The following is a 136,031-nucleotide window of genomic DNA, read 5'->3' on the forward strand; positions in this document are numbered from 1 at the left end:
GCGAAGCTGCCTGCAGCCTCTGCAGCGCCGGTACAATCCCCGGCCACCGGCGAGGATAGCGTGATAGACCTCTCCTGCCGCGCCCGCTGCTCCCCTCAGCAGTGTATTTCGTCAGTCTGCCTGTTCTGCTCCCTGCTCTGGCTCTGGTGAATCCTCTCACCCTCCCGCGCTTCTGACTGTACCCAGTGCTTGTATAAATAAATCTTAAAAAAAAAAAAAAAAAAGACACGAGCCCCATAGCTGCCCAAGCTAGGGTTGGGGCCACCTCCGGAAGGGAAGTGGACACTTGGGGTCTTCTGTCTTGACAGTGGTGGGAATTACACAGGCGGGTGCAGCCACAATGCGGGAGACGGTGTGGTAGCTTCTTAAAAATTAAACCCAGGATCAACACGACGACGTGAATGCTCTTAACGCCCCGGCCCCGCACACTTAAAAAATGATGGAAATGGTGAATTGCACGTTATGTATATTTTACTAATAAAGCAGTTCAACGCAGTGTTATGCACATCAAGTGTCCATTTTCCTGATCTCCCAAGTCCCCTCTTTCCCTCCCTGCCGTGGTCGCACGCCTGAGACTGCAGGACGGGGGAGGACCAAGGAACCCTGCCAGGGACTCAGGGGCCCACGGCATCTTTTCATTCTGCCTCTGATTGGCGGGGGGTCGGGGGCACCACTCCCCATCCATTGGTTCATTCGCTCATTCCATCCGAGCTCTGCTGTGTGGCCTTGAGCAAACCACTTCACCTCGCTGTGCCCCCTTCTCTACCTGTAGATGAGAATAACAGAACCCGCTTCAGAGGGTGGCTGTGGACGACGAGCCAATACATGCAACATATTCAGAACCAGACCCAGCACATGCTAGGGGAGGCTCGTTTCATGGAGACACCCCCAAACCCCCTGCACTGATTAACCAGGAAACAACTGTCTTAAGACAGAAAGGGTGAATCGACTGGGGCCCCAGACAGAGTCGGGGTCTTCCTTTCCTCTCCTCTCCTCTCTCCTCTTTCCCTCCCCATCTCTCCCCTCGGCTTCCCTCAGACCACCGGGTCCAGTCTCTCAGGCCAGCTGCCCACATGGCAGAAGGACAGCGTGGGCACCTCCGGGCACCATGCTCACCACCTCACATGCACTCGGGAGGTAGACACACCCACCAGCCCACAGAGAACCCCAGGGAAGGCGCCCGATTGGCTCGGCTTAGTGGCAGGCCCTTGCCTGGGCCAATGATATGGCCAGGAGCCTGGGATACAATGACCGGCCCTGCCAGAGTCTCCTGTTCGCCCCCACACACACCCGGGCTCAGCCGAAGTCTGGAGAGGAATCTAAGTAGCCAGGGAGTCTAGTTAACCTGCACCCCCTGATTTATCTTGACCTAAGAGGGAGACAGATTTACTAACCAATAAGCTCCAGGTTGCAAAGCCGATCCAGTGCCCAACCGGGTGGCTCACGTAGGCCCACGTCACCCATCCTGGGCGCCTGAGGATGGGGCCCTGCTGGCCAGCCCCGTTTCTCCCCGGGCACAGGGCATGGAGGTGGCTGGGAGGAAGTGGGCAGCTGGAGTCACTCTCCGAGGGGGGCTCTGAGAACAGGTCACCTGAGGGGGGAGGCCCGTCTGGGTCTGTCTGACACAGGACGGGAGGGGGCGGCACTGAGCTGGGGCCCAGTAAGTGGTTGCTCCGAGGGAGCACCAGCTAGCGGGGAGGCACCGGCTGAGGAAGGAAAGGGGCTCAGGGCCCGTTCCCGGGGTTCCTGAGTGGGCCTGCCCCATAGGCAGCAAAGAGTGCAGAGGTCAGGTCAGCTCTGAGTGCCAGCTCCAGCCGCCCCCCTGCTGGGGGGGTCGTGTGTCATGTGTGTGGTGTATGCAGTGGGGTGTGTGTGTGGGGTGTGGGATGCGTGTGTGCTGTGTGTATGGTGTGCCGTGTATATGGTGTATGTGTGGTGTCTGCGGTGTGTATAGTGTGTGGTGTGTGTGAGTCTGTGTGTGTGTGGTATCGCCCCCCACTTTGCACTTGTACACAGTCTCTCCCAAAACCCTAAAGAGAAACATTTCCACTCCAGGTGGGGGGGCATTTTATGAACCTGTTAGAAAGAGGAGCGAGCGTAAAATCGACCCTATGAAAGCGTGAGTGCTCACGGCTTGGCCGCTGTGTAAAAAGCACGCGTCTGGGCGGCGGCGTCCTGGGGAGTGCCGTCCTGCGCCGAGCCGGTCGTGGCTTCGAGGTGTCCTCTGGATCGCACAGACCTGGTTCGAATCCCCCCTCAGCAGTCTGCGAGCTCCATGACCCAGGCAAGGGCCTTGACTCCATTTTCTCAAGTGCACAGTGGGGACGGGAGGTCTTGGGGGCCCAGGAGTCACAGAGCTCAGGACATCAGCCACTGCCGGAACCTCGGTTGTGAGAGCCACGGTCAGCCCTGGGGAAGGCGGCAACAGATGGGGGAGCGGTGCTGGGTCTGGGGGGCGGGTCTTGCAGGAGAGTCTCTTCGGGAGCGGGAGGTGCCCCCCGGGACCCTTCCTTGTGCTACATGTGGGGCCCAGGGCCCCCAAGGATGGCAGGGAAGATCTGAAGAACTGCGGGGCCCCCAAGGGCTGTTACTGTGAATGTTCGTTTTTAAGAAGGTAGACAAAGCCCCGGAGCCAAGCTTGAGACTCGGGGTCTGCGCACAGACGGGCGTGCTTGCAGAGAACTTGACTTTCTCAGAGAACTTTCACAACTGTTATTAATCAAGAGAATTCTTCCTGAGAAAATTAAGAAAACAAAAAAGGAAGGTGTTCTCGCCCGAGGCCCTGGCGAGCCAGCTGCAGCCGTGCTCAGCGCCTGGCGGGGGAGGGGGGGCTGCGGAGCACCCCTCCGCCTGCCTCCCGGGCCTCGCCTCTGCAGCCCCAGCACAGCATCCCCAGGGGGAGCCAAAGGGCACCGGACGGCTGGCAGGGCGGCTTCCCGGCAGGGACCCGGTGGCCTGGAGAGGCAGGCAGCTGGATTTTCTCCCCAGGGCCCCACCAAACAGCCAAAGATCTTCACCCACTCCTTGGGGAAATAGGAATTCTCAGCTAAGTGATGTAGCTTCCCCGCTGACTCGCTCATTCAGCCATCACGGCTTAGCTCCCAGCTGGAAGCCCTGGCCCCGGAAGGGCAGCTGTGAGCCGGCCTCAGGGAGTCCTGGGAGGAGACAGACCTGAAACCTGGGGTGAGCTGTACCCTGGGGTTTGTGGGCAGAAGAGATGAGTCTTGTGAAGAGGGCAGTGTAGGGAGCTGGTGGTAGGGGCAGCAGGCAAGGGCTTTGGGGAGGTGTAAAGGGCAGGAATAGACATGGTGCAGGTCTTCTGATCCCATGCAGACGGGGTAAAGGAGGACTCAGAGTCCTCAGTGGTTTTGCAGGTCTTTTATTGGGGTTCAGCGGGTACGTGCAAGGCAGGGGTGCTGGCTGGGGGGCTGGGAGGCTGGCAGGTCTCCCAGCCCCCAGCAAGTCTTCACTCTATCTGAGCTCTCTGGAGTTCGTTCTGCTGCTTCTCGGCTTCTCTTTCGGCTTCGGCTTCGGCTTCGGCTTCTACTGCTGCTGCTGCTGCTGCTGGCGTTCCCGTGACGCCGCCCTTAAAAGCACAGTCTCAGCTCAGCTGAATCCCATCTACCTATGCCCACACCCTATTCCAGGTGCCCGCCATCAGGCCTGCATTCAGGACAAAGATCCATCATCTATCCTGATGGCGGAAGGGCAGAAAAGCCTGATATTTTCTCTACCCTACAGAAGGCCCTCTGCTAGTTGCTTGGCAAGGCTGGCACAGATGGGGAGGGCGTGGGGTGCCTGGTTACCTGCCTGAGGCAGGCTGAAGGGGGTGCTGTTCTTTCCCAAAGCCCCCGGCCCCTGAGCCTCTGCTCGCCCAGAAGCTGCAAGTCATCCCTCCAGGGAGTCCTGGCTTTTGGGTTATGCCCCGACAGCCTGAGCCCCTGGCACAGACACCGCAGCCCCTGTGAGCCCCCTCTTTCACATCACTGCCACACACTTTACACTCTGGGAACACTCATCCCGTGGCCCTGTGGACCTTGGAAATTCTTTTTTTTTTTTTTAATAGAGGCATGTTTTTATTTATTTATTATATTTGTTTGTTTGTTTTGTTTATACATGCACTGGGTACAGTGAGAAGCGCGGGAGGGTGAGAGAATTCACCAGAGCCAGAGCAGGGAGCAGAGCAGGCAGAAGGACTGAAGTACACTGCTGAGGGGAGCATCGGGCGGCAGGAGAGGTCTGCGCGCCAGGGGGGACCCTCCTCCGGTGGCCGGGGAGCAGCCGGGGATCGAACCGGCGCCGCAGAGGCTGCGGGCAGCTTTGCAACCCAGCGCTCAACCGCTGCGCCACCGGGGAGGCCCTGGAAATTCTCTTGTCCTGTAGGAAACCTATTCACACTTTGCACCCAACCGTAGGTCCTGCGAGGGCACAGGTGACATAGGTCACGTGCTCTGAGCGCGCCCCCTGACTGTCCCTGGGGCGGAAGTGACCACCTATCTCTGCCCTGCAAGCTGCCTGCTCTGGGGCATCTTTGGGAAGCTGGCAGCTGTGTCCTTCTCTGCCTCCCCTGCCCAGCTCCACATGCCTCTGCCCAGGCCACACTGTCTCTGGAAGGAGCCAGTCCGAAGGGCCGCCCGCCTACCGCCATTCCCTCCCCGGCTTGCTGGGACAAAGCCTGAAAGAGATTTCCCTGCTGCCTTCAAACTTGGGGGTGCACTGACCAGGGTGTGGACTCTTGATAAATGGGACATTGTTTCAAGGCGCTTAGGGCCCCTGAAAGGACTTTTCCCTCAAACACACATTTTTGCCCAGTTCCCTAACGCACATAACAACGTGTGAGTCTCGGGGAGCCGTCGCCCCCAGAACCTGCAGTCACACAATTGGGACAGCACGAAATAAAACCTGTTCACTGAGCTCCCCACATGGAGCCGCCAGCCAGGAGCCCCGGAGCAGGGCAAATGTCCGCAGGGACGGGAAGCGGGGGAGGCTGCGGAGGCCCAGAGCTGCGGCCCCTTCGCGATGCCCAGACAGCCGAGGCTGACCCCACGGGGCCCTGCCTCCCCACCAGGCCAGTGCGGCCACTGTTTGTGGTACAGGAGCCTGTCGGGAGGGTGGCTGGACACAGATTTAATTCCTCAGGGCAGAAGAGGTCAGTACAGAAGGGTGGTGTGTGTGTGTGTGTGTGTGTGTGCGCGCTTTTGTGTTGGGGGGGGTGTGAAATGTGTGAATGTGTGTCCGTCGGAACGGGTGTGAGCGTGTGTGTCCACACGCCTGAAGGTTGGTGTGGAGGGTGCGTGAGCGCGAGGGTGACTGTCGGGGGCAGGGGAGCCGCTGGTGGACGGGAGGTTGGGGGACACCCGCGCCGCAGAGTGGACAAAAAGAGGGAAGCCTGGACTGTGCGAGGGGCCTGGAGAGCCGGAGAAGAAAACAGGCCTCTTATTGGTGGTTGTCAAGGAGATGGGCTTTGGGGTTTGCTGGACTTTCTTCCCTTGAAGCCTCCGGCCTCGGCCTGAGAGGGGCCATTTGTCTCCAGCTGCGCCTCCTGCCCGCCCTGGCCCCAAAGGCCAAAGGCATCAGGTGTGGACCCCCGGCCGGGCGGGAGCAGCTCTTGGGGGGAATGACCCCAGCGCCCCTTGGCGCCCCGCCCCCCCGCCCCACCCGCGCCCCGGGGCCACGGCCTCACGCTCCGGGTCTCCAGCGGTGCCGGTACCGCCGAGGTCCGGCCGGGCCGGGCTGTCCTGCGCCCGCACTTGGGGGCCATTGTCCGCGGGCGGCGGCGAGAAGGTCACTGCGCTCTGGACGCAGACCCTGGAGCCCCTCCCGGCTCCCCACGGCGCGTTCGCGCAGCGCGGGGCGCACAGTAGCTGCTGGGGACCCCGCGCGGAGGCCCGGGCGCCCCACCCCGCGCACGTCGGGGTCCCTCCGGCGGGTGGACGCCGCGGGCGGGCGCGGGCGGGGGCGCCGGGGGAGGCGGGCGCTGCCCGGCGCGGCCTCCCGACCGCGGGGTCCGGCGAGGCGGGGCCGCGGGCGGGCGCCCCCCGAGCCCCGCCGCCGAGACCGCGCGCCCCGGGCCGCCCCGCCGGGCCCGCCCCGCCCCGCCCCGCCCCGCCCCGCCCCGCCCCCCACCTGCCGCCCGCCGGGGCCCCGCCCCGCGCCCGCCCCCCCGCGGGCCGGCCGCGCGCGCCCATTGGCCGGCCGCGCGCGGAGCCCCGCCCCCGGCGCCCGCGGGCCAATGGGCGCGCGCCTGTCAGCTCGTCAGTCGGCCGGCGGGCGGGGCGCGGCGGCAGCCGGGAGCGCTCGCGGAGCGGCCGGTCGTGGGGTCCGCGCCCCGCACCCGCACCCGGCCGGCGCCGCCTCGGCGAGATGGGCGCGGCGGCCGTGCGCTGGCACCTGTGCGTGCTGCTCGCCCTGGGCGCGCGCGGGCGGCTGGCGGGGGGCGGCGAGCTCGCAGGTAAGCGGGGACCCGCGCCGCCCCCGCGCCCCGCGCCGCCCCCCGCGCCCCGCGAAGTAACTTCGGGGCCCGCGCCCGCCCGCGAGGCCGCCGCTCGCCCGGCCGGCAGGCAGCGGGGCGCGGGGTCCCGCGCGGGCCGGGGGGCGGCGCCCGGGTCGGGGCTCCGCGGCGGGGGCGCGCGGCGCGGGGCGCACGGGCAGGGCCGGGGTGCGGGGTGCGGAGCGCGGCGGGGAGGGCCGGGAGCGGCGCGGGGGCGGGAGCGGGGCCGCCGGGCACACAAAAGGACCGCGGAGGCGCGGGGATGACAGGCGGGCGGGGGCCCCCGGAACCGGGGGGCGGAGGGGGGGGGCGCGCGGCGAGGGGGACCCGGAGAGGCCCCGGGACGGCGGGCGGCGGGCCAGGTGGACGCGGGTGCCCCCGCCCGGGGCTGGGGTGAGGACGCCGGGGAGGGCGCGGAGGGATGGGGCGCGGGACAGGGACAGGCGGCGGGAGGGGATAGCGGACGATCGGATGGACAGACAGACGGACAGGGAGGAAGGGAGGGAGGGAGGCCTGGGCGAGGACAGCAGACCCGCCTGAGGGCGACCGGGGAGGGAGGAGGGAGCCGGAGGAGCCCCCGGGCACAGGGGCGAGGTGGGGCGCCCGGGGCTCCAGGCCCGGCCCTCCCGCCACCTCTGCGCGGCCCGGTGTCCGAGGGTCAGTCCCGAGCTGCGGCCGCACGTCCCCTCCCAGGCCCGGGCCTGCGCCGGCTCTCCTGGGGGTGGAGGGAGGGCCCGTCCGCCCTGCGGTGTCCTGGCCTGCCCTGGGCGCCCGGGCCAGGCATCCACACCTGGGAGCCGCCCCCCGAATGGCTACCCGGTCATTAAACATGGCCCTGCTGCCCACGCCCCTGCGTGCCTGTGGGTGTCCCCCAGGCTTCGGGGCTCTTCACCCCCTTGGGCTGTTCGGGGTGTGCCCCTCCCAGCTCTCTGGCTCCCCTCCGGGCCTGTGTGTGTCCCCACCACAGGCCTCACCCCTCGGAAGCCAGCCCGAGCGCTGGGAGGGCCTGCTGCCCCCAGAGCCGGCCCCGGCTGGGCCAGGGCGCGTGGCCCCAGGGCCGGGGCAGTGGCCAGAAGCGCCTCTGCTCTGTCCCCAGCCCTGCCCGGAGACGTGTTTAGAGGCGTGAGGGGGAGCCCAACACCCTGGGCCAAGCCACCCGCCTCCTCCCCACGGTCAGCCGCCTGGCGGGGGGAGGTAGGGGTTGGGGGAGGTGGTCTCCCTCCCTCCTTCCTTCGCACTGACCCTTGGGAGTGGGGTGCCCGTGACCCCTGCTGGTGCCGTCTCAGAAGCGGCTGTTCTTCCCCTGGATGGAAACAGACGGGCCCTCTCTGGCCTCCCGCCCGAGGCTGGGCCACCTGCGCCCTCTTGTCACTCCACAGGACACGGTGCTCCTGCCGGCCCCTGACCCCCGACACCGGCCCCGGCTCTCCACCCGGGCGGCCACCTGGCCCCTCTCCCCCTTCCTGTGGGCAGTGGTAGAGGGTGGGCTGCTGACGCGAGCAGGTCCAGACGCCCCAAAAAGTGGGGCCACCTGCTGTGCGTGAGTGTACGTGCGTGCGCCCGTGTGTGAGAGTGCATGTGTGCGCGTGTGCAGGGAGGTGAGTCGTTTCTTGGTGATGCCTCTTTCTTTGGGGGCAGGTCAGGGACTAGGGCAAAAGAGAAGGTTCTGGAGGCTGTGGTGATTCACAGATTTAGCACCCCGATGCCAGACCAGGGTAGGGGGATGATTCAGAGTGGACAGTCCAGGTCTTAAGGAGCAGGCAGCCCAGGGCGAGGCTGCAGGCGTGAAGAGGGGAGGACACTCCAGGACTTCGGGGGCGCGCCCTGGTGACAGCCCTCGGGGGCCGCCGAGGGTCCTGTACCCCCTGCATCCTGCTGTCTGTCTGTCATCCATCTGCCTCTCATTCTGGCCGGCTGCGGGGGATGTGGCCGTAGGAAAGCTCTGGCCCTGCCTCTGGTGCGGGGTCCAGTCTGTCCCTAATGAGCTCCCCACGCCCCGCGACCTGGGCTTGTTGCCACACCCGGAGCCTGAGGGCTCAGCCTGGACAAGGCTCAGGTTGTCCTGCTGTGCTGTGCCTGGGCCAGTCCCTTTCTGAGCCGTGAGTGTGCACGCGTGTGCATGTGTGTGCGTGCACGGATGAGTAAGAGAGAGATTTAGGGTGCATCCACAGAATCTTCTTGGCATTATCCCCCAACAGCTGTTCCAGGGGCTGCATAAGTGTTTGGGGGCAAGAGGGGGCTGAGAGGCAGGTTTAGGAGCTTTCCCAGGTGGGAGGAGAGGCCACAGGGAGAGCAGAGCCAGCCGTGAGCAGGGGACCCATCGAGGGTCTGGTCCCACGGCCAGATGGGGTCCCAGCCCACCAACCTGGGCACATGGAATCCCCCTCGTCACAGCCGAGGGCTGGGAGGGGGCCCACGTTCCCACCGCCTCGGGACTGCCTGTTGCAGCCTGTGCGCACCCCTCTATCCGGAACCCAAAGGACATGGGCTTGAATCCCTCCAGGCTCTGAAATCTAGAATAAAGAGAGCGAGGGATGGAGGCACGTGGCAGGGGAGCGGGGGAGGGCCTCGTGCGTCCCCGGTGCTGTTTTCTCACCTCTTTATTGGGGACACCAGCTCTGTGTCACGAGACTCTTGGGAACTGGCTGAAATGGCACTTTGGGGCCTGGCACAGAGGAGCCGCCTCAAAGGTTACTAGTTGCCTCCTGTCACGCCAGATTGGTTGGTCTGTGGAGGGCGGTGGAGGGGGGGTGCAGAATGGGGGGGGCACCCCATTCCGTTGCTGACTACCACCAGGCCACACCTCACCCCTTGTCCCCCACAGGAGCGGCCGACGTGGACGAGTGCTCGGAGGGCACCGACGAATGCCACATCGACGCCATCTGCCAGAACACGCCCAAGTCCTACAAATGCCTCTGCAAGCCGGGCTACAAGGGGGAAGGCCGGCAGTGCGAAGGTGAGCCCGGCCGCCCACTGCTGCGAGGCCTGCCTGCGAGCCCGCCACCACCCCTTCCCTCTGCCCACCCCGCTGGGCCTCGGGAGGGAGCTCGGGCTGCCTGGAAACATGGGGCGCTTCCCTGGGAGGTGGCGGGGTTGGAGTTTGGGGGAAGAGGGTGTTAACTCTCCCCGGGTTTGAAACGTTCTGTTAAGAATTTAGGATGATGCAGAGAATGCCGCCTAGATGAGTGTGCAGGTGACAGTTCCCCTCCGAGGCCCCCAGCTTCAACTCCCAAACCTCCCCAAGTGGCCCCCAGATTCCCAAAAGGACCTACCCAGTACCCTCCCTGGCGTGGGTGTCAGCGCAGGCCCCTGCGTCCAGGGCGGGGGCAACGCAGAGGCTGGTCCACGCAAGCCGTCCGTCTGGCCAGCCTTCCGGCCCTGTCCCGGGGTGCTGGTCTCACCGTCTGGCACTAGCAGCTGCCCCCCGGGAGGCTGGAAGTCAGACAGGGGAACAGCTTGGCGGCTGTGGAGCCATCACTCTCCAAGCCGGAGGGAGCTGGAGAGAACCTTCCAGAGCGTTGGCCAGGCAGGGTCTGTGCGGTCACTCTCACTCCATGGGTCCGAGGCAGGACCCAGCACCAGGGAAACTGCCATCCATGGCCAAAGTGCACCCCCGGGTGAGAATCACTGTCCAAATCACCCCCATCTACCCCCACTTTCTAGAGGAGGAGAGTAAGGCTCAGAGTGGCGCGTCTTCCACGGGGTCCCACTGTCCTGGGGGTGTGGAGCCCCATATTCCTCCCTGAGGCACTGAGCATCTCACTGTCCCCCGCAAGCCTGGCCAGCTGGCTTTTCCAGCACACGAGCTCTGTGAGGAGAGCGGCAAAGCCAGGCCGTCACCTCGGGCTTTGCAGGAGTGGGTCTCAAGGGGATACCCCTTGCCTCTCTCGGGCTGGTGGCGTCTGTCCTGCTGGTTTGTTGGGCGTGGGAGGAGGCCGAGCGCTGGGAGGTGACACCGCCCTCCGCCTTCCTGGTCCGGCACGTCCCTGGCCTCACTTGGGACCTAGAAGTCTGAGTGGGGAGTGGGCGCCTGCCCACACACGCCTGGAACGGGGCCCGGCCAGATGGGTCTCGAGCAAGACGCCCGTGGCCCTGGCCGGCCTGGCGGCTGTCGGGCCTGGGGCAAGGGTGGCAAGCGGGAGGCTCTGTGGGGCCGTTCTGCCCCCTCCTCCAGGCCCAGGGCTCTGGCAAGGGTGACTCAGCCCCATTTGCCGATGGACGCCACGGACCCAGCCCGTCTTCCCCCAGCCCCTGGCCCAGGTCCTCGGGTCCCCTCCAGCTGGCCCCGCCCAGGAGGCCCACACTCTCTCTCCTGTTTCTCTGAAGTCACTCCGAGTCCAGCTTTAACTGTCAGTTCTGCTCGAGCCGGCTCTGGAGCCACACCTGCTGGCTCGGAAGAGAGGGCATGGCGGCCCTGCAGTGAGGATGAGCGAGGAGGGTGTTTGTGAATGTGCTTTAGGAGCTGCCAGGGCCCCCCTGCCTCTCCAGGCTGTGGCCTCACCTGGAACACTGCACAGCGCCTTAGCGCGGACATTGGCCGATGCCTGGCCTCGGCCCCGCTCAGGTGTCCCCTCTGCCTGGAGTTCCTTCCCTCCCTCTGCGTCCTGACTACTTCCTAGTCAGTCTTTAGATGTGCCTCCTCCAGGAAGCCTTCCCTGACACCTCTTTCCACACAATCTCGCGTGCACACGCAATCTCGCTACGCGAAGTCCCTACTCTGCTCCCAGAAACCCCTGGGTTCCCTCCATCATAGCTCTTCTGACTCTGGATTCTAATTTCACACCTTGCTCACCCTCCTGAATGGTGAGCTCACTTATTGAGATCTTCCATGGACTCAGCCCTGGGGCCACCGCACTGAAGCTGTCACACTGGGGCTGTGTCCCCAGGGAGCCCACGGCAACACCCTCCATTGCAGAGAGCCTGCCATGTCTGTCCCTCAGACCCCCACCCCTGGGCCAGGCCTGCAGCGGCCCGGGCGTGCAGGGACTGTGCGGTCTGAGTCGGCTCTCTCTTGCCCAGGCTGGAGTGCACATCAGCTGAAGGCCTGTGGACGTGAGGGTGGCGTGGGGTTCCTCCCAGTGCGGGCAGCTCCCTCTTCCAGCCTGTGTTTTCACCTGCCTGATTGGAGGAAAGTGGCGACGGGCCTAGCGGAGGGGTGCACCCCCCCCCCAATGTGCAATGTGGGTATCAGTTGCCCTCCTAAGCCTCCTCCTCCTTTGGTTATTGCCTCTTCGGGGCCAGGCTAAGAGCAGGCGGCCGGTGTTGTCTGCACTTGGCGTGCAGGTGGCCGGGCCCTCGTGGTCGCTGTCATCCCAGCTCTCACCGCCTTCCCGGTGGCGTCAGGCTCGTGCGACATTGTGAATGGTGGGGACCTTTGAAAATGGCTCTTTCTCCTGTGTCAGAGGGGACAGTTATGGGACACCCCGGCCCCTCCCCCGAGTCGCTGGCTGGCTGGTTTTGCTGCCTGAGCTGGAGTTACCAGGCAGTGGACATTCTCCTCCAATAAGCGAAGATGGTGTGGGGGTGAATTGTCCTGTAAAGAACACGGAGAGCAATGTCAGGACCCTCGAAGTGAGGGCTGGCGGGGTCCTGGGCGCCTGAGTGGACACTGTCCCATCTGCATTGGGGTTTGCTCATCCCTAGGGACCCACCTCCTGTCACTGGTCTGGATGGAAGGAGACTGTGGGGCATCTGAACCAGGGCCATCTGACTCCCCCAGAGGCCCCCAGGAGGACCTTCAGAGACTCTCAGGCACTCTGGAATCTGGAGTGGTCTGCAGGAGCGGGGAGCCCACCCAGAGAGCTCTGTTGGGTTCCAGAGGGGGAGCTGGAGTCAGGGACCTGGGTTTTCCTGGGCCCTTTCTCCACACAGCCTCTCTGCAAGTGGGTGTTGTGGTCCCAGCTCCGTTCTGAGAAGAGGGGAGGACAGTCTGTATTCAGGGGAGCACAGTGATTGAATCAGGGGCTTTGGAGCCAGACGGCTTGGGTGCAAATCCTGCCTGCGCAGCCTGGACAAGTTCCTTGATCTCTGTTTGTGGGTAAAATAGAGATAATAATAGTACCCACTTCACAGAGACAGTGTGAGATTAGATGGGTTTGTGTCTGTAAAGCATGAGCACGTAGCCTGGCACGTGGGACATACTAACAAGCATCGTGGCTGCGCGGTGATGACAGCGACAGTGATGTGAATGATGATGATAGTCTGTCGGGGGTGAGGGTGGAGATGCTGACGCCGGCAGTCATGGTGATGAAGGTCAGGGCTCTATGGATGATACTATGTCATCCGATATAGGAAAACGGGTGACACTTTGTCTTTTTCTAACAATTCTCAGAATCCGAAATGGCTGGGAGATGGGACATTCTGGTTCGTTGACTACACAGATAAATCACGTGCCCCTCTCTGTAGCCCCGTAGAGGTACAGACACGCGTGCCATCCACAGGCCACCGTTTACCGAGAATGCACAATAGAAAATACATGTGCGGAAGGTCTTCCCTTGTTCCACGAACGTTGCTCTAGGGATGGCAAATGTGCCGCCACCCTCTCCCACAGCAGACAGCAGCAATCAATCACCGCACCCTCTGCACCATCACCTCCACTTTATTTTTTATTTATTTATTTATGCATACAAGAGCTGAGGTACAGGCCAGAGATGCATTGGGTGAGAGGATTCACCAGAGACAGAGCGGGGAACAGAACAGGCAGACTGACCGAAGTACACTGCTGAGGGGAGCAGCGGGCGAGGCAGGAGAGGTCTGCTGCGCCATGTGGGTTGCTCCCTGGCCGGTCGGGGATCGAACTCGTGCTGCAGAGGCTGCAGATTGCTTCACAGTGCGATGCTTAACCCCTTGCACCACCAGGGAGTCCCCACCTCCACTTTAGATGAAACTCTTCCCCCACAATCCTGTTTTTATCTGCAGATCTGAGCATGTATCGGGTTTTGCAGAGTCAGGGGTTAGAATGTGAGAAGAAATGAGTTCCCGGTCCTACGGATGGCATCGCCTTTGCTGTTCACTGTGATTGCACAGAGACAGGTGGCAAAGGTGGCTCCAGCCTCCCCGGTTCTTCCCAGGAAGCAGATCCAGGCTGTGGACAGCCTTAGGTGGACTGACCAGCCTCTGACACCCCTAGCCTCATCACCTTGGAACTTCTGCTGGTTGTAACAGCCCATTTAGCAAGCCCAGCACCTGAGGCAACCCCTCACCCCGCTCCTCCCCCTGCCCCCGTTCCAGGCATGGCTTCTTAACACACCTTCAAGGCTGTGCGGCCGTGGGGGTGCATTTGTGAGGATGACTGGGCTCCCACATGTGAGGCGACAGTGCCGCTGTGTCCAGGAGCACCTGGGGCCCTTGTGGTCAGCTCACCACTGGCGGGGCTTGCTGAAGCCAGACTGAGGTGGTTTGGACAGATGGGAAAGGCTCTGAGCCAGGCCAAGGATAAATCAGTGTTTTCTTGATAATTCACATGTTGGCGGAATCTGAAACAAGGAGAGGTAAACTCGTGGATGTGCAGAGTTGGAAGGAGTTCTAGAGGGAGTCCAGGCACCCCAGGCTGTGCAGTGACGGTCCCTTTGTGTCATCCTCTCCAGGCCCATACCCACCTCCCTTTGGCCAAGGTCATGCTGCGTTTATGTCTCCCTATGTGTCTTCCTGGGATGTGGGTCCAAGAGCAGGACCTGTGACCTGTTCAACTCTGTCCCCTGGAACCCAGGTCTGGAAAGGCATCTGTTGAATGGATGGGTCTCAGAGGTCACCACCTCCTCCAGGAAGCCTCCCCTGCCACCCCAGACAGGTGATCTGCCACCTGTGAGCTTCCCTCCCTCCAGAGCTACTGTCACGCCGGTGGCTATGACAGGTGACTTCCCTCGACTGGGCCCCCACTGATGTCAGTGGACAGAGAGTGACCATGATCAATCCTGGATATGCAGAAAGGTCTCCCAGAGTCTGAAGGTTTTGCCCGTGAGGAAGGAAAAGGGACTAGCATGAGGCTCTGTGCTGTGGTCTGAGGGCAGAGTCAGGCTGGGGAAATCCGACCAAGGGAGGGCGTCTCTATCCGGTCACCCGGCTGAGAGGGGGCAGGACCTGCATGGCAGCCCCATCAGCTGGAGATCCAAGAGCAGGCTCCCCCCTCCCCACCCCCATCCTGTGTGGGCACAGCAGGAGGAGCCTCTCTCCTTTGTTCTCACCCTCCCCCACCCCGCCCCACCCTCACTACCACCAGCTCATCTGAATGGGCTTGGGAGTCCATCACCCATCCACACAGTGGGGAGATGATGGAGATGACACCCCACAGGCGCAGCCCAGCTCTCCGCTCCCACCGCGAGCTGCTCTTGTTCTCACGCCTTCCCTCCCTACCCAGTCCTCAGCTACTTGTCTTCTTTGTTGGGTCCCTCAGACTTCCAATGCCTTCCTACCCCAGGGCCTTTGCACATTCAGATCCCCCTGGCCCGCTTCCTGCAGCGAAGCCTATGCAGCCCCAGCTCACCAGGCCCCTTGTGCATGGCCTTTAGGAAGCTCAGGGCCAGCCTGGTGCTGGCCTTCTGGTCTGAATTAGTGTGGCCTGTTTATGCTCCTTCTGCTGAGGGGGCAGCTGGGGGCGAAGAGGGGACATTTCATCCCCTTTAAATGCTTCAACTCATTTAACCTTAATTGCTTTGTTTTCATAGACATTTGCAAAGGAAAAGGACCAAATTATAGCTTGAATTGGGTCTTACTAATCTTAATTAAAAGCTCTCGTTTATAATGAGGACCAGGCCCCAAACAAGGAGCAAACCGCCCTCAAATGGCTTGTTTAAATAACTGAGACCCTCTTGATAATCACTGTTTAGTCTGAACCAGCAGCACATCGTCCCTTCTATGTCTACTTAATTTTTAGACCACTTATTCAAGTGGTTTATTCTACTTGCAAGTTCCAACGCAGGCCTTTTCCAAAACGCTGTAATTAAAACTCTTGGGGGGAATGACTTTGTTGTTTTGGCCACAGTCTATCACATATATTACTATTTTCCTCTTTTTGTAAAAAGGAAAAAAATGACAGCCTTGTGGGCAGCAGAGATCACAAAATTAGCATGTATGTAATGAATGTAAATAGTCACTTCCTGAATTTTATATCCCCGGGGTCTACTTGTCAGTCACTGCAAGTTAGGTAGATTACAGGGCCTGCTATTAAGTGTTTTAACAAAACTCCTCATAACACACCCAGTGATCCACTTAGCTTAACATCAGGAGAAAAAAATCTTAAAACCAATTGGCCTTCTTAGGGAATAATATCTATGACCTTATTAAATAATTTTCATCGGCAGTATTACACACTTTATTGAAAGTCCAGATAAAGTTCTGCTTTTTGGGAGGCCAGGAAAGGCCGTAGGAGGTGGGCCGGGAGGGGGGCGGAGGGGAAATTCTTTAAGTCTTAAAGCGTGCAATTATGCCTGCTAACGTGTGTGCCCTGCTGGAGATGAAAGCACCCAGGGCCGGCAGACCAGCAGGCAGCAAGAAATAGGAAGTGGCTTAAAATTCCAAGTTGCTGTCGGCCAGCAATTAGGCAGTGCTTTTCGCCACGGGTCCAGCTCTGCCTGCAGAGTGTCAGTTTTGGGGCGTCCATGCCCATTTTTGGAAGGAGAAAGAAAAGGCTCGCGCTATTAGCACTTAAGCATTGGACAGCTCTCCTCCCCTGGCCTCGGTTGAACCATCTGTAAAATCCTGGACCAGTTAGGTTCAGTACTGACAGTGCTCTGGGCTTGGAAGCAGATCACCCATGCCCGTACTAGGGAGACGACATCCCACAGGCTCAGCCCAGCTCTCAGCTCACCACTGCAAGCTGCTCTCGTTCTCACCCCTCCCTGCCTCCCAGACCTCAGCTACTTGTCTTCTTTTTTGAGCCCCTCAACCTTGCCAGACCTTCCTACCCCAGGGCCTTTGCACAGTCAGATTCCCCCGGCCCCTGGCTGGGGCTGAGACGTGCTTGTCCTCAGCCTCACAGGTTAGTGGGAGGCACTGGGGAGGCGTGCTCGTAGCAGGGTTTGGAAAGTGCGGCCTTTGAACTCCAGGCCAGACTCAGTGTGGTGAGGGGGACACACTTATCTCTGCCTGAGGAGGGGGGCTCCTCACCTAGCGGCCTTAGGGGACGAGCGGTGGCCGGTCTCCCACTCTCCTGCAGGCGCTGGGCTCCGTAGCCAGGAGGCCGTGCCTATTTTGCTCTCCACCGACTAAGTAATTCTTACAAGTACTTAACCTTGATCCCTGATTCCTCACCCCTTACATGCCCCTCAAAACGAGCCATGGCACCTGCCTCCCTAACCTGCGTTTGGGGGAGTTAGGGCAGGCAAGCGCCTGTCTGGATGCCGGGGTCTTGACGGCAGGACCAGCTGAAGCTTTCCCGTTTCCCCAGGGCTGGAGGGTCTCGGCCCCAGGCGCAGCCCCTCTCGGCCCTTCCTCCGGCCGCTCGCCTCCTCTTGGCAGCTTTTTACCGCAGCGGCTCTATTTGTTTTTCCATCGGAGGAATGCTAACCAGAAAAAACCATTATTTCTAAGAAAATAAACTGCGGGCCTGTTGGCCTTTGAATGCTACTGAAATGCATGATGGCCTTCCCCAAAGGCCTTGAAACAAAGAGGACAAGGTCAGGGGTCTCGGAGGGGGCTCTAAGGGGGTACTCCAGATGGGCAGGGCCGCAGCCCCCGCGAGGACAGAGGTGGACCCGGCCTGGCTGTGATGGCTGCCCCGAGTTCTCCCGGTCACTGCTCCCTCCGCGTCTCCTTCTGGGAGCTCCTGGGAGGGGGGCAGGTGGGCTCTGGCTGGACTGTTAGCCCCCCATCCCATCCCCTTGGGGGCCTGTCCCTGACCTGTGCACAGGCGGACAAGGCTGTGCTCTGGGGCGACTGGATCGCTGTCCCCTCCAGGTGAGCGGCCCCTGTGGGCAGAGCCCGGGCCGAGGGTAAGAGGCAGGCCGAGGAAGCTGTGGGTGCTGGAGAAAGGAGGGCTCGTCCTCAGCACGGATCCTGGGCCCTGGCCCCTCCGTGGCTGGGATGTGGGGAATTCTTGGGGTGACTGTGTCCAGGTTAGAGGGTGGGTCCGGGCCAGCCTGCCTGAGTCCCCACTTCGGCCTTTCACTTCCTAGCTGGGCACGTCTCGTAAATGCTCTGAGCCTCGTTTCTCTTTCTGCACTGAGGGAAGTTAAGTCCTCCCGACCTGGGCGTGGGGAGGGTTAACCCACTTGCCCACAGACCGTGCCGGTGGGAAGCTGCCGCTGTGGTTTCTATTCCTGCTGCAGAGAAAGGCCCCTCGGGATCTGGGCAGAAAGGGAATGAAGTCAAACCTCAGCATGTCTGCGCGGGCCCTGTCACTGCTGGACCCTGAGGGGTGGCCCGTGAGGTTTGGGAGGAAGGCTGAGCCCCTGACTTGTTGATGAGATAAAGCCTCAGTTTCCCTCTCTGGGTGGGTTACCCTTTTGTAAGGTCCTGGGAGTTCATCAGGGGAGCTCAAGCACCCCAGCTTCCCCATTTCCAGTGGGGCTCAGGCTTCCCAGCCACCGCACAGTCTCGTGGCCCTGCTGCTGCGTTCACAGGTGTTTGGGCCTGAAAAGCAGCCCCTCTGTGCCCGCAGCTGGGGCGGAAAAGGGACTTAGGGCCCTCCCCTGCCCCTCTGACCATGCCTGCAACTGGCCGGGGAGCCCGGGAGCCTCAGCCCTGCTAGGCAGGGCGCCGGGGGGGGACACGGAAGGGTCAGCTTTCTGTTCACCAGGCTGCTTCAGTGTCTGCTGGGTTTGGTGTTGGGCTTGGAGACGGTCTCCAGGGAAGGGTTTGGGGGTGATTCTGAGGGAGAAAGAGCCGTGGACCGGCCCTATCCTAAAGGTTTGGCGGGGAAGTCTCATCTGGTTCTCAGGCGCCCACTGGGGCTGGGCAGGTGGCATTTGGGGTCAGCTCAGCATGAGGAGCCCATCATCAACTAGAGCCCTGGCCAGCCCCGTGGAGGGGATGCCCACAGCATGAACTGTTTCACATTTTTAAACAGCTTTATTGAGCCCTAACTGATGAGTCAGACAATCCACCCATTTGAAGCACACAATTCAGTGCTGCTTAGTGTACGTGCAGAGTTGGGCAGCCTGCGTTACGAGTTTAGGACCTTTTCTTTAGCCCCGAATCAGTTCTGTACCCCGTAGCCATCACCCCCCAGGTCCCCCAGGCCCCCCGGCCCAGGATATTTTTGTCTCAATAGATTTGCCTTCTCTGGAGGCTTTGTTGTCCTGGGTGACTGAGACGGAGTCACGTGAAGTCGGTGGCTTGGCCCACGTCCTGGCTCCACCTGGACGGGCAGGACAGCCAAGGCCTCTGAGCCTTGGTCTCCTTGCTCTGCGGGTGCCCACTCCCTGGGGTGTTGCTAAGAGAGGGGCCTGCTACCTCACCCATCACGCGATCAGTCCAGGGAGGCTCCATCCATTCAGCGTTGAACACCCTCTGCTACTTGGAGACTTGGGCTGAGCAGGACAGAGTTCTCACCCACGGGTCTCGCAGCCTCAGAGGACCTGTAACGCAGCAGGCGGCTGTGTACCCGGGCCTCAGTTCAGGGGACTGTGGGCCCAGAGGGTGGGGAGGAGTCGGGTGTGCTGGGGAGGGCCTGTGCTGGGGTGCTGGGGCTTAGTGCAGACGGCGTAGGTGTTCGTGAAGGGCGGGAGCACCAGGCAGAGAGAACAGCATCGGCACAACTGTGGAGGCCCGAAGCCACTGGGGATGGTCAGGGAGCAGCCGAACGCCGTGGTTTTGGCTCGTAGGTTTGGGGGGAGGGGAGAGGAGGGCCTTCCCACCCTCTAGCTGAGCCATGGTCATTGTGTGCAGTTAGGAATGAAAAAAGTATATAGATTTGTGTTGGTTTTGCGTGACCTTTGACCTTTCCCATAATTAACTGCTGGGCCCACTTCGGCTTTGTCTCGGCAGAAGGGAAACCTGATCGATGGATGCCAGGGGTCCGCAGAGAGTGGGTCTCATTACTCAGTCATTACAAACCCGGAGCTTAACCCTGTGCCACCGGAGACAGGGGGCTTAATCCTTGCTGCTCGCGGCCCTGTGAAACCGCCTTCCCGGGAGTGTAATTAGCCAACAAACCGGATTAAGATTTATTCACCAATAAGGACTCAACTTCCTAAGCCATACATCTCGCCACGAATGGTTGCCTGATCTAAAGAGTGCACGGTTTTTCCTAAAGCCCCAGACAAAGGCGGAGACGCACTAGCGCCCAGCCAGGAAAGGAGTCTTTGTTGCAGCCTTTGGTCTCCGCTGTCGGCCAGGAATGTCGAGAAAAATGCCAATTTCAAGGGGAACCCAGAAGATGCTTTCAGTAATGATCGCGGGGAGCGGGGTGCTTTCAAATTCCTCCTTTTGAGAACCTTTCCAGTCAGTCCTGATTTTTAGGAAAATGCCCTAAAATCGTATTCAAATAAAATGAGAAGGAGCTCTGACTCACCGCAATAGAATCTCTGAGAACATAGGCACCACAGAATAAACATATATTTTACAGGGCAGCAAGAATCAATTTTGAATTAAATGAAAGCTACAAAACTCATCCCACTCGAGTTCCAAACCAGCGTCTCTGGCGCGTGGCCACAGCGGCGCTCGCTGCCATTTTAATATAAGAAGAGTGGAATGGGCGACCTTTTAAAAATCCCATAATGAGCAGCTCCTCATGCTGTTCTTCTCTGCTCTGTTGGAGCTTGGGAGCTGCTTTCTCTTGGGAATTGAGTTTTCGTTTTAAAAAAATAAATAATAGCCAAGCTGGAGGGGGAGCAGGGAAGCCCGGAGCGAGCCGTTGAACTTCTCATCCTCAGCGCTGAGGCAGATCTGGGAGGTGGGTCCTGCCCACCGTCCTCTCGGCTCTGACCGTGCCTCACGACCCTGCCACTCAAGGGCAGGGACAGACCTTGGAAAATAAAATAGTGGCACCAGGGTTATCTCCTCCCACTTTCCTTCTTGAGAACTTTTTGAAGCAGGGAGCATTTTTTTTTTTAAGTACTCACTTCACCCACCCCAGGACGCCACCCCGGCAGGAATCAAGGCTAACGTTGGACAAGCCGCTGCCTGGGAGCCTGGAGGCCAGCTGAGCCCCCAGCGGTGACATGGGAGCACCGGTGGCACCCTGCCTCACCCACGGCGTCCTCACCCTGGTCTCTGCCTCTGTCACCACCTGGCTGCCTTCCCTCTGCGTGTCTGTATGTCTCCCATGGTGTTCTGTCTGGCCTGCCATCCTCCCTGGGTCTGTATCCATATTTCCCTCTTATAAGGACATCAATCGTTGGATCAGGGCCCACTCCAGTATGACCTCATCCTGACTTGATTACATCTGCAAAGATCCTATTTCCAAATCAAGTCACATTCACATGGACTAGGGATTAAGACCTCAGCACATCTTTATGGGGAACACTCTACCCACAATAGTTCGTTAAGAATAAACATCCAGAGGGCTTGACTCTGCCCCCCCCCATTGATCCACCCTCTCCCCACCCCATCTGCCTGCTCCTCATTCTCCAGCTTTAACGGCTCTTACAAAGTGGCCTGAGCTGGACGGGCACCTTGGAGGCCCGGGCCCTCCTCCGGGGCTGGGTATGGTCTTTACGGCAACCCTGCTTGTTGGGGCAGGGTTTCGTAGCGGATTGGCTTGTGTGTCTCTCTCCTGTGTATTAAAGGAGGAGCTTCACGTGGTTTTAAAAAACAAAAATCAAGGCACAGACACCAGAAATCGGGGTGGGGTTGGCTTGTGAACAGATGTCCTCCACCCAGGAGGCTGGCGGTGGCCTCGCCAGCTAGGGGGGCATTGGGGCCTGGGACGTGGAAAGGAACCAATCGTTCTGAGGTGCTCAGATCTGGGACCCCTTTAGGAGTGCACCGAGGGAAGAGATGTGAGCGCTGGACCCTCCTGCAGGGCACCCGGTGGGGCCCACAGGACAGGGCGTCGAGGGGAAAGGCTAGAGTCGCTTCATGGCTCGCTCAGCCATCTCTTCATAATGCCTGACGGCTGCGGTGATCAGTCCATCATTTGATAGTGAAAAGTTTGCTATTCACAACTACACGTGGACAACAGGTAGAAGCTGGAACGATGCCAGGCAAACTGGGGGCATGTGATTATCCTAACCAGGGAAAGGCATTTGTCAGATCTTGCCGCCATTAAAAAAAGTGGGTTTAATTGCATTTTATGGATGTGGTGACTGTAACTGATTGTATTTACTTTCCGGCGAGGGCTTCTAGGAAGCCGAGAGTCGTGCTTGTGGCCGCCTGTTGAAATTGTGCTGGCATCACCGCGTGTATTTCTGTATACTTCCACCAGATTTCTCTTATTCTTCATCTCTCTTTTTTTTTCCTTCATTCTAACTTCTTCTTCGTTTTGAAAATCTTTTTGTATGTATTTTGTAAACTGTTTGGATGGATGATGTTTGAAGGAGTTCACGGTGAATGAATAGATGTTTGGGTAGATGAATGGATAGTAAGTGCTTTTATATATCAATGTGTGTGTTTGAATAGATGGGCAGGTATTTGGGTGAATGAACAGATGGGAGAATGTTTAGGTATTTGGGGGGGATGGGTGGAGTTGTGGGGGGGTGGAGGCTCATGGACGGGAGATGAATGGCAGGTTGGGCGTCTGACTGCATGTTTAGGTGGATGAGTGGACATTTGTCTGGATAAGCAGGTGGATGACTAGATGACTGAGCGAGTGGAAGGATGACCAGTTGGCTGGATAGTTAGATTTTTAGTCGGAAGAGACAGAAGGAAGGGCAGGAGGCGCTTGGGTGGCCTTGAATGGCTAGCTTATAGAGTGACTAGGCAGATGGGTGACGGGGGCGGGGGGTGTGGGTGAGTGGACGGTGGCAGGCTGGCTAGCTATGTGGGCAGGTGGATTGGCACCCACTAGTATACATGGATAAAGACCAAGTGGTCTTCAGGACCAGGTCCTCAGCTTGGGGGTGCTGGTTCAGATCAGATGAGAGATGGTGACCGTGCTGGCAGGTGGAGGACATGTCTGACCGGTGGGCGCACTGTAGCCGTGATGCGGGTCTGGCGAACCCTGCTCCGGCAGCTGACCGGATGTGGTGGGAAGGTGGATGGTAACAGTTTCACCAGGACCGGGAGCTCCAGGGACGTGCAGGTTGATGTGTTATCACTGCCCTGGGGATGTCTGGAGGCACCCAGGGATGGGGCTGGACTGGTTTATCTGGGGCTGTGGTCAAGGTTGCGGTGATTGGGAAGTCATCAATATCTCGGTCTTTAGAAGCCCGTGAACCCTTTCAAACATGAAATCTTACATGCTTTTTTAGTGTCACTTAATTTCTAAGTGCATCAAATATAATGATTAAAAACAATCCATATGGCCCACTGAACTGAGTGCTGCCCAGCGGGTGCTGATGGCCACTGCGGGCAGCTTGGCCGGAGCCACTGTCTCCTGCGCCGTGGGAGGCGCGACTCACTCTGGCCTTCCGTCATGCTGGCTGGTTGACAGCCCCAGGCCCACGCCCTGTGTTCTGGCACTTTCGGGGCTGCTGTTTTCTCTGAAGTTACCCTCTACGGGACAGCGTCCCTGGCAGGCAGGGGTTCAGGCAGAGCTCCGTCACCTCCAGAGTCAGGGAGCTCGCCACCTCCTGGCTGGCCGTCTTCCAGGCGGATTCCTACATGGTCATCCCCCACGGCGCGGCTCTGCCGGGGGACCCGCATGAGGCGGGCAAGGAGCTGGCGGCCCCGTGCTGGCCCCCGGCCGGCTCCCAGCCATCCGGGCGAAAGGCCTCACTTGCCTCAGCCTCTCTGCTGCAGGCTGGACTCACCCTGCCTTTCAGAGCTGCGAGCTGCCCCTTCACCCGGGTAGGGGGAACCTTCCACCCACCAGGGCCTCCGGCGAGACACTTCCGGGTCCGCCTGGCCAGGGCCTTCAGGTTCCTCCAGGCCCGGAGATGCGGTGGGTGGGGGTGGAGGGGGTGGTGTCAGTTCTCCCTGCCCCGGGCGCCCTCCTCCTCACCCCTCCTGGATGGCCTGGTTAGGCCCCCGTGGACTCCTGCGTCAGGCCCGCTGGCTCCAGCCCCGCTCCTACCTCCTCTAGGTGTGTGAGCTTTGGCAAGGGTTAGCTTCCCGTGCCATGGCCTCTCCAGTGCCCTTGTCAATTGGACTAGCCTGGCAGTGCCTGCAGCCCCTAGCTCAGTGTCCCCGAGCTAGGGTGGGGGCTGGGGGCAAGGGACAGGGATGGCAAGCGGGGCTGGAGCCTAGAAGCAGCTCGTTGAGTGTTAACTCGAGTGTTCTGGCCTCCGAGGTCACTCTGGAACTCCAGAACTGATAGCCCTTTGACCCCTGATGGGAAATGGTGAAAAAGACTTAAAACAGCAAAAAAAGGGATGACCTTTACAAAGGCTGTTGGTCATTGTTTATGAGACAGAAGCCTTTGTCACGACAAGGAAGCCGGAGCATGGAAATCCAGGCTTAAATCCTGAAGGGGGGGGGGTGGGGGGGGTGGGGAATGAACTTTTCTCTCGTTCCAAGGTTGCCCTTTCTGGTGGTGTGCAAATGGCACTTTCCTTGACACCCCTGCTTCAGCTCTGGGAGGCTTTAAGATCTGCCAAAAAGCCAATTTGGGGGGCTTTCAATGGGGCCCCCATGCTGGCTGTGTCGAGGGGCTTCCAAGGGAGCAGAGCTGGGGGCTCCCCCCTGAGGCTCCAAGGCCCGTGTCCTGCGTGGTGGCCAGCCTGCGGCAGCCAGTCCCTCCTCCCGCGACCCTTGGGCCCCAGCCCCGCTCCTCGCCACCAGGCCTGACGCCTCCCGCGCCCTCCTTTGCAGACATTGACGAGTGTGAGAGCGACCTCTACAACGGGGGCTGCGTGCACGAGTGCGTCAACATCCCGGGCAACTACAGGTGCACCTGCTTCGACGGCTTCATGCTGGCCCACGACGGACACAACTGCCTGGGTGAGTGGGGCCTGCACCCGCCTGCGGCTCCGGGCTCGGCTGCGCGGCCTCGTTGGGCGGGGGCGGCCTGCGCGCAGGGCTGAGGCCGGGGCTCAGACAGCAGGGACGTGCTTCCTCGCCATGTGGAGGCTGGAGGCCCCAGGCAAGGTCCTGGCAGGGCCGGGCTCCAGCCCCGCACCCCTCCCCACCCCGCCATCACCTCCTCTTGAAAGGACCCCGGCCGCGTTGCAGCGGGGCCACCCTAATGACCCCCTGTTCCCTTGGTGCCTCTCAAACACAGCCCTGCTCCGAGGTGCAGGGGGTTGGGGCATCAGCGTGTGGTTTGGGGACACGACCCAGCCCATAACTAGGGTCCTTGTGTGCCCCCAACATCCGTGCTCCTGATAGCCGCGTTTACGTCTGTCGTCAGGTTTGTCGGCGTGACGCCAGCTCGCTGGGCTAAGTCGGGAAGCAGAGAAGAGCGGGGAGCCTTTTGCAGTGCCCGCCGGCTGCCCTCCCAGCCGGGCGCCGATAGGTGTCCGCGTGGTCTGGCCCCTTGATGTCCCTTCAGCATCACGGGGCCCGCCCACCAGGTATTCTTTATAAGGACTCAGCCATCCATACTGGAGTAGGGCCCCCAGACCGCACCCCGACTTGATCCTCTACAAAGACCCTGGTCTCTACAAAAAGGCTCCATTCCTAGGTGCTGGGGCTCAGGACTTACTATCTTTGGGGGCACAACTCAGCCAGACCAGAGGGAGTGCAGTCTGCACAGGGGGTTGAAAGCGCGTGGCTCCGGGAGCTGGTCTTCTGCCCCTGGCTGCTGAGCGGCCGGAGCAGGGCGTCCGGGGCCCCACAGCATGGACACGTCCTCAGCCTCACAGCTGCCCCAGCGGCCCTGGCGAGCGAGGTGGGGCTGGCACAGGCCCTCGGGGCCGGTAGGCATCAGTGCCAGCGTGACCTCTGTCTCCCCCGCCATCAAATGGGGACCGTCACGCCACCTCCTCCACCAGCGTGTGCGCGAGGAGTCCACCACGGCCTGGCGGGGCCCCGCGGCCTCGGCCGCCTGCGGAGGTCGTCCATTTAGTGTTGCTGTATTTTGCTTGGCCAGAGGTGGTTCTGGGTATAAAACTTTCCCCTCTTTTTCCAGTTGTTTCCTTGGCAGTTCCCAGAAGTGGAAGTGTGGGGTCAAAGGGGCGTCGGGGTCGGCACAGGGGCCCCCACACAGGCCTCCCTGGTGCGCGGGTGGGCGGTGTGGAGCAGGGGGCCTGGCGCCCCAGCTCTCCCTGGTGTTACCGGTCTGCTCTCCCCTCCCCTGCCTGCTTTTGTTTAGTGAGCGCTGGACCTCAGACGCGCTTGTTATGGGAAACAGATCTGTGAACATGTAATTCCACCCACAATAAGTGCCAAAGCGGGTCTGGGGGGCAGGCGGGCAGGCTGCGGAGGCCTGGCGTTCTGTGAAGCGTTGCGCGGGGGAGGGCACACGGAGGGAGCCCAGGCTCCGGGGCTCCTCGGAGGAGCTGGCGTGGAGCAGGCTCTCCGAAGGCTGGGGCGGCTGCCTGGGGGGAGGCTCAGCTGTGTGGAGCGGCGGGGGCTCGGTGGCGCAGGGCTCGGGGACACGGAGCTCAGGGTGGGCCCCCAGGGTGGGCAGAGCCTGGCACTCGATAGCGTGCTCTGGGCTGGGACCATTTATCGTGCCAGACACTGAGCTGGGGACAGCCCTGGTCGTGTCGCTGCTCCGTTTTTAGCTGACATTGTGCATTTCGGTCACTGATGAGGCCATGAGGGCAGAGGCCGGACCCTGGACACCGCCGTCCTGGACTCAGCCCGCTCTCCTGGCTGTTGTTGTGTGATCTGGGGCTGCTCACGTCCCCTCGGCCTCAGCTTTCTCACCCTGCAAATGGGATTCCCCATCCCTGGAGTCCAGTGGGGACTGAGCCAGGTCTTGAGGTGGGGTCCGAGGGGTGCCGGCGCCGAGCCCCATGACGGCCAGGCGTGGGTCTAGTCCCGGCTCTCTGTCCAGGTGTGTGGTGGTGGGAATCTGGCCCTCCAGGGCCCAGAGCCCAGGGCCCAGCCTCTGCCTGCACTCTGTCTGTGTCTGCCCCTGGCCGCTGCTGTCCCCGCATGCTCACGGGCAGAGCTGCCCGCTGCCCAGACTGACGCTGAGGTGTGTGCAGGTCTTCCTGTCACGACGTCATTCTCACAACAGGGTCTTTTACATGGATTGCTTTAAAGGCCTGGGCGGGACGCCCACCGCCCCTCCCAGCACGGACGGCAGCTTCCTGGCCGCTGAGAAAAGGCTCTCTGTGCCGCCGGCCGCTCGGCTGACAGCGGACCCTTCCCAACAGGCCCCTTTCTGTTTGGTCTTTTTCCTGCTCAAGACAAAATTCTGGCTCAAGAGAAGCTGGAACCTTGGTTCCAAGCAACTCCTCCCGCACCACACACGTGGGCTCCCGGGCCTCAGGAGGACGGTCAGTGCCCCGTCATCCCGCGTGGGGCACAGGCCTGGGAAGCGGTGCTGACACGAGACCGCTGAGTGGACACTGAGCTGGCCTGAGTCCTGGCTGCTAATGGGTTTATGCTTTGGAGCCAATTACTGGACGCCTTCAAGTGGCAGCAACCCCACTCCCCCCCCCCCACTGCGGTGGCACCCCAAAGACCTGTCTCGGAGTGTCTGGGAGTCATGGTGAAGTGCCCCCATGGTGGGCAGCGGATGCAGGTGCCCCAGGTGGGTCCCACGTCGGGGTGTAGGCTCAGAGCCGCAGCCCACAGGCCCCACCCCCACAGAGTCGCTCGTTTACTCCAGTGCTGTTCATGGTTATTACTGAGTTGTTTGTCAACCTTTTAAAATCAGGGGATGGCACATAAAAGTCGATGTGTCCAGCCTCTTTCCTGCTGGGCCAGCCCCGCCCTGACCCTGGCGGCTCACTTGCGGGCAGCGGCGCATAGGGAGGCCTGTGTCCCAAGAGCTAAATATCGAACCATCTGTAAGAAGCTTCAGAACCAGGGCAGGCCCAGTCCGTTGCCAGCAGCCCATCCTCGTGACCTGGAAGACTGACCAGGAATTTGGGGTGTAGGTTCCTTGAGTCCTGGGCCTGGAAGCGGAAGCTTGGGTGCTGGCTGCTCCCCACCCCCTTCTTCCACCTCTGCCCCATCCTGCGCCATAGGGAGCCTGAGGACACCCCAACTCAGACATCCACGCTCTGGCTACCTACCCTCCCCCACCTTCCTTTCTGCTACTGCGGGCTCCTAAGTATCTTCTGTCATCCACCTGGACAGGAAGTTTTAGGATCTCAAATACCCAGAATGTGGTCTAGAAGAGGGGCCTGTGTTCCAGGTTCCGCTGTTTCTCCATGCAGCCAGAGAGAATGAGGAGTGGGGACCCCTAAAACACAGGGGTGCCCATGCCTCGTGAGGTACTGGTACAGGCCACAAAGAAAGCAGCTGCCCCTGGAGATCTGTCTCCTCACCTGTTTGCTGCACTCCCCACTGCTCCCCATTGCTCAGCAGCCATCCGCCGTGGCTGTTCACCTACTGCTCAGTCTCAGTAGGAACCAGGGTGATGCTCCCTGGGGAAGCTGCCTGCGCCCCTCCCCACCGCGGGTGTCCTGTGGCTGCGAGGGAGTGAGTTGCCAGAAGGTTCTCTGCTCTCGCTTCTCTGGGCCATCCTGTCTGGTCAGTTGACCCGTTGGGAACTATGAGGCCCGTTCGCAGCTCCCTTTGCTTTGTCTCCCCGAGACTGGTCACGCGTCTCGCTGGGTCGTAGCGCTCCCGCGGCCACAGGGCCGGGGGCTGGATCCAGTCCCGAGCGGCCCGGCTTGAAGAGCGTTCTGAGTTCATCAGGAGGGACGAGGCTGATGGCTGAGGGTTATTTTCTTGCCCGCGTTTTCACAGTTGAACCTTTTCTTTTCTTTGGAGCAAGGGAGGTCATTCTCTTGTGGGAATGGCCTGCCTGGGACTGCGTCCTGGAAGGGGGCCAAGTCTGTCCTCCGGGAGCAAAACCCTTTCTCTATTTGACATCTTTATTGAGGAATTTCTCAAATATAACAGAAAATGACACCAGAGGGAATTGAAACCAGGATGAGATCCTTGCTCGGCCCCAAATGACTGCTTTTCGCATTGTAATTACTTGAAATAGCAGTAGTTCTGCTCGAAAAATATTATTCCAAACTCCGTGCAGTTGGACAGAAGAGCAATATTTAGGCTAATAGAATCAGATTTTTTTCATCTTAAATTAAAACCAGCAGTGGATCATTTTCCCCATCGCCACAGAGCCAGGCTCCTTTTTCCCTAAAGCCATTAGTTCATTCAGCCAGATGTTTTCTTCGACCCCTGCCTTTACCTTGACTCGCTGGAAAGTAGGCCTCTCAAGCTGCTCGCAGGCAGTCTGGGGCTTGCTTCTCGGCGCTTTTCCCTAAGAAGAAGTGTCACCTGCAGTCAGAGCCACGGCAAGGCCGCCCCTCAGCCAGCTCTCTGCACCCCCTCGCGCTGCCAAGCATCGCGGCCTGCTGGCATGAGCGGGCGGCATCTGTGGTGTCCCCAGAGCTGTCTGGGACGTCCTGCTCACCCCTCATTTAGTCCTCGTAGCGTCCGTGGGCAGAAGCCCTTGGTGTCCCTTACGGACCTGGAGGCCGAGGCTCGGGGGAAGCGGCCTGTGTAAGGTCACACGCCCCGAGTGGCAGAGCCGGGGCCAGAGCCAGGTCTGCGCTTCCACCAGTTCACATCTGTAAGCTGCTGCCCACAGCCGCCCCCAGTGCCCAGAGCACTGCCAGCTCTGGGCGGCTTCTCGGTGGGCTCCCTCCCCCCTTCCCTTCATCAGGGTAAAGAATGCAGAAAAGCAGGTCACAAACTTAAGCTGTGAGCCCCTTGAGCGCCCTATCAGGCCTGGGCCCCCGAGAGTCTGGGAGTCGCTGGCGACCCCTGGCCTCTGCCACGCCAGGCTGGGGAGTGGGGTGCTGGCGGGCTCTGCAAAGAGCTCACCTCAAGGGCCCCTCCTCCCAGGACCCCTGGGCCACACGGGCTAGAGCCATGTAGGCGCCCGTGTCACCTCGAGTCTCCCCTGGGGCAGGCCTTGCCCCGTGTGGCTGCACAGAGCCCTGACCTTCCAGAACCCTCCTTCGTGGCTCCTATGGCACTCGCCCGCCGCCCAGCGCCTGCCACTCCTCTCCTCTGACCACAGAAGTCGCCGGTCAGCCCGTCTTGCCCCAGGGGCCGGCACTGTGCTGGCGTATTGCAGGCATGTAATATTCACAGCACAAGTGATGCACACGTCTGTGAAGGTGCCCTGTGACCTGGGCGCACCATGCCGCTTTCATGCAAAAGTCTTGGTGAGTGGGACAGGCGACCCTCACGGGCCTGCCAGGTTCGTGAGAGGACAGCGCCGTCTCCACGGCCTTGGCGGCCGGTGCAAAGTCCTGACAGCAGGGCCGCCGCTGCCTCCTCCACGGGCTCCCTATGTTTTTCCCCAAAGCCACGCTGAGCCCTGCCCTGCGCCAGGCCGGCTGAGTGCCCACGCTGCGGCCAGTGGCGGGCCAGGCCACAGGCGCCCAACCTGTGAGCTCACATGGACGGGCGGGGGTGGGGGGCAGTGAACAGGTAAAGAGACCTCAGGTGAGTGGAGTCAGGTCCACTCCAGTGAAAACAATGAAACCAATAACAATGTAGAATGTGAGGGGGCAGGGCAGCATGGCTGGGGTGCACCCAGTTACGTAAGACCCCCCATCTGGGCCTGCTGCGGGTTCTGCCAGGCCCGGCTCCACACTGGGAAGACAGGAAGGCGGGCGGCCTGGTGGAGGGGGCTGGAGCAGCCCGAGCTCGGGTCACTGCCTGCAGACTGCAGGTCAAGGCAGCTGCAGCGTTCACCCATGACGCCACCCTTTGAAAACCAGGGGTGGGGCTGGGGGGCAGGACTCACGCCAGGCCCGAGCAGACGGGCTGGGTGAGCAGGCCCAGGGCTCCGGGCGAGGACTTAGCATCTGCTCTGAAAACGGCTGGTGGATTCGGTGTCCGGGGCGAGGGAAAAGCGGAGTTGGGGCTCACGGCTCGCGTCTGCCTGGAGTTTCTGAGCAGCTCAGCGGCTGTGTCTGGGCTGGGGAGACCGGAGGGACCAGAGTGGGGGAGGCAGGCCAAGTGCCACCAAGTCCCACCAGCCGCCTGTGTGGGGACGTCTGGGTGGCATCCAGCCTGAGAGGCCGGGACAGAGTCTGGAGCCCCGCACTGGTCAAAAGCTGCAGATCTCAGCCTTTCCATCCAGCCAAGATTTTAGGAGCACCTGCCTGCGCCACATCAGGCCGGGAGCCCACAGGGTAGAGGCCGCCAGCCGCGGGGTGGAGGTTGCGAGCTCGGAATCTAGATCCATCACTTCCCGCGGGACTCAAGTGCATGCCTTTGCTTCTCCGGGCCTCTGCGGCCTCCTCTGTCGGTGGGGCCGATGCCGCGACGGGTCAGATAAGCCTTAAGAGTCACCCCCAGGGCCCTGAAACATGGCATGGACTTGGCAGATGTGAGTGACCTAATCATCGCCGTCCCAAGTCAAGAGCCCACAGTGAGCGCAGAGGCGCCATCCTGAGTGGTGGCGAGGCAGGCGCCAGCCAGGGCCAGGGGGGCTGCTCCCCACCCAGGCACTCCTGCCTCGCGCGCTGATGCCCCCACCCCCTGGAGTTTAGAGGGGCTCCAAGCCGCCTGCGCTGGTTCTGGGCAGCCTGGGGCCCAGGGTCACGGGCATTAGCGCCACTGCTCCCTGCTCCGGCACTGGGGCACACATCACCTTTCACAGCCTCAGTTTCCTTCTCCACAACATGGGCGTGACCCCTGGCGGTTAGGACGGTGGGGGGGGGGTTGCAGGTGACACAGGAGGCTCCAAGCCGTAGGAAAGGATCTAGGGAGACACCAACAGGGGCCCTGGCACAGTCGCACACTCGGGGGAGGGCAGGGGGCACCCAGATGCCCATGCGGCCCAGCGGCAACCTCTCCCCCCCGGGCAGCCAGGCTGGCAGCTGGAGACAGGGCGCACAGCTGCAGACAACGTGCGGCGCCCTGAACCCCCAATGAGGCGCGAGTCGCCTGTTTATTTGTCTTCGTACTTCAACAGCGCAAATGCATTTCTCGCTGGGAAAAAAACTGCTGATCATTTTAATGTAAAACTAAACAGCTTCGGACAGCCACACACTCACTCCGTAAACACCAATATTTTTTAAGGTAAACTCGAGAGGTTCCTTCCTGTTCTCTTTATTTACTCCTCATTCTTGGCCCACGTTCAGGTGCTAAACAGGCCTGGGAGGGGGCCCGCTGCTCCAGGGCAGGAGCACGCAGGACTCGGCCCCCCACCTCCCTGGGGTTTAGCTGGATGTGGTGTGTCTTTTAAAAGGGGCCACCACCTTCCCTAAGTGGGCACAGAACCTGCAGGTCCTGCTGTGGGGTGCAGAGGGCGGTTGACGAGACCCGTGTGTTTCGGGAGCGGAGCCACCTCCTACAGCCTCGAGCCTGCTGGCTCAGGATGGGGGCAGGAAAAGCCGTAGCAGTGGAGCTCCTTCCAGAAGCTTCTTGCAGAAGCAGCCTGCCAAAGGTGGGCCTGCGGTGAAAGGCACTGGGCCAGGAGCCCTGCTCCTTGAGCCACGACCTGCTGCGGCCTTAGGGAACTCCCTGCCTCTCTGTGCCTCAGTTTCCCCATCGTGTGCGACGTAAAGGAGGGGATTCAACTAGGGGTTCTCAACAGCAGCAGAACCCTGTATTCCAAACACACCCTTGCGGTGACCCTGGCACCCTGGCTGCAGCAGGAGGCAAGGCTGGCAGGAATGCGTGCCCTGCTCGCTCGCTGTGGAGTCTGGCCTCACCCCTGCAAGGTTCCTGGGGTGCTGGGAGTACCGGTTGGATCCCCTGGTCGGGCCCTGGTCCGAGCCTCCTCCCTTCGACACCTCATGATGCGGGCGAGGGGCTCAGGTCTGTCGCAGCCACCCTCGCTCCCTTGTCCCGACTGTCCCCCCTGCTATTCTGCCTGAACGCCTCTTCTCCGGGCCCGCCCCTAGCACTCTGTCTGGCCGACCCCAACTTGTCCCCGGGACTCAGCTCAGGCCCCTCCAGAAAGCCTTCCTGTGTTGCACCCTGTGCCGTGGGCACGCGCAGCCCCGGACTCTCCGACCCAGCGCTGAGCCCAGGGTGGCTGCTAGACTGTGGGGACGAGGGGAGCCCCCCACTGCCTCAGAGCTCCAGGAGCGCTGAGCGGCAGGCTGGTTTCCTCCCTCTCCCCGGCCAGCACAGCCTCGTTGTGTGAGGGGAGAGGGGCTGACCCTGACCGTCCTTACGCAGCTGACAGCAAAGTCACAGCCAGTCCCTGGGCCGCGCCCGCACTCCAGGCCTGGACGGTCCACAGCCTTCCCGGCAGCATGCAGGGCCGCAGCCTCCACGCCCACCCCTCCCGCGGCCCTGTGGCTGTCCCTTCGGGTCGGGGACGCAGCCCCCGTGAGGCGCCCTTCCCGTTGGCGGGACCAGGCTGAACTCTCGCCACCCCGTGCCCGCCCCACCTCTGTCTCGGTCCCCGTGGGGTGGCTGGGGAAGAAGTCGCGCTCTGTCCCGGGCAGGAGTGCCAAGTCCATAAACAGCAGAGAAAGCGCCGGGCTGGGAGGCCAGGCCCGGAGCAAACACATCCTTCCTGCTTGTTGTCCATGAGCCAAGGGCCCAGTCAGATCTCCAAGACAAAACAGAAAATAAGTGTCTTGTGAAGCCTCTTTAAAAATACCCAACCAAACAAAAAAGAATAAAATACAAATACTCCGCTGCCAAAACAGATGCCCCAGACCTGAGCGGGGCCGTGTGCCCCAGGCGGCACCGCAGACACCGGCGTCCCGAGTCCCCGTGGGGCATGTTGCCCGCGGCCCGGATGGCGCTCGGGGTCACCCAGGCGTGTGCTCAGCCACTGCATCTGGGCAGACGCCGCAGCGAGCCTCCCCCTCAGCACAGCCGGACAGACCCCGACTGTTTATAGTGGCCATTAGCCATCCTCCTGCCCCGGCGCCCCTCCCTGTCACCCACCGCGGCCCGACCACATGCAGCTGGAAATAGCCGAGCTGGCAGCGCCGCCGGGCCCCGCTGGCCCTCCGCGGCGGCGGGAGCCGAGCAGGCAGCAGCCCAGCTGCTTGGCTGGGGCTCATCTCCGCCGCCGCCGTCAGGGTGACAGGGGCCCGCGGCCGCCCGCCGCCACCACCACGGAGTCAGACGCCAGAGGGGTTATTCGGGACAAGCCCTGGTGGAGCGCCTCTGCGGGGGGTCGGGGGGGGCCTGGCGTCCTCAGCTGGCAGCTGCCCTCGTGGTTTGGGCTCTGCCCACCACTCTCGCCTGTCTCCGTCTAAATAGTGAGCCTGTCCGCGGCACCTTGAGCTCTGTGCTTCCCCCGCCTGGAGAGCCGCCCGCCCCCCGTGCTGTCCTGAGGGCCTGGTCCATCCGTCCCGCCGCGCCCCTGCCTGGTCCTCCCGGTGGAGTGACCAGCTCCCCACCCTGCACTTGGGCCCGCAGAGGAAGAAGCTCATCATGCAGAGTCTGTTTACTTATCCGCCTTCCACCTGAGGGGTCATTGCACAGAAGCACTCCTAGGAGTGGGCAGACCACTCTGGCCAGCGCGCCACCCGGCGGGCCGTGCCCTGGTGTCCCGGGTTCTCTGAGGCGTGGTCTGCCCAGCCACTTTCTGTGGCTGTGAGGTGGCGTTGATGCCTCCCCCACACACAATTTCCCCACCGTTGACACGTGAGCATGAAGGTGGACGTGGGGTTGTGGTCGAGGCCCTCGCCTGGGGCGCCGGGCAGCCGGTGATGCTGCGTGGAGTCGGGGCCGCTGCTGCAGCTCTCTAGTTGAAACAGCAGGAATGGCCAGGAGGAGAGACCCTAACCTCTGTCTAGCAGCTGCCTGAGCGCATGTCTTCCCAGCCAGGAGCCCTGATGTGGCAGGCGTGAGTCCCGCCCCAGGGAGCTAGGGGCAAGACACTGCCAACAACCGGCACTGGGGCAGGGTGATGAGTGAAAGGTCGCCAGGAAGGGGTGCAGTGGGGTGGCAGGAGGAAGGAACAGTAGCATGTGCAAAGCCTAGAGGCAGGACAGGCAGGGCCAGGTAGTAGGAAGGCTCAGGAGCAGACCGGGGTGTGTGACAAGGTGTCTCTGTCCTCAGAGCCAAGCTGCCAGTGCTGCCCACCTCCCCACCTGACACCTGAGCTGTATCCTCACGTGTAGGGATGCCAAGGTCGCCTGCGGCTGCATAGCAGGCACATCACAGGCTCAAGCACAGCCCCCAGCTTCCTTCCACAGCTGTCCGGCCCCCCTGCTGCTGCAGCCTCACCCTACACATCCACATACATACTACACATGTGTAGTAGCCTCACCCTGCACATACCCTATACATACCTGTGCAGACACATGTACAGGTGGGCATACACGCCCCCGCACCCCACCAACCACGCACCTTTCCCTGCACCAGGCTTGCGGTTCTCAAAGAGGGCCCTGCCTGGTCCTCCCCACCTGCCTGGTCTCCTCCCTGTCACACACGCTTCTTTCCTGCAGAGCTGACCCCAGTCAGTGGTTAATCTAATTGGCGTCCATCCACTCTCCCCTGAACGGGCAGCTCATGAGGCAGGCACTGACCTTGGTCCCCGAACTGCGTGATCGCGGAACGCCCCAGGACAGGCTCGTCGGGATGAGGCCGGGGGCAAGAGGTGACCCCTGATGAGGCAGCGGCTCCTGCCAGCCCACGCCAGGGGGACGGCCAGGCGGTTGTGTGCAGATCCAGCAGGGTGTGAGGAGAAATAAAACCTCGCCCCACTGAGGGAACCCACCTCTGGCATCATCTGGAAGAAATACAGCAGATCCTTGATTGCTGTGGTTTCATTCGGCGGCATCTCACCGCACCCGTCTCAGTGATGAGAATCAAGGCCTCAGCCCGGACGTCGAGCAAAACGGCCTCATTCAAGGGCCTCATTCAAGGGCCTGCTCTCCTTACAGTTGTCTCACTTCATGTTACACAGTTGGGGGAGGCTCGGGAGGGGGTCAGAGTCCTCTGGGACGGCCCCAGGACCTGTGTTGGGGTGTGGGAGCCCGCCTCCCGGGGAGCATGAGGACATCTGCTCCTGCTCCACGCCAGTCTCTCCACAGCCCCACTGTGCTCCCTCCTGGCCAGGTCGGCAGGCCCTGACCCCAGCCCTTCTCTGACCAGCTGCCCATCACCCCTGACGGGCGGTGACCTCTGCCCCGAGGACCGGCCGGGAGTGGAGCGCCCTCCCCAGGCACATGGCGCAGCTACCGGCACCACCACACAACCTCGGGCCGTGTGCCCGGGGCCACACTCAAGACCGACCCAGCCCTGGTCTCGGGGACTCTGCTCCCCGGGGAGACGGAGAGGCAGGGCCAGGAGGTGGAGCCAGTGGTCAGGGACTGAGGTCTGAAAGGGGAGCTGGTGGGCAGAGACCGGGCAGCGAAACAGCAAGGTGGCCGTGGCCCCCAGGTGACATGGTCAGTGAGCGGGGAGGAGCCTGGCAGAGTCGCGCTCTTGGGTAGTTTTATTGACGTTGCAAGGAAGCCTTTGGAGGCCCCCGGGCAGGGGCCGGGCCCCTCCGGGGCGCTGAGATGGGGTGAGATGGCGCTCAGTGTTGTTCTGTGTGTTCTGCTGTCGTGGGCAGAGGAGTTAGGAATTCCTGGTGGGCCAGGTTAGGGTCATCCTGCCATGGGAAGTCCAGGTGCAGGCGCCTGGCAGCCAGAAGGGCGGACAGGCTGAGCGGTGGGGTGGGCAGCACTGGCGAATGGTAGCCGGGAAAGGCTTGGAGAGGGAAGAGAGCCCGAGGGGAGTCCTGGCCTCCCTGGCCTGTCTCACAGGTGCTCCGAGCTCCCTCCAAACCGGAGGACGTGTTCGCCAGGCACGTGGCTGGGCTCAGGTAGGAGGGTCACAAAGCACCAAAACATCCAGTAAAGAGACATGGATCCATCAGTGTGCAAAGGACGTGAACAAACAAGCACATGAAAAGATGCTCAATGTCATTAGTTAGGGAAATGCAAATCAAAACCATAATGAGATACCACTTCACACCCACGAAGATGGTTATAATTAAAAACAAAACAAAACAAAACAAAAAAAAAACAATGGAAAATAACAAAGCACTAGAGAAACTGGAGACCTTGCATTTTGCTGATGGGAGTGTAAAGCAGTGTGGAGCCAGGGTAGAAAACAATCTGGCAGCTCCTTCGAAAGTCAAACAAACATCAAGTAACCACATGACCCAAAATACCACAATTAGGTGTATACCCAAGAGTCCAAAGTGTTCGCTCAAAATCAGGTGCACCCCTGTTCACCAGCAGTTTTATCCACAACAGCAGAAGAGTGGTGACAACCCAAGTGTTCATTGGCTGGTGAATACACAAGACATGGATTAGATGTGCGGTGGAATATTATACGGCCATGAAAAGGCAACGTACTCACACCTGTTCCCACAGGAATGTCATTGACCACTCGATGCGTGAAGCCAGGCACAAAAGCCCACACATTGGATGATGCCACTTACAGGAAATGCCCAGAGGAGGCAAATCTGTGGACAGAAGGTCACTTAGCACATGCCAGGGGTTGGGGGAGGGACAGGAACAATTGGGACTGGTTGATCGTGGGTACAAGGCTTCTTTTGGGGGTGAGGGAATTGTTCTGGAATTAGATGGAGGTGATGTCTTCTTGACCTTGTGACCAACTACTCCACAAAGTGTGTGTGTCCTCTCAGGTGGTGATTCTATGGGCTGTGAGTGGTATCTCAACCAGACCAGACCCTGGGAATAATGAGAGCTGGCGGGCACCGAGCATGAGAGGACAGGGCCTGTCCCCGCCCCAAGCAGGTCTGGGTCCCTGAGAGCAGGTGACCCGGCCTCATTCAAGGGCCTGCTCACCTTACAGTTGTCTCACTTCACGTTACACAGTTGTGGGGAGGCTCGGGAGGTGGGCAGAGTCCTCTGGGATGGCCCCAGGACCTCTGACAGGAGGGACAATTCCAGAAGCTGAAGCTGCTTGGAGACAGGAAGTGCGAGGCGAGACTGCGTGCTCCCTGCTCCCGACGTGGAGGCTCCGTGACGTCCCTGAGCTCATGCCGGTGCTCACATGGGCACCGTGGCTTCGTCCTGCAGGTGCCAGCCGCTGTACCAAGTGCTTTTCCTCTAATTTTTCTTGATTCCCCAAACAACTTCAGCTCCTGTCATTGTCCCTGTTTTCTAGAGAAGGAAACAAGACCCGAAACAGTTGCACGGCCCACCCAAGGTCACAGCAGGTTGCTCACTGCCTTTTGTGCCCTGGTTGGTATGGCCGGCAGAATAGGAACCAGAACCAGAACCCGCTGATGGTCACAGAGACGCATCATGTGACTGATGATCAGAACGAGCTTGCAGCAGCCAAGCCAGGCAGCAAACCTGGGGTCTTTGGGACACCCGGAGCTGCCTGGCCAGGGCTAGGGGTCCTGGGCAGCAGCTGGCCTCGAGGCGGGGCCCAGGTGATGGCTGCAGTGACCCCCTGAAGGCCTCACACCTAGCAGAGCGAGCCTTCCGCTGGGCTGGCCCTTCGGGCTGGCCTTGTGCAAGGCCAGAGACCCCGCTCCTGTGCCTCGGCGAGGCTCGGCGTCAGCAAGGCTGTGGAGGGAGAGCTGTGCCTCCTGCACAAAGGCCACCTGCTGGGGAGCCGGGACCCCCAGAGCCAGCCCAGGGGGCCTTCAAGAGGAGCCTGCAGGCCCGTGACCCACCGTGCCCGCGCCTGCACCTCCAGCAGCCCTGGCAGTGTCCTGGGTCTGGGGGAACCCAGGCCCCAGAGCTCGAAAACCCGTCTGTGCTTTACCCCAAATCTAATCCATCTGGTTCTCATTTATTTACACTTAACTCATCAAATGCGATTTTGCAACAGCCGCTGGATAGCCACGAGGCTTTTTGCTAAGCCTGCCTCCTGAGGAGCTGGGGGAGGGCGGCCCCGCCCTCGGGGACCAGGAGGAGCTCTCAGGGCGGGAGGTCAAGTTCGGTCCCCAGGCTGGGCGGGGCCTCTGCCTGGGCTTCTGGACCCCCGGCTGGGGGCTGGGCTGCCTAGAGAGCACAGGCGGCCTGACACACAGTAGGCTCTTGGCTGCCAGGAAGCCTGGGTGGGTCCGGGCAGAACATAGAGTCTCTGTTTCAAATCGTGAAACGTTCGTGGGAAACACAACGCCACCAAAGCTGGGTCCAGAGGTAATTTTCAGTTGTTATAAATAACCCAGAACCTGGATTCTGGTCCGGAGGAGGACAAACAGCCAGCTTTTAATGAAAACAAACAGCAACACCTTGGGCCAAAAGTAGGCCTCGCGGCCAGACCGCAGTCCTGCGGGGCTCTCGGAAGCCGGTCCGCCCGCCTGTTGCTGTGGGCTCCCGAGGCTCCTGGCTGGCACCCTCGTGGGCCCGGACACCACCTTTGATGCCAAACCGCTGTGCCCCGATCCTGCCAGCCATCGTCACAGTGGCCACAGGGAACGGGAGGGAGAGGCAGGCGCCAGAGGCCCAGAGCAGCAGGGAAACCTGCGGGCAGGGAGAGGCTGTGCCCGGCAGGAGGTGGCCCACGGTGGGGACAGTCGACTGGCAACCACTTGCACATGGGGGTTGGGGGGACAGGTGAGGTGGGGGCTTCAAGGACAAGCACTTCTCAGTCCTGGGGGCTGGGGCAAGGGGAGGGCAGACACCCAGCTGGGGGGAGCCTCAGGCCAGGGAGCAGCCTTTGGGGACCTTCGGCCACGTGTCCGCAAGCCCAGACCACGCTGGAGTGATCTGTTTTGAAGGGAGTCTCCCAGCCCCCCAGCCAAGGGCTCCCTGAGGCCAGGACTTCCCACAGCTCAGCTTCCTTGCCCTCCCCAGCACCCCTGCCTGCACCCCACCCCTGGCCAGAAGAATGAGGGGTTCCATCAGTCACTGGCACCGAAGAGCATCTGTGTGTGGAGGGGGAAAGCCCTCGCCGTGGAGGCTGCAGGCCGGTGCCTCCCAGAGGGCCCGGCCACCCATGGCGGGGGCAGGCGGGACCTTGGGCTTGGTCCTCCCTCCACACTGCATCCTCCGCTCTCCTGTTGCCAATTAGAAGGGCATCCCGTCCCGAGAGGAGCCTCCTGGAGCCTGCCCCCGAGGCGCGGGGCCTCCGCTGGGCTTTGTAACTAAGTCCTTGTGTTGAGGAGTTCCCTGCCTTCTGGGAACATTCAGCAGTGGCCATAAATAAAGATGAGGGACCAGGAGCTGCCAGCAGGGTTCAGAGGCAGAGCACTCCCCACCCCGGGGCCGCGCGAGTCGGCGGCTCATGGATTGGAAACAGCTTTCCGGCCCTTGCACGTGGCTCAGCCCGCACCCCGGCCTCGGTGACCCTCAGGCCGCGGGGGGCCATGGAGCTGCTGCCCGTGTGCTGTGCTGGGCCTGGCCAGGGCCTCCGGGGAGCCCAGCCTGACCCCGGCCAGTAGGCAGCACCGCACAGGCCCCGGTGGATCCTGTTGGAGGGCAGCATCACGCGGTGAGGGCTCACGTGGGGTCTCAGGCTTTCATGCAACCGCTGGAGAAGTTGGTGAAGGCCACAGGCCACCGTGACGGTGATTCCCTACCTGGGGGGGCTATTTGGACCAGAGGGGAGAAAGGGTACGGAGGGGGCAGCCCCCCTCCCTCCGGCTTCATCGCCAGGCTTTATCATTTGGGAACTGGGACAAGAAATGTTTACATGACCTGGCGTTTGTTTCGAATTATTCATCAGTGTTGGCGAGTCCTGCTCCTCTCTGTAAACAGCTCTGTCCCGGCAGCGCTCCGCCAGCGCGCTGAGGGCTAGAGACGCCTTCCGTCAAGCACCCCTCGGTCCCCACTCCTAGTGAGGTGAGGAGATGGGCCAGGCCACGGCTGAGGAGCTCGTCTGTATTGGGGCCGCGTTTCCACACCGGGATTCAGCATTCGAGGGCCTGGAGTGGGAACCTCTCCCGGGGCTGGGGAGCTGCGTGCCAGGCGCAGGCAGAGACCCGGGGTCCACGGAAGAACGCGCCTGGCAGGGGCCTGGGCAGCCAGGGGCGCTCGAGGTCCTACCAGTGTGCACCAGCTCTGGGCCCAGGGGCCTCCGGGGCAGGCCGGGCCTGCAGGACCTTCCTCACTCTGCGTGGCAGGCAGGCTCCGGCTCTGCGTGGGCAGCAGGGCTCACGAGCTTACACGTGGGGCAAGCCCGCTCGAACTCCTGTTCAAAGTGGCCACTTCTTCCTGGCACTCATCCCAGTGCACTGGCGTGGCCCACAGCAAGGGGCCCGAGGCACGGGCCTACGAACTGGGCGGCGGGCTCGGGCCTGCCTTGGTCTGAGCTGCGGCGTGACTTTGGTCAAGTGAGTTCACCTCTGTGCTTCGGTGTCCCGTGTGTTAATGGAGGCAGAGGCCTGCCCTGTGGCCCAGGGTGGCTGCGAGGATCGCGCGAATCGACATTCGTGAGGCTTGCAGACCCTGGAGGGAGGAGAGCTTGGGCTGTGACCGGTCGGCGGACCCTGTGGCTTGGCTCGTGGTCCAGTGCAGCCAGGAGATAGACCCCGAGGCGAGGCGGACCCGCGGGGATGTGGCGGGAGACAGGCCTTGCAAGTGATCCCTCTCCAGCCTTCCCCGCTGCCTCCGCCCCCCAGGCCCCCCAGCAGGCTTCTCTCAGCAAGGGACACCTTTAGCTGTCGGCGCTGCCGGCTTTCAGAGCCCCGCGCTCTGCCTCCCTCCTGGCGACCGCAGAGCTGACATGTGAGCTCGCCAGAGAATAATGACCTGCTCGCTGCGGCTCAAAGCAGCCAGCCGGGGGCCCCTCCAGTGGCGAAGTGGCCTGTGCCCCCCGGCCCGGGCAGGACCCAGGTGACACGGGGCGGAGCAGCGTCCTCCGGTGCATGCAGCCAACTCCACTGATCCTTTACCTTCCCGCGCCCTCGCTCCAGCAGCGAAGATGACCCGGTGAGAAGGAATAATCAAAAAAACTCAATGCCAGAGCGAGTGTGTGCATGTGCGTGTGCACGTGTGTGTGTGTGTGTGTGTGTGTGTGTGTGTTGGGGATTGGCTAGAAGCCCCCAGTAGCTCCGGTTGCCTGTGTGGTTTCATGTATTTGCCTATTAAGTGACAGAGCAGACATGGCGTGGGGGGACGGAGCCCTTCCTCCATTAAAGGGGCTGGCAGTGCGGGGTGGTGACTTGGTCATCGAAACACGCTGCCCCGTGTGGACCCAGAGCCTCTCTCCAGCCAGCGGCGCCCTCTGTGCCAGCAGCCTCTGGCCAAAGTGAGTGCGGGCCCCGGGGCCTCTTCTCCGGAGACAAGCTGGAGAGACCGCGTGGCCGCTGGGTCAGTCAGAGGTCAGGGCCCTACAAAACCTGCCAGCTCCCTGGGCTTTTGAAACCTATTTGCAAAGCAGCAAGCCCGGAGGAGGGGTGCCGGTGCCAGGCCCCCCGTCCCGGCCTCCAAACTGCAGGGCCTGTGCTGCTGGGTGTGAGTCCCGGTGTGGGTGATGGGAGAGGGCGTGCTGGAGTTCGGCTGGCGCGGCTCTGCAGGGGGCTCTGGCCAGGCTGGGGGAACAGTAGCCACTGAGAGACAGTCCAGGTCAGGAGTCAGGCCTCCAGGTTCAAACCCTGCCTCGGTGGGAGCCTGGACAGGTGACTGCCTGGCGTGCCTCAGTCTCTCATCCATCAAATGGGCAAATTCCTGGGTCTGACTTCCAGAGTTGCTGTGGGGGTCACAGTAGTGGACACAGGTGAGAGATGCTTAGAGCAGGGCCGGGCACAGGAGGTCAGCGGTGCAGCCTTTGGAGCTGTCGGTGGAGGACTGCTTTGGAGCACCATGTGGTGTCTGGGGAGCACTGCCGGGGAGCATCTCTGCAGGCAGCTGCTGGAGCCCAGCCCTGGGGAGCACCTTGCAGGCCGTCGCCCCAGGCCTGCTCCATGAGGCCCTTTCCATGCAGGCTGCTGTCCCGCCAGCCCATGGCGCCTCGCTCGCAGGGAGTGACTTCTCTCCTTCCTCCCTCCGGCAGATGTGGACGAGTGCCAGGACAACAACGGCGGCTGCCAGCAGATCTGCGTCAATGCCATGGGCAGCTACGAGTGTCAGTGCCACAGTGGCTTTTTCCTCAGCGACAACCAACACACCTGCATCCACCGCTCCAACGGTGAGTGTGGCTGCGTGGCCCGGCTCCCCCCGCCCGGACCCCCTTCTCCGTCTTGATTCTGGGGCTCAGCACTGCTTTGTGCTCCTGGTGTGGCCTGTGCATGCGGCCTCTCCTGCCTCCCCACTGCTGCCACTCCAGGGCGCTGGTGCTCCTGGTGCTTCTACGCAGCGGAGAGCAGGGCCACAGATGGGCGTGGGGCCAGAATGCTGCCCTTCTGGGCTGGGGCTGGCTGGGCCAGGAGTGGTGCACCGGTCTCTGTGGCCCTTCTCCAAGAGGTTGGAGGCCCGAGTGCCAGCTTCTCGGTCCCGTGAGCCTGGTTGCACCCCTGGCATGTTCGGGATCACCAGCCAGCCCAGGAGCCTGTGCTGCCCCCTGGAGGCCAGGTGGGATGGCCGCAGCCTGGGCGACCTAGGGGCTGCCCCCGCCCCAGCAGGCTGGCTGGAGACAGCCTCAGGCTGGGACACACCTGGCCGCCTGCTGAGCCCAGCAGGTGTGGGTCCTTGGTGCCAGGGCAGGGGGCCAGAGTGTGGGCCAAAAGCACCAGGCCGGTGAGGCAGAACAGAGTTGTCAGGAGACCGGGACACACTTGGCTTCCAGGCAGAGGGAACAGCATTTCTAAAGGCCTCGGGGCAGGCTTCCTGCATGGACACGGGAGGTCCAGGCGGCTGCCGTCCACACTGTCGAGAGAGCAGATGGAGAGCGAGGAGGACTGGGCAGTCCCGCGGCCCCAGCCTGAGCCCCTCCCCACCGCCGACATTTGATGAGGGGCGCCAAGGAGGAGCCCCGTCTATGGCACCAGCCAGAGGCCAAGGTGGCTGGCTCCGACGGGCCGGCGCTGGGTGTTGGGTCAGCACTCCGAGGTGGCCCCGCTCTGCCTCACACCAGCCGGGAGCCTTTCCTCATCCACAGCATGGGGTGAGCCGGCAGGGTCTGTGGGGCAAGAAAGAGATCCTGGGTGTAGACAGCCAGAGTCCCCCAGAGCTCTCGGGGGCTGTGAGGCGGGACTTGAGTCACGGTTGCTCTTTGGAAGCAAGTCCTGGGAATGAGAAGAGGAAAAAGGCTTAGAAAGTACAAAGCCCGCAGTGTCAGCAGAGCCTCTGTCGTGGGCTCCCAAGAGCGCTGGATCACGCACGCCCGGGTGCCCCGGGAAGGACAGCGAGGACACGCCCCGGGGCTCCCTGGCGCCGGCCCCAGAGGCCTCGGCCGGACTTACCCAAACGCCCCCACCGGGGCCCCCTTGGATGACCCCAGCCGCGGGGCTGTGGGGCCAGGCTGCCCAGGATGGGCGCCCACGTCAAGTTTCCTAAGCAGCTGTGGGAAGGAGCCCTGCCTTCCCTGGGAGAGGGGGTGCCGGAGAGCCAGCGGGGAGCCCTGAAGGCCGGGGTGGCTGCGCCTCTCGGCCAGGGCATGGGTGCAGTTCCCACAGCAGGACTCCGGGGCAGTTGTGAGGCCCTGGTTGGAAGGAGGGTGTGCAGGATGGGGAGCCAGCGCCCCCGGGATGGCAGCGGGGTCCACTTGAACAAGCCCCTTAGTTTGTCCAGCTAAGGCACTGCAGAGCAAGCCCCGCCGGCAGAGGAGCAGGCTGGGAGGTCATGTGGGGAGCAGCGGCGGAGCACTGGGGTCACCTGGTCACTCCGAGCCACACACGGTCCCTCAGAGCAACCTGGCCAGGTCAGTGTGTTAGGACCTAGTGACCGGTGAGGACGCCGAGACCCAGTCAAGCCAGGAGCCCTGAGGTCACACCACAGGGAAGTGGCAGAGCCAAGACTCCAGCCCAGGTGACCAGTGGAGGCCAGCGAGGAAAGAAATCAGGCATTGGGACAGAGTGGACGGAGCTGGAGGCCTCTGGGCATGTCCATGGCCGCTGCTGCAGCCTGGCCGGGAAGCTTCCATTCAACTGGAAGGAAACAGCGTGGCAGCGCCCGAGAGCCGCCCCAGCAGCAGAGCTGCCTGCTCCGGTCACTCCTCAGCTGGACCGGCCAGGCTGGGGCGCTGGGGCAGGATGTGAGGTGGGCCGGCTCTCCCAGCCCTGCCTGCTACAGACCAGGTGGGGGGAGATTTATGGGGCTGCAGGAGAAGGCCTGTCCGGACCCCGTGCAGTCCGGAACGGCCCTCGAGGTGGGGACGATAAATCCAGCCCATTATTTTTTATGAGCCTCCCGCCCCATAAACAGCTCTTCTGGCGGCTGAGCCCAGCTTCACGCCCTACTCCTGGCCTGGCCTCCAGCCAGGCCCAGCCAGAAAGCCCTACTGGGGACCCCACGACTTACTTCAAGTCTCCCCCAGGCTGCAGAACCCTCCGGCCTCCCAGAGTGGACAGTGCAGGGCAGAGGGCGAGCTCCAGACCATGGAGTAGGTGGCCCTGGCCCTGGTGGCCCTCTTGGCCCCGAGTCCTGGGGCCTCGGCCTCTCACCTGTGAAATGGGCCCCTTTATAGGACGTCTCTGCGGATCCGAATGGGCTCACATGCCCTGAGGGGAGCTAGGGCCAAGCACTTGACAAGAGTGACTGGGTACTGAGGACAGTCTGGGGGCAGCAACAAGGGGGCGAGAGGACAGAGGCTGAGCAATCCCTGGTGAGTAGGTAGCAGGACCAGGACTTGAACCCAGGTCCGACTGACCCCTCGGGCCAAAGAGAACCAGTGACGTGTGGATGGAGGGGTGGGAGCAGGGGTTGGGGTGCAGACCTGGAGCCCCTGTGGCACAGGGCCGGGGCTGTCCCCTCTGGCTGAGTTAGTGCAGCAGCTGCTTCCCCTGCAGGGGACCTCCAGCCCCCCCAGGCAGAGCTGATGGGCCGCCCCACTGGGTCGGCCTGGCTTGTTCCCTCCCCTCCCTCCCTGCACTGTCCCCAGGGTCTGCTCAGCCCCAAGTGAGGAGCAAGGGCCTCTGCATCCTGGTGTCGGCGTGGGGTCCGGTAGGGGAGCCGCAGGGCCAGTCTGCGGGCACAGGTGCCTACAACTGACCGCTGTTTTAGCAGAAGCCCAGGAAAGGCCTAGTGATGCGTCTGAGGTCACCTACCGTGTTGGTGGCAGAGCTGGGACTTGCCTCCTGGCCAGAGCCTGTCCCGGACACTGCAGCCGCAGCGAGCTCCCACCCCGGTCTCTGAGCTCAGGACCCAGCACAGCACCGGCTGTGCAGACACAGGCCTTGGCTCAGAGGCCACTAGGCAGAGGCCTGGTTAGCAGGAGGCCTGGTTAGCGTGGGCGTCGTGGCTAATCTGGAGCCTGAGGCCCTCCCCAGCCTCTGGGCGCGCTGTCCTGCTGCCACCGGCCTCAGGCCCGATCTCCCACCCTACCGCCCCGAGCCACAGCATTTCTGGGCCTCGCCCTGGCCAGCCCACGGCCACCTGAAGCTTCACAGGACCCCCTCCTCGGCCTCGGCCCCTGAGCTGGGCCCTCGTCTTCAGCTCCCAGAGCCCCCTGGCTCGGGACAGCCTCCCCAGGAAGAGTCCTCCCCCTGCTCCATCCAAATGCATCATCTTGTCTCCCCCAAACCCTTTCTTCCCAGGGGACCCCGTCAGCAAGGGGTGCAGCACTTGGCGCTGCCCTGGACCTGAACCCCTCCTGGCTCCCCACTTCCCGTCACGACCCCCACACGCCCCTGCCTCCCCCTCCTGCAGCCTGCGTGTCCTCTCCCGGCCCAAGCCTGCCGTCCCTCCAGCGCCAGACCTCACCCTCTTGGCCTCCCGGCCCTCAGGTGGGGCCCGTCCCGCCCTCCCCTCCACCTGCTTGTTCTCCATCACCAGGGAGCCCGTTTGGTGCCCTTGACCTATGACCTGTGCTGCTTCCTCTGCCTGAGGCCAGTCCCTGTCCCCTCCCTCCCCTCCTCCTGGCGGAGCTGCCCTGACTCTCCACGTGCCCCCAGAGCCTCCGCTGTGCCCGCACTGAGAGGTGCCAACGACCACACAGGGAGGCTGCGGTGCGGGTGAGGGGGGATGGCCTGAGTTGTGGCAGTGACCCCCCCACCCCCGGGTGTCGTGCCCCCTGCCAAGCAGCCTGCAGCTGCTGGGAAGATTCTCCGGGGCTGCAGTTTGGCGCGTTCCGTGGGTGCCCCCATGCCAGGCTGGCCGGGTGTGTCCTGCAGCCGCGTCCTGCAGCCTGCAGCTCTGGTGGGGCCTGTCCGACCGGAGGGCCCAAGTCTGTCAGCCTCCTCGGCTTCTGCCACTGTGACCCTCCCTGCTGCCCCCAAATCCCAACCCCTGGTTCCCCAGGGCACACCCACAGTGGCTCACCTACTGTGCACCCACACATTTACTGAGTAAAGTGGCAAAACCCGGCAGCCTGGTCAAGTCAGAATAAACTGCAGTCGGCTCATCTCTCCTGCACACGAGCTCTCAGGAAAGGGAGAGGCACTTGGCATTTATTGAGCGCCTACTATATACCACTCCCTGATGCCCTTTAACCCTCAAGGGACTCGGGGAAGTAACAGCTGCTGCCCCGCCGGGCTGGTGAGGATGTGGGCCTGGGGTGGGCCCCCGGCTCAGGAGCAGGGCTGGTGGGAGCACAGGCTCAGCTGTAGTTGGGGTGCCAGCTGGTGCTGGGGACCCTTCTCGTCCTCGGGGTCTCCCCTGCTAGTGCTCCCCCGTGTCCCCACTAGCTCGCCAGGGAAACACCCACGATGCCACCAAGTGGACCTTCCCACACCTGGGCTCCCTCCGGCTGGCACCCGGCGAGAGGTGGTCCAGGCCAGGGCTTGGGCCTGCCCGGGCTGCTGCCTGCGCTTCCTTTGGGATTCCTGCGGGGGAGGACGGGTCTGCCCGTGAGCCACAGGGCTCCTGTCAAACATGGGTGTCAGATAGTCAAGGAATACCTCTCCCGTGCACATCTGCCCTGCCGGCCGGGGCATGCTTGTGCCGGGATGGCCCCTGAGGGCCGGCTGCCTGGCTTGGACGAGCTGGTGGTGACGCCTAGTGACCAGCCTGGGAACTTCAGGGGGGAGGCTTGGCCCTCGAGGGGCTGGGGGCGGCAGAGTTGTGCTCCTCCGCATTTTGAGGGGGCACTTGGGGACCCTGAGCTGAAGCCCATCACCTCCCTACTGCGTTTGTTTTTTTTTTTAAAGATTTATTTATTTATACAAGCACTGGGCACAGTCAGAAGCGCGGGAGGGTGAGAGAATTCACCAGAGCCAGAGCAGGGAGCAGAGCAGGCAGAAGGACCGAAGGACACTGCTGAGGGGAGCAGCGGGCGGCAGGAGAGGTCTGCGCGCCATGTGGGACCCTCCTCTGGTGGCCGGGGAGCAGCCGGGGATCGAACCGGCGCCGCAGAGGCCGCGGGCAGCTTCGCAACCCAGCGCTCAACCGCTGCGCCCCCGGGGAGGCCCTCCCTACTGCGCTTTAACCGTCTTACAGAAGAGTTTGTCTCCCCACTTCACAGGGGGAGCTGAGCAAGTTCCAAGGTGACACACTTCAAGGGGTTGAGATGGGGGCTGGAGCAGACTGGTGAATGGGAGTTGGGAAGATTGGGGGTTGGGGGCACTGGGCATAAGGACCCGGGGCCAGGGCGTGGGGAGCCAGGGGTGCTGGCCATCAGAAGCCACTGTGCTTGGCTTTCAGCCTCCTGGGTGTTTGCTCGCATGGAAGTCAAAGCAGGGGCTCCCTGTCCCTTGGCCTGTCACCATCACCAGGCCTTTCCTCCTCCTCTCTGGCCCCTGCAAGGTGGGGGTATCGGCATCTGTTTGGAGGTGGCGGGGAGCAGAGAGGAAGCAGTTGTGTGAGTGCTTGGCAGCCGGAGGTTTGGATTCGGGTGGTGCGTCCTCAAGCTGCCCTGCAGCTCTGTGGCTTCCCCTGGGCCCCTGGGCCAGCCCCGCTCCAACCAGGTTTGGCCCCGCTGTGCCTCGGGGGCCTGGTCTGGGCCAGGCCTGGGGTGTCCGGGAATCGGAGGTTGCCCAAGGCTGGTGTGTGCGACTGGGTCACCCCCCACCAGTGCCCCTGCAATTCTCTCCAGCCCCCCCCCCAACCTGGGGGGCCCGTGTTTGTTTTTCCCTGTGGCTCAGACGCTTGCCAGGTCTGGGCCGGGGAAGGCAGCCGCCTCTGCCCGCCACCCCCAGGCTCCAGCCTCTTTCTGGGCTCAGTAATTTCATGTTGATGAGGTGGAAGGGAGGGGATCCCTTCCTCCCCCCGGCTGGGGCGGGGGCAGACGTTGTCCTTTCTCCCAGCGCCTTTCCCTGCTCCCTTCCCTTCCGTGTGTTTAGGGGATGGGGATGTAAAAAGACGATGTTATTGATGAAGTCGCCATAGCAATGACCCTTGGAAGACACACATTCCGCCTTTGTTATCCTGGGGGAGGGGGCGCCCCCCTATGTACAAACAGCCTGGACCCGCCTCCTGCTGCCTGGCTCTAGACCCTCCCTGAACTTAGCTCTGCAGAGACTCCTGGGCTGGTCCGGGGCTCTGCCCTTGCATCCCAGCCTCCTGCTTCTGGCCAGTCTCGCTCCTGCAGGCCGCCTTCCGCCAGCCTCTGCAGACTTGCAAATCCCCTGGAGGCACCATGCCTGGCAGGCGGCTGTCCCTGCCCCCTGCCTAGGACGAAGCCCTCCCTTCCCTGCACCCTCAGCGCACCTCCCTCACCCAGAGAAGGGCATCACTGAGGTTGCACCGGGTGGAGGGTCTGACAACGGTTACCAGGGGAGCCTAAGGCACAGAGAGGGGGTGCGGCAGCCCGGGTCACACAGCGAGTGGCAGTGTGCGAATCTAGACCTGGCCATGTGGCAGCAAACATCTGTCTCGTCACTGCTCCCCTTCCCACACCCCCCACTCTGGGCATCAGGGAGACACGCAGTTCGAGTTTGCAGAACGTAATTGGATTTGGATGGATTGAATCCAATTAGATTCAACCTGGCGGGCAGCCTGGCCTGACTGGCACCGGGCCGCTGAGGACGAGCATTTCTGAGAACAGCTCTGAAATGATATCTGCTTCCCTCCAAGGAGGGGAGATGAACAGTGAACCCAGCACCCCAAGGCTACGTACGGCCCCTCTCGGCGAGGGGCGAGCTGAAGGAGGGGCTGGGCTGGGCCCAGGGCAGCTTCCCCCAGCCCAGCTCTCCCAGCAGGCAGAGTCCGCCTAGACCCTCAGGAGCCTGACCCGCTGGCGCCTGCTCTGCTCGGCTGGACGCAGCCGGGACGGCTCTTTGGAAGCCTCGCAGCGTCAGGGACCGGGGCCAGTGCTGCCCGGAGTGGTGGTATGCAGGGGTGCAGGAGTGTGTGAGGCGCTGAGGGTGCGCTGAGGCTCCACCTTCAGGTTCATTGACCGCCTGGGAAGGTCGATCGGAGAGGAGCAGGGTTCAGTGCCCCGTGGGGCTTCCTGGAGAGCCTCACAGGCATCCGAAACAGCCTTGGCTTTTTAATGGGCTTTCATTTCTGAGGACCAGTCAGAGAACTGGCCCACTTATTGCACCAGCTGTGCTGGGTTCCTGCTTCTGTTGGACCCGGGACCTGAGCAGCCCAGGACAGTGAGCCTGGTGGCCCCGGGGGCAGAGCCGTGGCTGGGGTGGTCACCACCGCATAGGCCTCCCTCTGCCCCTGGCCAGCGGTGGCCCAGCCAGCCCAGAGCCGCTCTCCCCGCTTGGAGGTCAGGCCCTGCGGTGTGGTGTCTGTGGCCAGCCAGGAGCTGGGTTGCCAGGCTGGGCGCCTGTGCCGGGCTGGGGTGCTGGCTGGGGCTGCTGTCAGCAGGGTGGCCCGTCTCGGGGACACCAAACACTCGCCGGGCAGGCGGTGGCTGCACGCCCATCACTGGCTCCACGTCGGCCCGTCTCCCGGGACAGGACGCTCAGGCCCTCAGGGCAGTGGGGGTGAGGCCACTCCATCCGCCCTCCCTGGGCAGCTCACCTCTCCAGGGGTGCACGTTCAGAGTCCCTTGGGGACGGACCTGTGGCAGCGGATCCAGGGCCCCCTCCCAGCTCCTGGCTGTCTGGCTTTGTGATATATTGGTTTGCACAGGATCTAGATTTCTCCCCAGGTTATTCTTTGCTCAAAAAACCATACCATCTTGACTCATTATTCACGTCTAGGTTCTCAAAAGAAAAATCACCTGGTGCCGAGTCCCTGGTTCAGGGCCACATCTGCTGCCCAGGGACACGCTGCAGTTGGTGGGAGTAGCGGGGCTTCTTATAAAGTGTGGTCGTTGGCTGGGAACAGAAGCGTCACCTCCTTTCTTCATCCCAGAGAAGCCTGGTCTAACCAGGGGCCCCTGGATGCGTCCCAGCTTAGGCAGAAAGCTGGTGAGCTCCAGCGCGTCCCGCTGTGGGCCAGCCCCGCACAGGCTCGCTGCTCACCCGGTCACTTGACCTGAACAAGCAAGAAAGTCAGGGTGGAGGAGAGGAGCCAAGTCAGCTGGCACCGGGCTCAGGTGCCAGGCCAGGCGCGGGCCTCACCCATCTCAGTGTTTTTGTCTATTTTATCTTGCCTTTTGTCTTTAGCGTGGCTGCTGAGGTGCCCGTGTTTTAAATACACACCGGTTGCCCCATGCACCCGCTGACAGTGGACTGGCAGCACAACTGACCGGGAGGCCGGCCCAGGCCCCCACGGGCCCCCCAACCCCACCAGCGGCACCTTCCCTTGCCCAGGCCCACCCTTGCAGGTGGACGGGGTACAGCCCTCAGGGCCCAGGGGTGAGCAGGCCACGCTGCTCTCATCTGCCTTTGCCTCTTGATGGACTGGTGACCCTCAAGCCCTCACTTGACCCCTGACCTCATAAATTCTGGAAACGCCTCACAAATCACCAGGAAGATAAACATCAAGCAGGGTCAGCTGAAGGGGGTCCCTCCTGGGAGGCCATTCCAGCCAGTCAGAGAGGCAAGATCAAGTCCGGGGATGGAGAGGGGTGGCCCAGGAACTGGGGGGGGCTGAGGAGAGGACCAAAACACCCTCCCAGGTCCCCCAGAGACCCTCAGTGTGTCCCGGGGTGATCCCGCAGTGCATCCTGACTGGGCAGGTGCAGGGGCCAGCTCCGGAGATTAGGCAGTGGCCCACAGCCCTGCCCTTGAACCCGGTGGGCCACCAGCTCTGCGCTCAGCTGGGTCAAGGGGTCAGGGCGATAGGCAGAGGCGTGGGGTGCAGTGCCCAGCAGCAGCTAGCTGTGGCCCCGCCTTTGAAGGGGTGTGTATCTCTAGGGAATTCAAGGGGCCCCAGATCACGTGCGGGGTGTGGGCACTGCCTGGAGAATGGTCTCACTTTGGAGACCTCGGGGCCGGAGGAGAGGCCTACGGGCAGGTCACACCTGGACAAGGCTCCGGATAAAGGCCTCAGCAGCCTGGCAGGGGGCGGGTAGCCCAGCCCGGCGCCCTGTGGCAACTTCCCTTTTCTGAAGCCTCACTACCAGGGAGGATAATCACTGGCTGCCCTTCAAAGGTCAGGCCTTGGAGGAAAGGAAGTGAGGCTGGGGGATGTTTTTGCTTTAAACAGTAGACTGCCAGCCAGCGGGAGTCTGGGGCTGATGTTAGGAACCCAGGGCATGTGTGCTCTGGGGCCCAGGTGAGCTCCTGGGGGCTGACCATGCAGGTGCAGGGGTGTGGGGGAGCTGCAGGCCAACCCCAGTTCCTGCAGGCCCCTGTGCTTGTGGGTGAGCATTGCAATGGCCAGGGGCTCCTAGAGACACCCCTCTGGTGTCGGGGGCTGCTGCGGTCAGAGTAGCTCAGGCATGGCTGAAGGGCCGCCGAGCGTGAGCCTCTGCTACCCTGGGTCCAGGCGGATAGCGCTGCAGCCCCTGGCCTGTTCCAGAAGGTGGTGGGAGGGCCTGGTGGTGCCCGCAGGTGTGCTAGCTAGAGACTGGCGGGGTCTGTGGGCCCGGGCCTGCGGCCACCGCACAGCTCCTGACCCGTCAGCATCCCTCCCTGGTCGGCTGCCAGGCTGGTCTCATCTGCACAAGGGCCTCCTGAGCAGCCTGAAAGGCGCTGCCGCCACCATGGTTTTCAGTGCGTCAGTGGGTGTCCGAGGCCCTGGCCCGAAAGCGGTTTCATGGGCCCTGCCCGTCGCTGGCCGAGGGCGGGAGCCTGTCCCCCTCGGTCCCCAGGTGTCATGCACAGCCGGGCCCCAGCCCTGGGGCCGCTCCCTGCGGGCTCTCCACCTGGACACCAGGCACACCTGCGTGCGTGTGCGTGCCCATGCGTGTGCGTGTGCCGTTGAGCACACCACGTGGCTGGGGGTGTCGTGGGCCGTCTCTTCTCTGAGCCTGAAATTCTCTCCCTCCCTCTCCCCCTCCCGGCCCGCTCCTGTCTGTCTCCCCAGAGGGTATGAACTGCATGAACAAAGACCACGGCTGTGCCCACATCTGCCGGGAGACGCCCAAAGGTGGGGTGGCCTGTGACTGCAGGCCCGGCTTTGACCTTGCCCAAAACCAGAAGGACTGCACACGTAGGTAGATGGAGGCAAATGGGCCGACAGCCCCACGCGTCTCCCGCCGTGGCTCTGGGGTCCGTCCAGCCTGCTGGACGTTGGTCAGGGAGGGTTCTCAGCCCCCGAGGGGCCCGGGGGAGGCATGAGGGATGGGCTTGTGACCCCCCAGGCTTGGGGTTCCCCCACCCCCTGGGAGCAGCCTGTAAACAGCCCTGTGGAGGCCCCTCCTTTCCTTCCGCCCGGAGGCCAGGCCGCCCTGAACTCAAGCTCTCCAGCGGGGATGGAGGGCCGCGGCGCTCGGAACCGGGTTTCTCCGTGGGCCGGGCAGCCCTGGGAACAGGCTGTGTAAAGGAGGCTCCCAGCCCAGGCCGTGCCGACCTCCCTTCCAAGGTCAAAGGCTCCCTGTGAATCGTCACACCCTGGGCCATCGAGCTGGACCAGGCCTCCAGCCTAGGTGCCGCCTCAGGACCTCCTTGGAGGTCAGCCCGCAGGGCTCGAGCGTGAGGTTGCCTCTTCACGAGCCTCCTCCCCGGGAGGAGCAGGGGCTGGTGTGAGCACCGCCCACCTGTGACTCCGGACAGGTGTTTCCTACCAGGCTCACTTCCTGTCGCAGGAAAGTGGCAGAGACATCCATTCCAGCTCAGTAGAGAGGGGTCCCGATGTGGCTGGGGGGCGCTGGCCGGCCCTCCTTCCCCCTTTTTCCGTGGAGAGGACAGTCCCCTGCGGCCCATCATCCTCAGTCTCTGGGACTGTGGTCATCGGCTCCCCTGGGCCTTCACGCCTTGCCCGACGCTCACCTGGGCCTCAGGACCCACGTGCATCGTCTGTCACGCCACAGACGCAGTCCCCGTCCCCAGGGAACCCCACTCAGCCCCAGCACGAAGCTCCCTCCTCTGCCCAGGAGGGCCCGAGACGTGGCCAGCCGGCTCTTTGCCCCTGGTCTTTGCTGTGGGATAGAAAGCAAAGGTCAGCCTGGGCTCTGTCACCTGGGGCAGACCAAGCCGGGCAGGCGTTGGCTGGGAAATGCCCAGCTCCGGCCCAGGACGCAGTAGCTCCTCTCTTCAGCTGCAGAGAAGCCTCCCACCACCCCGCTCCAACCTCTCTGTCCTCCCTGGAAGTGCTCCGAGCATCCTCAGGAGCAAGGCCCAGGCGTGATGGGTAGAGTAAGGGCTTATGGATGGGCTGGGGGCAGCAGGGCCACTCCTGGGCCAGCGGCTGGCTGTGGCCATGCTCTGGGCTCAGCTGCAGGCCACAGGCACTGGATGGCCACCCTGACTCCCTGCCGAGGCAGCCACTCCGTCTCATCTGGAACGAAGCTGCAAGGGGACCAGCGGCTCAGAAAGCATCTCCTGAGAGGCTGACCTGGTGTGAGAGACCCAGACATGGTGGGGCTCCTGAGCGGCCTCCCCGACTGCACCTCGACAAGGAGAGCTGAACACTTGGAACATTTGCTGGTGAAAGAAGAGCAGCCCCACGCTCCCCAGCAGTGACCCAGCTGGGTGGAGAATCTAGTCCAAATCCTGGAGCACGGAGTGTCCCCAAGGAGCCTCCCGCCGAGGCACTGCCCACACGGCTGACCAGTCAGCTTCGGCCTCTCTGTGTGGTCAGCGTGGCAGTCAGTGTCGAGGGAGCTCCAAGACTCAGAGTCATCCATGAAGGCCCTGGTGGTGCCAGAGATTCCAGACCTGGGCTGGGTTGGGGCAGAGGCCCAGACGCGCTAGCCCCTGTGGACCTGGAGTGTCGATTCCCTCATCCCTCCAGGGCCAGAGGTCTCGTCTCCCGCTCGGTCTCCCCTGCGCTCAGGCTCTGGGATTTATTTCCTGAATCTGGGGCCTGGGACTGGTCCGGCCCCCACCCCCGCAGCTCACCCTGCATGGCTTGCAGAAAGGACAGTGGGCAGCATCCTCCCTGCCCTGGCCAGCTCCACCTCCCACCTTGGAAACAGGGCTCCCCTCTGTCTGGAAAGGCCCATGACCTCCAGCCCCAGCTGGGCCTCCGCCTGGGTCTCTCCCCACCGGCGGTGCTAAGCGACAGCCCCCAGGGCCCTGGCTCCCTGGTGCTCTGTGGGCTCCCCGGGAATTCAGACAAGAGCTGCTGCGATGTAGAAGGGACAGTGGCTTGTGCTGAGCAGATCGCACCCTGAAGGTGGGGCCCCTCCCTCCGAGGGTGGTCAGCCCCCCATGGAAGGGGGCCCATTAAGAGCCCCTGGAGGCTGAGGACAGCGTCTGGGATGTGCAGCAGGAGGCCACGGGATGGCCATTCCATGCTGGTCTCCGTGCAAGGGGGATCCCTGGGCGAGGCAGCCACAGGACTTGCTTGGGAGACACTTGCAAGCTCCCCACCCCAGGGTGCTGCCACCAGCGCCTCCCCGAGACCCCACTCATGGGTCAGCCTGGCTGCCATCATCCGCTCAGACTCTGCCCCTTGGAATCCTCAGCCGCCCTCACCAGGGCTGGTCTGGGACGTGTTTTGCCTATTTGACCACAACATGAAGCGGTGGAAAGAGTTCGGGACGAGACCGGCCCCCCACCATGTCCAGCAGAGGCCCCCCACCATGTCCAGCAGAGGAGGCAGGGCTGCTGCCCCGGAGACCCTGCGCTCCGCTCGTGCGTCCCACACCCTGGAAAGTGACCGCTCCGTTTCTTTTAAATACACTCCAATTTCTCACGTTTCCTGCTCTGTCCTGATCCCCACGGCCAACCCAGGATGCTCTTGTGAAGCATGTTAAGATCCCGGCCGACGCGCGCCCTCCCCAGCCACAGGCAGACGGGTTTAGATAAAAGGCCCTTTCCAAAACCGCACCTCGGACAACACTGATTCACGTTAAGTTGTCTGGACGTTGCCAGGGGCGGTGAGGGCTCTATGGGGATAGTTGAGGGGACCGCAGGGACTTGGAAAAAGCAGACACCCCAGGACATCCTTCCACATGCCCCATGACAGAGGCAGACGGAAGAACTAGAGAAATACCAGTGTCCCTGTCCCAAGTGGCCTCACATCTGCCCACGACATGGGACGCTTGAGGCAGTCCAGGGGGGCTGAGCCCGGCCAGGTCACCCTGCCTTGTCCGAGCATCCCTGCCGGCCAGTGCCGGGCCTGCCCAGCCGGCTCAGGCCTGTCTCACCCACGCCCAAGGAGCTGGAGTTCAGGGCCCCGTGTCTCCCGCCCTCACCTTCCCCCCAACTCCTTGAAAGCGACAACCAAGGCCGATCAACTAACCGCCTCTGTTGTTCTGTTCACACACGCGCGTGTGCGCTTGGGCTAACTAGTGACCTGTAACTATGGGAACGGAGGCTGCCAGCACAGCTGCGAGGACACGGACACGGGCCCCACTTGCGGCTGCCACCAGAAGTATGCCCTCCACGCCGACGGCCGCACCTGCATCGGTAAGTGGGCACCCGCCGCCCCCCCACCGCCGGCCCGGGGCCCCAGCTCCAGATGCCCACTCGCCGCGCCTGGCCTTCCCGGAGGGACGCGTCAGGGAAGCCAGGACAGGGAGGCCCCGGGCGCTGAGGCGCTGGCGGCTCCCTGCCCCATGGGGGGGACACCTGTGGGGTCGCTCACCCTCGGGCCCTGCTTGGCGTGTCTGCGTGTTTTCCAAGGGCCCTTGACGCCGGGGTGGGCCGAGGCCGGTGGCCTTTGGTTAGGAGGCCGGCGTGTGGCCTAGGGAGGCCGGCGCTTCCTCCCCACCGTGCACGCGGCCAGAGCGCTGCCCTGTTGGAGGGTGGGCAGGGCCGGCTCCCAGGAGGTCTGGACTCCGCGTGACGGCCTCCTGTCGGGGAGGTGGACGGCGAGCCCCGCGGGCCTGGCTGCCCTTCGCTGCTTCCACCCCGGGCTCCGGGCTCCCGCCGGGCCCCTCTCCCTGAGTCCCTCTGCTCAGCGCTGCCCCGCCTGTCGCCTGGCCTGTGGGGGAGCCTCCCTCGGAGTCTCCGTCACCCCTTCCTCCTGGGCCTCATTTCCACGGGGAAGCTTGGCTCTTTGCGATTATGTCATAACCCCTAATCGGTTCTTTCCCCGCGCAAAAGTAACAGCAAATTTCTTAATGAGAAAAAGAGGAATTTCAAAGTCGGCACCCAGAGTCCAGCCTCTTCTTTCCCTCCACGCTGGCAAACCTCAGACGCCCACACCCCTTCTCTTGCTGATGTTTTAAAGGCCCCATTTGCTCGTAATTGACTCAGAGGTACTTCTCGAGGGGCTCCCAAGTGGCAGAAGAGGGGCTGGCGGGGAGCCGAGCGCGCCCCGGGCCGGGAGCCGCCGCCGGCCTGGGGTCCCCGTGCTGCTGCCTGTGGGCCCCTCCGTGTGGTCTCTGCTCTCGGGCGCCGTTTTGGTTCTTTCTCTCTCGTTCCCCCTGCTTTTCTGGTGATGGACCCTGATTGCCTGTCTTGTCTGATCACTGACGTTCATTAACTATTTCAGAGCCAAAAAGACAAACCAAACAACCAAAAAAAAAAAAAAAAAAATCAAACAAATTAAGAGCAAACCTGGTCTCAGACCAGAGTCTCCGTTGCAGCCTGATCTCATCTAGAACCCCCGTCCCTGCCCCCCCACCCCGTCTCCTCTGTCCTGCTGGGGGCTCTCCCGGCCCCATGTCTGCGTCTGTGGGCGCCCTCTGCCACTCACCCCAGCCTGGTCTAACACTTCTCGTCTTGTCCAGCCGACTCAGCCCCTCATTTTTCACCTTGTAGTGTCTGCTGCATGCCAGGTCCCACCTGCCTCTACTCTCTGACACTGCCCGCCCCGCCCCACCCCTCCCCCTAGAAATCCCTCTCTGGACCGCACTCCGGGGCCTCTGCTCCCTGCTGCCAGGAGCACCCTCCACCTGCCTTGGTCGCGGTGCCTTGGGAGCGGCCGTCTCCATGCACCTCCCACTGACCCCTGAGCAAAGACACACCCCCCCACCGCCCACTAACCTCCCGTGCTCCCGGGGAAGCCTCCTGGCCGGCCGCCCCAGCCTGGGTCTCCGCACGCACCTAAAACGACTGACCCGCCTCGCCCGTCCTGGCGAGCCCTCGAATGCCCAGCTCCAGTCCTCCATAGACAAGCAGGCAACCAGCGCTGCCCACTCGACCCCTCGTCTTCTGTGCTGTTCCACCAGACCCCGTGCTGTGGGCGCTCGTGTGCGTGTGCGTGTGCTCCTGTGTCCTGTTCACTCTGCATGCGTGTCTGCACGTCTCACAACTCGAGTCGACGTCCGCTGTCCGGGCGCACCCATCACCGGACCTCGCAGCCCTGTTCCCTTGTCCTGTCCCCGCCTCCCAGCCTGAGCCGGGGCTTCTGTCCGCGCTTGTGTTGTGGGCGCCGCGTGGCGCTGTCCGCTTCTGTGGCCCCTGCAGCGGGGCCCTGTGTGCCTGACCCCAGCACCTCCTGTGTTTGCACGCAGATGGGCCCCGGGTCCCCTCTGTGTTCCCTGGTCGTCCCCCTTCTGCACGCCCTGCCCCGCCCCCGCCTGTTCGCTCTGCCCTCAGCGCCCACGCGGAGGTCCCGGGACCCGCCCCTGGGCGAGGACGCCGCGCTGGCCTGCGCCCCGCCGCGAGACCGACCGCCTTGGGCTGCAGGCCGTGGGCGCGCATTAACCAGTGGCTCCGTGTTTGTCCCTTACTTGTGTTTTAGAGAAGGATGAGGCTGCAATTGAGCGCGCTCGGTTCAATGCCACGTCAGTAGCTGATGTGGACAAGCGGGTGAAACGGCGGCTCCTCATGGGTAACTCTTCTTCCACTTCCTTTGTCGTGCTTGCGCTTTTGTCCGTGCGTGTGCGTTGGCCGCGTGTCCCGGGCGCCTGAGTGTGTGCGGGCTGGTGTGAGGGCTGAGCGTGTCTGCGTGGGGCGCCCGTGGCTGCCAGGCGTGAGTGTGGGGGGCTCCACTCCCGAGGTGAACTCACTTTTCCTTTGCCCCATCCAACACGTGCATTTCTTTGTTTGTGTGTTTGTAGCAGAGAACCCAGAGCCAGTGTCTCCGGCCTCGGCCTGTATGGAGACAGCAGGCCCCACTTGGCAGTTAGGACCCCAGGATCGGCAGAGCAAGACTGGGGTGCCGAGGAGGCAGCAGCAGAGTAGGCAGGGACTCCTCAGGCAGCACGGCCCCTCCCCGCCCCTGGCCTAGGACAGTCTCCTCCAGATCCCGGGCTGGGGGGCCAGACCACCCTGCTGGCTTTGTGCTGGGGAATCCGCCCCCAGCGAGGGCAGGATGGTCAAGGTCACTGGCAGGCCCGGGGAAAAGCAGGACCTGCTCAGTCCTTCCAGCCGCACGGCTCCCTGACGCGGTGAGTGACCCCAGTCCGGCCCGCTGGGGAACTTTGCCACTTTGCCACGTTCCCCTCTCAGGTGCCCACTCACCTTGAGGGTCCGTATGCAGTGGGCGGCGGCCCTGCACTGCCCGGGGCTGGTGCAGACGCTAGCGGGCGCCCTGTGCCATTCGGGGGCTCTCAGGAGGCCACTGGGGCCCTAACCAGCTGGCCAGGCTGGTCCTGGGCGGCGTGGAGTGAAGCGGAGGAGGGAGGGAGGAGGGGGAGCTGCTGTTCTTTGACAGGCGCAGATGGCCGCCGCGTCCGCTCCTCCTCTGTCACGTGGTCTCACACTTTGGCCACTGGGATTGTCACAACCGTCTCTGTGGCCCTCGGACAGCTGCCACCGCCTGCGGGTGCCGTGGGCCGGATGCTTGCCCGTCTCAGCTGCTCGGCCCGAGACCACCCCCCCCCCCCGCCCACAGAACAGCGCTGGGCCCAGAGGTCACGGGCGTGTAGGCTGTCCCAAGTCTTGGGGTCTCAGGACCAGGGAGGTCAGAGCCTAGCGGTCCCAGAGCAGGTCCCCTAGTTTTGTGGTGCTTGTGAGGGCCCCAGGGAGCCCAGGCATCTGGGAGCATGGGGGCGGGAGGGGCCGGGAGGGATGTGGCCGTGCATGCTGGGGAGCGGGCTGGAGGCCTGCCCTCCCCGATGGGTCCTGGAGGAGCAAGGAGGAGCACGGCCCCCGACGGTGCTTGGGCACCCCTGAAGTCCACACGAGGCAGGACAGGGCAGCCCTGTTTCTCAGACAAGCAGAGACTGGCCAGAGGCCTCCCCGGTTGCACGAGCAGACAGGAGCCTGGCAGGAAGCCTCCTCCGCGGGGTCCCTGGCCGGGGCATCGTGTGGACCTGGCTGTCTGGGTTAGCCTAGGGAGGCTGGGGGTGGGGGGCGGCTGGGGGCCCAGCCAGCTGGCATGTCCTCTATCTCCAGAAAGGTGTGAGTCAGCCCTAGGCTTAGAGGGAGGTGGCTGGGGGCTGGCCGTGGGAACCGCAGAGCGGCTGGGCCTGGCCCCTTGGCCTGGCTGCCCGGGAGAGGTGCGCCGTAGCCGGGCTGGCGCTCCAGGCAGGGCAGGACCAGGAGCTGCGCCCCAGGTGCCTGGGGGAGGGGTGGCCCAGCGACCCATCAGAGCGGGCACACATGGCCAGTCACCAGTGCCGGGGCAGGGGGAGGGTCTCCCATGTGCACATGCGTCTGCTCTGAGGGTGGAGAAGGAGGGTGACCCGGCTGACCTGGGCCCCACTGAGTGACCACGTCAGCGCCAAGCTTGTCCTGCCCCTAGGACGGCAGGCCTTCCCCGGGGGATGAGAGCGTGGGTGCCCTGTGCTCTTAGCCACTGCTTGTGTCCAGACCGCAGAGGTCACGGCCATTGGGATGCTGTCCAGCCATTAAATTAGCAGCCGGGCCTCTGCTGGACGGCAGCACCAGCCAGAGGACACAAAACCTGTGAGCTGGGAGCCAAGCCCTTGCCGGGTTCCGCTCTCGGTCTTTCTGGGGCCTCCCACACGGGGCCTCCTGGTGGGAAGGAGTGTGGATGGCAGCCCAGCCCCCTGCCCCCCACCGGTACTGCCAGGCAGAAGGTCGTCTTGTTCTGAGACCAGAGGACACTGAACTTGGGGACAGAGGGGGTCCCGCCCACCCTGGGGCTGCTCGGGGCCGTGGTTGTCCATCTGGAGTGGGTGGAGGCAGCTGGGGGGACCTTCCGCTGTGGGGTCTCGGTGGCACCGGCCATAGCTGTTTATCACCACCCCCCACCTGCCCCCAGTCACTGAGCCAGGGCTAAGGGTAGGGTCGGCTCTATTTATTTTAAAGAGCCTCAAAAGCCATCCCCGATTTCAGATGCCCTTGAAAGCTGTTACAGTGTTTGGGCTGAAGTGACAAACCTGTTACCTGGCTGGCGGGTGAGAAGCATCCGCGTCCCCGCCCCGCTGCCCTGGCGGCCGAGCTGCTGAGTCACAGCCCAGCTCTGCAGGCAGTTCCTGCCCCAGGGTGCACTGTCCAGGCTAGGGTGGCTCAGGTGTGTCTTCCTGGGCGGAAACAGAGGCGTCGGCTGCCTTCCTTCCGAGCCCGCAGGGGACCACGTCCGGCCCTTTCCAGCCTCTGGAGGTGCCCGCCTCCCCAGCCCACGGCCCCTTTCTCCGCGGTCGAAGCCCACAGCTGGCCTGTCCCTGACCCTCTTCTTATCCTTCCTCGTCCACTTTTAAGGGCACTTGTGACCACCTTGGGCCCACCCAGCATGACCCCACCTCCCCGCGTCCCCTTGGCCGTGTGGGGTCGCAGGTGCTGGGGAGCTGTTTTTCCGCCCAAGGCCGACAGTTCAAACTGGGGCTGGACATGCCTGGTGGTGGGGAGGGGCTAGGGCACATCTGAGACCATGAAGTGGTGACACGGGACAATTCCCCAGGCTCCATGGAGGCCTGGCCATGGGGAAGGGTGGACAGACCCGGCAGGCGCCCCCTTCCAGCTGAGGCCTCTCTACCCACGGGCGCAGGACAGGCCCTGGGCCTCATTCAGGGAGAGCCAGGCTGGTCAGACTCACCCATCACGGAGCTGGTCCCAGACGTGGCTGGACGTGGCTGGTCTCTGTCATCTGCAGCCCCCGACTGCTCCTGGTCTTGGTGCAGTCACAGCTTGTGCCTGCACACACGCACGCATGCACACACGCACATGTGCACACACACGCACACACGCATACACACACACGTGGGCTGGTGGAAGTTGCTGGGTCCCGGTATGGGGAGGGGGAAGGGCACTGTGTGGCCCCAGATAGGGAGGCTGGGGCTTAAAGAGGACACGGCCCACACAGCCACCCTAACAGTTGGGCAGAACCGGGGTTCCTGGTACCTGCACCCTGGCACTTTCAGGGCCCCAGCCTGGTGAGGGAGCCTGCCTAGGAGGTCCCAGAGGTGCGTCAACAGACCGGTCTGTCCCGGGAGCAGCCACGGGGAACCTGGAACAAGGCCCCTCGCTGCGCAGCCCTGGGCTGAGCATCTTTAGTGCCCCAGCCCCCGCCAGGGCCTCAGCAGTGTGATGAGGAAGCGGCTCAGTGGGGCGAGTGCTGGCCCCGCACTCAGCTTCCTGCTCTTCCTGCACCCCGAGCCACCCCGTCGCCCTGGCAGGTGGCCTTGCTGGATCTGCTCCCACCCAGGCCTCAGCTCCTGGGGCTCTACGCAGCTGGAGGGGTGACCGCTGTGGGCTGTCAGACAAGAGGCTGCGAGCCGGCCCCCAGCCCTCAGTGCCCTCCCCTTAGCAGACAGGGGCAGGAGGGAGAGGCCAGGACGGAGACTTCAAGGTCCTTCAAGCCAGACCAGCCCTCACCCCCACACCTGTCCTCCCCAGCCTGCTCACCCCTTCTCTGCTGCAGCCCAGACCCTGTGGCTGCGGGGCACCACCCGTCCGTCAGGGACAGAGGTGTGCAGGCCCCCACCCTCAGGCAGGCCCTGTGGCCCTGAATCTGTGAGCCCACCCAGCGCCTCGGAGCCAGCAGGATGGCGGGACAGGCCGGGGAGGGGGACCAGGCCTTTCCTTCAGGCAGCTGGGCCCGTCCCAGCAAAGGACCCACTGGGGTGCCCAGGGCTAGAAAGACATTCCTGGGCCCACCCCTGAGGCTGGGGATCCACTGGCCATGGACATGACAGAGACAGACCCAGGTGCTGGGCAGAGCCCACCGAGCCCCTCCCGCCTCCCCTCAGACCCTGACCGGGAGCCCCTCGCTCATCAGGCTGCAGCCTGGCCTCCGCCCCACTTCTGGCTGCACAGACCCCCTCCCTCCACAGCCCCCTTTACGCTGTCATCAGCATGTCAGCTACCGTGTGTCACTGCGTGTCCCTAGGGGCCCACTCGGGGGGTCCCTCCAGGCAGGTCCCAGCAGCAACCCCCAGAGGGAAGAGCCACCTCCCACTCGGCGTCAGGGGCAGCATCTGCCAGCCAGGCCAGAGGAAGGGCCCACCGTGGTGGGGTCCGGGAGGCCCCTGGCTTCTCAGCCTGACGCCCCCTTCATGGGGACCAGCCTGGCTGTACCGGCCCAGCGAGGGACACAGGCCTGCGACCGTGCTTCTGACCGGCCACAGGGTGACCCAGGGGTCAGTGGGGACGGGGCAACAACAGAGGCCAGTCCACTGTCAGGGCCCATCAGGACGCGACTTTCACCCTCAGTGCCAGGAGCCGCAGCTCAGGGATCTGCTGAGGGAAGAGGGAGGTCAGGGAGTCCACGGCTGGGCCCAGAGGCCAGTGACCAGCTCTCCCTCCCTGGATGACAAGTGGGCCTGACCGAGGCCAAACGGGTCTCAGCAAGCACCTTGGGCTACTCCTGCGGCCAGCACGAGGCTCTTGGGCACTGGACAGATGTCCGGGCAGCAGGTCTCTGGGTCACCAGGCCCACACCTGACCCCCCCACCCCACCCCCGGTCAGAGCCTGTTGGTGGGTCCACACCTGCGAGGCCCAGCGCCCTCTGGGACCCCATGCACACTGGACCCGAGAGGGAAAGGTTCTTTGCCCAAAGGTCAGGGTATGTAGGGAGCTAAGTGGCGCTTGGGCCTCTGGGCCCATGTCCAGCCCTGCTGTGAGATCGCCCGGGCCCGCGTGATGCCATCGCAGCCCCCGCTCTCCCCGTCCAGCCCAGTGCAGACCCTCCCTTCTGTGCAGCGCTCCAGGCCCACCTCCCCTGCTGGGGCTCCCGGGCCTCCTCGTCCCCCAGACCCGATGCTGGGCAGGGCCTTGCCAGCCTGTGCCATCACACCCTCCAGAGTCTTGTTCTCCCATCTGGCCGGTCAGCAGCAGCCAGGCCCCCGTTGCCAGCCCTGTGCCAGGCCCCTGTCCAGCTCTGCCTGGAAAGCAAGCCTTTGGGGTCAGGGGGACTGCACACCAGGAAACTGGGGCTTGTGGAGCCCACAAGCCAGCCTTGGGGGTGGGATGGGCCCAGGCCCCTTTCGAAAGGTCGGGCCAGGCACCAAGCAGTGATGGTGCACCTAAGCCCAGGTACACCCACCTTGCACAAGGTGCACCCGCCTTGTCTGGGGCGGGTAAGCCAGAGCGAGCAGGTGCTTTGAGGTCAGGACGCAGCAGCCACCCCTGCCTTTGGGGGCTAAGATGTCGCAGGCCGAGTTTCTAAGAAATGACCCCAAAGGGTCCCTGCATGTGGCCGGCACGCTGACAGCTTCCAAAGCACCGTCGCGGCCACTGTCAATCAGCCTGGCAGGGACTCCCATCGTCTCCCCACCAACCAGGGGCCTTGGCTCCTGGCAATGACAGGGCATGGCCAGCTCGCAGCCAGCATCCGGTGGCCTGCTCCCTGCCCCAGCCACTGGGCCATCCTCCAAGACGTTTCTGACACTGTCAAGGTTTTGCCGGGCCCTGCCCCAACCAAGGGCAGTGCCAGCAAACAGTGCCACCCAAAGGGCACCTACCCCCATGCCCGGGCCTCTGTCCAACTGAGACCCTGATCTTCCTGCTCAGCGGCTGCTCAGCCTCTGTCCAGCACCTGTCGCAGGGCCTGCCCCAAAGCAGGGACCCCCAGGGGAAGGTCACAGACAGGCCCTTTCTCTTGTCCCAGGTTTTCCTGGCTGCTGCAAAGGCCTGACTCCCGGGCCCTCCCTGCCACAGACCCTTAGGCCTGGACCCCGCCTGCCTCCCCTTGGCCTCTCACCCGCAAGGACCCTGCCCCCTCCAGGCCTCCGCCTGGTCTAGTGCTCTCAGCAGCCCCCAGCCTCCCAGTCTTGTTTCCCAGACAGGCTCCTCCAGGTAGCCCTGGGGCCTGGGGCTCGGCCACCTTCTGCGAGGCAGTGGCTGGTTTAGTGCCCTGTGTTGCCCCCTGAAAATTCTCAGTTTCTGGACAAAGGTCCCTCATTTGTATTTTGCCCTGGGCCCCACAGATCGGGCAGCTCATCCTGCCTGAACAAGTTAATGTCTCTGCCCCCAGGCCTCCACGAGCAGAAGCCCCGCCGCACCCCCGGCGCTGGCCCAGGGGGTTGGCCTGCGAGGAGCCGCAGGCCTCGGCTGTGCTCCTCCGGGGCACGTCCAGGGGAGGAGTGTTCTGGGAGAGGCAGGGGGCTCACAGGGTCACAAGGAAAAGCCTCTTCATGTCCAGGCTGGGCTCTGCCCGCTTGCTCTTCATCCCCCCAGCGCCCAGAGCCTGCCGCAGCTGGGGTGCTCCCACAAGGCAGGCCTGCAAAGCAAAACTGCCCTCAGGCTCAACTGCTCACCACTGGGAGGGGGCAGGAGGTGGGCGAGCCCCCAGGAGGCTGCCCCTGCTGCAGGGCCCAGAGCCCACCCCTCCGCTCCCACAGGGCCAGCCCCCAGTCACTGCACCTCCCGAGTCCACAATTGCTCCCTGCACCTGGTTGACCCCTGGGTCAGGGGAGAGACAGGACCATGTGGTTTCTGGATCTGACAGCAGCGGCCGGGCACCAGGTAGCTCTGGTCTTGCGGACAGCAAGTGAGATGTTCACGGAAGCCTCAGGGCCCAGGGACCCTGCGTGACCCACGCCGGCCGCCTTCCTAGCAGGAATCTCCTCGGCAGCACCAGCCTCTGCTTGGAAACTCGCAGGGGTTGGGGGCACGCAGATCCCCCCCAGGCCTGTCCTACCATGGTAGGCTTCAGTCCCGACCCCTCTTTCACCCAGAGGCTGAAGGTGGACGTGGCTGGTGCACTACCCAGAACACCCAGAAGAGAGATCTGTGCTGGCAATGGGGTGCTGGCAACCCAGGTGCCCCCAGGGCACTGGTGCAGACAGGCTTGGTGCTGGTGTCCCTCCCCACTGGCCGACCCCTCCCAGCCCAGGGCCGGGCCGGCACGGAGAAGGCCCTTGCTGGCTGTTGGGTCTTGGCATTGCTGCATGTGCCCGAGGGCACTGGGGAGGGTCACCACCTGGCCCAGAAGGGCCAGAACGAGTCATGTTAAGGCCCCGGTGGTAGGGGAGGGACCCCCTAGGGTGTGGCCCAGGGCAGCATTGACCAGAGAACTGGAAGAGGACCAGCATGGGGACCGCAGAGCAGTAGCTGTGGCCAGGTGGCTGGACTGAAAGTTTGACTCAAAGGGTCAGAGTTCATGCTCCGGCGCCACCAGCTCTGCCTTTCACTGCAGGGCAGCGGGCATGTGCCGGGGCAACACCTGCTCCTGGCCGGGAGGAGCTTGCTGAGTGTGGGAAGCATGTGGCCCAGAAGGCTGAGTCAGACCTGGTGCAGGTGACCCCCAGAACCAGGAGCAGTGGGAGGGGGTGTCCACACCCAAGAATGGGCCCTCAGAGCCTGAAGTTTCAGACCATCCATTGTCCAGGGCAGAGACGTGTGGACAGTGCCGGGGAGAGGGGCCTAGACTAAGGGTCCAGGACTGGATGACTGCCCAAGCTCTACTCCACCCCCCATCTGCCCCGAGGCCCCATGTCTCCAGAGGACCATGATCTGAATCCCATCAAGACCTCCTAAGGAGGGCAGAGCCCCCAAGAGCCTGGAAACCTGTTTGCCAGGTCAGTTTCTCAGGTGCACGGCCCCCTATGCCTGGGCCACAGCCCACGACCACCACAGAGAAGCCCACTGGCCATCCTGCCACTGAGGAAGGCCGCCCCCTGTGCCCCAGCCCAAGCATCCCGCCCCCACCTCTCCAAGGCCTGCACCTTAATTACCTGTACCTGCAAAAGAGGTGTGTCCTGGCCCCCCCCTCCAGAGGGACCCCCCACATGAAAGGCAGAAGAGGCACTAGGGTTATACTTTGTCTTTGATTTGGGCCTGGAAGTGGGGTTTCCCTCTCTGGCTGACACCCCAGGAGAAGAAACTCACATTTGTTAAGCAGCTACTGGTGCCAGCCCCAGGCCGGCAGCCATGAGTGAGGGGTTCATCCGGTCCTCACCGCCACCCTGAGCAGCTGCCGTCAGCCTCATTTCCCAGGTGTGGGTGCCAAGGGGCCACCTGCCCCCCAACCACCCCAGACAGCCGGTGGGGGCCAGGTGGGCGGCCCATGCCGAGATGGCCTCCTTCCCGCCATTGGCCTCAGGGCGCCTGGGGGGTGTCTCTGAGCCGGGCCTCCCAACCAGGGGTGGGCGGGGGTCCTCCCACCACCGAGGCCGGCACGCAGACAGGGAGGCTCACCGAAGCCACCGGCTGCGGGGCAGGCGGGTGGGGCGTGGGGGCTCAGGAAGGAGGGGCCGAGAGGCGTCCGGGCCAGGAGCCCCGTCCTCCAGCGGGAGTCACAGCTCGTCCTGTCCTGGGGACACGTGCTCTGGGAAGGGCCCCTCTGCAGGCAGGCCCCGCGTCCAGGACAAACCCGCCCCGCACACGCGCGTGCATGCAAGTCCGCGCTGCCCCCCCACCCCCGCCCTGCCCCGCCCACCAGGCTCGAGGCGAAATTCAGAGGAAATCGGAGTGAATTTGGTCTGATCAGCAGCAGGGAGTCCGGCAACCGGGGCTTCCGTGCGTTTAGTCATCGGGTCTACGTTCCTCCCCCGCCCCAGAGAGAGCCAAAGGCAGCGTGCGGGGATGCAGACACCCAGAAGGACAGACAGAATAAAGCAATGGGGGGCCCGCAGGGGACAGGCCCACCAGCCGGCCCCTGGGAAGTCAAGGTAGGCAGGCGGATGTTGGGCCCATAGAAGGCGGGGGCCGTTGGCGCCCACCCCCAGCAGCTGGGAGACAGGGAAACCCACTCTGCACCGTTCCCACGAGATCAAAGCCTCCAGCTGCCCGGGAGGCGGCGGCCTCCGTGTGCGGGCCACCTGGGCCCGTGACCCGCCGCCGCCCGTCTCCAGGCCTGGCCAGGCTCCTTCTCACCACCCAACGGGCGCGTGACCCCATTAGGCCCCAGCTTCTCTGGCCCTTTTGAATTTGCAAATGAAAAAAGCCCTAGACAAGCCTCAAGTGGACGAAAGCCAGACGCCTCGCGCTCAGTGAGAACAGATGCTGGCTGAGCCTCACGGAGGTCATGGACGGCGGCCACCTCCCCCCAACGCCATGGCCAGACCGCAAGGAGGCCCGAGGGGCGCACGAGGAGCCCCGTACCCGCCCACCTGGGGCTGGAGTCGGAACAGGCGGGGCAGGGGTTAAACCCCAGCCAGGCAGCTCTCAGCTCCGGCCCAGATAGCGAGACTGACTGAACGCACCGAACCCCTGCACGGGCGCAGCCCCCTGCAGTTTGCAAGTGGCTTCCTGTCCTGGAGCCTCACCCCAGCCCCCATGGCATGGGTGTCCGCTCCCTTTGTACTGATGGGGAGAGGCCCCCAGCCAGTGAACTCAGGACTCCGGTCTCTTGGGGGACCCCGTGGACGCACAAGGGGTGGCCTCTCTTCGAGGCGGTTCAGCGTCTCCCTCTCCCTCCCCAGAGACCTGCGCAGTCAATAACGGCGGCTGCGACCGGACGTGCAAGGACACGGCCACCGGCGTGCGATGCAGCTGTCCGGTGGGGTTCACGCTGCAGCCCGACGGGAAGACATGCAAAGGTCAGGCTGAGGGGGGAGGCAGCCGCGGGGCCTGCTCTGCGCGGCACAGCAGGGCGGGGGGTGTGGCACACTGGGGACCACGGGCGCCAAGTGTCAGCTGTCATCTGGGGGCCCCTGGGAGCAGGCACCCCAGCGGCGGGTCCATGGGGGTTGCCTGTGCTCTGGACAGTGGCCTGACCTCAGGCTGTCCTGGCTCAGTGACCCCTCATAGCTGCCCAGGGGCACGGCAGGTGCCTCGCTTGAGCCACCCTTGGTCAAGCTACACAGGGGGGTCAGGAAGCTCAGGCCGCTCACGTGGGTGTGACTGCCCTCTTGTCCCCATCGGAAAGACACCGTCACTGGAGAAGGGGGATGGGGGCCTCAATGAAGGACTAGGGTGCACAAGGCTCCTTGTTTGGAACTGGAAAGTGAGAGTTTGGGAGGCCGAGAGCATCCTTGACCTTCAGTGCGCAGGATCACGCTGCTCTGCGTGAGGACAGAGCTTCCTCCCTCTGGTGCCCCGACCCCTCCCAGGGACCCTGAGTGTCTCTGGGGCTGCTCAGCGGCCTGCAGGATCCCCGGGAAACAAGGAGTGAGGGGGGCTGGGAAGCGAAAGCAGCCCTGCCTCGGGGGACCAGCCAGGCCCTGGATGTCCCGAGCCCAGGGGGTGAGGGGCAGCCCCCAAGGCTCCAGACCACACTTCAGGTCCTGCAGCCTCAGCCGCTGCCTCCACCCCGTGCCCGGAAGCCAGCAGGGCTGGGAGGCCGGCAGGAGGGAGGATCCTGAATTCACAGGTCCAGCAGGTGGAAATATTGACAGCAGGGCTGGGGCTGACGTCCCGGCTTTGAGGTTGGCTATTTTGTGGGCTGTGAGATATGAGCCCGTGAAAATAAGACAGAGTGAGCTCTTCTCCGTGGCGCTTTGCTGGAAGGAACCCAGTGACTGTGTCAGAAATGACAGTTCTCTGCCCGTTTACTTGAAAGTGAAGCCTGGGGAGCGCCCCTCCTCGCCCCTGCAGAGCCAAGGCGCATTTCTGCAGGCAGCGGGCAGGTGGGAGCTGTCCCTCGCCTGGATGCCACGCCAGGATGCCTGGCCGAGTCACCAAAGCCTCGCTGTCCCCACACGCAGTGATGCACGGCAGGTCCGGTCCCTGCCCTCAGAGTTGGGGCCACCTGCCTCCCTCCAGGAGCCGCGCCCCTCTGGCCTGGAGGGCGGGACGTGGCGCAGAGGCTGGGAACCAGGACCCGTGGCAGCCGATGCGGCCAGGTCTGGGGAGACTGGGGCGGCCGGGCAGAGAGCGCAGTGCCTGTGAGGAGGAGACCTGGGGCTCGGTGAGGTCAGCGTGGTGAGGTCAGGTGGCGAGGCCTGGGCTTTCATTTGGAGACCGTCCCCGTCCCCGGCCACGTGGGAAAGAGCGGGGGGCGGGGGCCTCTGGGCAGGCTCCGGAAGGCAGCAAGGCCGCCGCTCCGGCGCCCGGCTGGGGAGCACAGGGCTGGGCCAGTGTGGCCGTCGATGCAGAATCCACACACCCCAGGGCTGATCTGTGGGGGCCTGAACCCTCATGACACCTGCAATGCAGGGAGCCTGACTGCGGGGTTCAGCATCCCCGGGGGCTCACTGGGAGTTCTGGGGCCCTTGGCAGGGCAAGTCCAGCTGGGGATTCCCGGGGAACCCCGTGTCGGCAACTCTGTGAACATGCACGCCTGGCCTTGGCCGGGGCCCCAGGGAGGGTATCAAAGGAGTGATTTCAAAGGTTCGGTGTTTTCTGGAAGCCAAAGGTTGTTGTCAAGCAGGACTGATGCCTGGAGGGCAGAGGTAACCGAGGTCCCGGAAAACCCAGAGCTGAGCGCCCTGGGCGGGTGGGGCACCTGGTGGGGGTCGGGGTGGAGAGGCGGGCGAGGGGAAGCAGGGTGTTTGCCTAGGCCGTCGGGGCCGCAGTGGGGTCTGGAGGATTTGGCCCACAGCCTTGCTTTATCTCAAGCTTGCGGACCGTGCGGGGTTCCAGCCTCAAGGCCCCTGTTGGATGCTGCGCCCCACTTGATATTGGGGAGGGGGCACCTTACCCCTCGATTCTTCTGTAAGGAAGGGGGTCTGGGCCTCAACTCCCCAGGCTAGAGCTGCATTTCCTCAGGAACCCCAGCACCTCATCTTTCCAGAAAGGCCTGGGAGAATCCCCCCCACACCCGGCCCCTCTCCTCCCTCCCCCAGCCTCCCTGCTGCGCCGGCCCACTCCCCCAGGCCCGCTCCTGCTCCTGCCCCAGAGCCCTCAGTGGGGCAGGCAGAGGGGGCAGAGAAGAGCGCCCCCCGCCAGGAGCATCCGCAGGTGCCTCCGAACGTCCCCGGAAGGCCCAGCCCCCTCCTCCCGTCTAGGACCCAGCCCCTCCCCTGCATACCGCCCGGCGGGCAGTCACTGGCCAGACCTCATGTCCCTTGGGCTGCGGACAAGCCCGATGCCCCATCCGTCCTCACAGCAGGTCCAAGGCAGGGAGCAACGGAGTCTGGGGCGAATGTCAGGAAGGCTTCCCGGACGGCCAGGCCTTCCCAGGGCCAGGACGGCCAGGCCTTCCCAGGGCCAGGTGGGGCCGTCTCCCTGGTCCTGTGAGGGGTGGGCGGTGGGCAGCCTGGGGCTGCCGGGTGCGGGACAAGGCTGCCAGGGCTGGGCCACAAGCCGCAGAAGGGCCAGGCCTCTGTCCCGGGACAGTGGGGCCCTCAGAACCTTCTAGAAGTTGGGAAGTAGGGGACACGGCTGGTTTTGCCTGCCAAAGGTGGTGGGGGACAGTGGAGAAGGGATGCAGAGGCTGCCCTTGAGGTTCACCAGGTCAAAGGTCAAGGGGCTGTGTGAGCCTGCGCCCCTCCCCAATCCCAGCTTCCCTCAATGACCCCCCACAGCCACCAGCCTGGCCGCAAGCAAACATGCCTCCATCCCTGTCTGGTTGCCATGCCAGCCGCTTCACCCACAGGCCCAGATGGGGAAGGGTGTGGGGCCGGGCCCCAGGGGCCGAGGCCTCCCTGAGAAGGCAGCACGCCTGCTTCATGGCCTCAGAGGACCCACCTGGACCGAGGATGCCGTGAGCAGCTCAGCTGGGCGGAGGGGCCTGCGGCTCAGGAGGGCCCTTCCCTGCCCGGCTCCACACAGACGCTGGCTTCTGCCTGCACCACAGAAGCCCCCTCTGCCCACACACAGGGGATGCTGGGGAGGGGGCCCCAGAGGCCCCTGGACAGCCCCTTGCTGGATTTGGCTTCCTCTGGGCCCGGGAGAAGGCCTGTCTTTGGCCCTGATGAAGCTGGGCTCCTCTGTCAAGTAGGGGGCCTGGTCCCCTTTGCTTTGACGTGACTCGGGCTTTGCTAGAAAGAGCACAGCCTGGGCACCAGCACAAGGTGGCCCCCAGGGGGCGCAGTGACCACGGGCGGTTACACTGCGCCGGGCGTTGCTGGTCTGACGTCTCTGGATGAGACTTGGCAGGGAGGGGCAGACCAGGGACCCAGACGCACCCCTCAGCAGCCTCAGCCTCAGCCTCCGTGACCCCCCCCCGTGCCCACTAAGTGCGGGGGATGAGCCACCCGCTGGCCTGCTGCCCGCAGTGGCTGCACTGCTGACCCTCGCATGGCTGCAGGCTCTACCACCTGCCCCAGGCCTCCACTGTCGGGGGCTCCTGTCTTGCCCGCACAGTTCCCCGGGGCCGCAAGTACCCGGCCAGGTCGCGGGCGGCACCCGGGCCTTCACAGAGTAGCCCACGCTGCCCGGGCTGGCGCTCAGCTGGGCACAGCCCGGGCAGCAGCCGGCCAGGCGGAGCCCGAGCTCACCCCTTGCGCTGCCCGCAGACATCAACGAGTGCCTGCTCAACAACGGCGGCTGCGACCACTCCTGCAGGAACACGGTGGGCAGCTTCGAGTGCGGCTGCCGCAAGGGCTACAAGCTGCTGACCGACGAGCGCACGTGCCAAGGTGAGCCTGCGCGCGCCAGCTCGTGAGCTGCGGCCCCGGGGGGCAGCGCGGGCCCCGGGACAGCCATCAGGGCCATCTCCTCCCGCCGCTGCGGACAGGGTGGCGGCGCAGCTCCGGGTCCCCCACCCCCGCTTGGAGGCGAGCGCTGCACCTGGTGGAAGTCTCTGCACCTGCAGGCGCGCTCCCCAGGCCTCCTGTGGGGCCCCTGGGTGCCGCCTGGGCGCAGGGGCAGTGGGAGGAGAGGTCCGGGCCGAGGCCAAGAATCACAACCCAGGGCAAGTCCAGCAGATGTCCAGGAGCTGGTGAGAGCCCAAGGAGGAGCGGTGCAGAGAGTGGTCAGGGAAGGCCTCCTGGGGGAGGGCGACCTGGTGAAGTGCTTGAAGGACAAACAGGCGTTTTCCAGGAGGACCCAGAGGGCCACACCGACCCAGGACGTCGCATTACTGGACAGAGGGGCTGGGGGGCCACGGGGAGCCTGTGGGGTGGGATGAGACTCCAGAAAGGAGACGGGGTGCCCTGTGGGGGCACCTCTGGGAGAAAGCCCTGGTAGGGAGGGTCTTTGCTTGGCCCTTGGGACCTCGGGCTGGGGGCCCCAGATGCCTCCCCCGCCCTTGCTGAGCACCACACAACCCCCGGGACCCTGCGCTGCCACCGCCAGCCTCTGCTCGCAGTGCCCATGCGGCCCTCCCGTTCCTTCATTCCAAACTGGCCCCATCCTTCGAGGTCTAAGTCAGCAGCACTGGGAGGTTTTCCCAGATAAGCCCCCACCCCAGAAGGATCACATCCTACTTTCCACAGTCAGGAGCGGCCCCTGCTGCGTCAGCACAGTCGGCACGGGAGGCTGGCTTCGTGTCCCAGCTCAGCCGCTTCGCAGGCAGGTTCCCGCGAGCGTGGATGAAAACCTACGCAGGCCACAGCCGAGCGCGAGGCATTCACGGGCAGAGATGCGCAGGAATCCCGTCAGGCCCAAGTGTCCCTACTTCACGCGCCCCTGACATGTTGCGAGATGCTTCTCACCCAGAAACGCGGGTGGGGGGGAGACGCAAGGGGAAGTCGGGCAGCGACACGGGCCGCGGTCACCGGGCGGGTCTGTGCCCTGAGCCCCGGGCCCTGTGCAGACCCGGGAGCCGCAGGCGGGGGACACCTGCCCCCCCCCCGCCGCACCTGAGGCCCCTCCCGCCTTGTGTCCCTGTGGCCGCAGACATCGACGAGTGCTCCTTCGAGCGGACCTGCGACCACATCTGCATCAACTCCCCGGGCAGCTTCCAGTGCCTGTGCCGCCGCGGCTACACGCTCTACGGGACGGCCCACTGCGGAGGTCTGCAGCCCGCCCGCCAGCGCCGCCTCCCCCCCAGGCACGCGCCTGGCCGCACGGCCACCTGCACTGCACCCACACCCGCCCCCCCACCACCTGGCGGGCCCGGGAGGGGCCTGGGGAGGCGGGCAGAGGGGCCCGGCCCAGGCGGGGGCAGGGGCGGGGCAGTAAGTATCCGCGGGGGCCAGGCCGGGCCAGCTTGTGAACACAGGCCGGGAGTCCGCAGTGACGGGACCCCAGCCCAGGGCGGGGTGCCGGCTGCGCAGGGGATCCCACAGACAGTTGGTTCCAGAAGCAGAGCTGGCTGCAGAGAGCGCGGAGCGCGAGACGCAGGGCCTCCAGGAGGAGTGTCTGGGCCTACATGAGGGCGCGTGCCAGAGGGTCCCCGTGTGCAGAGGCGCCGAGGCCGGGGGAGCACAGGGGCGGCTGGTGCAGAGGGGCTGTAGGGAGGGGCATGTGGCGGGAGGTGCAGACAGGAAGGGCTCTGTGAGCCCAGAGGCACAGGCTGGAGATGGGGAGGGGCTGGAGGTGGGCTTGTTCCCCATAGGGTGAGGCGCCCCTCGGCGGTTCAGCACGTGCGCTGTGGTCAGTTCATGCCGGAAGATGGCTTTGACCACCACATGGCGAGAGGAGACCCAGGGCCCAGACAGGAGCAAGGGCTGCTGGAACCTGGGCAGGAAGGGGGCTGCAGAGAAAGGGAAGGTTCTGGATGCAGTCAGGAGCCAGAAATGGGACACGGTAACGTGTGGGCAGGGCGGGAGGCACTGGGGGGCCAAAAATGGCCCCGCAGTCCGGAGTGTCTCTTTCTTTCCTGGGAACGGCCACACTCCCTGAGCCGGGCAGCCGTGGACGCGGGCAGGGCCAGGCGGTGAGGTGACCAGGCTGGTGCTGGGGGGGCTCCTGGAGGCGGGCTGCAGGTTCTCCCAGAGGGGCTCCCAGAAACCTGGACCCCGGCCTCCGCGGCCCTCCGTTCCCCGCCCATAGCCGCAGGTGCCACAGCCATGTGCAGCGTGAGCGGGGTCCAGCCCTTTGTCCATCTCCAGCCTGTGCTTCTGGCCTTTGGAGGTCAGAGGAGGAACAGAGGGGCTCAGAGGTGACTCCTTTCACCCTGATGCCTTCTATGCAGGAGGGAAACTGAGGCTGGGAAGGGGCTTGTCCAAAGTCACGGGTGAGATAAAGCCTCTTGATCCCACGAGACTGACCAGACCTCGGTTTGTGCCCCTCCCCCCCGCCATGGCCCGCGCAGCTGCCGGAGTTCAGCCAACCACTGAGCTCCCTGGGGTGTGCACGCGCGTGAGCACAGGAGCTCCCTGGCGTGTGCACACATGTGCGGCGGGCACTGCATGTCTCCCTGAGTGGCAGTGTCGGGCTGGGGTCAGCCGGGAGTCCCCTCCGGCGCAGCTGGGCCCTGGCTGGCGGCCCCGGCCTGACCGCTGTGCGCTTGCAGACGTGGACGAGTGCAGCGTGAGCAACGGGAGCTGCGAGCAGGGCTGCGTCAACACCAAGGGCAGCTACGAGTGCGTGTGCCCGCCAGGGCGGCGGCTGCACTGGAACCGCAAGGATTGCGTGGGTGAGCGGCCGGCAGCATCCGGGACCCTCCCAAGAGGGCGGCGCTGTCCTCCCTCCTCCTGCCGCCGGAGGGGAGGGGCAGCCCGCGGGCCCCCAGGTCCCTGGGCCCTCCCATTACCAGCAGGGCTCTCTGCTGCCGAGCTGCGGCTGGGGGGCGCTGGGACAGGACTTACGGGAGGGGTCAGAGAGCAGCCAGGGGTCAAGCCTGTGGGCCAGAGGCCGTGGAGGCGGAGGTCTGGGGGCTGCCCAGAGAGGGTCGCAGGCGCAGAGGCCAAGGGGCTGTGTCCTGTCCCACCCTGCCCTGCCCGTGGGAGCTGGTGTCGGGACACGGGGTGTCAGGGCCAGGGGGCAGCGCACCGGCTCCCTGGGCCAGACGCCCGCACGTCCAAAGGGGGCGTCCCCAGCACCTCCGGCCAAGGTGGTCCCGTGGGCTCGGGGCCTGGGGGGCGCCTGCTGGCCCAGCTCAGCCCCATCCCACCCTCACCCCTCCGATGTCCTCATCCTCCACAGACACAGGCAAGTGCCTTTCTCGGGCCAAGGCCTGGCCCCAGGCCCAGCTGTCCTGCAGCCGGGCAGCCGGTGTGGAGAGCTGCTCCCTTTCCTGCCCGGCCCACACACTCTTCACGCCAGGTAACGCGGCGGCCCCCAGCCAGGACGGGGCTCCCTTCCCAGGCCCCGGGGGCTGCCTCTCAGTGTGGGTGGGCGGCAGGCTCCTCCCCCCGCCCCGCATCCCAGCTCCCTCGGCGCAAGCCAAGTGACAGAGGATCAGCCCCGACCTTCATCTCCTTCAGCCACCGCTGAGCCCCCCGGGTCAGGGGGCACTGGAAGGGAGGGGCCCAGGCCCACCTCACCACCGGCCTCTTCGCAGACTCGGGAAACAGCTACAGCCTGAGCTGCGGGGTCCCGGGCCTGCAGGGCAAGCCGCCGCAGAGACTCAACAGCACCAGCGCCAGCGCCGGGCCCAGCTGCTCAGGTAGCCCCGCCTGTCCCGGGGACCCCTTGAGTCTGCGTCCAGCACCCGAGGTGGTGGGGCGAGCCTGCCGGGAAGAGTGTGTGCCGGGAGCTAAGAGCTGGTGGGCCCAGAACAAGCAGGCTTCAGGCCTGGGCGTGGCAGGCGCCTCGGCAGCTCTGAGGCTCCAGCCAGGGCGCCGCACGGCCCAGTGACTGAGGGTGTGTGTCCACGGGCCTCGGACTCCATTCTGGTGGCGTGAGCCCCATCCTCAGTGGCCTAGAAGCTCCACGCCAGGGCTGCCCGGAAGGCCCTGAAATAAGGGTCAGGGAGTGGCCTCAGGGCCAGGCGCCGGGTCCCAGGTCCCCAGCAGCTGCACCCACAGCAGCAGCCTTCGTGCCCGGGCTGCTGAGGTCAGCATTGGGGGTGCATTTGGGTGCATTCAGTGCCTGCATGTGGGGTTCTCAGCGTCCGCTGGGACCCCTTAGTCCAGAGGGCTGGAAAGGAGTCGGCAGGCTGGGCCCCTTCCTTGCTTCCTCCCCCTCTGCTCTGCCCCTCCCCTGACCACACAAGCTGCTGCGTGAACCTGCTTTGGGGTTCAGGGAGCTGGGGTCCTTCCTCTCCCCCTCCACAGAGGATTTCTGGCTGAGGCCCCCTGCCTTTACCTTGACCCCACCATCCACGCTTCCGCCCAGGCCTCCCACGGCCCCCGACCCCGCCACCTCCCTGCCCACAGGAGAGGCCACCACTGGGGGGATTTGGCCTTCCCCAGGTGCCCCCACCACCCCCATCAGACAGAAGGCCCGCTTTAAGGTCCGAGATGCCAAGTGCCACCTCCGACCCCGCAGCCGCGAGCCAGCCAAGGAGGCCTCAAGGCAGCAACTGCTGGGTGAGTGGGCCTCCGAGCCCAGCCCCCATGGCGGCAGGCTCCCACACTCCAGGGCCAGAGCCCCGGCACCAGGGCGCTGAGTTTCCTGGGGTGGCCTCCCTGTCCTCCACTCTGGCCCCTGAGCCCCAAGGGCCCTGCCTGGCGCCTCTGACAGGGTCGCCTCTCTTGGGAAGCCCAGCATTTGGGTGGAAAACGCAGGTCCTGCCCCTGGGGCCCATGGCCGCTGACTCGCCGGGTTTAGGTGAGCGCCCTGAGCAAGGGCGGTGTCTAAAGGAATCACAGGCCTCTCGTGGCCTAGTGAGTAAGACAGCCCAGAGGATGTCGGGGAAGGGGAGGGGGAGGGAAGCCCAAGGCAAGCCTGGGGAGCAGGAAGGCACCCCAGCTCTGTGTCCAAGAAGATTCCTAAGCCCCCAAGGATTGCTCCCCAGCCTGACCTCCTGGGCCCTCAGCAGGCCTCACCTGGGCCCCGAGCCGTCCTGCACAATGTCGCTCAGGCTCACGTTGAGCTGCCTCCCGCTCCAGCAGCAGTGGACTCAGAAGGGCCCGGGGCAGAGCTGGGCACAGCCTCCAACCCTCATGAAGCCTCCACCCAGCCCTGGCCTTCTGCAGCCTCAGTTTCCCCACAGCACCATGGGCTCTTTGGCAAGGTGGTCACCTGCATGCAAGGCTAGGCAGGGCCTGCCCCAGCCAGGCTACCTTTGCCACAGCAGTCCCTCCCTTGTCTAGAAAGCTGCCACGTGACCTTTGTGGCCCTCAAGTGTGACTCCTCCAAGAAGAGGCGCCGTGGCCGCAAGTCCCCATCCAAGGAGGTCACCCACATAACGGCAGAGTTTGAGGTCGAGACAAAGCTCGAAGAGGCTTCAGGTGGGTGAGGGCTCCCCTGTGGGCCAGAAGGGGTTTGTGTGAAGCTAGGGCCCCTGCTGCCGGCTGTGGCCCCAGGGGAGCAGGCTCAGGAGACAGCCACGGGCCCCCTCCTGAGCCGGGCCTGGAGGGGCTGATGCTGGTCTCTCGCCCCGCAGACGCCTGCGGAGCCGACTGTGTGCGGAAGCGGGCCGAGCAGAGCTTGCAGGCGGCCATCAAGACCCTGCGCAAGTCCATCAGCCGGCAGCTGTTCTCCGTCCAGCTGGCCGGCACCGAGTACGAGGTGGCCCAGAGGCCCGCCAAGGCCCTGGAGGGTCCGGGGGCCTGTGGCGCTGGCCAGGTGCTGCAGGACGGCAAGTGCGGTGAGTCCCTGCCTGTGCTCTGCCCCCTGTGCCACGGGGCTCGACGACCAGCACACGGGCAGCCGTGTGGGTGAGGCCAGGGCAGCAGGGGCAGCAGCCAGGGGCCAGTTGCGTGAGGCTGGTACTTGACCAGAGTCCGGATTCCGCATTTCGTTGTTAGCGAACTTGGGCCTTGGCGTTGTTGGGCCTTGGCGTCCTCCCGGCCTCTCTGTCTTCTGCTCCATTCCTGACCTTGTTAGTCCAGCGCTCAGATGGTTCCCGTTGGGCCCTGTGGGTGCCCTACACCCACTCCGGTGCCCTTGGCCTATCCCACTCTCACTGTCTGCACTGACTGTCCGCACTCTCACTATCAGACTCAACCTGTAGCAAAGCATGATGGGGGGAAGCCAGCCGGGGCCCCGTGGCTAGTGTCCCCTGCTTCCCAGCAGGGCCCAGCCACAGAGCACAGGTGCCAGCAGCCCCGCAGCAGCTGAGTCCAGGGCATGTGTGTGTGTGAACATGTGTGCATGTATGTGTGTGCATGTATGTGCATCTGTGCACCTGTGTGTGCATGTGTGCGAGTGCATGTGCGTGCATGGTCACCCCACACCTCCCGCCGCGTGGAGTTCTTTCTGACCTTCCTCTTCCTACGCGGCCATCTCTCCTCCGCGGAGACACCTGCTCCCTTTCTCCCTAGCAGCTCCCGTCTGCCCATCAGTTTGCTTGTTTGCTCAGTGGCGCCACTTCCGTGTGCTGTGACAGCCCAGGCCCCCTGCTTGTGCCGTCGCCCCAGCCCCTCTGCCGCCCATTCTCAGGGGCAGCTCCATCCCCGGGAGGGACCCGGGAAGGCAGAGGAGCGGGTTTGGAGGAGGTGACCCGGGGCATCCAGGAGGCACCAGGCACACAGAGGGCAGGGCTGGAGGCCAGGTTTGGGGCAGAGAGCACAGAGGCCCAGGGGGTGCTTTAGGCCACAAGCACCCAGCAGAGCATTGTAGGCCCTGAGCCAGCGCTTCAGGGTCTTCTCAGATGGCGCCTCCCAGCTCTTACCCCTGCTGTCCTGGGTAAGCCAAAGCCCCCCTAGGCCCTCGAGCTCCAGAGCTGAGGGCTGTGCCTCTCTGGTGCCCAGGGCCTGGGCGTGAGGCCGCAGGAGCCAGACCGCCGGCCGCACTCCCCAACCCTCCAGCAACCTGTCCCTTTGCCTCCACAGTGGCCTGTGGGCCCGGCACCTTCTTCAACGGTGAGGTGGACCAGTGCGTGCCGTGCGCACCGGGGACCTACCAGGACGTGGAAGGCCAGCTTGGCTGCACGCCATGCCCCAGCAGTGACGGGCTCGGCCTGGCTGGTGCCCGCAACGTGTCAGAATGTGGCGGTGAGTGTGGCTGCCCTGGCAGGTGTGCCCAGGTCGGTGGGCGGGGGGCGGTTCTCAAGTCCCCAGAGGCTCCAGAGCAAAGGCCGGATGCCTTGTGGTGTCTGTGGAGCTCCTTGCAGTTCCCAGACGGCTCGGCACTCGCACAGCCTGGCCGCCCTGTGCCTCCATGATATGGGGCCCCGCCGTGGCAGCACTACTCTGCCCCATGCTCGGTCTGCAAAGACTTCAGTCTATAAGTACGTGGTCACTTCCGGGGCACCTGGCGTTAGCAGTGGTGGCACACGGGCCCCCTGTGAGCCTGACGCCCACGTAGCCCCTGCATCGTCATGGAGACGCACACGGGGTGAGTTGCCCATGTGGGAAAGCTGGGCCTCAAACCCCGCAGCTCGCCCTGCAGATGGCCCGAGGGGCCCCTCTCAGCTCCTTTCTGCAGTTAGGTTTGCAAAGGGCTTTCCCACTACGACCCCCTCTTAACCTCGTCTGTGCAGTGGGGCTCCCCAGGCCACTGTGAGGGTCACCCAAGAGGATGGGCTGGTAACGGGCAGGGGGTGACATCCGCAGGTGGTGCCAGCCCCCTCGGGAGACAGAGCTCACGCCTGCCTTGAGCCCCTGTGGCCCCCCAGGACTGTGGTCCCTGCCGGGGGCCAGGCACTACGGGTGCAGGGCGGCCACACTGGCTGGAGCAGAGAATTCTAGGGTCTGGGCTGAGAGGAGCCACGCCTGGCCTTGCCCAGCGCTGAGTGCCCCCGCGGCCTGGCCCCCTTGGAATGTGCTGTCCCTTCCCTTCGTCCCAGCTGTGCCTTTGGGATCCTCCCACCTCGCTCTGCAGCCCCAGTCCCCGGAGATGGGCTCGGGTATGGCCTGCCCCTTGGGAGAGCACTGGGAATAAATGACCCACCAGCCTGCACACGGCGGCCTGCTCTGCCCCCACCCACCCTGTTGGCTGTCCTGGCAGCTTTCCCTGGGGCGGTAGCACCCCGCCCGCCAGCCTGAACCAGGACCTCTGACTTCCAGGCCAGTGCCCACCCGGCTTCTTCTCCAGCGACGGCTTCAGGCCCTGCCAGGCCTGCCCTCTGGGCACGTACCAGCCCGAGCCCGGGCGCACCGGCTGCTTCCCCTGCGGAGGGGGGCTGCTTACCAAGCACGAGGGCACCGCCTCCTTCCAAGAGTGCGAGGCCAAAGGTGAGGGCGTCCCATGCACCCTAAGGGAGTCCCCTTCACCCCTCTCGTTCCTCCATGACAGACATCCTGGGCCTGCAGCGGCCGGCGGGCAGGTGACCAGCCTGTGCCGCGCTGAGACAGGGTCCGGACAAGCGCCCAAGGCCGGGGGCGGGAGCATGAGGGGCTGCCATCCCGCGGGGAGCGGCTGCTTCTCAGGTCCGGGGGGCACACTGAGCTCCTGGAAGGAAGGAGATTTCGGAAAGTGTGGAAGAAGGAGCAGCAGGGGGAGGCCAGGGGGTCTGCCAAACTGGAGACCCTCCCTGCGGGGTCACCCGGGGTTCTACAGTCACGCTGCTCCCCCTTCCACCCCAGGCCCCACAGTCCCTGGCGGCCTGCTCCCCCTTCCTCATGCGTCCTCCCAGCCCCCCAATGCTGCCAGCAAAGGTGGCCCCTCCGTCCCACGCCCCCCAACATACAAACTGCTCTGAATCTTCCCCCAACTCTCCAGCCCCTCCCTCCAGCTCTCACCAGTTTCCTCCCCTTTACCACTACCCTTCCAGAAGGTGTATCTGCTTCCCCCCCGACCCCCCACCGATCTGCCTGACTGTACCCAGATAATTGCCCCATCGAGGCTGCGGCAGGACCCTCCACTGCCCGGTCCCTCCTCGGTCCGCAGCCCCTGCAGCAGCTCCGGGGCTCCTGCCCTGCTCACTCCAAACAGCCTCAGCCCCACCTGCCCCAGGTCCCCCCACCGTGCTCACTCCACGCCCCCCGCTGGGTGACAACGTGCTTCTAGCCCCCCTTGTCTTCACCTGTCGCCCCTCCGGACACAGCAGCTCGTCCGCCAGGCGCTCGAGGAGACCGGGTGCCGCCCCACGCTCGTCCCTCCACCTGCCTGCAGCCCCCAGCTCCATCTTCTGCGCAGACCCCACTTTGGTGACCTCTCACCACTGCCCCCAGCCTTTCCTGGGCCCCCAACCTGTGCCTTGGGGGCCTCTACCCCACCCCCTGCCCACCCCAGGGCTCGTGAACTTGGGCAAGGGGAAGGCAGGCGGCAGCCCTGTCCCCCAGCAGGAATGCCTGGGCCTCGCCTAGTGCCCAGGCGCTCCCCTCGTGACCTCTGACAGCACCCCCCCAGCACCACTCCCCCTCGCTCAGCCACACCTGGCACCACACCCCCACAGGGCCCCTGGACAGCCCCGGGCAGCTCCTCATCAGTCTCCCCTCACTTCCCTGCGCCATCTTCCCTGGACCGCCGCGCGCCCCACCTCTGCCACACCTGCTTTGTGCGCGCGGGTGTCAGCTCGGCCGGGGCCACCGGGGACACGCTGGCAGCGTGGACACCAGGATCAGGAGTGGGGTGGGGGTTCAGCCTGGGCAGGGGCGCCAGGCCTGAGGCAGGGAGGCGGGCACCGTGCCCCCGGCGCCCTCCCACCAGCACCCCCCACACAGTGCACTGCTCCCCCGGTCACCACTACGACACCGCCACCCACCGCTGCGTCCGCTGCCCCGTCGGCGCCTACCAGCCCGAGTTCGGCCAGAACCACTGCATCGCCTGTCCCGGCAACACCAGCACCGACTTCGACGGCTCCACCAACGTCACGCACTGCAAGAGTAGGTGCTCGTCCCATGGGGAGCCAGGGGCGCTGGGAGGCGAGCGGTGGCGGAGAGGGAGCCCTGGCCCCATGGGGACCCCCAAGACCCCATCAGGATCCCCAGAGATGCCCACTCTGCCCCGGCCCCGTGAATCACGGGGGCGTGTGCTCCGCCCGGCCCAGGCCCTGGGTCTGCAGAGAAACACCAGCCCCACGCGAGGCAGGTGGGAGGGGGGACAAGGAGGCTGCGGGCACTGCAGGGCCAGCACCAGGGCCTCGGCGCGGGGCAGGCCGCATCAGAGTTGGGGAAGTTGAAGCACTGCAAGCCCCTCACGCGGACTCACTTGCTGTCTTTATTTTGGGTATTTTTAATTCATTCGAGTGGGGGTGAGGCAGCCAAGGGCACCCCGTGAGGAGGAGCCGCTCGGGCTGGGCCTCCTGGGAGAGACCACAGCCCTGAGGGGCGTGGGCCAGGGCCTGGCTGGCTCCCAGGGAGCCCTGACCAGACTCTGGGGCCCTGGTGCCCACAGACCAGCACTGCGGGGGCGAGCTCGGCGACTACACTGGCTACATCGAGTCCCCCAACTACCCCGGCGACTACCCGGCCAACGCCGAGTGCGTGTGGCACATCTCGCCACCCCCGAAGCGCAGGATCCTCATCGTGGTCCCCGAGATCTTCCTGCCCATCGAGGACGAGTGTGGGGACGTCCTGGTCATGAGGAAGAGCGGTGAGTGCGGGGCGGGCGGCTGGACGGGGGCCCTGCCCCCACCACACACCCATGTGCACACACATAAGCCACACACACACACACACACCCCATGCTGTCGCCCGTGTGCAATGGGAGGGCTGAGACGGGAAAAGCATGGGCTGTCCCGGGCCCCTGGCCGGGCAGAGCCTCCCCAGCACCATCTCAGCACCCCCAGGGCTGAGCCCCGGAGGAACAACCCTCAGGAACATTCCCCTGGGAGCTGGGAGCAGGTGCAGCCCTTTGGGCAGGCCCAGGCACCACAGATCAGCAAGCTCACCCCTGCTCACAGCGAGAGGGGACTTCCCACATCTGACCCTTCACCCTAGCCTGGCTCCGTGCTGGGAGTGGACATGAGCCAGTGAATAAGGACATCACCGGAGCAAACCAGGAGCATAGTCAGGTGGGGATGGAGCCGTCAGGGAGGCTTCCTGGAGGAGGGGGCATGGAAACCAGTCTCGGAGATTGAGTAGGCACTGGGGTTGAGGATGGGGCAGGACATTTGAGGCAGAAAGAACAGGCCAGAGACTAGAGAGCTCCAGTGTTCAGGGCGCTGGGTGTGTGGTGCTTGGTGAGGAGGTGCAGCCCGAGGCAGGAGGACGGGCAGGAGGACCTTGGCTCCGCGAGCAGCTCAGGACTGTGCCACCCCCAGCCTCGCCCACGTCCATCACCACCTACGAGACCTGCCAGACCTACGAGAGGCCCATCGCCTTCACTTCCCGCTCCCGGAAGCTCTGGATCCAGTTCAAATCCAATGAAGGGAACAGCGGCAAAGGGTTCCAGGTGCCCTACGTCACCTACGATGGTGAGCGCGGCCGGCCGAGCCGCCCAGAGCCCTGAGCCCACACTCAGCCCCCACCTCGGGGCCACCAGTCGGCAGGGCGGGGTGCAGACAGGCCGCAGGGGCACGGGCGGGGCTGGTGGGGGCACCTGGGCGTCTGCAGACTCGGGTCAGGATCCTCCCACACAGGGCTCTGAGGGTGGACAGGGGTTTTCTGGGCAGCCCACCTGGAGAACACCTGGGGGGAGGCGCCTGGCAGGAGCGGGAGGCCGGGCAAGGTGAGAGGCAGGCTCAGCGGGCTCCCCTCACGCCATCCGCGCTCTCTGTCCGGCTGCGCAGAGGACTACCAGCAGCTGATCGAAGACATCGTGCGTGACGGGCGTCTCTATGCCTCGGAGAACCACCAGGAAATCCTGAAGGTGAGGGTGCTCCTCCTGGCGGGGAGGACAGTGGTGCCCGGACGGGGAGCAGGTGCACACCTGCCTGCCGGCTCTGCGCCTTTCCTCTGCTCCCTTTTTAAACAAACTGTTCCTGGAACCCGCAGTTGAAGCCAGTAGACTATGAAAAAGCAATGGGGGCCTCCCCGGGGGTGCGGCGGTTGAGCGCTGGGTTGCGAAGCTGCCCGCGGCCTCTGCGGCGCCTGTTCGATCCCCGGCTGCTCCCCGGCCACCGGAGGAGGGTCCCACATGGCGCGCAGACCTCTCCTGCCGCCCGCTGCTCCCCTCAGCAGTGTACTTCCGTCCTTCTGCCTGCTCTGCTCCCCGCTCTGGCTCTGGTGAATCCTCTCACCCTCCCGCGCTTCTGACTGTGCCCAGTGCTCGTATAAATAAATAAATAAATCTTAAAAAGAAAAGAAAAAGAAAAAGCAATGGGCCTGTGAACACCGAAAAGCTATTCATGGCACAGTCTGTGGGGTCCCCACCCCAGACCTACGATGGGGGTGCTGAGGGCCCAGCCACCCCTTGGCCTCACCCCGCGCCCGCTGGCCTTGCAGGACAAGAAGCTGATCAAGGCCCTCTTCGACGTGCTGGCGCATCCCCAGAACTACTTCAAGTACACGGCCCAGGAGTCCAAGGAGATGTTCCCGCGCTCCTTCATCAAGCTGCTGCGCTCCAAGGTGTCCCGGTTCCTGCGGCCCTACAAATAACGCTGGCGGAGCCGCCTGCGGACGGCGGGTGCATGGGGGGCGCAGAGCCTGCCCCACCGTGGGGGCTGCGAGGCGGCGCCTGGGGCCGTGTCCCCCGTGTCTGCCTTCAGGAAGAGCCGGCAGCCGGTGGGGGAGCCGCTGGGGGACCGCGCCCGAGGCCCACTGCCCCGCCCACCACCCCGCCCTGCCCCACGGGGATCCCACTGGAAACCCCTCTCTGCCTGTTCCCTGCGGGACCCCAGGGTGCCCTCCCTGAGCCGGCACCAGGCGCGTCGCCCAGCCTGCCGCCCCGCGGGTGAGTCCCATGGCAGGTGCCCTGGCCTGGCGCTCTGGACACGCTGCCTGCGGAGCGCTGCCGCCCGAGGCCCGGCGTCCAGCAGGGAAGGGTGGTGGCGGCGCCGGCTGGGGTCTGGGGACAGCCGCACTCTTGGACCCCTCAGCCGCAGACAGCGGCCAGGCCCGGGGCTGGGCCAGAAGGAGCTGCTGGGGAGGACGCTGAGGTGCGAGCTTCCCCTGAGGGCCTCTGATGAAGTACTATATATATATAAATATCTATAAATATAAATATAAATATAAATATATACTTCTACTTGTGGGTACTTTAGGAAAAGCCTCCCTGGTGACTGTAAATGTTCCTTGCGACCCCGCTGCTCCCCCGCCAGTGCGAGCTGGGGTGTGGCTCCCTGCTGACTGCACTGCTCCGCCAGACCTGGCCGGCTCTGCCAGGCCAGGAGCCGCGGGGCGGGGCGCCAGCTCGCCCCGGAGCCCCTTCGGAACATGAGCGTTCAGTGGGGCCAGCCAGGGGGCGGCACCCCCCAGGCCCCTTCCCGGGGCTGCAGGCAGGTCCCAGTGTGGCCTGGGCAGTGACCTTGAGCCCCTGCAGTGCCGCAGGCCCCCCGGAGGCCGCCCCTCCCACAGCTCAGCCGTGTGACCATGGGGGACCTCCCTGAGCAGCAGCCCGCGCCCTCACTGGACCTGGGGCCAGTGCCCAGCGGGGCGAGGCGGCTGTTTGTGGAGTGGCTCCGGCAGCGTCCCTCAGTGCCCCTCCCAGAATCTCTCTTTAAAGCAAAGTCTGGAGCTGGACCGCGTCTCGCGGCGTCCCCTCGGCCAGGAAGCCAGTGGCCAGGACAGAGCGGCACAGAGCTCCTGCCAGCCCGCGGCCACCGGCGGCCACTCACGGTGGTCTGTACGTTCAGGGGTGACAAGCATCCCACGCCCCCAGGACCGCGGGAGAACGGTGAGCGGCCTCCAGGCTGTTCCCCTGCACCAGAGCCGGTCGGTGAAGAGACAGGAGCCGCGAGAGGCGCGTCGGGGCACACGGGAGACGGCGACGAGCGAGGACAGGCGAGCGGCCACAGAGCTCCAGGCTCGGGGACAAGAAGGTCACCACGCAGCCACCACCACCAAGGGCCTGGCGCTCGGGGACTGCCGGAGGTGAGGCCTGAAGCGTGCCACCCTGGGCAGCTCTGCCAAAGCACAACTGGGGTTGAGGCCACACCTGGCAGAAGGCCACGTCGGCTGTGAGCCCTGGCAGGGCCCGCTGCCCTCCCCTGGGGACACTCCATGCAGACATTCCTGAGAGAGGCCTTCCAAGCCATTGGTCACCCCCAGAAATTAGCCTCGTGTCCTCCAGAGTGTGTCCCCAGCTGCAGTGACCCAGGAGAGGCAGAAAATGCTCTCACCCCTTCTGAGCTGCTCCCCATCAAGCTCCCCCCCAGTAAAATCACCTCGCACACTATCTAGGAGGCGCAAAGCCCAGGGGTGGGTTCACCTCCACCCCTCACGGGGGGAACTTCGGGCCCCACCTGTTAAACCCAACACTGTCCTCCGTCCTTGGGGCCCGTGTCCGGGAAGAGCTCCCTGAGCAAAGCGTGTTCCTGCGCGTCCCCGGGCTAAGGCAGGCGGCAGCCTGGCCGCCTCGGGGGAGGGGCAGCAGACGTGGGCCAGCCTGGTGGACAGATTCTGAAATGAGGCCTGAAGAAGGATGGAGAAGGCAAAGTCGGGGTGCAGGCGTCCCGTGCTCCTGAGAAGCGAGAGTGGAGGGGCTGAGCCGGAAGCCAGAAGCCGGACGGCCTGGGCAGGGCCATCCTGCCCACCCCTTGCCCAGCAGGGCCCGCTGTTGCTGGCCTGGGAAACCCCAGCAGCTGGGCTGCATCTGCCCTTGCCACGGAAGGCGAGACAGGACAGGCTTCCGCAAGCAGACGCCTCGCCGACGGGCCAGGCCTGAGCAGGTGCCAGGGGAGCGTGGCCCTGGGGCAGCGGGAGAAGCCCTGAGGAGCCAATGGGAGAACGAGGGGACCTCACGCCTGGTTGTGTGCAAGGAAAATGAGGTTTCTGGCTTGTGGGGGACAGTGTCAGGAGGGACCCAGGAGCCCTGGGCCTGGAAGAACCCCCTGCCCGTGTCCCTGGCCCCTACGGGCTCTGCTGTGTGTGCCCCGGAATGGGCAGGATCTGCGAGGCGTGGTGGCCACCAAGCCAGGGAGGGTGAGGCCACCTGCAACGGCGGCCTGGTGGGCTCCCCAGAATTAGGCTCCCCCTCTTTGTCTCACAGAGCCCGGGCCTCACCGCCCGGCCCTTGTGCTGTCCTCTCTGCCCTTCGGCTTTCCAGCCAGTCTCCCCAGCAGCGGCACCAGCTTCTGCTCCCCTACCCCACAGGCGGGGGCGATCTTTGCAGCTCCCCCCGCCTCTGTGGTGACGGACGGGACACTGGGACCCAGGGTGTCGCTCCGCAGTGGGTTAGGGACACAGATAAAGTGGAACTGAAAGTCTCCGGAGAGCGAGCCCCCGAGGCCATTTTGAAAGTCTTATGAGCTCTTACCTGAACGCTCATCCCCAAAGACATGCCAGGATCGTGCAGCAGCTTCTGGGGCTCTGCCCCCTGGCTTCCCCTCAGGCTGCGGGAGCGGTGGGTCCCTGACCCACACTGGGGGTGCCGCCACTGCCCCAGCAGGAAAACAAGATACTGACTGAAGGTGGGTCATTTAGCAAACAGCAAATGCTTGCCGAGCACCTGGCCTGTGCTAGACTCCAAGGAAGGCAGGGAGGGCACGGCCGGGGGGCTGGTGGGTCCCCACAACCCATCTGGCTCAGAGATAAAGGGGATTAGGGCTGAACTGGGCAGGAGTCAGCGCTGCACTCAGGAGAAGGCAGCCCCTCCCGCCAGGTGTCCCAGGACCCCAGGACAGGTCCCTGGATGGGACTGAGGGGGACCCCAGAAGGGACAGAGCAGAGCCGGTCACCTGAGCACATTTCGAGGATGCTCCTGAGGGACAGCCGCAAGCGACCTGACCTCGAGACAGAGCCCCCCACGGCCCAGACCACCGAGCTGCCCGAGAGTCCTCCGTGCTTGGGAAGGCTGGGCAGCTCGGCTAAGTGCATCCTCCATGGCGCGCCCTTTTCTTCACCAAACATGTTGGCAGTAGCAGCTCAGCCCTCTGCCAGGCTCCCGGGAGCACTGGTGTTTCAAAGATGACACCCCGCAAGGAGACAGAGTAGGTGACCCTGTTCTCCCGCTGCTGCCTCCGTCCCTGCAGCACCCACAGACCTCAGCGCCTCCAGGAGTGAGACCTGCGCACCCACTGTGTGCCAGACTCAGGAGCTCCGGAGGAGCTGGAGTCGCCTTCTCCAGTCCAGTTTGCCCTTCCCGGGAGGATGCGCCCCGGGCCCACTGGCTACCCGGCACCCCCCTCCCGCCACCTGCACGGAAGACCCCAAGAACAAGACCCTTTGCTTCCTAAGGCCTCCCCTGCCCCCGGAGGACCCCTGAAATTGTGCCCAAGCCTTAACTGGAAGTCCTGCAGGCAGATGGAGGTGTCTGGGGCCGGGCCCTGGAGAAGTGGGGTGACCCTCAGCCCCACGGGACCAGACCGCTGCTTTAGAGGCGCACACTGACAGGAGGGCGGCCCCAGGCCGAGAGTCAGCAGTTCACAGAGTCCTGGGCCAGAGCCCTCTCCTCTCACGGCGGGGAGCTCTGTCGAACGTTGGCTCGCTGAGTTTTGCAGACTGCGGGGCTCTGTGAGGGCACCTGGGCATTGGGGGGCACAGAGGGCAGAGGGGAGGGCGCAGGCGTGCTTAGAAGAAGCTGGGAAAACCCAGAGAAAGGTGGGCTTCTGCCTTCTCCCCACACCGGCCCCAGGTCTGCGTGATGCCCCCGGGGAGCCCCTCCTGCAGGGTCCAGCACAGGAGAGAAGGTGGGGATCCCCCCGTAGACGGTATGGGGAGAAGCGCAGGGAAAGCGAAAGCTGACTGGTTTCCGTCCCGAGGCCGCGGCCATCTGCGGGGAATGTCTCTTCCACGCCAGGCCTGCTGTCCTGTCCGACGTGGGCTCTCCGAGCTCCAGGGCTGGGGTTCGGGGCATAGTGACCCCGCACTCCACAGTCGCTGCCCGGAGAGCAACACATAGGGTGACAGTTCCCCTTAGTCGTCCCCAGCGTTGGGTTCCGCTGGCCCGTGGTGCGCAGCTGTGCGTGTGCTGAGACGCGGAATCACGGTCGTGATAAAGAGGAGCTGAGCTTAAACACGGGGTTTCCTCTCATCCGAGTGGCCAGCGCTTCCGCTGTGGCGCTTTCGCCCGTCCCGCGTGGCATGAAGTCACAGCTTGCTGTCTGTTTATCCAGCGCGAGAACCCTTCCGAGTGCAGTCCACGGGGCGCGGGAGGCGATGGCCATCCATTTAAAACTAGACCCTGAACCCCCACTTCTCAAGGCGGATTATGAAATGGAAACTTCTGCAAAGTGGTTGTCGACGTTCGCCGTCGGCCCCGGGGGCCAAAGGGGCGTCAGTCCCCGCGAACCAGGGACAGCCTCTGACGCCGAAGCCTCCCGCGGAATCTGGAAGTTGGCGCCCTGGGAAGGGGGTGCGGGGGTGCGGCGCCTGGGCCGCTGGGGGCGCGGGGCCCTGACTTCCCCCGACGGACCCTCGCTCTGGCTCGCCCGCGGCGGGGCGCGTCTGCTCGCTCGGCCGGCGCGACGCCCAGAACCCCGCGACGCCCAGAACCCCGCTGCCCGCGGCGGGCGCCCGCGGCCGAGGGGCTGTTCCGGGCCGGAGCTTCCCTGCCGCCCCCGCCGGCCGCCTGGGGTGGAGATGGAGCTCCCTGGAGGCCGCCGCTCCGGGCGGAGAACACGACGGGCAGCGGGGAAGCTGGTGCGGGGCGTTTACAGCTGGACCCACGCAAGGGTGGACGGCGCGGCGGGAGGAGCGTTTTTACTGACGAGGGGGGGGGGGCGGGGGGTGCAGGAGGGCGCGGGGGGCGCGGGGGGCGCGGGGGGGGCGCCCCCTCCGCCATCCCGGGCCGCGGCGCCGTCCCCAGGGAGCAGGGCCTGCGCGTCCTCCAGCCTCGCGCGCCGTCCAGGGCTCTGCGCTGTTCAAATTCGGCTTGAAGCTTCCAAGGACACGCCCGGCAGCCGAGGACCAGCCTCTGAGGCGCCCGCGCGTCACCGGCCGGGGGCGCCGTGGAGGGCCCGGGGCGCCGTGGAGGGGCCGGGGGCGCCGTGGAGGGTTGGGGGGGGCGCCGTGGAGGGGCCGGGGGCGCCGTGGAGGGTTGGGGGGGGCGCCGTGGAGGGGCCGGGGGCGCCGTGGAGGGCGCGGGGGCGCCGTGGAGGGGCCGGGGGCGCCGTGGAGGAGCCGGGGGCGCCGTGGAGGGGCCGGGGGCGCCGTGGAGGGCGCGGGGGCGCCGTGGAGGGCCCGGGGCGCCGTGGAGGGGCCGGGGGCGCCGTGGAGGGCGCGGGGGCGCCGTGGAGGGCGCGGGGGCGCCGTGGAGGGCCCGGGGCGCCGTGGAGGGGCCGGGGGCGCCGTGGAGGGTTGGGGGGGGCGCCGTGGAGGGGCCGGGGGCGCCGTGGAGGGCGCGGGGGCGCCGTGGAGGGTTCGGGGGGGGGGGCGCTGTGGAGGGGCCGGGGGCGCTGTGGAGGGTTCGGGGGGCGCTGTGGAGGGGCCGGGGGCGCCGTGGAGGGCGCGGGGGCGCCGTGGAGGGCCCGGGGCGCCGTGGAGGGGCCGGGGGCGCCGTGGAGGGCGCGGGGGCGCCGTGGAGGGCGCGGGGGCGCCGTGGAGGGCCGGGGGCGCCGTGGAGGGCGCGGGGGCGCCGTGGAGGGCCGGGGGCGCCGTGGAGGGCCGGGGGCGCCGTGGAGGGCGCGGGGGCGCCGTGGAGGGCCGGGGGCGCCGTGGAGGGCGCGGGGGCGCCGTGGAGGGCCCGGGGCGCCGTGGAGGGGCCGGGGGCGCCGTGGAGGGCGCGGGGGCGCCGTGGAGGGGCCGGGGGCGCCGTGGAGGGCCGGGGGCGCCGTGGAGGGCGCGGGGGCGCCGTGGAGGGTTTCGGGGGGCGCCGTGGAGGGTTTCGGGGGGCGCCGTGGAGGGGCCGGGGGCGCTGTGGAGGGGCCGGGGGCGCCGTGGAGGGCGCGGGGGCGCCGTGGAGGGTTTCGGGGGGCGCCGTGGAGGGTTTCGGGGGGCGCTGTGGAGGGGCCGGGGGCGCTGTGGAGGGGCCGGGGGCGCCGTGGAGGGGGCGGGGGCGCCGTGGAGGGTTCGGGGGGGGCGCTGTGGAGGGGCCGGGGGCGCTGTGGAGGGTTCGGGGGGCGCTGTGGAGGGTTCGGGGGGCGCTGTGGAGGGTTCGGGGGGCGCTGTGGAGGGTTTCGGGGGGCGCCGTGGAGGGTTTCGGGGGGCGCCGTGGAGGGGCCGGGGGCGCCGTGGAGGGTTCGGGGGGGGGGCGCTGTGGAGGGGCCGGGGGCGCTGTGGAGGGTTCGGGGGGCGCTGTGGAGGGGCCGGGGGCGCCGTGGAGGGCCCGGGGCGCCGTGGAGGGCGCGGGGGCGCCGTGGAGGGCCCGGGGCGCTGTGGAGGGCGCGGGGGCGCTGTGGAGGGCGGGGGGCGCTGTGGACGGCGCCCCGGCAGCGCCCGGGCTCTAGGAAAACGCCCGGTTGAAGCTGAATAAACGCGCTCCGAGCCCGCGGGCCCCGCTCCCACCCCGTGAACGTCTTTGACGGCTTCGCCCTCGAGGGGCCCCCGTGGCCGCGCGTGAGGGGCGCAGGGGCCCGGCCCGGCCTCCGGCCCCACCGGCCGCTCGGGGTCCCTTCCCACCCGGACCCCGCTGACCCCGCACGGCCGCTCCGGCACCCGGACAGCCGCAGGCCGCCCGCCCCGGGACCCCCCCGGCCCCCCCGGCCCCCCCGGCCCCCCCGGCCCCCAGGCCCCAGACGCGCTGCGCACACGCAGACCGCGCATGCGCGCACCCGGGCCGCCAGGGCTGGAGTCCCGCGGGACAGCGCTCCGGAGCTTGGCGCCTGCGGCTTGGAGGGGGCGGGGTGGTGGGCGGGCGCTGGTGGGCGGGGCGAGGGGCGGGGCGGGTATTCCCAGGTGGGCGGGGCGAGGGCCGGGACGGGTATCCCGTGTGGGCGGGGCGAGGGCGGGGCGGGGTGTTTTCCTTGTGGGCGTGGCGAGGGGCGGGGCGAAGGGCGGCCCGGCCCCGCAGTCGCGCGGGCGCTGGTGGAGGCGCCATGGAGGCCGGTTCGGGCCCGGCTCTGCGGCCGGCGGAGAACGGAAACTCGGCCCGGACGCGGCCGCCTGAGCCGGCGCCGAGCTCGGAGCGGGACCCGGACCCAGAGGCGGGCGCGCGGGCCTGGCCCGAGTTCGCGGCGCTGCACGGGCCCGCCCTGCGCGCGTCGGGGGTCCCGGAGCGCTACTGGGGCCGCCTCCTGCACAAGCTGGAGCACGAGGTGCGGCGGGCGGGGAGCGGGCGGGGAGCGGGCGCGGGCCCCCCGCGGGCGGGGAGCGGGGCGCGGGCCCCACCCCGCGGCCGGGTGTGCCGGGAGGAGCCCCGGGCGGGGCGCGGGGTCCCGGCGCGGGGGGCTGGGGCGTGGGGGGCCCCCGGCCTTGGCCGCGGCGGGACGGGGCGCGGGAGGGGGTGTGTCCCCCGGGAGGCGGGGGCGCCGGGGAGGGACGAGCCCGGGCGCCGGGCAGAGGTGACAGGAGCCGGGGCTCGGGACCGCCTGCGGCGCCCTGTGGGGCGTTTAGGGCGAGGCCAGAGTTGGGGGGCCTGAGGGCGACAGCAGCGCCCCTCCCGTCCCAGTCGGCATGGTGGACCGGAGCTCTGGTGGGCGTGCCTGTGTGGGCCCCGGCCCACGCCCCCCCGGGGGGACCCCAGCTGCGGAGACGCAGGCGGGAAGCGGCCCCAGACTTCGGAGCTGGAGTCCTTCAGCCTCCGCCTCCCCAGGGAAAACAGGTACCCCAGAAGTTGTGGTCCTCGAATTCCTTCCTGTTTCTTTGGATGGGAGCCCCAAGTCACCCCCGTTTTTCAGAAAACAGCAACTGTGGGGGGTGGGGAAGGATGCAAAGAAAAGTGAAGTGGTTTCCATAATCCTAGCCCCCTCGCGGTAGGACAGCTCCCCTCTGCTCAGCACCCCCATCCCCCCAGGGTCCTGGCCCGGAGTGGACCCTGGTTCCTGGTCTTTTGGCGCTGAAGTCGGGGCACGGTCCCCGGCCAGACACCGGGACCTTCTCCCTAAGTGGAGCCAGGCTCCCCACCCCACCCAAGGCAGCCAGAGCCCTGCAGGTGATGAGGGTGTCCCCTGAGCAAGGCTGCTGCACCCCTCCTCGGCCAGGTACCCCCTCCTCGGCCAGTTTCTGCGAAGTGGCCAGACCAGGTCCCTTCCTGTAGGAAACAGGCCGCTGCTGCAAGAGATACATTGTCGGGGCACCCACCTTGCTCCCCCCCCCCCCCCCCCCGCCAGCATTTCCTGAGCACTTGTCCCAGCCTGTGCAGGGAGGGACCCCAGGCACTTGTGGGTGAGGATGAAAAGGTCCTGTGTGCCGGTGAGGTAACACCATGCCCGACGCCCAGCCTCTGCCCCGGAGGCCTCCCTGGCCAGTAAATCCTCCCTCGGGCAAGTCTGTGCCCGGGTCCCACCTGGAATGCGGGGCACAGGGAAGCAGGGATGGCACGAGATAAGTTACAGTCAGTGCCCAGCGCGTAGCGGGTGTTTGCCAGACTGGAGGGTCCCCTCGCCCTGCTGAGGGGCCACCAGTGTTTTTCCATGCCCCCCCCCCACCCCGCTGTTCGGGCGGTAGCGGGCGGGGCAGTGAGTCACCGCTTTGCCAGACCCAAACCTGCAGCCATTGTTCTGTGTGATGCCTGCGCTGTGGCCCACGTGGGGGGCACACCCCACAGGACAGCCCCTGAGGCCCGGCCACCCCCTGCTGCCTCAGAAGAAACCCATTCCCGGGGAGCCTGGGGAGGGCCCCACAGCCTCGGCACCTCCCGGCTGCACGGGCTTCTCAGGGCGCGGCCATTCCCCTTGGCTTCCTCCTTCGGGCTTCTCCAGCCCAGCATGAAGGGCTGGGGTCACCCCCATTCACAGCTAGGGAGAAGGCAGGCCCTGTGGCCTTCACTGTGCCCCAGCCTCCCGCCAGGTTTGGGGAAGGCAGGCTGGGGACTTGGCCCTGTGCAGAGGCAGGGGTGTGACTCCCGCCCCTCCGAGGCAGCTCCTGTGACCGCTGAGCTGGAGTGGGACGTCGTGGCCTTGCCCGGCTCCGGGAGGCTCAAACAGAACCTAACACCTGGCTCCGAGGTCAGAGGGCCCGGGCTGCCCTGCTGCTGGCTTCTCTGCCCCAGGGCCTCTGCCCGTGCAGCCCCTCTGCCATCCAGCACCACAAGTTGTCACCCAACTCTCCCTTCAAAGCTGACCTCCGGCTGTCTCCTCCCTCACGTCTTCCCAGTGCCAGGCCCCTGCATGGTGTTTGGGGGTCCCTCAAGTGGCCTGGACCTTCCCTTCTCCGGCAGCTGGCAGCTCCCTGGGCAGGATGGCAGCGATTTATCGTCACACCGCAAAGGGCCCGTCCTGCCCGGCTGCTTCTGCCTGAATGGGTGGCTGGTTCCCCGCTGCTGCGCTGAATCCTTCCGATGTTAATTCACGCGACGGGGTTTTAGGGAGCTCTGCTGAGTCCCTGCGGTGTGCCCGCACTTGCTGTGCGCTGTTTTACTGATTTCATGCTGCTGTCCTGGGAGGTGGGTGTCCCCCTACCTGGGGGTGCCCATCCAGGCGAGCAGCGTCCGTAGCAGGTCCTTCCCGGGCGTGGGGGGAGGTTCTTCTGAGACCTTGTGTGTGGGGGTCACTCAGCCCCCCAGCAGCCCTCTGAGGTCGGGAGTCTGGAGCAGAGCGATTCGGTGACGGGCTCAGGGCCACATAGGCCCACTCAGGCCCCGCCGACGTGCAGCAGACACACCTCAGCAGAGCCTCGCCGCGGGGCACACACGGGGGCCAGTGTTGTCTTTGCCAGGGAAGCTCTGAGGCCCTTGTCCCTCTGCCCATTGGGCAGGGACCTCTGGACACAGCCCCAGGCCCTGTTGGGTGCGGGTCTGGGCCCACACGGTGGCCGAGGAGACCGCACTCCTGTCCCCCCCACCCTGGCTGTCTCAGCCGCCCTGGTGTGGAATTGTTCTTGGGATGTGAACTTGGGGTCAGACCCCTGGTCTCCGAGATCCCGACTCCATAAACCTGAGGCGTGTCGGGAGCCTCCGCCTGCGGGTCACGCTCCCAGGGACTCAGCACAATCTGGACACACGCGGCCCCCTCCAAGCAGGGGGCGCGTGGGCCAGGCCCCGTTCCCCGCCTGTCCTGCGGTGTGGGCGGTCGGGGCACCTCTCCCAGGGGTGTGTTTGTCCCTGAGGCCGGGGGTGGCACCCCCGCCTCCCCCAGAGCGGGGGCCGAGGCTGCAGGGAAGGGGTCAGGAGTGGAGCATCCCTCTGACACCCCCGTCTGCGGCCCCAGGTTTTCGACGCAGGGCAGGTGTTCGGGATAATGCAGGTGCAAGAAGCGGAGGATGAGAGCGCGGAGGCGGCCCGGGAAGAGCAGGAGAAGCCGCCCAACCCGGGTGGCGGCGGGCTCTGCTACAAGGTCATCGTGACCAACGAGGCTGGGCTGCAGGCGGCAGACCCCAACAGGTAGGTCCTCACCCCCCCCCCCCACCTCGTGGCTTTCAGGGCCGGCTTCCTTGCAGGGCTGTCACCATGCTGCTGACAGCCGGAAGAGCAGCCCCTGGCCTACCGCCTGCGTGCCAGGCCCCGGGACAGCCGGGCGACGTGTTGGAGGGCTTCCCACCCCATTCAGGGTCCCATTGACCCCCACACGGAGGACCCCCGTGTTGTCCATTCTCAACACCCGGAGAGCAGTGTCCCCGAGCCTCACTTAACTGTCATCAGTAGAGGTGCGACCAGTTCCATGTGGCTGACAAGGAACCGGGAGGGCCTGACCCGCGGTCACACGCCGGCTAGGGTGGGCATCAAACTAGGGCAGGATCTGCCAAGGCTCCCTGGCCTCTCTCAGGCCTGCTGCTTCTGAACCTCTGGGTGGGGCCTGAGAAACCGTAGTTAACAGATGCCCCGGGGCTTAGCGCCCAGGAAGGTGGTACGTGTGGCCTGGTGGACTCCGGGGCCAGGGGAGGGGACTGGACTGTGGCTGCCCTCGCCCAGGACGGGGCCCTGGAGGAACCCTGCCTGACTCGGGGTCGCTGGGCCCTGCGTCCATGGCTCTTTGGGGAAGGGCCTGGCCCCCTCTTCTGGAGCGTGTTCCCTCTGGGGCGGGAGGGGCCGGGTAATTGCAGTAGCCGGCACCCCCACCCACACGCTCTGTGACTCAGAAACTCCCAGGCTCACCTGTCTGGTTGAGCGCAGCGCACAGGCCTTCCCGGGAGGCTCTCTGCCTGCCCAGCCCCACCCCTGCCTGTGCGGTGAGTCAGGCCCAGCAGCCGCTGTGCAGCCCACAGCCTTCGCACTGCACCCCCACTGCCCCCGCCAGGTTTGGGAGCAGCTGGGGTGGGGTTCAGGGTTTGGGGCGCCAGCCTTGGTTTCAGCCTTCCCTGCCCCGGCCCTTCCCCTCCACGCCTGCTGTGTCCAGCACCCCTCCCCTGTGTGCGTCTGCCCAGGTCACCCTAGGGGCTCCATTTTGAAGATCTGGCTCCCTGTGCTGGCCACGTGCTCGTAACGCTCCGCGCAGTTTTGAAGACACACAAGCAAAAGCTAATGTTAGCACGATAAAACAGCTGCTGCCGAGCTCGCCGCCCAACCTCGGCACCAGAGCACCTGCTGTCCTTCCACTTAGGGGGCACAGAGGCTGGGGCGCTATGCCCAGCAGGGCCCCGGGTGGGGGCGGGCAGCCCTGTCCCGTGGGGTGGGGGCAGGCATGGCCTCAGGCCTGCAGTGGTACCCCCGTCCTCTGTGGCAGCCCCACCGCCGTCCTAGACACTTGCACGCTGGCCTCCCCCAGGGAAACCGAACTGGGGGTGGTGGGGGCAGGCACTGCCAGGGAAGGACCGGGACTCAGGGGCTTGCGTTTGTGGGCTCTGGAGGCCCTGCTCTGCATCCCGCCACTGGCCCCCAGGCGAGTGACCTTTGCTTTGCCGGGCCCCTGCCGGCAGCAGGAGCGGCCAAGCCTGGGCGTCAGCAGCTCCCCGGCCGGTGGTCATCCCAGCTCATGACCTGTGCTTGGTCAGGGCACTGGCGGCAGGCGCAGGTGTCGCCTGTTGCGACGCGGGCCGGGCGCAGGAACTAGGCTGCACTGTGCGTGGTGGGCAGCACGGGGATCCCCGCCCAGGCGCTCTGGACTCAGGCCCGCTCCTGTCTTAGGTGGGGCCATCACTCAGGTTGGGGGTCCTCCCTGTCCCCCACCTCGCCTCCTCCTCGGGTGACCCCGCTGGCCCTCTCCCCTGCCTTCCCTGCCCGGGAAGCACCCTCACCCGGCCCGTGGCCTGTGCCCACAGCATCTTCCTCATCGACCACGCCTGGACGTGCCGCATACAGCACGCCCGCCAGCAGCTGCACCAGGTGCCAGGACTGCTGCACCGCATGGCCAACCTGATGGGCGTCGAGTTCCACGGGGAGGTGCCCAGTGCTGAGGCCGTGGATCTGGTGCTGGAGGAGATGTGGAAGTTCAACCAGACCTACCAGCTGGCCCATGGGGTGAGCGGGACGAGCGGAGCCCTGGCCCGAGTTGTCGGGGCAAGAGTGGGCAGCGTAGGAGAACCCCAGCCCGGGGCGGTGACCCCATCCCTGGGCCCGCCCACCCTCGTTCCCTTCGGCTTCACCATGGACCTGTCCCCCCTTTGCCTTGCACCGGCCAGTGCTGAGACCCAGGTGTCCACGCAGCCTTGAGCTGCAGGACGTGCTCCTCCCTTAGACCCCCGCCTGGGGCCCAGTGGCTCGGCTGCCTCTTTCTCGGTCCCCTTACCCTCAGCGGCTCTCAGAGGTTCCGCGCCGTCTTGAGGAGAAAAGCCTCCCCTCCTGCTCATGTCCTGGGCTTTCATCAGCCCTCCCCCACCTCCCCAGACTCACCTCACGCCCCCAGCCCCCCAGCACTTCGAAAAGGACAAATGCTCGTCTCTTGGCATCTGAGCTTAGATGTCACCGCCTCCAGGGAGCCGTCCCTGAAACCACCCCACCCCACACACACACAATCCAAACGTCATGTAGAGCCTCCGACGGCGGCGTGACCCATCGCAGTCCTCTGGCCTGTGTCCTGCTCCGGCAGGGCCGCCGTCCGCAGGCCCTGGATTTAGCGGTGGGGATGCGTGTGACAGCTGCCCCAGACACGGAGGGCAGGGCCTAGACGGGTGGGTGATTGGGGTGGGCGTGCACAGATAGGGCCAGGGTCTCCATGTGTGCTCCCCACAGTCGGCCGAGGAGAAGGTGCCGGTCTGGTACATCATGGACGAGTTTGGCTCCCGCATCCAGCACTCGGATGAGCCCAGCTTCGCCACTGCGCCCTTCTTCTACATGCCCCAACAGGTGGCCTACACACTGCTGTGGCCCCTGAGGGACCTGGCCACGGGCGGTAAGTCAAGTGCCCGCGGCCGGAGGACGGGCCCCGCCTCCCGCCACCCTGACGGCCCGCGTGTCTCGGTGCAGAGGAGGTGACCCGGGACTTCGCCTACGGAGAGGCGGACCCTCTGATCCGGAAGTGCAGGCTGCTACCCTGGGCACCCGCCGACCTGACGGACCTCAGCTCCTCCACGCCAGAGCCGCCCGACCGGCACTACCAGGTGTGACCCTCTGCCCGCCCCCACCGCTTGGTTGCCCGGTGGCTTCTAGAACCTTCTTCACCCAGTCACCCAACAGTATTGAATAGCAGCAGCAACTGCAAGAGGTAGACACGAGTTTGGAGCATCTTAAAAAGGGATTTGGAGCTCAGGTGACTGTGAGCTGCGGGTGGTCACAAGGCCTGGGCACCCACAGGAGCCTAGGCTGCGGGTGCTGCCCTGGGAGGTAGTGGTTTGGTGTGAATCCCACCCAGTCTTGGCTCATTTCCTGACCCCTCCCTCACCGGGGAGGTGAAGATGCCCCTCGAACACCACATGTCCTTTTCCCACACTGGGCCCTCAGCAGGCAGCTGTCACTGGTGGCATGGACGCAGGAGCTGTCCACGGCAGCCTCCCGCTCATACCCTGCCTGGCCCTGAGAGCAGCAGCAGGTGCCATGTGCAGGACACAGAGCGTGGGCCAGCGGGCTAGGGAGCAGGGACAGCGAGACCTGGGCCAGGGAGGAGATGGTGCCAAAAAGGACACAGCCACCATGGGCACCTGGCGGGGCTGGGCCCCTGGCCTTCTCCACCCCCTCGCCTCTGACTGCCTGCCGCTGCTTCCCTGGCTGGTCCCTGTGGAACCAGGCAGCAGGGAGCCTGTGCTTAGCTCCTCGCAGTCATGCTCTGCTTAACCCTGCAGCTTCTCAGTCCTGTTTTTATCTTCATCTCACTGAGGAGGAGGGACTGAGGCACAGAGAGGCTAAATCACTTGCTAAAGGTCACACAGCTGGTGGGAGAGCTGGAGTCCAAGGCCAGGGCAGGTGATGACCTGGGTGCAGAGGCTGCTCTGGACACCTCGGAGGGCCCTGGAAGGACCCAACGAGTTCACTTGTGTTGGAGGGGCGGGCCCTGTGCTGCTTGTGGCTCGTGAGGGCAGCTGGGCGGGTCCTGTGCACCTCGCCCAAAGACAGCGGGACTGAACGCTGTTGTTTCAGAGCCCGCTGCGCACCTGTGCCCAGGAGGTGCCCGGGGAGCACTGGACAAGGGAGCGCTGCACAGGGGCTTAGCAACGGCCTGGCCTGGGGTGGTTTATTAGAGGAACTCAGACAAAGATGAGTTTCTCCTGGGATGTCCTCCCCAGTTCAGGGAGAGAAAAGAGGCCAGACGCCACCCGGCTGACCTTTCTGGTTCTGATCTTTTGACCTGCTGACCCACCTGGATGGGCCTGGGGTTGCCAGCGTCCAGCCAGGTGACAGGTTGCCCCGGGGCATGGCCACTTAAAGCAGCCCCTGCACCTGTCAGATCAGGGAGGGGCTCTGGCTCAGGGCCTCTGCCAGGTGGGGCCGCCTGTCAGTGAGTGGCGTTAGCGCCTGCCCATGTGAGTGTCACCCCCACAGGGTACCGGCCAATAGAAAGGAGGGGAGACCAGCGCCCACTGCCCTGCTTGCTAGAAGCAGCCCAGCCACACTGGGGAGATGCAGTCAGCTCCCCCCTTTGAAGGGAGTCGACTAAGTGAAACCACCACATGCTGAAGCAGGGGGCAGCCCTGGGAGGCGCCCCTCGAAGCAGGCAGCCCCCTCCCCGGGACAGGCAGGGCGCCTTCTCGTGCACCTGATCTGGATGTAGAGTTGAGAAGTTTGCCAACGTTTACATTCTCGTGACACAAAGCTTGACTGCTCAGCACTTGAGGGGCTCCACTCGGGGTCCAAGTGTGCCCTAAAACCCCCACATCCAGAGGGAAGACCTCTGTTCCCTTGCCCCCAGCCAAAGGTCTGTCTCGAGCTCTGGTGTGTTTCTCTCTAGGCCATCTTAGAGGAAATCAAGGAGAAGCTGCCGCTCCCCATCAGTCCAGCACCCTATCCCCACGACCACATCTTCAAGTAGGTCACCCCCTCCTCTGCTCACGGTGAGCCCCCCTCATCACTGTCCTCACACAGCCCCCACATTCTAGGAACAGGCCTGGCACACCGAGGCACTCAGTGCACCTGCCATGCCCTGCCAGCATGGCGGGGACAGAAACCCCAGTGAAGTTCTCAGGAGGGCAGAGCTCCTGAAGGAGGCAGAGTAAACACTGCTCTCCAGGACGAGGGATCGCCCGCCCCGTCCTGTGCACAGAGGGTCACTCCCCAGCTTGTCCTCCGGAGGGCTCTGCTCAGCCGGGTGCTCCCGTGCACCCTTCTCTGGCCCAGGGAGTGAAAACTACACACACCGGCCCCTCCCCAAAGCTGGCACCTGCTGAGCGTGGATTTGTGGGTCCCTGGGGACTGCCCTGGGCCGCCGGGGGCCCTTCCAGGTGTGGGCAAGCGAGTTATGTAAGGCCAAGCAGGCAGGCCTAGGCTGAGTCCCACGTGGAAACAGGCACCCCATTTTCCAAGCGAGGAAGTGGAGGTGAGTGCCCTGCCACCCCATGTGGACGGGCTTACAGCAGGCCCCAGGGCAGCCGGGAGCAGACTGGGCTCCACCCTCCCTGCGCCCCCTCCCTCTGGTGCCAAGCCTGGTTCGGCCAGAGATGGGCAAATGCCCCTGCCCCCCCACACACCTGGGGCTCCCCCATTTGGCCCAGTTGTGTCAACCCAACCTCTGTCCCCGTGGGGGGGGCAGCGAGCTGCCTTTGCTGGGCACTCAGATCAGCCTGTGTGGTCCTCATGGCAAGGGTGAGCTGGGCCGACCCAGGGCCGACCGGGGACCCATCCAGAGTCGGTTGGCTCCGGCCTCGCCCTCTCACGTCCGTGGCGGGGCCCCCACTCACCGCCTGTGCCTGCAGGGTCTACACGGACATCCAGCAGGTGGTCGGCCACCTCACCCACCCGCGCTTCACCTTCACCCAGAGCGAGGCGGACGCGGACATCCTCTACAACTTCTCGCACTTCAAGGACTACAGGTGAGGGCACCTCTCGGCCCAGACCCCCCCGCGCCAGGCCCCCAACCCCCGCCCGCCTAAGCCTGCGCCCGGCCTCCCGCAGGAGGCTCAGCCAGGAGCGGCCCAACGTGCTGCTGAACCAGTTCCCCTGCGAGAGCCTGCTGACCGTGAAGGACTGCCTGGCCTCCATCGCCCGCCGGACGGGGGGCCCCGAGGGCCCGGCCTGGCTGCCCCGCACCTTCAACCTGCGCACCGAGCTGCCTCAGTTTGTCAGCTACTTCCAGCAGCGGCAGCAGCAGTGAGCCCCGCCCCGCCCGGCCCCGCACGGCTCACCTCCCCACCCCCTCATCCCACCCGCCTGGCTGACGTCCCCCGGTGACCCTCCTCAGCTCCCCAGGGGAGGTTGGGTGCCCCGCCTCTTCCTCCATGCTCCTGGGGAGTGCAGCCTGGGGGGGTGGGTCCAGGGCCCAGTCTAGCCAGCCCTGTCCCCAGGGGCGAGGACAACCACTGGATCTGCAAGCCCTGGAACCTGGCTCGCAGCCTGGACACCCACATCACCCGGAGCCTGCACAGCGTCATCCGGCATCGCGAGAGCACCCCCAAGGTGGGCCCGTGGCTCGGGCAGCCTGGCCACCCAGACAGGGCGCCCGCGGGGTGGGGGGCCCGGTGTTGGCAGTCACTCAGCTCCCAGAGTCCCTGAAGCCCCCACCCCTCCTGCCACGGCCCTTGCAGCAGCGCGGGGCTGTGCGGCAGGAGGGAGCCGTCCTGCGTGTCTGACCTGCGTCCCCTCGCACGGCACCTCCTGTGACTTCCCCGCAGGACGGAGGTGGCCAGGCCAGGGAGCCCCTCGGGGCAGCAGCTCAAGCATCCGACAGCAGCAGAAAACTCCCCGGGTGGCCATGGAGACCAGCAGGGGGAGGGGGTCGTCGCCCGGAACTCGTGTTGAGCTTTCAAAGCCGGCCTGGCGGGGAGGTTCTTCCCTCGCTCCCAGGGGACGGTGAAGCTCTCGGCCACCTCGGGGAGCTTCAGAGAGGCAGAGGAGGCGGCCTCGTGCAGGGTGCAGGCCTTCCCTGGACGTGGATCCGGGGGACCCAGGGTGGCGGGTCATCCCCCCAGTGGCCCGGGCTCCGGCCGCCGCCGCAGGCACGCACCGGGTGGAGTGCGGGCCGGGGCCCGTGGTGCTCTGTCCGGCAAGGTGGCCGCCTGCGAGCCTGCACCCTTGTACTCCAGGTTGTGTCCAAATACATAGAAAACCCCGTCTTGTTCCTTCGAGAAGACGTGGGCAAGGTCAAGTTTGACATTCGCTACATCCTGCTCCTGCGGTCGGTGAGGCCCCTGCGCCTGTTCGTGTACGACGTCTTCTGGCTGCGCTTCTCCAACCGGTTCGTGGGGCCGGCGGGGCTGGGGGCTGGGCCCGGGCCCTCTTTCACTCGGGGTCAGAGCCTGCACTGCAGCTCCCTCCACGCCACACACCAGCGGGTGACCGGTCCTATTAGGCGGCAGTGGTTTGTCCTCCCCAGTGGGCATTCCTTGTCCAGTGGGTGCCCACGCCTGGGGGTCAGTTGGGAGGACGGTTCTGAACCTGCACAGGGTCGTCACAGCCAGCCTGGCGCTCACCCCCACCCAGACTCGGGTGGACCACACCCCCCGGCCCTGGTCAGGGTACCTGCGCCCACGCAGCCAGGGGCACAGCCATGCTCAGCGCCCAAGCCAGTCTGTCTGCTGTGCCCCAGGCCCTTTGCGCTGGACGACCTGGACGACTACGAGAAGCATTTCACCGTCATGAACTATGACCCGGAAGTGGTGCTAAAGCAGGTAGGCCTGGGGCGCCTGAGAGTCCATGTGGAGGCTGGCACAGGCCACAGGCCCTTTGGGATCCCCTGCCCCCCGCTGCACCTCCTTTCTCAGTGGGTCTTGTTCTGAGATGTGGTGCCCAGTGTCTCTGCAGGACACTCTTGTCATTCACTGATTGATTAATGGACATTTAGGTCATTTCTGGCCTTCCATCCTCCATGAGCCAGGCGTGTCAAGGGCCTCGCTGTCCCACGTCCGGAGGTCCTGGGGGCAGGCCCAGGAAGGGTCAGGCTGGGTGTCCCCGGTGCCCCCGGCAGGGGCTGTCTCCTCCGAGCTGGGCGGAAGGCTGCCCCTGGGGCCCGAGCCCTCACGGGGCCTCAGGGTATTGGGAATTACCGTGAAGCACTGGGTGACTCCGCGCGGGGTCGGGAGGGTGTCACCCCGGGGTCACAGTCCTCGGAAGTCCTTGCGTCCAGCATGTCCACAGGGCATGAGCTCGGGGTGTCCTCTAGCTGAGGAAGCAGCTGTCCCGGGTGTGTGAGTGGCGCCTCGGCCCGTACCTCACATCCGCCGGCACATGGAGCGGTGCCGCGCATGAGCCTCCATTCCGAGACAGGCATGGTGGCAGCTGGCCCCGGCCTTGCAATCCCTCACCTCGCCTGAGCTCACGGTGACCCTGCAGACCAAGGCCAAGTTTGCTGGGCAGGGGGAACCTTACAGATGAGGAACCTGAGCTCCCAGGAGGAAAATTGCCCGTCCAGAGTCGTGCCGTGGTATCCAGGGCTGGAGCCTGGCTCCTGCCCCCAGTCTGTGCCGAGGGGGAGGGCCAGGCGGGCCGGCTGCTCTGACCCCTGGCGAGTGGGGGGCGCCCTGCCCGGAGGAGCCAGGCCAGGGGTGATGGCCTGCATCTGCCACAGGTGCACTGCGACATGTTCATCCCAGAGTTCGAGAGGCAGTACCCCGAGTTTCCCTGGAGCGGTGTCCAGGTGAGTCCTGGGTACAGCTGGGAGGCTTCCCCCAGGGGACAGGTGGGGGGCAGGGTCTCTGTCTCCCTGGATGGTCCTACCGAGGCTGGTGAAGGAAGCTGGGGGGGCGGCGTCCCCGTGCCCACTCTGGCCATGTGAGGTGCTCTGGAGGGGCGCTCAGGCACGTGGGCAGCAGAGCGTGGCCCCCAGGACGGGAGGTGCTTCTTGGAGCTCCTGGGGGCAGAGGGGTCTGCAGGGCCCCGCGGCAGGGGACACGGGCTTATTTGGAGGACACTGCCGGGAGCGAGAGGGGGCACGTGGCGGGCAGAGTGGCCTCGGCCAGGCCTGGAGACACAAAGGCTGTAGGAGAAGGTGACTGAGGCCGTTTGGGGACTGGGGCTCAGAAAGGGGCAGTGAACCCCATTTGGGAGGCTGCGCTGGGGCTGGTCCCAACTTCAGAGCCGTGCAGGCCCCCTGACCCTGCCTCCTGGCCCCCAGGCCGAAATCTTCCAGGCCTTCAAGGAACTATTCCAAGTGGCTTGCGCCCGGCCGCCGCCCCTGGGCCTCTGTGACTACCCCTCGTCCCGGGCCGTGTACGCCGTGGACCTCATGCTGAAGTGGGACAGCCGTCCAGACGGTGAGCCCCCGCCAGTCCCAGGCACAGCCCCCAAAGCCGACCATCTGGCCGCGCCCCACCCCAGGACAGAGAGAGGGATCCCCGCTTCCTGGCCCTGGCCAGCCATGCACTGGGTCGAGGGGGACCCTCACCAGCTGGGCCCGCAGGACACAGTGCGAACGGAGGGGGTGCTGAGGGCCCACCACGAAGACCCCCAGGAGAAGGGCGGAGGGAGGGGGCAGCCAGGCACACCCAGTGCCCTGCAGCGCATCCCGCCTGGGGACCCCAGGCCAAGCCCACCGTGCTGGGCCCTGAAGCTCTGCTCCCCCTTTTCCACCACACTGAACACCTGCACCCCGGTGGGGCCCACGTCACTCCCGAGGCAGCTCCACCTTCTCGGCATCCCGAGGCCCTGGCGCTGGGCCGGCACCCGGCCCCTCCCCCCAGCTCCCTCTGCCCCGTGCCCACAGGGAAGCAGGTGATGCAGCCCCAGATCCTGGAGGTGAACTTCAACCCCGACTGCGAGCGCGCCTGCAAGTACCACCCGGCCTTCTTCAACGACGTCTTCAGCACCCTGTACCTGGATGAGCCCGGCGGCCACCACGTCACCGCCCTCCTCTAGGCGCCCCCCTGCAGGCGCCCCCCTCCAGGCCCTCGCCCTGCCGCATCCGAGCTCTCCTGCCAGGCCCCCCTTCCTCCTCCGCCCCATCTCCGTTCCTCGCCCCGGCTTCGCCCCTGGAGGTGCAGCGCCCTCCTGCCCACAGGGGTCAGAAGCAGGGCCAGGCACCGTGTCCCAGGCCTGAGGGCCACTCCCCTCGCAGCCTCAGTGCCACCAAGGCCTTCGTTCCAGAGCGTGGCTTCCTGGCTGCCACATTTGCTTGGATGTAGTGAAAAGAGGGCTTCTGGGGTGCATGAGGCAGTGTCCCCAGAATCAGGATTCCATGGGGGGCCCATGAGCAGCCTGACTCCCCAAGGCGGGGCAGGGTCTCACCACACCCCCACCCCGTGCGACAGCATCCCCAAAACTCCCTGCAGAAACTGCCCCCAGACCCAGCCTTCTCCAGCTCAGCCAGAGCCTCCACCGGGACCCACCAGGGAGACCCCGGGGCAGGAGGCCACCCGGTCGCCTTTGCCTTTCGGCTGCCTGGCCCTGCTGCCTCCCTGGCCGCTGGCCCTGCCCCCTGGGATGGCTGCGGGGAGGGCGCGGGCAGCTGCGGAGGGCGGCCGCCACGAGGCCTGCCCCCCAGCAGCCAGAGTCAGAATGTCTGACTTTTGTTACTTTTGAATTTATGGGAGAAAATGGAACATTCTACGACTTTCCTTACTCTTGCTTCTGACTTTGGACGGGGCACTGCCAGCTGCTGTGTGTGCCATGGCGGCGGGCAGGGCCCATGTTGGAGCCAAACTGGACTCGACCGCCTGCGTCTGTCTGTCAGGTGCATCTGTCCGTCGGGTGCGTCTGTCTGTCTGTTAACTGCAATCTCAGTCCTCTGCTGGGGTCCCTGCCACCCCTCAACCCAGTTTACTCCGCAATAAAGTTGCCTTCTTGACTTTCCGGGCCCTGGAGCCGGCGCTTGTCGGCTGCTTTGTGGGTGGTGGGAGAAAACCTGAGGTGCTGGGCTGTGTGTGTCCAGCAGCCGGAGAAGGGGTGACCTAGCACCCCCTCCCCCACTTACACTCGGGACTGGGGCAGGGGCCGCTTCCTCAGAGCTCTGAGCCCCGGGGCCCACGGCCCCCCCAGGCGCGGGTCTGTGCCTGGCGGGCGTCTCGCCAGGGGCGCTCCCTGCGGCTCCTGCCGGGCACTGCGCCCGTGGGGAGGGCCCCACCCTCGCGACCCAATTTCCCAGACGCGCCACCTGATAACCCCCCAGTATTTCAGGGGTAGGGGTTCAACATGGATTTGGGGGACACACTTGGACCCCAGCAATTCCCAGAGGCTCTGAATCGGGGCTCCAGCTCTCACACCCCCTGGCTGCGGGGAACAGAAGGTCCTCAGGCCTGGCTCCTCGCCCCCCGGGCAGGGATCCCCACTACTCCGGGGGTCCTGGTGGGTCTGAGGGCACGGCTGGCCGGCACGGTGGCGCCCCCTAAAGGCCGGGGGTTAAAGCGCGGGAGAGGCAGCGGGCCGGGCGCCGGGACCCCACCAGGCCTCTCCCGGGAGCGGCCGCGCGGGGCCCCACTGCGCCCCCCAGACGGCTGCTCACGAGGCCCCGCGGCCGCGCCTGCCCGCCCCTTCGGGGAAGCCCGACGGCCGGACACTCGGAGCCGCAGGCCGTGGCCCCGGCATCGCGGCCACGCGCTCCCGCCTCTGGCCGCCCTCGCTGGACACGGGACGCCCCGCCGCGGCCATGACGCGGGGCTCCCCCGAGGCTCGCCGCGCCCGCGCCCCCGGGCCCTTCCTGGACGGGCCTCCCCAGCCGCCTCCCGGGGCGCTGACGTCGCTGGAGCATCGGGGCCGCCAGGAGGGGCCAGGGGCGGCAGTAACTGCCCTGAGGAAGAACCCCGAGGGCGCGTCTGAGGGCGACCGGGGTGCGCCTCCGGCGCAGAGACCGCCTGGGAGCGGCCAGCGCGGGTGCCCGCAGCGGCCAGGAGGCCGGGCGGGGCTTCGATGACCCTGGCTCGGCTCCCGGCCCGGCTGCCCGCGCTCCTGGACGGCTGCGGGCAGGACCCCGCCGCGGGGCCCTCGGGCGCCCCATGGAGAGCGCGGGAAAGAGGAGCCGGCCAACGCCAGCGCGGGGGAGGGCGGCGGAGAGAGCCCCGACCCGGGAGGCGCCATCTGCAGCCCGGTGAGTGGGAGCGGGGCCGCCTAGGGGGGGCGCGCGGGGGGGGGCGCGGGGGGGCGTGGAGAGCAGACCCGCTCGCGAGCGCACCGGCGCCTGCGCGCATCCTGGCCTCGCCGAGTCTCCCCGAGTCTCCCCAGCACCGCCGGCTGGGGCGGCGTGTCTGGGGCTCACGGTGTCCCCCGACCTCCCGGGACGTTAGACGTGACCTTCAAAGCAGGACGGGCAAAGGCCCCATCCACGCCCCCAGCAGCCGGCCAACTGCTGTCTGACACCCTCCCACCGAGTTGGGTGCTTGTGGGGCGCCCCTCCCGGCTTGAGGCTGACCTGCAGCCCAGGGGGGCAGGTCAGGTGACGTCCTGGCCTCTGAGCCCTGCCCCTCGAGGCCCAGGCCAGCTGAGGGCCCTTGGGGCCTGGCCAGAGCCAGATTCAGACCAGGCAGCCTGCCGAGAGCCTGGGCTGAGCTTCCGCAGGTGGGAACGGAGCGGCCTGTGGCCTCAGCGCACACCTGAGGTCGCACCCTGGCCAGGCCGGCGGGCAGCAGGACGGGTGGGTGCTCTAGGGCCAAGCCGGGCTGCCCCTCCTCGCAGCCTCCCACTGCCCCACCCCGGGCAGCCCTCGCCCTCTGGCAGGCCCTTGGGCGGGTCCGGAGAAGCGTGGGAGGCAGCCCTGGCCAAGTCCTGGCTGGGGGTGTAGAGCCGGTGTAGGGCAGGCCCCTCCCTCTCCCCGCAGCCAGAGTCCCGCGCGTGAAAAGGCCACCGCCAGGAGGTTAAAAACTTTATTTGGCTTATAAAATTCTACGTTCTGAGAAGGAGCTTCAAGCAGTGGGGAAAGCGCCGACTGCCGGCCCCAGTGGGCCTCAGCCTGGACCACCTCTGAAGCTGCCAGTGACCCCCTGGGCTGAGAACCAGACAGACCAGCCCGTCCCGTGGTCGGGAAAGCACGAGGGCCTCGCCCTCAGCCTGGCAGGCAGGGGCTGCGGTCCCCGGAGGGCCGGCCCTCACTCTGCGAGCCTGCGGCCTCCACGCCAGCCACGGTTGTCCCTCCACACACAGTAGTTGAGTGCGGCCGCAAAGGCCAGCCAGGCCAGGTACGGGTAGAGCAGGCGGGCGGCCGGTGGGCTCACCCGGTGCCAGGCCACGGCCGTGGCGGCCGCCACCCCACCGGTCAGCATGAGGTCCGCCAGGGCCTGCGAAGACAGGGGGAGGGGCACGGGGACACCTGAGGATCCAGGGCCCTGGAGTGGGTGTCCCAGCTGCCCGCCCACTGCTGCAATCCAGGGAGCCCCCATTCCATGCCCGAGTGACCTAGCCCAGCACGTCCCCTGGTCTCTGCCTCAGTTTCCTCATCTATAAAATGAGAACAATCAGCCCTGCCTGACCCAGGCCCTGTTGGGGGGGGTTGTGCAGGTATAATGTGGGTTTCCCTACACAGTGGCCCCTAAACCAAGCCAGCAACCCCATCCAGCTCCAGTCAGAGCCCCATGAAGCTTCCTTCCCTGGAGAATAGCCAGCCGGGGACTCCACTGAGAGGCTCTGGTCCCCTATGAGCTCCTGAGGAGTTGCTGACATGGGCCATGGGCCTCCCCAAGGGAGGGCTCCCCCCCCCCACATCATCTCCAGGGACAGGAAGACAGACCAAGGCTGCACTTACCCAACCCATTTGTCGGTTGCCAAAGAAGATGGGAGGCCACGCCCAGTTCAGGGCCAGCTGCCCAGTGTAGAGGCCCAGGGGGACCAATGCCTCCTCCGAGAAGCCCCCCAGCTCTTTCCAGATCATGTAGGAACCATACCTAAAACAGAAGCTGCCGTCAGGGCCCCAACAAGGAGAAGGCCAGGCCAGGCCAGGGAGCCACTTCACCTCCAGGACAACACAGTGATGGCCCAGGCACACCCTCCACTGACTGCTGTGTGACCTCAGGGAGACTGCTTGACCTCGCTGAGCCTTCATCTCTCACAGGGTTGCTATGGGGATCAGTAGTACCTCGGGCAGTGCCTGGAACATGGGACACTCGATGGATGTTTACCAATATTATCATCCTCTGTGTTGTGAAGGGGAAGCACATGAGGCGTGTGAGTGAAGAGGAAGCTCCTAACCTACCCCAGTTACTGCACAGAGGATGATGGGAACTTGGGCTAAGCCTTAGAGGATGAACAGGAGTTCGCCAGGGGAAGGAAACAAGGATCGAGGGAGGTGTGAGGCTCTACATCAGCCCCTGTGCGGGAGGGTGAAGCTGGGAGGCCGCTTCGGGGAGGTGAGGCTGCAGAGGTGGGTGGGACCTGCCCAGGGGCCTCCTAGTGTCACCAGGGTAACAGCAGCAACAATGATAGCTGAGGCCTTCGGCACCTACTCAGGCCAGGCCCTGCCCCTGCCCCTGCCCCTGCTCTGGCCGAGACTGACTCATCTCAGCCTCACATAAAGCCCTGGTGGGCCTTATTGAGGAAATTGAGGCCCAGAGAGGGGAAGTGACTCTCAAAGACCTCTTGGCAGATGACCCTCACGCAGAGCCAGGATTTGACCCAGGTGTGGGGACCAGAACCCAGCTCCTTAGTGCCTGAGGGTTTGACCCTAGCAGGAGCCTCCTGTGGCCTCAGGAGGAAGAGGTGGGGCCACATTGGGCTTTATCAGGCCAGGAGCTGGGGGTGGAGGACAGCCAAGGGGTGGGGGAGGAGGGAGCCTGGAGGCTGGAACTGGCTGAGGCAGAAACAGTGGTCCCCAGGCCAGAAGGGGGGAGGGGAGAGCAGGACACAGGAATTGCTGGGAGCCTGATGGCTGGGGCTGGAAGGGGTGGCTCCCTGGCTTGAGACTGTCTTATTCCCATCAGAAGCCTGGGGCACCCAGCCTGACCTCCTGTGTGCCTGGTGCCTGCCCACCCTGCCCTGGGCTGATGGACCAGACACTGAGAACATTCCGGAAAAAGGGCTGGGCACTGACCACATCCCCTGGGTGCCATTCCTATTGTAGACACCAGGGGGCACCCTCCCACCCAACACTTTCCTCTCTGACCACGGTGAGGTCCAGCCGAGAGTCCCTGTGGTTTGGACCGGCCATCCTGTGTCCTGGGGAGACTCCCTTGTCAAATAGGGGGTCCTGGGAATTAACCGACTTAGAGCTGGTGCAGAGCAGGTGCCCGGAGAAGGGGGCAGCTGCTGTTAATTGCTGTTGCTGCTACTGCTATTGCCCTGGAAGCACTCTCATCTGAACTTTGCGCACGGAGCCTGTCTCACCCTGGAGTTGTGAAAACAGTCGGGATGCCAGTGTGGGCCGGAGCCCGCCCCTCCCGGAGGCACCACACGAAAAAGTTCAGTTGTGCAACCAGCAGCTTTCTCCACCCTCACTTGCCAAACCAGGCCTGGGAAATGGTGCCGCTAGCCAAGAGTCACCTGGGATCCGCAGCCCAGAGAAGCAGCTCTGTCCGGGGCCCTACCGCCCACCAGGGGAGGCCGTGCCCACCTACCCCATGGCCGAGTACAGCGTGCCCCAAATGGGGCCCAGCATCCAGTGGGGCGGGTGCCACGCGGGCTTCTGCAGGGCAGCGTACCAGCGGAGGCCCTCTCCACGGGCATAGTGGGAGGCCAGGAAGCCCCCCAGGCTGGGCACCAGTGTGAAGCCCACCGCGGGCACCCAGGGCGGGGCCATCACTGCTGCAGCTGCTGTCTCTAAAAGCTCTGAAAGAGAAGAAAAACTGGGGTAAGGATGGGGCGCTCCAGAACTGGAGGAGCGTTTCCCCAGGACCTACTGTGTGCAGACCCAGCGTCAGGCCCATGGTCTCTTCGGTGTCACTGCAAGACCTGGGTGGTCTGTTACCGCTCCGATCCAGCCAGCGCTGACCCATCCAGCGAGTGAAGGGCCAGGAAGAACGGCAGGCGGGGCCGTTCCCAGCACCACCCACCCCGGGGTTGCGGGACTCAGGTCCATCCCAACACCCGGCCCTGCCCTGAAGGCTGCCCGGTGCCTTCGTGGGCTACACTCAGCTTCTGCCCCAGCTGCCAGGGTCCTGTGCTCGAACCTTCACCCTGACCTTGGGCCTCCTGGCAAGGAACCCCTCCTCTTTGCCACCTCAAAGCCAGTTTGGGTGCCCAGTGCCACCGGGAGCTGCGGGAGGCCTGCACCAGTCCAGTCTAGGCCTTAAGCTCAGGGACTTCTCATTCCTGCCTTCATCCTCACCCCTCTCCATGCCTGCAGGCATCGTGCCTCATTCACCTCACGCGTTCACCTCACGGCATTCACCTGCCAGCAGAGCTTTGCTCAAACCGACGCCCCACTGACACACTGTGACCTCAGGCACATCATGTCAACTCTGGGCCCAGTCTCCCCCTCCTCAGGGGGCCGGAGTGTCTCTGTAGACAGGCCCACCCTAAAATCCCCACCCCTTCCCTGCAGGCCAGAGAGGGGGTCACACAGCACTGGGGCCGGGCTTCGCCTCAGAGGGGAAGCTGCTCACAGCCTGAGGCCCAGGGCCACTGAGGCGTGGGGGGAGAGACAGGGTTGCTGAGGCTGGCAGGATGGGGCAAGGAAGCTTCCAGCCTCCGCCTAGATGCTGTTACCCCCAGGCAGGGGCAGAGGGATTCCGGCAAGTGGCTTCTCATCGGCCATGCCCTCTTGCCCCACAGCCCCAAGGTCTGTGCTGAGCACCTACGAGGCGCCCAGCAAGCTGAGCTGCTCGCTGAGGCTGAGCCCTGTGAGCCGGCAAGGGGGCAGGGCCAGGCCTGGAGTCTGGGCCCAGATCTGTGATGGGCCAGGAGGCGGCCTCCCGTCTGCACTCCCCTCCCCGGCTTCATGTCGCCCTGTCACAGCCCCTGGCCGCTGCCCAGAAGTCCCACACAGGACCCAGGACACGTGCCCCAAGTTGAAAGCCGTTGAGAGAGCCGTCCAGGGAGCTTCCTGGCCTCCGGAGACAGCTCAGCTCTTGAATCACTGACCGGGGCACCCACCAAACTGAGTCACACTGGCCCCGGCCGGGCAGGGCCGTCTGGCCCAGGCGGGCCTGAGAGATCCACTCTGGCATGGAGCACCCGGGAGGGCTGGGAGAGCCGGGGCGGCCCCATGGCCAGGAAGAGGCCAAGCGCACACCTACCCCTATCTTTCTCTCCAACAGAAGGGGACTGAGAACCCAAACCTGAGCTTTGCCTCCAATTTGCCTGGTGAAGTCGGCCAGCATGTGTCCCTGGGCCTCACTTTCCACCTTCTGCCCAGCTCCAGAAGGTTCTCTTCAGGCCAACAACGTCTGTGCGGCCCCAGAGCCAACATCCCAGCCTCACGGGAGTCAGGCCCCCGGCCGGCCCCCGGGGCAGGTACAGGGTCGGCCCTCGCCCTGCACCTCAGGCTGCAGCCCAGGGTCCCCGCTCCAGAATGCGCCCCCTCACCAGGAGGCCGGACCCACCGCCCTGGGGCCTCCCCTCCCAGGCCTCTGTTCCCTCTGCGAAGTGGGGGCTGAGCCAGTGCGGGTCTGGGGGTCACCCTGCTCGCCGAGGCCTCCCCACACAGCACACCTGCTGCCCAGAAGCAGGAGAGTCCTGCCCTTTCTCCCCACTCCGGGCGCTGCTCCCCCTGGCCTCGGCTCTCCCCAGAAGCCACCACCGTCCCGGGGACTCTGTTTTGAAAGAAGACTCCCCGCGTACACACCCCCCCACAGCACACACACCAGACATCACAGCTCACGACACACGCGCCACACTCACACCTCCAGCGCACCGTGGACACACCACACAGGTACGCCCCAGGCGCACACGTCACCCGAGCGCACACACCACACCAGACCCCCCCACGAGGCAGAGGCGGTGCCCCCCCACTTGTGGATGGGCGAGCCTGGACGGCAGGTCACGGGGCTCTGCACCCGCCAGCCCCGGCCGCGGGACCCCGGGCAAAGGTTCCTGGTGGCCTCAAAGGTTCCCGGGGTCCAGGATCCCCCGCCATGCTCCGAGGGCGCCGATGCGCCTGCCTCCTGCTCCCGCAGGCCTGCGACACCCCCTGACCTCTCGGCAGCCCGCCCCGGGCCAGGGGTCCCCACGTCACCCCGGGGGAGCCTGCACCCTCGGTCGCCTGCGGGCGCGGCCTAGGCCAGGGACCTGCGAGGGCCAGGCATGCTGGACGGGGCTCCCGCCCCCGCCCCTGACCCGCCGCTCGCGGGGGGCAGCCCAAGGCCTCCCGCGCCCCCACCCAGGCGGGAGGGCCGAGGCCGCGGGGCCCCAGCGCCGCCCACGCGCCACCCGGGACCCTCTCCAGCGCCGGTCCCGGGGTGCTGGGTTCGCGCCCCGCCCAAGCTCCGCGCACCTGAGCGGGTCTGGAGACCCGGTTCCAGGGCCCTGCGGGGCCTTAAGCGGCTTTGGGCAAATGACTCCTCGTCCGGCGTGGGTTTCCCCTGCTAGAAATGGGGTGTCTCCGAGGCCCGGCTCGGCGCCCCGCCCTCCCCAGCCGCTCATCCGCCCAACGGGCAACGGGCGGGAGCCGGGTCAGGCTCCACCCCCGCGGTGCGGCGGGCGGGTGCAGAGGGGCCGGCGGGCCGCGGGGGCCCGACTTCCCCTCCCGGCGCCCCCACCGGCATCCGGCCCGCGGGGTCCCCTCGCAGCCAGGGAGGGGCGCCGGCCCCCGCCGCGACCCAGCAGCCGCGCGCCCGGGCTGCCCCGCGGCCGCCCCCTCGGGGCCCGCCCGGCTCGGCCGCCGCCAGCGCGCGCCCCAGCCTCCCCGCGGGCCCGGCGCGGGGGCGCAGCGGGGCGTCGGGGCCCGGCCGCCAGCCCCGGGGCGCCCGTCCACTCACCCGCGACGGTCTCCGGGAAGGCTCTGCGCCCCGAGGGCCCGCCCCGGCCGCGAGGCCCCGCCCGGCCCCGCCCGCCTGGCTGGACGCCCGGGGCCGCCGCCCGCCGCGACCCGCCCGAGCCCAAGCCCGGCCCCCGACTACGCACCCCTCCTCCCCGCGGGGAGCGGCGGCGCGCCGGGTCTCCGGGGCCCGCCCCCCCCCTGTCTGTGAAGGGGGCGGCAGAGGCGGGCGGGGTCGCGTAGCTGCCGGCAGAGGCCTGGGCGTCCCGCTCCGCAGCGTCCCTGGCCCCGAGGGGGCGGGAGGGGGCACCGGGCGCCTTTCCTGTGCGCTGGGCACCTAGTCCTGGCGCAGCCGCTTTGTGACTGCTTGGCCTCCTTCCCCACCTGGAAATGGGCGCAGCACAGGGGGCCCAATGAGGATGCTGCAGGGGGTGCAGGCAGGCCCCCCTCCTCACATGCTGGCACTGGGGGAGTGGTGGCGGCGATCCTCAGCGCCCAGAGGGGACCCCTGGTTTGCTCCCGCTCATGGGACAGGCGTGCCCAGCCCCAGGCCATGAGCATCTCGCCTCTTCCTCTGCACCCACTGCTTTGTGCCTGCACCCCCAGGCCTCTGCTGGCCAGCTACCTTCGGCTGACTTGGCCTGGCCGGGTCCCTCAGCTTGCAAGTGCCCAAACTGGTCCTCCCTGGGCCAAGGTGAGCTGCAGCTACATCTCCCCAGGGACAGCGAGCTGGCACCTCCCTGGCTGGCCCGTGGCTCCCAGGCCTGGCCTGCTGGCCACCCAGGGCCTCCGTGGGCTGTGCTGGTATCGAGAGAGTTGTAATCCAGGCTGGGTTTGAGGCGTCTTCCCCCCCTGGTTTTAAAAGAAAGTAAAACCCTGCAAGGCCTGCGACCCTGGCACTGCCCGCTGCAGAACAGGCACACACGCCTCCCTGAGCCGTTGGGCAGCTGCCAGCCCTCAGCCCCTTCCTGTAAGGAGGGGCCCCGCTGGCCCCAGTGGCTGCAGCCTCCCCCGGAAGACTCACAGCTTCCCTCCGGCCTCACCCCTGGAGCCCTTCCCAGGGCGCTAGACCCACAGAAGTGACCCTGGGAGTGGAGATTCTGTCCCAAAGTGTGTGCTGCCAGAGGGGGCCAAGGGAGGGCCTGAGAACACGCTCGGGCCCTGCCCCCAGGAAGCCACACTCACCTGCGGGAGCACCACGCTGCAGAGCGGCTCACCCTTCAGGTCTGGAAGCAGACGCGGGTGCCTGGCCTGCTGCTGCCTGGCCTCCCGCTACTTCTGCCTCCTCCCGAGCGAGGTGCTCCCCCTACCTGAGCCTGGGTGACACCCCTTCCTCCCCTGAGCAGCAGCCAGCCCAGTCAGAGTTCAAACCAGGCGGTCCACAGTCCGACACCCTTGTGTCACCTGATCTCCCATTTCCAAGCGTGGCAGGAGTACAGCATTTCCCTGCACGTTATTCGTATGTTTATTACATGAGAGATTCCTAGTTCTTGTAAGGGAACAGGAAATGCAGACACAAAAGAACAAGTCATGTCACCCAGGCTCCCCCACCCAGTGCCCACCCTCACCAGGACCACCTGCCGTTTCTCAGCAGGTGAGGCCTTGCCTCAGGCTATAAATGGCTCTCGATTTGTCTTCCCCCTAAACTAAAACAGAAACCTCTTTGCATAGTAACAAACACCATCTACTTGTGTTTCTAAATTGTCAAATGCTCCAGACAGAAATGTATATAAACACTAGTGCACAGTTTACAATGATAATTAAAAAAAGGTTTATTTATTTATGCATACAAGAGCTGGGGTACAGGCCAGAGGTGCAGGGAGGGGTGGGGTGTGAGAGGACTCACCAGAGACAGAGTGAGGAGCAGAACAGGCAGATCTACTCACATACACTGCTGAGGGGAGTAGTGGGGGAGACAGGAGAGGTCTGCTGCGCCATGGGTTGTTCCCTGGCAAGAGATTGAACTCGTGCTGCAGAGGCTGCAGATAGCCTCACAGGTTGTGTCTTAACGCCTTGCGCCACCAGGGAGGCCCCTGGATTCTGTTCTTAAACAGGCAGCACCCAGGGCCTGCACTTGGCAGACGGCGGCCCCTGATGCCCCCAGCTGGGCTGGCCGCCTCTGGCTGGCGCTTGCATCATCAGGGGTCTGTCTTCACCCACCACCCTGAGGTGCCTTTGATGGCTCTGCAGACTGTCGGTTTCCTGGATGGAGCATCATTCTCTTCCTTGTGCCTGTGTTTGTGTTCTGCCCCCTCCAGGAGTTCCTGAGAAAGATGGCATGGGAGGGGGCCTTTTGGAGACCTTGTGTTCCCCCCCCCCCGGGGTGGCGGGGCTTGATGAGCGCTCAGTGTGGACCTGCTGTGCCTCAGCACATAGGCCCAACCCGTCTCATTCCAGCTGCCACCCCGCTGGGTTTTTAGAGCTTGCCAGTGACCTATTTTGTTCTCTTAGGAGATGTTACACTGTTGTCCCCGGAGCTCTGCGACATCCAGTGCACGCCTGCGTGAGGGTGACTCACCCGTCGCGCCAGCTCTGTGCAGCCCTTTCCGTAGGAAATTCACGGCCTCCATTGTCGTTCAGAAAATTGAAAAAAAAAAATTTCTTGATAATTTCCCTGCCCCTATTTTCTTCCTTCTCTTTCTGGAAACTCTTAACTCAGAATCGCGGGTCTCCAGGCTGGTCTTCCGGCCGCCTTTTCTCACACTTGGCCTCCTCTGCCTGGATGGTTCCTCAGGTTTCTCCGCCTGGTCTTCCTTCTACTGAGGCGCTCCATTCTGTTTCTGACTTTGCACTTCCAAGGAATTTTATTTTATTTTCTGTGTGTTCTTTATTTGTTTTTCATGGAATTTACTGTTTCTTTTTCAGGAGGGTAGGTCTTCTCTGACTACTCAGAGCTGTCCTAGTTTAATTAAGACATTATTTTCTTCTCTCTCATAACCTCTGGATCGTACACTCGGGTTTGGCTTTGTTCTTCTGTGTGTAGGAGGCTTTCCTCCCATGCCTGGGTGTCTTTGGCCAATGCTCATGATTAGCAGAATGGAAGAACATTAGCCTGGGGTGTATTTGCTGGTTTAGCTCACTGTAAGTTGAAGTGGTGGCTCCTTTGTCTGGGTCCCAGACTGTCAATATCTTTGGGGCGTTCTTCTCAACCTGGTCAGATCCCCCAAGGTCCTCCAGTCCCTGCCTGGAGGCTAGGGTCTGGCTGCAAGTTTGTGGGGGCTTGGTGGCAGAATACTGGAGGTGTATATGCTCAGCAGCCACCTGTTCTGGCCGAGCACCCACATGTGCTGATGCCTCTAGCATGCCTAGTCCTCCCTTACCAGACCTCAGCCCCAGATGTTGCCGGATAGGGGAGGCACATCTCGCAGTGGCTGGAAAGAGGGCGGGGATCTGAAGATCTAACTGTCCCCCCCAAGACACACTCCAAAGGTCCTCTTTATTTTGCCCTCTTTCAGCCTTAGATTCTGAAGCTGCAAGTGCTGCCAGGGCCCAAGCAATTTCGGATTCTGTAATACGATGAAGGGCTGGGTCTCAGCTTTCCCCGCTGCTGGGAGGGACGTGGCTATCTGGGGTCTGCTAAGTCAGGTAATACTGGTCGACCAGCTGTCCAGCTGCCAGGGGTTCTGTGGCCAGGGGTTCTGTTCCTGTTCTCCCTGTCCTGTGGATTTCTGTCTTTTAAAGATCCCTTTACTGCGCATTTATGGGCTTCGCAGGCAGGGCGTGGCGTGCTCATGTAGTAACCTGGAGACCTGCCTATCTTTTATGACCATGGCAGTGTGGAGATCTGCCCAGAGTCATTCATGTAGCCCCCTGGAGTGGCCATGCGGTCTGTTTCTGCTTTTTCCTTGTCGGAGGGAGGCCCCGCGGGTGTGTGCGGGCTCGGGTGGGCCTCCACTCCCTTGATGCCCCCCGAGGACTGGCCCGCTTGGGCAGACCTGCCGGTGCGACCCAACCCGGGGCGGCCGGTCTTCCCAGCGCGCAGCGTGGCGTGGGCCGGGCCCGGGCCCGGGGAGGCAGCGGGAGGTGAGGCGGGGGCCGGGACGCGAGGCGGATTCAGGGGTGCCCCGCCCCGCGCCCTCGGACACCCGGCACCCTCTTTCCACGTCCCCGCCGCCTCTCGCCACCCGCCACTGATCTTTGAGCCTCTGCCCAGCCCTGCGCCCGCGGAGACGAGTCGCGCCTCCCGTCCCGGGCCCCGCGAGCCGGGCCGCGGCCTGAGGCGCGCGTGTCCCCGGCCCAGCTCCACGCGGCGCGGGGCAGGGAGACTGTGGAGCGCCTTCGCGGGCTGGGGAGACGGCGACTACTGCGGAGCGTCGCGTCGTTTATCCAGCCCTGTTCCCGAGGGCGCTCCGTGGCGCGGGGTGGGTCTAGCTCGCCCCGGTCCCGGTCCGGCCCAGCCCCCGTGCGCAGCCGCGAAGGTCCGGAAGCGGGGTCGGAACCTTTCTTCCCGCCCCCGCTGGTCTGTCCGGGCCCGCCCGGCAGAAAATGCGTCTCGGACCGCGCCGCGCCGCGCAGCCGCAGTCGGACCTCGGTCGCCACGGTAACGCCCCGGCGGTGTCTCCGCCATGAGCGTCCGGGTGGCGCGGGCGGCCGGGCCGGCGCGGGCCTGGGCTGGGGGCTGGGGCGCCGGCCGCCGCCGCGGGGCCTCGAGCGCCCCGCGGCCTCCCCCGGGCGTCGTCGACGTGGCGGCGCTGCTGCGAGATGCCGCCGCCGAGGAGGCCGGGCCCTGGGGGGCGGCGGCGCGGCGCCCGCCGGGCCAGCGCTCGGTGCTGCTCTTCCCGGGCCAGGGCAGCCAGGCGGTGGGCATGGGCCGCGGGCTGCTGCGCTACCCGCGCGTCCGCGAGCTCTACGCCGCCGCGCGCCGCGTGCTGGGCTACGACCTGCTGGAGCTGAGCCTGCGCGGGCCGCGGGAGGCCCTGGACCGCACCGCCTGCTGCCAGCCGGCCGTCTTCGTGGCCTCGCTGGGCGCCGTGGAGAAGCTGCATCACCTGCAGCCCCAGGTGAGGCCCCGGCGGCGGGGGCGGGAGGGCCGCGGCCGGGCTCTCACCCCGGCGAGCCTGAGCTCCCGCCCCGTGCCGGGCGCTGCCCTCAGCGACACGAGGAGCCCTGCCCGAGGGACGCCGCACCGCAGGGCGGGAGCCAGACCTGCAGAACAGTCTCGTCGAAGTTGGGTGGTGGTGTTATAGGGCAGCCCCGATATTGAGCGGGTGCCCGGCTGTGGGTCCTCACCCGCGCGCTTACAAGGACTTATGAACACTCCACTGCAGGACACACGAAAGGTTCATAAAAGGTTTATTTACAAGGGAAAAGGAAAGAAGGAAAATGGACAACTCAGGGGGAAAATAGGGAAATAAAGTCTTTCATGCGTCCTACCCGATCCGCCGACCTGGACACCCAAAGGCCCTCTCCGAGCTGGCCGGACGCTGCGAGCTGGCGGGGAGCCAAAATGGGGGACACCCCAAAGCCCACGTGTCTGGCTTTATACCCACCTGGCTGCTGAACCCCACCCTCAGGTCCCAGCCACCTTCCCTTGGGTGGGGATGGGATGTGGAGTGCCCAGTGTCTTTGGCTTGGGCCTGGGCTGGGGGTGGAGTCCATGAAGCCTGTATGGAATCAGCTTTAGGACAGCCTTTTCCCCCTAACAGTGTGTTGAAGATGCTAAGTGTTGTAGAAAAAGCGGAGCAGGAAAAGGGCCTCAGGAGTCCAGGCCGTTTTTTAAATGATCCTAATCATTTAACAACTACTAGGAGACTTTCTTTTCCTTTCTTTTTTAAAGATTTATTTATTTATGCATGCAAGAGCTGGGGTACAGGCCAGAGGTGTGTGGGAGGGTGAGAGGATTCACCAGAGACAGAGTGGGGAGCGGAACAGGCAGATCCACTGAAATACACTGCTGAGGAGAGCAGTGGGTGAGACAGGAGAGGTCTGCCGCACCATGTGGGTATCTCCGCGGCCAGCCAGGATCAAACCCACGCTGCAGAGGCTGCGGACAGCTTCACAGCGCGGCGCTCAACCACCTGCGCCACCAGGGAGGCCCCTACTAGGAGACTTTGAAAGGATTAAACTCCATCTTTAAGTGAAGGCTCCTTGAGAAGAAGATATAGGAGAAGGCCGCTTCACCTGAAGCTGTGACTTGATGACTAGTAATAGTAATGTCAGAGCAGTACGTGTTAAGCCAGTGCTTTAAACCTTTTACCCTCTTTCACGCTCGGCAGCTTGTGCAGTAGATGCTGCTGTTGTGTGGAAGAGGAAAGGACACTCAGGGACAGTAAAGGGATTTGCTAAATTATCTTCACGTGATTCTCTCAGCGACGATGAGGTAGATCCTTTTCTTCCCCCAGTTCACAGAGAGGAAAGGGACCTCCCCCAAGGTGAGGATCACATGCAGCTCTCTGAGTCAGGCCCATGGCTTCTGTTTAGCTCCCTCCACCCCCACTCCGGGCTCCCACCGGCCGCCTGCTATGCTGGGGAGGCTCCTCATCAGTAAAGGGGCGATGGCTTATTTCCAGGGCCACTGTGTGTCCTCTTCTAGCTGGGACACCAGGCAGCAGAGCCGTCTCGCTGAGTCACCGGACACCCTGCCGCTCCCACGTGCGGAGCCCCGTGACAGCCCGGCCTCACCTTCCTCATCTGTCACTGCAGGTCATTGAGAACTGTGTTGCTGCCGCTGGATTCAGCGTGGGGGAATTTGCAGCCCTGGTGTTTGCTGGAGCCATGGACTTTGCTGAAGGTACCCAGGAAGGGTTTGGATTTGTGCGGGAGTGTGGTGCTCGATTCATGGGGGGCCAGGAACATTGCCAGGAACATTAGCATCTTTGCTTGCAGGTGAATACAGGCAAGGAACTTGAACAGAAGTTTCTCCAAAGACATACAGGTGGCCAGTAGGAGCAGGCACGGCCTCTGCGTCACTCCTCACGGGGAAATGCAAATCAAACCACAGTGAGATGCCATTTCACACAGACTAGGCTGACTCTAATTTAAAAAAAAAAAAAGAGGAAACTAATAAATGCTGGCAAGGATGCGGAAAAATAGGCACCGTCATGCCCTGCTGGCGAGAACATAAAATGGTGTGGCTGCTGTGGAGGGAGACACAGTTACCACAGGACCCAGCAGTCCTGCTCCCAGGTGCAGACCTAAGAAATGAAAGTGTCCACACAGCAATCCTTGGTCCCAAGTGCTCATAACCTCAGTCTTCACAGCAGCCAAATGGGCACACCCGGTGCGCGTCGCCGGGAGCGTGGATTAACAAATTGTGTGTCTAGACAAGGGGGTGCTCTTTAGCCATAAAAGAAATAAATCAAGTATCGATACCTCCACGGCATGGCTGGGCCTCAGAAACACGGTGTTAAGTGAGGTCTAGAGCCCTGGGCTCTGCACTGACCTTCACTCCCAGGGACTGTTCAGAAACAGCAAATCCCTGGGGACCACAGGCTGGCGGTGATCAGAGGGGAGGGAAGCAGGGGGGAGCGGGCCACCGCTTAGTGGGGAAGGGGAGTTTCTATGGGGCAGTGGAGAGTTTCGAAACCAGAGAGAGCCGGTAGCTGTACGTTCCGAACAGGAGATACCACCCGCTCATGCCCCTTCACCTGGCTCTTTCCATGTAAATGTCACGTCAAGTTTTGAAAGCATTGTGGCCGCCCGCTATTCAGGGATGAACAAGAGAGCCCCGCCGCGCCTCCACGGCCTGGGGAAACTTTTGTTGCATGTACAGTTTTGTGTGTGCGTCATTTGCAGAATGACAGCGTTGACATTTTGTGTCGGCATGGGTGCCGGTGCGTGGGGGTCTCCTGCTTCCCATCGCTGCTCTAACGTGTTAGCCCCGCGGTTCCGCTTGTGTAAGAGGCTGAAAGTGCAGTAGGAGCAGACACGGCGCCGGGAGAGAGAAAGGGGCAGGGCTTGTGCCTCGGGCCCGTCCCTGGCAGAGCAGCCGCCTTGGGAGTGGCCAGGACAGGGCACGGTCACTCCAAGTCCAAGTGGGTGTGAGCACCAGGAGCCTAGGGGCCACCCGCGACACACGCGCACTTAGAATCCAGTCCAGAGGTGGGGCAAGCACTGGGGGAGGGAGCGGGCCGGGGCGGGGTGACCAGGGGCTCCTGTCTGCGGCCGCCGTTGTTCCTGCTTGTCTTACAGTGTTACCTCTAGTTTCTTACCCAACTTTCTGCTGATCCTCACAAGTCAGGTATTTTAGCATCTGGCCACTGATATCTGCCTGCTGTTACTGTGGTGGCAGAGACTGGGCTCCAGAGTGTTCCTCAGGCCAGGACCTTTGTCCTTGGTGAGACGCCCCCTGGCTTACTGTGTGCAGCTGACCAGCAAGAACCCGGTACCGAGACAAGATCCCCAAGAACAAGGAGGGTTGGGGATCCCACAGGGCCCTCCCTGTTGACCCACCCAACCCTGAGAGGGCCTCCTGACCTTCCTGTGGTCCCCCTCGCCCCAGGGAGCAGAGCCAGGACCAGGAGGAGCTGTCCTGTGTTCCAGCCACTCTCTGCCGTGGCCGTGGGGGCTGCGGCCGCGGCAAACCCTGCGTTCTCAGCTTGTGCTCCAGCTGGTCGGCCTTGGCAGGGTGGGGTCTTCCTGGCTCTGGGGGTGCGGCCACCCCGGTTCACAAGGGACATGTCCTCAGAGTCCCTGGGCTTGTCTCCGGCCTGTCTGGCAGCCCAGGTGGCTCTTCCTTGGTTTTCTTCAGCAGTTTCTCTTCACAAGTGACTCCCAGCTTTTAACAGCAGTCCAGGCTGCTGAGGTGTTCCTGTCAACCAGGCCTTCCCATCGTGGCAGCCCTGGCATTTTGTCTGGGTATTTCTTAGCTTTGTGTTCCATGGGATGGACAGCGACCCGCGGGTGCAGCAGCACAGCCCCCATCCCCGTGTGACACTTTCAAATATGTCCAGACTGAAGTGGGGAGCTCCAGGGATCAGCTGCGGTGCCAGAAACCTCTTGGGGGCATGGCGGCTCTGGCCTCGTCTCTGGCCTGGGCTTCTGGCCCGATTCTCCCAAACGTGCTTCTCTCCGATAGGTCTGTACGCTGTGAAGGTCCGAGCCGAGGCCATGCAGGAGGCCTCGGAAGCTGTGCCCAGCGGGATGCTGTCTGTCCTCGGTCAGCCCCAGTCCAAGTTCACAGCCGCCTGCTGGGAAGCCCGGGAGCACTGCAAGTCTCTGGGCATGGAGGACCCCGTGTGCGAGGTGGCCAACTACCTCTTTCCCGACGGCAGGGTGATCTCAGGACACCTGGAGGTTGGTGCTGAGGGGCGCAGCCTTCGTAGCCCAGCCCCGCGCCCTCCGTGAGCCCCCCTGTGGGATGGGGGCTCTGCCTGACGTGGTCTCTGCGAAGTATTTGAGCGTTGGGGAGAGAGGGGCCGAGCGCTGCAGAGGGCAAGGCCCAGCCCACCTAGCAAGCAAAGACACCCATGACCCGGACTCCGCCCTGCGCTTCTCCCAGCCTCCCTGCTGTGGCGCAGCCGCTGCCCCGGTTCCCCGCCCCGCCGCGTCCCTTCGGTGTCTGGTGTTGCAGTTCATTTCCCCTCCCTCTGTCCTTCACTCGCTGCTCCCCCAGCATCATGGGCCGTTTCTGCGTCACAAGCACCGAGGGGCGCACGCTGGTGTCCGGGGATACGCTCCTGCAGGGCCAGGCCGAGGGGAGCAGGCGTTGGCCCACCTAAGGGCCTGACCCCCGCCTGGCTCCCTGGTGGGTGGGCTGGGCTCGACATCCCAGAAGGTAGCTGCCGACCCCATCAAGCGCTGTGGGCCGAGTGTGGCCTGCCGGCCCCGCCCCACCACTCCCACATGCAAGTGAGGACACGGGTGAGAAGCGCCTGCGGCCGTGCAGCCGCTGTGGCCTGTCAGGGTCTCCCGTTTTCCAGGGCGCGGTATCTGGGCTGGGTGGGCCCTGGGCGGCGAGGGCTGGAGAGCACGGTGCCCCTCTGCTGACCCCATGGAGGGCAGGCCCCAGGGCCTCTGGGATGTGAGGACACGCGTGACTCCCTGGAGCAGGAGGGGAACGAGGTCCCTACGGTCTGCCGGTGAAATCCCGCGGAGACAGGAGACAGCACAGGCTGACGCCAGCCCCATGGCACTGCCCACGCCACCCGCCGGCTTCCTCCAAAGCGTGCGTGGCCCACATCTCCTTTTCTTCCAGGCGCTGCGGTTTCTCCAGAAGAACTCCTCCAAGTACCGCTTCAGACGCACCAAAATGCTGCCTGTCAGTGGGGGCTTCCACACGCGCCTCATGGAGCCAGCCCTGGAGCCCCTGGCGCAGGCCCTGAAGGCCATTGAGGTGAAGCAGCCCCTGGTCTCCGTGCACTCCAACATTGACGGGAAAAGGTACGCACACCCCACGCACATCCAGAGGCTGCTGGTGCAGCAGGTGGTCTCCCCGGTGAGGTGGGAGCAGACCATGCATGCCATCTACGAGCGCAAGAGGGGCACCGCGTTCCCCAGGACCTTCGAGGTGGGGCCCGGGAAGCAGCTGGGCAGCATCCTGAAGAGCTGCAACCTGCAGGCCTGGAAGGCCTACCGCCACGTGGACGAGCTGGGGGCCGACGAGGACCCTGGCCTGGACCCTGCCCTGTAGGCGGCTCCCGGGCCCGGGGCAGTGGCTCTGGGGGCCTGTTGCCCACCCGCCTGCAGTGGAGGTCGTGGGCCCTGCCCGCCCTGCCCCGGGGCCTCCTCCCAGAGACTAGAAGATTTATACAAAGGCTTTAAATTTTATGTGAAAAACAAAAGCAGAAAAACTGTGACTTTATGTGATACGAGCCGTTTCTGTTCTGGGCACAGAAGGGACTGGAAGGTCGGCTGGTGCCTCCGGAGTGTGCTGGGAGGCCAGGTACGTGCTGACCATTCACGAGTCAGGTCACTGCCAGAGGGGCCCCTCCGGCACGCCTGCGCGAGGACTGGGCCGGGCCCTGCTCCCCTCCCTGCCCCAGGGTCCTTTCAGACAGGACCTCTGCAGGGCCCCCTGCCTGCCCCTCCAGGCTGAAGCGCCCCCTTTCAGTGCACCGGGACACTCGAGGGGGTGAAATCTCTGAGCTGGTCTTGTGCATACCCCATGGGGTTGGCCTGCGCCCCGGGCAGAGCCATGCTTGCCGGGGCGGGAGTCGTGCACTGGCAGGCCTGTGCCCCCGCGCCCAGCACTGTGAGGAAGAGCCCCGTAAAGCTTGGCCCCGGGGTGTTCAGCATCAGCAAACCTTGTTGCTGTGTAAGTAACCGCGGTGGGTTTGCACCCTTCCCAGGCGCTGCGGGCCGGCAGCCTGGAGCCCAGGCTCTGCAGTCGGGCCCTGTTCTCAGTCACGTCCAGCTGAGGAACACAGTCTCGTGAGGGGCAGCGTCACCCAGGGTTGCCGTCCCTTGGGGCCTTTGACCTCTCGGCACCCCTTCCCTCAGGGTCCAGTGGTGCTCCCGGCTCCACCCACAGGCAATGGGGGAGCGCAAGCAAAAGGCACAGGGTGCACGGGGCGCCCTCAAGGAAAACCCCAGAAAGGAAGCAGTTTCCCTGCTCAAGGCAACAGCAGGGAGCCTGTTGTCCATCAGCGCACGGGGTGCATACAGCAGGTGCCAGTTAGCGGCACATCCCGCCGCCCGCCCGCACCCCTGCTGGCGGAGCTGTGGGCTGCTGGAGCCTTGTCTTCTGCGACCTTCCCCTCCTGCGTTTTATGGGGAATGTTCAGTCTAGATCCCGGCCTGGCTCTTCCCTGGGTGCCCAAATCTGCACGTCGCCCACGTGGGGCAGGCCTCTCATTCCTGCCTTGACGAGCCCAGGGGGTCCTGTGCCCCCACACACACCCCCGCCGCCCACATCCGAGCTTCTCCAACATGGAGAAAATGCCTCGCAGCCAGGAACTGGGTAGACACCAACCAGGTCGTGGGGGTGGGCAGTGCCCCTGGGTTGGTCCTTGCCACACCCCTGGCCACGCTGAGTTTGCAGCGGGTCCCCAGGACCGCAGGGTGAATGTATTCTCACTGGGCGAGCCCCAGGCACACTTCCTGGGTGAGACAGGTCTGGAGAGGACGGCACGGCCTCTCCGCGGGCCAGCACCAGGCACCCGGGCAACAGTGGCCTGGGAAGCTGGGGGTTCTGGGCCTGCCCTGAGGTTGTGAGGGGGAGTCACACACATAGGGGAGAGGTGAAATCAGCCCGCAGAGCCCGGAGGCTAGACCTTGAGCTGAGGGCTGGTGGTGGCGAGGGGACCCCGTTGCAAGGACCAGGGCGAGGAAGCGGGGTGGGAGCATGTGCCAGGTCTGCGCCAGGGCTGGGAAGACAGAGGCCCTGGAGGGGCAGGCAACGTGGCCGCCGTGGGGAGCCAGAGCTGATGGAAGCAGCTCGCCCAGCCCAGGTCTGGCGTTGAAGGTCGGGCACTGGGGGTGGGAGGCGACCGCCCAAGCTCTGGGAGGGGCTGGCAGGGCTTAGAAACAGTGCCACACCTGGATAGGGACAGGCTGGGCCAGCGTCCCCTCCCCGCCTCTCCCATGAGAGCCGCACAGACCGCGTGTCCGGCGGGAGGGGCTGGAGGCCACACGTGGGAGGGCAGCCCTGGCAGCCGCAGGAAGTAGTCCCGCATGGTGGCCTGCGGGCAGGACGGGGGCAGGAGCAGCTTCGCTGGCCACAATGAAGACGGCGTTTGCAAGCGCGTGAGCCGGAGGCTGGACTCGTGGCTGCTCCGGTGCTAGGAGCAAGCCCAGCCCTTCCCTCCGCCAGCCGAGACAGCCCTCCCTCCGTTCAACCCCCAGAGAGGACCAGAGACGGCTGCAAACCAACATTTTATTGCGCTCTCCTCGCCCCGCGGAACATCTAGCCCGTAGGTTTCTCTTCACTGGGAGCACCACAGACACAGGGGTGTGACCAGCACTCCCCCTGCGGCCGCCTCCCAGTCTTGCCCGGGGAGGAGGGCTCCCCCAGAGGACGGCCAGGAGAGCAGGCCCAGCAGGGCAGTTCACCAGTAACAGCCCAGAGGTATGATGAATTCATTTCTTATAAAATAAACAAGAAAAAACTAGTATCAAACCTCAGTAGTGTCCCAGCACTCAGAGTTTAAATATAAAAAAGGATCAGAAAACAGTTAAAAAGACAACAAAACCAACGGGGCCACCTCCAGGGTGGGGGTCGAGGGGGAGAGGGCCAGCCCCGCCCCCCACGCCTCGGGGGCGTCAGGGGGCGTCACTGCAGGACGTAGAGCCCCCAGCAGAGCAGCAGCAGCAGCACGGACAGCACCAGCTCACGGCCCTGGAGCCCTGGAGCGGGCACCTGCGGAGCGGGGAAGAGGGTGACACCCGCGGGAAGCGCTCAGCTCACTTCCCGGGTGCCCAGCGGACACAGGCATGGGGGGGGGGGGCGAGGGCGGGTCCCCGCAGATGTGGCAAGGGAGGACACTGCAGCTGCAGATCTGGGGGGAGGTGACCAGAAAGATGAGCCGTGGGGAAAAGGGAAGGCCCCGGCCCGGAGGCTAGTCTGCTGGGGCCCAGGCTTAGAGGTCGGGAGGGACAATCCGGTGGCTGGGAGAGGAGAGGAGCCGGGGAAGCTGCTCGGAGGAGGGAAGAGAGGGAGGGAGGAAGCCGCCTGCCTGAGGAAGGCCCTGCTGGCGAAGGGCAGCCCAGGCGTGGCGCAGGAGCAGGCAGCGCCCTCTGGGCACTCAAGGGTTCCCCAGTCAGCCAGCAGATCAGGACTCAACCCCCAGGCTTTGGGGGCCGGGGGAAGGGGCAAGGAAAGACAAGAGGGAGTGGTGGGGTCTGAGGCAACCGGCCAGGGTTGCCTGTGCAGCAGCTGTTCCGCAGCTGCCAGGGCCGGGGTGGGTGTCGAAGTCAGGAAATCTCAAGGCTCTTACCCTGTCCCTGAAGATCAAGAAGCTCCAGAACCTTATGTTCTCCCTGAGGTTAGCGAGGCCACTGATGAAACTTCTAAAAACGCCCCTCAGGCCTGTCTGGTTGTATGTGAAGGTCAGGCTGCGAGACAACCGGGGGCGGGCGGGTAAGGTCACCACGCAGGAACGGGGCAGAGATGGCCTTTGTTTTCGGCAACAGCTGTGACCTGTCCCCTCCCGCCCACGGCCGCCCCGCAGCCCCCTGCCCGGGGTGCTTCCACCGGGGGTCTCCCCCTCCGCTGCCCGCCCGCTGTCCTGGAAAGTGCCCGCTGCCCGCAGGCCCAGGTCCGGTCCAAAGGAGAGGGTCCTCCCCGCAGAGGGCCGTTTGGATGGAGGCCCGGACTCCCCAGAGGCAGGCTGCCTCCCTTGGGGACCACAAGACCCCGTCACCCTTCCTCTGGCCTCCCCACCTTGAGCAATTCTGGGAGGCTCTACAAAACTGCAGGGAGCTCCCCAAATCAGGAAGCCGAGTCATCCGACAGGGAGCGCGCCCCCAGCCCCCCAGCAGGAGGCCCTGCCCAGGGCATCCCGGGAGCCCGCTCAGCATTTCCTGTCACCGAAAGTCAAGGCCCTCCTGGAAGGCCACTATCTTGGCTTGCTGAGGGAAGAAGGGGCTTGGGTCCGCCTCAGGCTTTCGCCTGGGCCAGGAAAGCAGGGCGGGGGGCCCCGGGCGGGTCTGCCTGGGAGCGGAGCCCCCTCGGCCGTCACCTGTGCACCGCCATCCCAGGCAGCTCGGCGACGCGCGGCAGCGTCCACCTCACTTCCATCTCGTCCCCGATGAAAGCCAGCCGCATGGCCACGTCGTCAGGGCTGCTGTCCCTGGGGAGGGCACAGGTTGGGGCAACACAGGCAGCGCTTGCGAGAGCAGGGCAGGGAGCCTCCGCAGGCCCCTCTGCTCACTCCCCTGAGCTCCGGGAAAAGCCGGCGAGGTCCAGTCGCAGGCCATTCCCGAGACTCACCTGCCCGTGTGCCCGGGGCACCTGCCCGGCCCCCTGCTGGAGCGGGGAGCTCCTGGATGGATGGGTCTGAGCCTTCACCCAGAAGATACTCTCCCTTCCCCCCAAGGGGCACTGATGTTCTGGAGAATTCCAGGAAAGGTCACCCCACCCAGCCATGGGCTTGATGGGAAAGGTGGGTGACGGGGCCGGGCGGGTGGGGGACTGAGCCCCCTGGCTGGCTTCGCACCGGGGTCTCAACTTGCCCTGCTCCTCGGGGCTGAGGGGCTCTGGGACCTAGTCCCTGGTCCCCCCTCCTGAAACCACCTCTGTTGTCATCACCCCTTTCAGAAAGGAGGGTTAACAGGCCCCTCCGGCCCCACCACCCCCAATAAGCAGGCTCTCTGAGGGCAGTGGAGACCACACGTGCCCCACCCACTTCCAGTCCCAGCCACCGCCCTTCCAGCTTGCCCTCCCGGGCATCTGCTCTGAGGGCTGCCCGCACATTCCAGGCCCGTGACGAGGCAGCTCGCGGGAAGTCCCAGGCCAGCAGCCTCTCGGCCTAAGAGCCCCGGCCACCTGCCCCGTCTGCCCCAGGGCTGGGCTCCCTTCCAGGAGATAGGGGTGCGGATGGGGGGCTGGGGCGGGCAGGCTGGCCCACACGCTGCAGGACCTCCGGCGAACCCCACCCGAGCTGAGGGTCCCGAAGGGGCCCCCATGGGAGTAGGGGGGTTGCAGCCCTAACACCCTCCCAGCCCCCAGTCCAGGATCTGATGCCTAAGTGAAGCCTGAGGCAGGAGAGAAGCATCCAGAAGCATGGGGCTGACCCTGGGTAGATTCCATGCTTGCTGCCCTAACAGCCAGGGCCGGCGCCATGCCTGAGGCCGCCTCCCCAGCCACAGGGACCCACCTGCCAGGGGACGACTCGGGGTCGCTGGACTCCATGACGTCGGTCATGCCGGGTACCCCCAGAGCTTCGGGGGCCTGCTCATACAGGAGGCTGTCCAAGAAGAGGCTCCTGGAGACGGGTCCCACTCGAGACATGTCTTCTCTGGGGAGAAAGCACAGCCTGGTGAGACGCCCAGAGCCTCGCTCTCCGGGGCCCTCACAAGCCTCCTACCTGCCCCGCCCCGGCCCACTCTCTGCCTCTGCTAAAGCGGGCACCGCTCCAGGCCCCGCGCAGGGCCCGCGCCTCCGTTCAGGGCTACCTCTCTGCAGTCCGGAGCGAAGGGCCCTCGCCTCTTTGTGACATAAAACCAGTCTAAACGGAAGAGCTCCGCCCCGGCCCTCCGGAGGCCGGCAGCCAGGCTGAGAGGCCCAGGCGACTGGGCCCAGAGCGGGGTGGGCCGGGCGCCCAGGGAGCAGGCTCCTCGCCGCTGCCTCTGGACACGCCCGCATCTGGCGTCCGCTGCTCCCCTTGAGCAAAGAAAGCAAACCCAGAAAAAGAGAAAAGTCAACCGCACCCCGACTCCCAGCGGGACCCCCCCAGCCTGGTCTTTCTGCTAAACATGCACGCACACGGCACACGGTTCAGCGCGCCCGCCCCCGGCACTGCACCTCATGCCCACCTCCCCAGGCGCCGGCTCCTGGCAAAGAGAATTCCTTCTTGGGGTGAGCAAGTTGCTCCTCGCCTTCCCGGCACCCCGCACGTGTAGGGGCGGGCGTGTGGTCAATCAGGGCTCACGGGGGCTGGAAAGCAACAAGAAGAGCGCGGGAAGCTCTTCTGCTGCCTCGGACACCGGCGTGAGGGCTGGCACTACAGCGGCCATTTTACGAGAGTGAGGAGCTGAGCACAGGCATCACCAACTTGCCCCGGCCGCAGAGCAGAGAGTAGGGCGCTGGGTCCTCTGAGGGCTCTGCTGAGCAACTGCAAAACCACAAGCCGCCACCTGCCCATCGCCTCAGCAAAATAAAACCAGTTTATTCAAATCCCTGTTCACGGAGTTCGCTGCTCCTCGCAGACAGGCTTCCTGTCGCCGGGGCACAGTCCCAGCAGCCCGCGTTCCTGCCACCACTGGGGTCGCGGGGCGGGTCCTGTGACCTGGCATGCCAGGATTCGCCCTGCCCTGTGCCAGCAGCCTCTGATCCAGCCTCTGAGGACTAAAGCGGCTCTGGATCCGAAGGCCCCGGCAGCTGCTGGACGCTGCGGCATCCTGGCTGCCAGCCCCCCCCCCCCCTCCGGCTGCCGGGGGACCACGAGGGTTCTCTCCTCAAGGGCTTTGTGTAGGGCCGCGCCCGAGCATCGGCCACTCACGCCCTCGGACTCCAGCCACCGTTTTTCTTAACTTCTGCTCCCCCTCCCTTGCCTGCACTGAGCTGCCCCGTCTCTTCCGTTCTCTCGTTTAGCCCCTCAGCCTGCAGGGGGCAGCTGGGAGAAGGGATAGCGCCCCAGCCTCCAGGCTCTCCGGCTGGGACTCGCCTTCATCCCTGAAGGGGACTGACCTCTGCGGCAGGGAGCCCAGGGAGCCCGCAGGCGCCCGCAGGCGCCCCGCTGGGACAAGAACCTCAGGGAGGGGCTGGGAATGCCCGCAAGGCGGAAGGAGGGGCTGGAGGGCCAAGGCCACGACTTGACCTCCAGGTACCTCCAGCTGAGTCTAAACAGGTCATATACCACCCTGCACCCCAATTACGCAGTCAGGGAGCCAGGCTCACAATGATGTCAGCTGGGGTGTGGACAGGTAGCTGGGAGTCCAGGGCACGCTGGCCTTTAAGCAGGGAGACGCATAAGGACAGCTTTGTTCTAGAGAGATAAGATGCCCAGGACCTCAGTCTCAGGGAGAGATGGCTGTTTCGGTTTCCTAGGAGGAAACAGAGGCCTTTGCAGCCCATGTGGGCTGACGCCCGCCCCGTGTGAAGAACAGCCCACAGGAGGCGGGCAGTCAGACATGCAAACAGGGCCACGAGGGCCACGCTGCCCTGGGCCGGACATAAGCCTGTCCCCCGGGGCCTGGAGGTAGCAGCTCCCACTTGTGGGTGAGGGCGCACCTGAGTGGGGGTTGTGGGTGAGGGCGCACCTGAGCGGGGGTTGTGGGTGAGGGCGCACCTGAGCGGGGTTGGGGTGCTGCCCCCACAGGCCAAGGGCTCAAAGCCTCAGGCCCACATACTGGGAGGGTCAAGGAGGCATTTCTAGCACCCAGGAAAGCTGTGAAATACCCAACACAGGTGTGTGTGTGTGGGGGGGGGGTGGAATACATCACACTGACTCCGGGAACACCTGGCAGCACTTAGCAGCGACCCGGTGAAACCAGAACCACCTGCAACTTCAAGTAACTCAACAGCACTTCAGAAAAAGCCTGATGACGAGCCACGCATGGGCTGCAGCCGCCCACCTGCCCCCGGGCCCGCTGACCCGGCCCTGCCGCCTGCACCGCTTCCGCCGGGCTCTGCGTCCACTGGTTAAGCCCAGCGAGGGGAGCGTGGGGAAGGCTCTGCCCGCAAACTAGCAGGAGGACGTCAGATGGACTCAAGCGAGCCAAAGTCGCCGTGGGTGAGTCTGCGCGAGTCAGAGGAACGCTCCGGAAGAACCAACCGCGGCGCCGGACGCCGGCACCAGCGGAGCCTGGACCCTTGCAGCTGAGCGCAAAGGAAGATGGTTCACGTGAGGCGCAGGCCGGAGGCCAGTGGAGGCCAGCGCCCGGGGAGGCTCCCCCCGCTCAGGCGGCCAGAGAGGCCGGCCCGTCTGTGTCTGTGGGTGAGCGACCAGGCAGGAGGGAGGCTCCGGGCCGGGAACCCTAACGGGGTGGAAGGCTTAGAGGCACAAACGCCAGCTCCGTAAGCGTGCAGGTGAACGGAGGCCGCTTCCAAGCAGACGCTCGTGCGGCTGTGGAGTGTGTGCTGGTGTTGCGGGACCTTGAGGAGCCCAGAAGGAGCCCCAGGCCCTAGGGGGCCGGGCAGCTATGCAAATGGCCATTTCCCTGGGAAAGCAGCCCCAGCTGGCATTTGCATCCGCCTCCCTGCCCCCTTCCCCTCCAGTCCTCACCCCCTCACCACACTGCACCTCACCACACTGCACCTCCACAGGGGGCTCACCCCTGTGTCCCTCCCAGCGGGAGGGCGGGTCCCGAGCCTCACGGGCCCCCTGTCCGGCATCCCTTAGCAGCCAGCCCCAGACGTGCCGAGTGGGGGGAGTGCAGCTCACTGACCACCGGCAGCTCCTCCAGATTGGGGTGGGGGCGAGTGTGTCTGAGCAGCTCCAGGTGTGGGGCAGTGGGGGGCTGCCCAGCAGATTGAGCTCTGTGGGTTCCCCGCCCCCCGCTTGACCGCCCCGTCTGAGCTAGCCTGGACGACATCCCGCTCCCCCCAGGGTTTGCCTGCTCCTGAGCCTGGTCTCCTGCAGGGACCTTCAAGATGCCAGGGGCTGGCGGGTTATCGTCCTAGCCCACCGCTCACTCGTGCGCCATCTTGGGCCAAAGCACCGTCTTCTCTGTGAAACGGGGCTAACGGATAATGGCCCTGAGCTAGCGGCAACCTTTCCCCAGTAAGAACCAGCCCCGACCGCCTGTCCCAAGCCCAGCCGCTGTTTGAGCAGCAGCCATGGTCAGCGCCCAGGCGTGGGTCAGCACATTCAGTGCCCCGCGTAACCCTGGCATCCGGGCCCCAAGTGCCGACGGGCTGTTCTTAGACCAACCTCTGCCAGGCCGGGCTGGCCTGGGGACTCTAGGTCTGGTGGGCTCACTCACAGAGGGGACAGCAGGGTCCGGGGAGCTGCCCCACCAGCCTGGGGCGCCCACGGGGGCCACCTTCAGCTGGGCTCTCCTAGGGATCTCCACGCAGCAGCTCCTGTCAGGCCTGTCACCGCTCTGTCCACTGCCTGTCCCCTGAAAGCGAGCCACCCCCACTGCCTCCCGCAGGCGTCTCCCGGCCTCAGACCTGGCAACCCCCATGCCCCCGCCACCCTCAAGAGCATGGTTCTGTGGGTTGTCGGGACACGTGCAGCCTCCTCCAGGGCTTTGCACGAGCAGTGCCCGCTGGTGGCCAGCCTCCACCTCTGACTGCCTCATTCCAGTCCGTCCCTGCAGAGCTCAGCTCTGGCACTAACCTCCGGAATTAGGCAGGGCCCTGCTGTGGCCTGTCTCCGCTCCCTCCTCGCCCTTGCTGCCTCTGTGTTGCTGCTGGTCTAGAGCGTGGCCTGCGCAGCCAGGCTGTTGGGTATCCTTGGGAAAGCTGATTAACCTCTCTGAGCCTCGAGTCTCCTCCTAAGCGAGGACACTATTCCACAGGGCTGTGTGAGGCCCAGGGAGAGCATCCCCGCTACGTGCCAGCGGCCAACAAACAGGAGCTGCTGTTCTCCTTAACCTCTGCTCCCGGCACAGGTAGATGCTTGTTTGTCGAATGACTCGAAAAAGGCAAGCCCTGAGGTTGCTGCCGCTGCAGAGCCAGGAGCAGGGACTGGCTTCAGCATCTATTTTCTTCCCAGCAGATTTGCAAAAAGTAGCTAAAAACCTTCCTTTGGTGAAAGGAAAGCAGAGGAGCTCTGGGTCCCCACCCTGGCTGGCCCAGCCCACATGCTCATCCGCCCCGCCCAGTGGAAAAACCAGCCAGGAGCCCCATCTCGCCCCCAGGGGTCAGAATGCAAATCTCACATCTGTGCAGAGACCCGCCCGCCCCCACGGCCACAAGGACCCCCGCGGGCTCAAGGGGTGGGGGAACAGCCGGCCTCAGCTTGGCCTCCTGTTCTGTCACCCTCACAATCCGGATCTGGGCCAACCCCACGTCATCATCTATAAACGCGTGTGACCTGCAAGCCCTGCAGGTCCCTGGGAGCCCAGAAAAGCAGCAGGGCCTGGAGGTGCTGCAGGGACACAGCCCAGGCCGCAGGGGCCGCAGTGGCAACTGTGTTGCCCTGAGTGTAGCCATAAAGCAGACAAACAAGCGCCTCTGGGGGGGCCTGTTTACTGGGGGAGCCTGTTTACTGGAGATGTTTACCGGAGGCTGTAAGCGCTTGAGGCTGTGAATGCTGCAGCCGCTGATGCGGGAGTCAAAGGCTGACTGTGTCCAGTGAAGATTTCAGGAATCAGGCGCCTCCCCCCTGGCCTGGCCCGGCCCGCCCGGCAGGGAAGCCCTGCTCCAGCCCCACAGGAACCTAAACCCGCTTGTCTGAGCCAGGCCGGCCGCTGGGTGGGGTCCACTTCCCGAAAGAAATGGAGAAATAAAGGGGGGGGGGGCTAGAACGGAAGCGGGAGACAGAAAAGGGAAAATGCAAAATTTACCTAAAGCAAAACAAAACTGGAAATTTACCTGGAGGGGTGGGAGGGCGCGGCTGGCACCCCTGAGCCCCGGCCGCCCACA

General features: G+C 64.8%; 4 protein-coding genes across 7 annotated transcripts; 3 read left to right on the forward strand and 1 right to left on the reverse strand.

The window, feature by feature from the left end:
- Positions 1-6,363: 6,363 nt before the first annotated feature.
- Positions 6,364-85,199, forward strand: SCUBE1 (signal peptide, CUB domain and EGF like domain containing 1; the record flags this gene model as incomplete). Of its 3 annotated transcripts, XM_084256249.1 has the most annotated exons (23): positions 6,364-6,451; positions 9,315-9,446; positions 24,281-24,409; positions 42,395-42,529; positions 52,747-52,872; positions 56,121-56,237; positions 58,462-58,551; positions 68,436-68,552; positions 72,354-72,476; positions 73,678-73,794; positions 75,239-75,361; positions 75,871-75,990; positions 76,229-76,333; positions 77,082-77,198; positions 77,925-78,062; positions 78,218-78,421; positions 79,608-79,769; positions 80,784-80,951; positions 82,383-82,544; positions 83,056-83,253; positions 83,924-84,076; positions 84,392-84,471; positions 85,047-85,199. In XM_084256249.1, 23 exons carry the CDS (start codon positions 6,364-6,366, stop codon positions 85,197-85,199), a joined length of 3,057 nt encoding a protein of 1,018 aa, XP_084112375.1. The 3 variants fall into 3 exon arrangements, with proteins under 3 accessions (XP_084112375.1, XP_084112376.1, XP_084112377.1); XM_084256250.1 differs by lacking the exon at positions 58,462-58,551; XM_084256251.1 differs by lacking the exons at positions 52,747-52,872; positions 56,121-56,237; positions 58,462-58,551.
- A 7,392-nt stretch (positions 85,200-92,591) lies between these two features.
- On the forward strand, positions 92,592-106,044 carry TTLL12 (tubulin tyrosine ligase like 12; the record flags this gene model as incomplete). The annotated part of the gene is made up of 14 exons (XM_084254541.1): positions 92,592-92,893; positions 95,945-96,117; positions 97,932-98,130; positions 98,842-99,001; positions 99,076-99,209; positions 100,991-101,067; positions 101,952-102,068; positions 102,151-102,345; positions 102,540-102,651; positions 103,278-103,429; positions 103,781-103,862; positions 104,759-104,827; positions 105,305-105,443; positions 105,893-106,044. Exons 1-14 carry the CDS (start codon positions 92,675-92,677, stop codon positions 106,042-106,044), a joined length of 1,980 nt encoding a protein of 659 aa, XP_084110667.1. The 5' UTR covers positions 92,592-92,674.
- Positions 106,045-108,962: 2,918 nt separating this feature from the next.
- On the reverse strand, positions 108,963-114,967 carry TSPO (translocator protein). Of its 2 annotated transcripts, none has more exons than XM_084255427.1 (4): positions 114,960-114,967; positions 111,660-111,870; positions 109,856-109,994; positions 108,963-109,391 (listed from the first exon to the last, which is right to left on the reverse strand). In XM_084255427.1, exons 2-4 carry the CDS (start codon positions 111,839-111,841, stop codon positions 109,203-109,205), a joined length of 510 nt encoding a protein of 169 aa, XP_084111553.1. In that variant the 5' UTR covers positions 111,842-111,870; positions 114,960-114,967; the 3' UTR covers positions 108,963-109,202. The 2 variants fall into 2 exon arrangements, with proteins under 2 accessions (XP_084111553.1, XP_084111552.1); XM_084255426.1 differs by lacking the exon at positions 114,960-114,967 and adding an exon at positions 114,476-114,536.
- A 4,556-nt stretch (positions 114,968-119,523) lies between these two features.
- On the forward strand, positions 119,524-125,639 carry MCAT (malonyl-CoA-acyl carrier protein transacylase; the record flags this gene model as incomplete). Its single annotated transcript, XM_084255873.1, has 4 exons — positions 119,524-119,958; positions 121,601-121,688; positions 123,975-124,192; positions 125,094-125,639. The coding sequence occupies 4 exons, from the start codon at positions 119,524-119,526 to the stop codon at positions 125,526-125,528; spliced, it is 1,176 nt and encodes a 391-aa protein (XP_084111999.1). The 3' UTR covers positions 125,529-125,639.
- Positions 125,640-136,031: the final 10,392 nt, after the last annotated feature.

This window comes from Talpa europaea (assembly GCF_964194135.1).
Source record: "Talpa europaea genome assembly, chromosome: 15".
Lineage (NCBI taxonomy): Eukaryota > Metazoa > Chordata > Mammalia > Eulipotyphla > Talpidae > Talpa > Talpa europaea.

Bases quoted from the DNA above. Each gene is read 5' to 3' on its own strand.
- TSPO (XM_084255427.1), bottom strand. From the start codon at position 111,841: ATGGCCCCGCCCTGGGTGCCCGCGGTGGGCTTCACACTGGTGCCCAGC. The intron at 109,995-111,659 runs GTAGGTGGGCAC...CTTCTGTTTTAG, and splicing joins ACGCTGTACTCGGCCATGGG to GTATGGTTCCTACATGATCT. The intron at 109,392-109,855 runs GTAAGTGCAGCC...CTGTCTTCGCAG, and splicing joins GCAACCGACAAATGGGTTGG to GCCCTGGCGGACCTCATGCT.